General features: G+C 45.1%; 1 protein-coding gene across 1 annotated transcript; it reads right to left on the bottom strand.

The window, feature by feature from the left end:
- Window positions 1-5,459: 5,459 nt before the first annotated feature.
- LOC134947579 (uncharacterized) lies at window positions 5,460-7,277 on the bottom strand. Its single transcript, XM_063935596.1, has 3 exons — window positions 7,090-7,277; window positions 6,802-7,014; window positions 5,460-6,187 (listed from the first exon to the last, which is right to left on the bottom strand). The coding sequence occupies exon 3, from the start codon at window positions 6,174-6,176 to the stop codon at window positions 5,508-5,510; it is 669 nt and encodes a 222-aa protein (XP_063791666.1). The 5' UTR covers window positions 6,177-6,187; window positions 6,802-7,014; window positions 7,090-7,277; the 3' UTR covers window positions 5,460-5,507.
- Between the last annotated feature and the right edge of the window lie 136,902 nt (window positions 7,278-144,179).

The raw sequence follows: 144,179 nt of genomic DNA on the forward strand, positions 1-144,179 counted from the left end.
TAACAGACATTTGTTTAAAATTTGGCCACACACGTCCACATTAAAATAAAATACCAATAAAATTCCCAAACAAAAACAGCATCCACAACATTATATTGTTCACCCATCTCCCCTGTCCAGTATGTAGATGGCTTACTGGCTCCGCTCATCTGGACTATCCAGGTAAGTAGTCTATATCGTGGTCAGGGGAGGTGATATAACACTGTAATGCTGTGGAAGGGAGGTAGTTAGGTGTGGATTATGCAAATCTGTCTATGTGGCCGCCTGTGTTGGTATATATGTTTTTGAACAAAAAAAACATTATAAGTTTTGAAAAACAACGCCAAAAACTATACAAATGGAGTATTATGAATGTAGTAATGTGTAGAAGTAGCCTTTAAACAAATTGACAAATAAACATTGCATGTTGGCCACCCCATACAGAGCCCAGCTTGATGGCCGACGTGGACCAGCAGGGACAAGACCAACAGGCAACCATCACACTGCAACTTACACCTGTTGACCCAAGCCAGCCAATACAGCTGCAGGATATCCCCCAAGCCTCCATCAGTCCACAACTGGCACAAGCTCCGCCCCCAACCCAAATACCAGATGACTTTTGGGCCAGTTGGACAAGCCAACAGGCCCAAAGCAATGCCAGCCTGACCGCACATACACAACAACTTGCCAGTCTGCCCCATCATCTACCGCGCATTAGTCGCAACTCGGGCAGACTGATTGTACAAGTAGGGCGAATGGCAACCTCAATGGAGCAAATAAGGGCTGACAACAGCCAAATGCTTGCTCATTTAACGCGCATCATAGATGAGCAACAGCGCCATCAGCAGGCACTCGTTCAGCTCATTCAGCACAACCAGGTTGTGAATGAGTCCTTATCCCGGATTGTAGCCAGCCACACTGCAACCAACACTCAACTGATTGCAAGCATTAATAATTTGAGCAGCAATATTACATTGATGGGAGCTCACCAAGTAACCTCCAGCTCGGGGACCACGACCCCTATCCAAACGCCAGTAACCTCCCCTGTTCGGCGTTCCTCCAGAGCACGTGCCAGTGAGCCAGCACAAAGCACAGCACCCAGCACACACAAGCGGAAAAAATAACCCCAATGTGATTTGCAAAATAAAAATTTGTATTTGACAAACACACAACTTCCTGTGTCCGTCTCAAACATTGTCGAAGCTGCTCTGTATGTATGTATGTTTTTCATGGGTAATGACTGAAAATGTATTTTTAGCATAAACTAAGTACAATGTACACACCACTATAAACAACAAACAGTAAGTTACAAAACACACAATAGAAAGTAGTGCAAAGTGTTTAGTCAAGGATAATTACAGCCTACTAAAACTGACCTGAAAAATAGCGCAGGATCACTTCTTGCCGTACCTGCCTCCCTACATATGTACTCACACTGTCACCAGATGGGTCTAACTCCTCTGCTTGCTGACTGCTTTCTCCCTCATCATGTGCCAGATGTTGGTTTAAACACAGATTATGGAGAAAACAGCAGCAGAACACAATTCTAGTCACCTTTGAGGGACTATACAACAAAAGGCCTGCAGATTTATCCAGACACCGAAACCGTGACTTCAGCACACCAAAACATCTTTCTATCACATTCCGCGTAGCCTTATGTGCATGATTGTAACTGTGTTCAGCAGGAGAATCAGGTTGGGACAATGGAGTAAGGAGCCAAGAGTAGCAGCCGTAACCCCCATCACCTGAAAAACAGATATAGTCAACATTAGTACATATGTTAGATTATTCTTTCACCTAATCAAAACTCGAGTTTGTGGTTAAAAGACATACACACAAAACATTTTAAACATACCCAACAGCCAGCCATCAGGCATTTGTCCGTCCTCAAATTTATCGAAGAGCGATGACTGACTGAGGATGAAGGAGTCATGGCAGCCACCAGGGTAACCTGCAACAACACTCATAATTTTTATGTTTGCATCACAGACCACCTGGACATTAGTTGATTGTGCCAGATGCCTATTAGTATATATATATTGGCTGCCCTTAGGTGATCTCAGCTGAACGTGTGTGCAATCTATGGCCCCCAGCACATTGGGCATGCCAGCAAGCTCATAGAAAGCTACCCTGACAGCACTCCACTCCGACTCCTCGGTAGGGAAGCAGATTGAGGCATTAATGTGTGGCTCCAACACATCCAAAACCTGAGTGGACATTAAACAAGCTAAGGTGAGTGTCATGTTAGGTATTCTCTACAATACTGTGTTGTTTGTACTTACAGAAGCAACACTTAGACATAACCGCCTATGTATTTTTAGACTCACCTGATTCAAATATCTGGAAAAGGTGGGCTGTGAGATACCAATGACGTCGCCTGCCACAGCCTGGAAGCTCCCAGTAGCCATAAAGTGCAACACAGCCAGGAGTTTGTGTAGGCCTGAGACAGAGCGAGAGCGTGCTGTCTCAGGGTCTATGCCCAGTTTGACAAGGTCATACAGGTGGAAAATGTTGGTTCTATTTAGGCGGAACATCTGTATGACCCTATCATCGGACAATGCATTTAAGTTTAAACGCCCTCTAAAAAAACGAGGCTGGCGTAGCCTCCGCGGTACCTGGACAACCTGTTGACCATGTTCACTTACCTGGGCCTGATTCCTGGAAGCCTCATGGAGCAGTCTAAGGTATCCCACAGCAAACCAAAAATCATTGGCACACACCACAGCCGCCATTTCAGAGTGAGAGAAGTTCAAAATGTGCCTGGAACACTTTTATAGGGCCAAACATTCAGGTGTGAGTAATGGATAATTGAGTACACATGTAAACACGGTTTTCAAATGCTGGCGCGTTTTTTTTTAGGAAAAAAATACGATGTGTAATTTTTCGCGGCCGCGAATGCATTTTCACGGCAGCAATTACAATTACGAATGGATAGTAAATGACCGAGATTCATATCTAAACAGGCGTAATTTGACCGATGGTGTATTCATTCGTAATTTTTTACTTGGACTTGCAAAAAATTACGAATGCCCTCATCTCTGCCGTGATTAGTGTTTAGTAAATTACCGAGATGACACTTTGCTGAAAAAACGGCATCTCGGTCAAAATCGGGAGCTTAGTAAATTTACCCCTATGTGATCATTCGAAATTTTCTATGCTCAGGTTGCCTCATTGACAGGTGGGTAGGACTGTATCAAGTTTTGTTGACCAACATGACAGCACTGAAAGTCGCAGAGAGAGAGACTTGGGTCCACTCTTCCCACTGCAAGAAGGTCGCTGACCCGGAGAAAACTCGTGAGAAAGAGAATGGTGAAGGAGACCTAATATCACTAGAGAATCTGTTCCGGGAAGGCTGAAAGGCAGAACTGTTGAACGGCACCTGAGCGTGGTGAACAGCAAAATCAAGGACGGTTGTCTTATGTTTTTCTCTATCCAAACACCCCCCCATCTTCATTTTTTTTCCTCCTCCCTTCTTTTTTTTTTTTCCCTCTTACCGAAATGGATCCACATCAAGAGACTATGGGGGAAATTTACTAAGCTCCCGATTTTGACCGAGATGCCGTTTTTTCTTCAAAGTGTCATCTCGGTAATTTACTAAACACTAATCACGGCAGAGATGAGGGCATTCGTAATTTTTTGCAAGTCCAAGTAAAAAATTACGAATGAATACACCATCGGTCAAATTACGCCTGTTTAGATATGAATCTCGGTCATTTACTAACCATTCGTAATTGTAATTGCTGCCGTGAAAATGCATTCGCGGCTGCGAAAAATTACAAATCGTAATTTTTTCCTAAAAAAAAACGCGCCAGCATTTGAAAAGCGTGTTTACATGTGTACTCAATTATCCATTACTCACACCTGAATGTTTGGCCCTATAAAAGTGTTCCAGGCACATTTTGAACTTCTCTCACTCTGAAATGGCGGCTGTGGTGTGTGGCAATGATTTTTTGTTTGCTGTGGGATACCTTAGACTGCTCCATGAGGCTTCCAGGAATCAGGCCCAGGTAAGTGAACATGGTCAACAGGTTGTCCAGGTACCGCGGAGGCTACGCCAGCCTCGTTTTTTTAGAGGGCGTTTAAACTTAAATGCATTGTCCGATGATAGGGTCATACAGATGTTCCGCCTAAATAGAAACAACATTTTCCACCTGTATGACCTTGTCAAACTGGGCATAGACCCTGAGACAGCACGCTCTCGCTCTGTCTCAGGCCTACACAAACTCCTGGCTGTGTTACACTTTATGGCTACTGGGAGTTTCCAGGCTGTGGCAGGCGACGTCATTGGTATCTCACAGCCCACCTTTTCCAGATATTTGATGCAGGTGAGTCTAAAAATACATAGGCGGTTATGTCTAAGTGTTGCTTCTGTAAGTTCAAACAACACAGTATTGTAGAGAATACCTAACATGACACTCACCTTAGCTTGTTTAATGTCCACTCAGGTTTTGGATGTGTTGGAGCCACACATTAATGCCTCAATCTGCTTCCCTACCGAGGAGTCGGAGTGGAGTGCTGTCAGGGTAGCTTTCTATGAGCTTGCTGGCATGCCCAATGTGCTGGGGGCCATAGATTGCACACACGTTCAGCTGAGATCACCTAAGGGCCGCCAATATATATATACTAATAGACATCTGTCCCAATCAACTAATGTCCAGGTGGTCTGTGATGCAAACTTAAAAATTATGAGTGTTGTTGCAGGTTACCCTGGTGGCTGCCATGACTCCTTCATCCTCAGTCAGTCATCGCTCTTCGATAAATTTGAGGACGGACAAATGCCTGATGGCTGGCTGTTGGGTATGTTTAAAATGTTTTGTGTGTATGTCTTTTATCCACAAACTCGAGTTATGATTAGGTGAAAGAATAATCTAACATATGTACTAATGTGGACTATATCTGTTTTTCAGGTGATGGGGGTTACGGCTGCTACTCTTGGCTCCTTACTCCATTGTCCCAACCTGATTCTCCTGCTGAACACAGTTACAATCATGCACATAAGGCTACGCGGAATGTGATAGAAAGATGTTTTGGTGTGCTGAAGTCACGGTTTCGGTGTCTGGATAAATCTGCTGGCCTTTTGTTGTATAGTCCCTCAAAGGTGACTAGAATTGTGTTCTGCTGCTGTTTTCTCCATAATCTGTGTTTAACCCAACATCTGGCACATGATGAGGGAGAAAGCAGTCGGCAAGCAGAGGAGTTAGACCCATCTGGTGACAGTGTGAGTACATATGTAGGGAGGCAGGTACGGCAAGAAGTGATCCTGCGCTATTTTTCAGGTCAGTTTTAGTAGGCTGTAATTATCCTTGACTAAACACTTTGCACTACTTTCTATTGTGTGTTTTGTTACTTACTGTTTGTAGTTTATAGTGGTGTGTCCATTGTACTTAGTTTATGCTAAAAATACATTTTCAGTCATTACCCATGAAAAACATACATACATACAGAGCAGCTTCGACAATGTTTGAGACGGACACAGGAAGTTGTGTGTTTGTCAAATACAAATTTTTATTTTGCCAATCACATTGGGGTTATTTTTTCCGCTTGTGTGTGCTGGGTGCTGAGCTTTGTGCTGGCTCACTGGCACGTGCTCTGGAGGAACGCCGAACAGGGGAGGTTACTGGCGTTTGGATAGGGGTCGTGGTCCCCGAGCTGGAGGTTACTTGGTGAGCTCCCATCAATGAAATATTGCTGCTCAAATTATTAAGGCTTGCAATCAGCTGAGTGTTGGTTGCAGTGTGGCTGGCTACAATCCTGGATAACGACTCATTCACCACTTGGTTGTGCTGAATGAGCTGAACGAGTGCCTGCTGATGGCGCTGTTGCTCATCTACTATGCGCGATAAATGAGCAAGCATTTGGCTGTTGTCAGCCCTTATTTGCTCCATTGAGGTTGCCATTCGCCCTACTTGTACAATCAGTCTGCCCGAGTTGCGACTAATACGCGGTAGATGATGGGGCAGACTGGCAAGGTGTTGTGTATGTGCGGTCAGGCTGGCATTGCTTTGGGCCTGTTGGCTTGTCCAACTGGCCCAAAAATCATCTGGTATTTGGCTTGGGGGCGGAGCTTGTGCCAGTTGTGGACTGATGGAGGCTTGGGGGATATCCTGCAGCTGTATTGGCTGGCTTGGGTCAACAGGTGTAAGTTGCAGTGTGATGGTTGCCTGTTGGTCTTGTCCCTGCTGGTCCACGTCGGCCATCAAGCTGGGCTCTGTATGGGGTGGGCAACATGCAATGTTTATTTGTAATTTTTTAGCAAGGCTACTTCTACACATTACTACATTCATAATACTCCATTTTTTAACTTTTTGGCGTTGATTTTATAAACTTATAATGTTTTTTATGCTCAAAAACATATATACCAACACAGGAGGCCACATAGACAGATTTGCATAATCCTCACCTAACTAACTCCCCTCCACAGCATTACACTGTTAGATTCCCTCCCCTGACCACGATATAGACTACTTACCTGGATAGTCCAGAGGAGCGGAGCAAGTAAGCCATCTACATACTGGACAGGGGAGATGTGTGAACACTATAATGTTGTGGCTGTTTTTTTTTTTTTGGAATTTTATTGTTATTTTATTTAAATGTGCACGTGTGTGGGGCACATTTTTCAAAAATTCTGATATTTATTAAAAATGATGTTGGCGAGAACATCCACTAAGACCTTATAAAAAAATTTTTTTTCACCTTTAGCAATTGAAGACGTAACATCACATTGCTTGTTCTGGAAAACATGTAATCTCAAAACCAACTAACAACATATTAACTGTACTGTGTATATTATTGCCTATGTGTTTAATTTCTGTTTTTACTCACCAGATAACTGAGGGGATCGGGGCTCATCACTCTGCGAACTCGCCAATAGTGCCAGTGGTGGCTGGGGTGACACTTCCGAAAGTCGTCGCCTGGGTGGGGATGATGGAGCCGCAGATTCCGAGCCAAGACGCCGTGTCTTACTTGGCCTCCTGGGTAAGTGGCCCAAGCCCTGTGATGGGCGCCTTACAGGAGGTCGGCTTCCAGAAGCAGAACCTATGTGAAAATATAAACATTAATATTTTGTACTTCTATGTGTTTGCAGAATATGTGACTACACTGAAGTCTTACCTGCAATCCCAGCCTCATCCTGACTTGTCTGAGGCCTGTCTGGCCGGCTGGTCTGTGGGACTGTTGAAAAAGTGTACCAAACATTATTACCATGCTTTGTGTAAAAAAAAACCCTGCAAAGCCTTATTGTACTGTAACCATCTATTATGTATTGGATAAACAAATAATTTCTGATTAAGAGCTTCAAGCATCATTATTTTGTGGTGTATATCCAAATGTACATGATGTTGCACACAATAAATCTGTTACATTTTAGAATTATGCCTCAGATATTGCAGAGATTGACTACTTGCAAATGTTTCTCAAATTTAATGTTGAAATAATTGCACCGTTTTTCAGAAGTAAATAAATACAAAAATATTTTTAAAATAAGCAGACAACACAGATGTCCAAGCAATATCGTCAAAAAAAAAAACATTTTTTGAAAAAAATTAAAAAGCCATTGCACATGTTTTTGCGCAATATTAAATTTACCAAACAGCCAATGCAAGGTGAAAAAAGCACATTCTAAACACAAACACACCTTAAGGGTGCATAGGCCTGCAATATGTGAAACACAATTTATGCATCCTTTACCCTTTAAAAATGACATTTACAACATTTAGAGGACATTTAAATAAAAATATAACACATCAAACTTACCATCCTGCGTGGGTCGGTCCGAATCCCGGACATGAGTAGCAGACACCACTTCGGCAGGAATCAATGCCCGCACAGGCTCCTCCCAGTCCCGATAGGTGGCCCGGAAAGGGGGGCCACCTCCGGTTTTTCTTGCAGATTTGGCCTCTTTGGCCATCTTGGCCTTGACACGCCGCTTAATATCATAAAACCTCTTGCGGCACGTGTCCTCAGTCCGCCTCACCACACCCTCACTATTCACGGCAAGTATTACTTGCCCCCACAGGACAGACTTCCTGCGGGAGGACACCTTGCCAGCATCCTGACCAAACAATTGGCGATGGTGCTTCATCAGCTCACGCACCAAAGCCATGTTTTCAGCATAGCTGAACTTTATATTCCTGCCAGTCTTGGTAGTGGTGCGTGGCTGCGGAGCCACAACACCATCACTATCACTGGAAAATACAGCAACAGGCACCCCCTCCTCCTCCTCCTCACTAACCTCCTCCCTCTCACTACCCCCCTCCACCTCACTAACAGCCTCCACCTCACTACCAGCCTCCACCTCACTACCTGCCTCCACCTCACTACCAGCCTCCACCTCACTAACCTCCGCCACCACACTGACCTCTGAGTCTGACATGACAAACGACAAAAAACACTGAAAAATCAAAACACAAAACACACTCCTCCACTACTCCTACTACTACACACCACACAGCCAACACACACGCTCACTCACTCACTCACAAACAATGACAAAAGACTGTAAAAAAAAAACAAGGACAAAAAAGTAGACAAACTGTGAAAAAACAATACTACAAATATGACAAGACTACTTACACACACAGTACAGCACTCAACAATCACCAAACTCCTCTCCAAATCCACCAAAAACTCCACCAAACTCACCAACTCCAAATACACCTTCCTCTCTCCTCTCCACTAGCTAAACCCACGAGGTGCGGTGTGTTTGGGGCGGTTTTATAGTAATATGCACAGACACTCCTCCTTCACGAATACAACCAATCACGGCCGCGTGACGAAAACGAAACTTAGGACTAAAAACGCGGCAGCAATTTCTAAATCACTGCCGTAACAGACATGTGACGCAGTCGTAAAAAAACCCATAAACGCGGCCGCGAAACAGCAAACGCGGCCGCAATCTACAGCAGAAAAGCACGAATGACATCGACATCGGAAGAAACGAAAAATACGAATACGACAGCTTAGTAAATTAGTCGTAATCAATTCAAAAAGTTGCAATTTTACACTGTCGATGTCATTCGTGATTGAACTTGGACATGATTCTGGAAATTACGAATCTTAGTAAATTTACCCCTATGTTCTGGCTTTTTCTTGTGATTCTATTTTTGATCAGGACAATTTGTTTTTGTGAGGGCTCCTGAGAAGTCGAGCAAGGATCTGGAATGGGTTCTGATGGAAAGGATGAATTCGTATGACCCCAGGATCAGTCCATCGCTTTGGTCAAAGCTGGTATCAGTAAGAGATCTGGTAGTCACAGAGCTCGGAGGCAATGTGAAGGGTTATTGTCTGATGAATACTCCATATGTAAGTACTGCGATAACATAGCCGAAGATGGGTGCATCCAGAGAGGTCTGTCAAGCAAAAATATCAACATTGGCGGACATCCTTTGAATGATTACCACTCATTAGTGGGTACGGTCATAAACCAAACTGAATGCTGGGTGTGCTCACAAATATTTCAAGGACAGAGTAAATTAGGATTAGTGACATACCCCTTAACAGTGAATGAGGTACTCGAATTACATGGGTGGAGACCGGTGGACAGGAAATTCAATATATCTAGGCTCCCTAGCTTGAAGCTCCACCAGTACCACATAGATAGGTCACTACTGTGTTTTAACGTGTCCAATTTTCGGAAACCAGGAAATTGGGAAGTGACTTGAAACAATCAGCCAATTACCTTCTCACATAGGGCTGATAAAGAACCCATCAACTCCGTACTTGGACGTGGGATAACCACAAGTGGGAAGTACTTCTGATACAGGTATACACGTGGGATCAGAACCATATGGGCTGGAAAAGTGTCGCAGGGATACTGTGCACACATCATCCATCCAGATACTTGTGTCGAGCAGATGAAATAACAGGGGACAGGTTTCTTTATAAGGATTATGTGTGACATGGTATTAATGTATTCTGTCCCCTATGTTCTCCCAGATGATGCATATTTCATATGTGGGAGGAAGGCGTACAAGTGGCTTACTCCGAGCTCCGAAGGAATGTTTTACATAGGCAGAGTACTACCAGAGGTCATGACCATTGCACACAAAAAAATTAAAGCTATTCACTGCAATGCTCAGACCCCTTATACTCATACACACTATGAACACATTGTCAAGAGACACCTCATAGATAGGTCAGAGCCCACAGCCTCTGTGTTGATCCATGAATCCACCAGGATTCCAATTCTTCTCGCGTTAGATATCACCCATACTGCCAGAGGAATTATAAATTATAGGTACATCCATGCGCTAGCAAACTCGAAAGATAATGTATGATTACACCTTCAGGTATACAGGTAGGGAACTGCAGGCCTACAATAAGGAACTGGTCCAGCACAGGATGGTCTTAAATTACGTCACGGCCGTGACAGGTCGGTATTACGTTACTCTGGCAACTCAATATGGTGTGAAGTGCTGCACTTATGTTACGAACAGTACCGAAGACCCAAAGGAGATCATCGATCAAAAGATGGATGAGATCTTGCAGTTGAAGTGGGAGTTCAGAAGGAAAAACAACCTTACTTTAGCGGCTGTGGGTAATGAGTTGACCGGATGGGCCTCATGATTGAACCCACTCAAATGGTTCTCTGGGTTAGGAGAGTGGGCACAAAACGTGATTGCAAGCGTGGGAAAGTTTCTCCTCTGTATCCTGGGTGTCGTTATAATTATCGGTCTGATATTCAGATGTGTTTGAATTTTGATGCGGTGAAAACATAAGACAAATTTGACGAGTCTAAGGAGTGAGGGCATTGTAACAGTGGCAGATTTGATATATGACCCAACCATAGAAAATTGTTGTGATAAGGAATGTAAATTAATTTCATGGCCTGTTTCTTTCACCAACTTTTTGTTTTCCCCTCTACCCAGAGATCGACAACCGGAAATGACATCAGTGTATCCTAATTTATGTGAATGTATCTTTATATGTCTTACCCTCATCTCTGTAAACTTCAGTTAATAACACACATAGTCAATAAACTTTATCCACACATAATGGCATACACATACATCTCCCCACATATATCATCAGATAAATGTACGCCCATTTATTATTATAGGAAGCCGAACAAGGTGAGGTCTAATGGCTCTTGCCTGGAAAGGGCTCGGTAGTGTTTGTTTGCCCATGTACAGACCCTTAATATGGGATGAGAAGGATTAAATGTATACTTTGCAATACCTTGAAGCTTTCTTAGAACTTATACGGCACGATGATACATCCCCCTCAAACATTTACTCATACATACACGCTTTTTTCTATCCCACTAGGCTATATATTTCCCACCTACAACTCTTCCTCCTGTCCAAAGGTGCCTACTCGAATGTTGTATATATTGTATATGAAATATTTTCAGTGTTTTTAGTAACTTGTGGCAGTTATTGTTTACTGCCAAAGGGTGGACTGTCGATGTCCAAAATATTATACCCACATCCAACATGTGTAAACACCACACAGAGTGGCCTCCGTGCGTGTGCTTGTTCTGCCGTGCGTGTGCATACCCGCACGCTGCATACATTGGCTCACGAAGCCCTGCATATTAGCACGTGGTATGAGTAAAAACAGTAGCATATGCATTTCCATAGAAAAGCCACAAAGACATATCTGATATTTTATCAGCATAGTGCAGAATTTACACATGGTCTACACACACCACACCAACAAGCTACATTTACTTGAGAAATAGAACAATAGAGATATCCAGCTTTACAGGATGTGAGGGGACAGAACTAGGTTAGAACATAGTGTTTGGTATCCAGATGTACAGTATTTCAAGGGCTACATTGCAGTTTGCAGATTATAGCAGATTATAGCATGCTCCTGCGCATAGATATGTGCAGGAATACAATATTCATATCATACTGTAATTACTGTACTCATGATATTCAGCGGGAACCCAGTGGAGGACACCTGCAAGTATACCTGGACCAAGCATCGCCCACCTATTCAAACTAACGTATGACCCCTCATGTACTGTAAATGACCTGCTCCTTGACCTATGGATGAAGAGCTTACAGTTTCCTTTGTATTGTGTTTTGGACTATTGTATAAAAGCAAGGCCACCTGGCCGGTCCCAGTCTAATTCTCTGAAGGTCATCTTGCTAGACTTACTGAGAACTGGGCAAACAAATGTATGTACTATTGGTTGTAGTCTTCTCTTGTGATCTTGTTGTATATTTGTGTATATCCCTTTTAGTAAGTATTTGTTGCTGCATTGGACCACAACATAACATATACAACTGGTGTCGCATTCGATTCCTGTTAAGGGTTTAAAGTGTATTCAGCCACACGTGTCGCTGCATTGTGCTCACAGCATGTCGGCGTGCCTATGCAACATGCATACATATCATAGAGGTTTATCGCATACACTTAGCGGCCACAGCTGCCCGAACCCTTGTGTAATAAGGTACTGCTTTTTCCTGAAAGTTAGGCTAACTACCAGTAGCAGTGACACATAAACATATAACGCCACCTGTAGCAGTGACATTTACACATATAACGCACCTGTAGCAGTGACCCTAAACATAACGCCTCCGTAACAGTGACACACATATAACTTCCCCTGTAGCAGTGACGCTAAACATAACACCCCCTAAACATATAACGCCCCTTGTAGCAGTCATGCTTACACATATAACACCCCATAGCAGTGACGCTTGCCTTACACTTGTAATGCTCCTGTAGCAGTGATGCTTACAAATATAATGCTCACGTAACAGTGATGCTTACACAAATAACGCCCCCTGTAGCAGTAATGCTAAACATATCATCCCCCCAGTAGCAGTGACACATAAACATAGCAGTGACGCTTTATGCCCACACAGTCAAACATACACATACAGATACACACACATGCATATATATATATATGATGACCGATGACTGTGATATAGCTGGGAGTGCGGACATCTACAATGCAATATATATATATATTTATATATATATATATATATATATATATATATACACACAAACATATACTCTCACACTTTCACTCACCATTTCTCTTTCCATCCACACTTACCTAAGGAAGTCTGGCTGCTGGAGCTGGAGCAGCTCATCCTCCTCCTGTGTAGCAAGCTGCAGCATGGTCCATTGTAGCTCTGCCACTCAGTCCCGTGTGGCTCGGACCCTTTTTAAGGTCCCGCTGCTCTTTACTATCAAAGACTTACAGGGAGAGGGGGAGGGTTGGTTCTAAATCCAAGTTTGGTAAGGGACCTCTGACGTCACCAGGTGCAGAGCCATGTCACCAGTGGGAGGAGCCCTGGCTGAACATGGTACCCTAAATGTACCCTTGCCACACTTCGGGCTTGGTGGCTCGCTCCGCTCCGCTCGCCACCGGGTTACTAAAGGTAGTTGTTGGTGGCGTGGATAGTAGAGGAACTATCCCACTAGCCTAGCTCCTCCCCCTGGTGACATAGCTCCTCCCCCTGATGTCATAGTTCCTTTAGGCCACTTGGATCTAGCGTCTACCGTGTCGGAGAGGAGACTTCAAGCCCTTTGCTGAGCGGTTAGCGCCGGGCCTGGCCGTTATATTGATGATTTCTTTATTATTTGGGATGGGGATATATCTTCAGCACAACACTTAGTTTCTAGCCTTAATTTTAATCACTTTAATCTTCAATTCACTCACTCCTATCACCCTTTCACTATTAATTTCTTGGATATAACTCTGGAAGCCAGGGATGGGGAAATATTTACCTACAATTATAACAAGGATGTTACCACCAACTCCTATTTGCACTACTAGAGTGCTCACTATCCCCCTTGGAAGAAGAATATTCCAAGGGGGCAGTTTTTGCATCTAAGATGCAACTGCACGGAAAACACGAAATTCGTGGAACAAGCTGAATCCATGATGGAAGCATTCAATATCAGGGGTTATCCACGCTCACCTTTGAAAAAACCCATTAAAGAGGTCTCAGATCTGAGCAGAGATATTTTGCTCAGTCCTGGGAAAACAAAGAAGTATGTGGGAAATAATGATACTAACGTCCAGTCAAAAGATATTTCCTTTATTTTCGCATACAATAGTGGAAGCACGCAGATTAAGGAGATTGTGTGTAAGAATTTGGGGATTTTTAATCAGATGCTCTTCTCAGGGGCCACCTACCACAAAGACCAAGATTTATCTTTAAGAAAAATCGATCCCTTAAAAATATCCCTGGCCCTAGCTTTATGAGGGATCTATCAATACAAGAGGAAAGGGGGACCTTGAAAGTAAGTTGGCTACCTTTTAGACCAAAAGGTTTTTTTTCGATGTGGGCTACTAGATGCACCACTTGCAAACATATGTCCAGAAAAACATCATGCCTTCATATTAGAGATGGGGAGGAATATGAACTTGTGAGCTTTATAAATTGTGATATTGCATATATCATTTATCTCCTGATGTGCAGTTTTAACCAGAGATACAGTATGTAGGAAGCACTACGAGAAGCATTAAAATTTGCTTCATGGAACACCGTCGAAATATAATTAATAGGGTCCCTACACAGAATGTCTCAAAACATTTTAGGGACTGTCATGGGGGTGATCCTAGCACCATCCATTTGGTGGCAATTGAACACTATAAAACCTTCTGTAAACAAGAACTGTACTGGATGTTTAGGTTCAACACCATAAATCCAGTAGTATTAAATGTAGTAGTTGAACAAATATAAGTATCTGTGAAAATATAGAGAGGGGGAGATCACAGTACTGAATTAACAGTACTGTGATCTCCCCTTCTCTATATTTTCACAGATACTTATATTTGTTTCCCCTCTGGAATAATGTTTTTATATATGTTTATTTACGATCTGCAGATTTTGCATATTATATATTTATATTGTCCATAGGTTCTATGTTAGCAACATATTGAGATAATGTGGTATATATCTATATCTTTAAATAACGATATTAAAACATCTGTAGAATAACATCTGGAGAATAAGAAAATATAGTCATAGTTATTATATGTATGTTTTCATCACATTTAGCTTCTGACACTTTTTAAATTTCTCTATATTATCTATGGGATCGGTCCCTTAGTAACTGGATACCATATTTAGAGATTCATGAGTGTGTCCCTGCGGTTTTGTTTCACAGGGTGGGTACTGTGTTTGAAAATCTCACATGCGGACCGCCCAGGGTAGCCCTTTCATAATTATCTACTTGTTTCAGTGTTAGCGCCGACGTCCCTAGGCAACGTGAGAGGTCACGCATTGCCATGTCAACAATGCGTGTTCCATACCGCGCTGCATCCGGGCGCAGCAGGATGACGTGGCGTTGATGTGGTATTGGTGCCACGTCACTTCCTGCACGCGCAGGGGCACGCTGTGATGACGCGGCAATAACCCTGTTGGACAAAATTAAACAAATAAGGAGGCGGAGATCTCCCCGCTATAGGTGCCCCTAATATATGGGTTGGGCGCCTGTCTGTGCCCTTATTGTCACCATGTTCAAGATCAATTATCTAGCAATCCATGTTTTTGGTGTAACACAATTCCATTTGTGAATCAGCGGTCAGGTGACCGCATCATATAACTAACTTCTGGATATATATCAAAATTTTAATATATTCATTATATGGGGTAAGGGGGAGGTGTCCTGCACAACCTGTTTTAAATGATAATGAAAAAGATATAACAGACCAGCAATATGGAAGATATCTGTGGAGAATGCTCCGAGGACAAATTATCCTGCTGGTGGTGCTCCCCGAGGTCAAAGATAAATCAATCACAAGAGAAGGTTGTTCCTTGAAAGAGATCAGGGAACCTAGAAGTAAACCTCTTTGTGGAGGCACTCTTATTTAATTATTGTGATTTAAAATATAACTTTTATTTAATCAAATTAAAATGGATATGGTATTCAACCTTTCCCAAACATGATTTTTTCAAACATAATTTTTAAATATGTATAAAAAGCAATTAGGTTCAAAATGCAGTAAATATACTCAAAAACTGAGAGTTTCTTTATCCTAATTAATCAGGCCCCAAAATGTGGGTCGCCCATGGGTGAAAATATAGTGTCTTATGGAAAAACAACAACCAGAGAGTTTAGACAATTTTTCTTAGAACAATTCAATTTTGAAAGATAAGGTCAAAGAAATAATCATATTCTGACCCAACGGCACGCCAGAAATTCCTAGCGGGACACCCGGCCTGCAGCTTGTAGCTCATAAAAAAGTATCTAGATCATATGATGTCTAAGTGATGGTGGTTACACATAAAACTACCATAAGCCGCTAATTCTAACAATATCTCACATAGTCACACAGTGGTTATGCATGTCACTCCTGTTGGAAAAGAAAATGTGCTGTGAACATTAATGATTTTGCAGCAAGGAGATGTTCCCAAGTACCTGTAAATGAGAGAAACATGTATCTATTTTTTGCAATTAATTGCTGTTTCTGATGAAAATAGAAACCGTCAAGACAGTCTTTGTGAATCAGAGTCTCAGACTTTGTATTGCTAGTTACATTGGAAGTATCAGGTAATAACTTAAAACAGAAAACAGGTAAGTAACTGAATGATGTCGATCTCCCTGTAAGAATGGTCATAAGATATAATCATGCAATACACATTGGGAGTTAGACACTCCACAAGGTTATGACAGTTCACTTTAAGTAAAGATATAGTGATATTTTAGTTGCAGCAAGAAGGAGTAACAGAGAAATTGAAGTCTTTCTGTGACTAATGCAGATATGAATTAACAGGAATGGATTTTCAGACAATTATAGCTCAAAGACATGTAATGGGGAGAGTACTGATAATTTTCTTTAGCATTGTGAAATTTCTAAATCATCTCCTGCTGTAGATAGTACAGAGGCCCGTCGCATATGTCTGGCCGACTTCTGCTGCCTTCCCATGTGTGTGCAAGCACACAGTGAATGAGAGGTGAGAGAGCCGGTCCGGCGGTAACGGGCTGAAGAAAGAAAGAAGTGTATCATCTGTCACCCGCTGCGGCGCCCTGCAACCCTGTTAACCGTGGTCAGCGCAGAGTTCACAGGAGCCGCCGTGCAGGTGATGAGAGTGCACTGAAATGCCTAGTGGGGATAAGATGTCCCCATGTGCAGCGGCTGCGGCTGGCGTCTCCGTCAGTGCCGAAGTCCGGGCCCAGTGACGTATCTCGGGATTCCGGAAGTAGCGTCATGTGACGCTGTTATGATTCCAGCACTCTGGTCTGAGGAGATCTTATTGCAAGGACCGGAGCACTGGAACGTAATGCTGGGAAAGGGGAATGGAAAGGGAATAGCCCCTGGCGCCCTATCTCCGTTGTCTCGCCCGTGCTGTCAGTACACTCTTGCGAGACTATGGTTGCTTGAGCCCATGGCAGCCGCGTTTGAAGGGCGGATTACGTCTGCCCAACTTCGATGCCCCCTCAGGTCTTAATGAGAGACAAAGAGTGTACCGAGACAGGGTGATAACAAGGGGCCCTCTAACTGAAACAACCAAAGCCAGGGGCTACTAACTAGCCTAAAACTAAATGTATGTGCGGCTTGCCGCCAAAGGAAAAGAACAACAAAGGAAATGCTGACCACACGCCGACACAATACTCTTGTGTCCCGGCGGTGACAGCATAAGCAGAACCCTCTGCAAAACACCAGTGACAGAAATAATAACGGAAAACATCGGCCTAGGCCGACGGACGCGGCAGAGCCGCTACTCACGGAACCGGTACGAATACTGGCAAACGGACAGGAACTCCCAATGCTGCTGACACAGACTCTCAGAACTGGAGGATAGGCAGAATCCCAAACGACAGACCGGTGGACACCAAGAAGCCAGAAACTCGACCAGGCATAGGCAAAGCCACTGGACTTCTGTACAGGAACACTTCACGGCAGGACACGGGATCAGACACAGGAATCGACACAGGGACTGACACAGGAATCGACACAGGAAGCAGTTCAACAGACACTGCTACACAGGAGCTCAGGAATTGGCAGGAACAAGCTCAGAACTCAAGCAGACTAGAAACCAAGAAATATCACCAGCGTCTGTGAATAGCACTGAGCCAGCATATAACAGAGAGGCCTAATTAATAATCTCATGCAGCTGCCCTGTTGCATGACTCCAAACTGACAAGATGCAATAAGCAGCCAGGTGAGGCTGAACACATGGGAACAAGCTGCAATTTCACAGACTCACCAGCGGCAGCAACCAAGAGTACTCTTAAACAGAGCAACAGGAAATCCTGGCCTGCGAAACAACTTATAAACATAAAATAGGAATGAACCACTACCTGTGGTTCATAACAGTATCCCCTCCTTAAGGTTGAGTTCTGAGCACCCCATGACACCCACGGGGAACATGAACAGAAGAATAACATAAAATACCTAACTGACATGCAAAACAGGAATGAGCCACAGCCGTGGCTCATAACAGACGCGCAAGAACAGAACGTACGTTTCACCCTCACAGCGAGCTTGATCACCATCTGCCTGACTGGTATGCCCCTTCATGGGGATTTTAAACGGTAGTGACCCAATCACAATCGAGCTAGAATAATGAATGACAGTTAGATCAACCAATGAGAGAGTAATTAAATCATTGGTTTCCATGTGTGATGTAGTCTGAGGATTTCACTAATTCAACACAAAAAAATAGAGAAAAATAGTCCCTATTGCTGATTTTTCTAGTTCAGTTAATAAATAAAAAAGGATGAGTAAAAATAGCGGAGGGAAGGACAGAAATATAACAATGAAAAATATAAATGAAAATTGAAAATATAATTGAAAATTGTGTAAATAATGAACAAATAAAAATTAAATAAAAATTATAATAAGTAACATATCTGTAAGACCAGTGATTTCCATCGCTTTCTCCTCGACCTCTTACATTTTGTCTTGCATAACAACTATTTTACATTTAACAATAGATTTTATGTACAAACGAGGGGCACGGCGATGGGGGCGGCGTGTGCCCCCACGTATGCAAACTTATTCCTCGGATGGTGGGAACGTGAACAAGTCTTTTCTGACCAAAATGATCACCACACTCAAAGAATTTTGATGTGGTTACGATATATAGATGACATCCTGGTCATCTGGGACGGGGACGAAAAATCCTTTGAAGACTTCGTTCAAGATCTACACAAAAATGACTTAAATCTGAGATTCACGTACGTCTCCTTCCTGGACTTGTCCATATATCGTACAGACGACGGCCACATGGCCACAGAACTTTTCCGCAAGCCAACAGCTACAAACTCTGTGCTTCATCAATTTAGCTCCCACTTTCCACCGACTGTGAAAAATATCCCCAAGGGTGAATTTTTGAGTCTTAAAAGAAACTGCTCGGACCCACATATCTTTCAAGACCAGAGTGTCGAGCTAACAAGCAAACTCAAAAACAGGGGGTATAGTCACAGATTGATAAAACAAGCTAAAAGAGAAGTGGAGCACAAAGACAGAGAAACTCTGATTTTTCGAGAGAAAACAAAACAGAAAGGTGATACAGAAGTAAGATTTGTTGGTAATTTTTGTACCGAGTGGCGAGAAATTAAACAGATCATTCAAAAACATTGGCCTGTATTACACCTGGACAATGACCTGGACAAGGTTCTAAAAGAACAAGTCTCTATGAGTTAGAGGAGATCGTCAAACCTCAAAGATAGACTGGTGAAAAGTCACTTTGAGGAAAAACCCCCCAGACAATCATCAGTACGAGGTAGTTTCCCATGCGGGTCTTGCAAAGCCTGTAAATACATTCACTCACAGTCTTCTATACAAGACAAATATGGTACAGAACACACTATTACAGACTTTTTTAATTGCAAGACCAAAAATGTGATATACTGCATTACATGCACGTGCAACATTCGTTATGTTGGGATGACCTCCAGGATGCTTAAACAACGCATCCTGGAGCATATTGGGACTATAAGAAATGCAGAGACTGACATCAAGAAATTCAAACCGTTAACGACTGTGGCTAGACACTTCCACAATGTCCATGGGAACTCCTCGGATTGCCTACAAGTCTTTGGACTCGAAAAGATCAACTTGGGTATAAGAGGGGGTGACCTTCAGAAGGAGCTCCTTAGAAGGGAGAGTCAGTGGATTTTTAGACTGGGCTCGATATCTCCCATGGGCCTTAATGAAAACATTAATTATAGTGCTTTCCTAACAACTTAACCTAACCCTCCGTATCAATCTCATTGTTTTCCTTTACTTCTCACTCAATAAATTATACCTATTTATTCATATATATCCAGTGGATACTTATACATGTCAGTACATAGCTAATTATATCAAGTCAATCATAGACATCTAGCGAATTATACAGACGGGAGTGCATATTTGCATACGCGTTTGTTATCTTTATTATATATTAACATAGCCATATTTTAAAATAAAAAATTACAACAAATTACACAAAATATCATAATTATTATTTCAGATGTTTATTATTATTATCATCTTCTATCTATATAAGCTCATAATTATATTATGTTTAATCACTCTTTAATTATTTATTTTCATTTATCCTTTTTTATATTTCTTTATTATTCACAATATCCTCAGAACATTATCACACTCAGTAATTTGATCTTTTATCCACACTATCTCATTTACCTATTATATTTAATCTCTAATCCTTAACTACAATATTCCTTTAATTTACCTCCTACAATTATTTCTTACAGATATGTTACTTATTATTGTTTTTTATTTAATTTTTATTTGTTCATTATTTACACAATTTTCAATTATATTTTCAATTTTCATTTATATTTTTCATTGTTATATTTCTGTCCTTCCCTCCGCTATTTTTACTCATCCTTTTTTATTTATTAACTGAACTAGAAAAATCAGCAATAGGGACTATTTTTCGTGTTGAATTAGTGAAATCCTCAGACTACATCACACATGGAAACCAATGATTTAATTACTCTCTCATTGGTTGATCTAACTGTCATTCATTATTCTAGCTCGATTGTGATTGGGTCACTAGCGTTTAAAATCCCCATGAAGGGGCATACCAGTCAGGCAGATGGTGATCAAGCCCGCTGTGAGGGTGAAACGTACGTTCTGTTCTTGCGCGTCACATGACGCTACTTCTTGAATCCCGAGATACGTCACTGGGCCCGGACTTCGGCACTGACGGAGACGCCAGCCGCAGCCGCTGCACATGGGGACATCTTATCCCCACTAGGCATTTCAGTGCACTCTCATCACCTGCACGGCGGCTCCTGTGAACTCTGCGCTGACCACGGTTAACAGGGTTGCAGGGCGCCGCAGCGGGTGACAGATGATACACTTCTTTCTTTCTTCAGCCCGTTACCGCCGGACCGGCTCTCTCACCTCTCATTCACTGTGTGCTTGCACACACATGGGAAGGCAGCAGAAGTCGGCCAGACATATGGGACGGGCCTCTGTACTATCTACAGCAGGAGATGATTTAGAAATTTCACAACGCTAAAGAAAATGATCAGTACTCTCCCCATTACATGTCTTTGAGCTATAATTGTCTGAAAATCCATTCCTGTTAATTCATATCTGCATTAGTCACAGAAAGACTTCAATTTCTCTGTTACTCCTTCTTGCTGCAACTAAAATATCACTATATCTTTACTTAAAGTGAACTGTCATAACCTTGTGGAGTGTCTAACTCCCAATGTGTATTGCATGATTATATCTTATGACCATTCTTACAGGGAGATCGACATCATTCAGTTACTTACCTGTTTTCTGTTTTAAGTTATTACCTGATACTTCCAATGTAACTAGCAATACAAAGTCTGAGACTCTGATTCACAAAGACTGTCTTGACGGTTTCTATTTTCATCAGAAACAGCAATTAATTGAAAAAAATAGATACATGTTTCTCTCATTTACAGGTACTTGGGAACATCTCCTTGCTGCAAAATCATTAATGTTCACAGCACATTTTCTTTTCCAACAGGAGTGACATGCATAACCACTATGTGACTATGTGAGATATTGTTAGAATTAGCGGCTTATGGTGGTTTTATGTGTAACCACCATCACTTAGACATCATATGATCTTGATACTTTTTTATGAGCTACAAGTTGCAGGCCGGGTGTCCCGCTAGGAATTTCTGACGTGCCGTTGGGTCAGAATATGATTATTTCTTTGACCTTATCTTTCAAAATTGAATTGTTCTAAGAAAAATTGTCTAAACTCTCTGGTTGTTGTTTTTCCATAAGACACTATATTTTCACCCATGGGCGACCCACATTTTGGGGCCTGATTAATTAGGATAAAGAAACTCTCAGTTTTTGAGTATGTTTACTGCATTTTGAACATAATTGCTTTTTATACATATTTAAAAATTATGTTTGAAAAAATCATGTTTGGGAAAGGTTGAATACCATATCCATTTTAATTTGATTAAATAAAAGTTATATTTTAAATCACAATAATTAAATAAGAGTGCCCCCACAAAGAGGTTTACTTCTAGGTTCCCTGATCTCTTTCAAGGAACAACCTTCTCTTGTGATATATTCATTACATATATGATGATAGATTTGAATAAGGTTTATTATTTGAATTAGTGTCTGTCATTATTTGGTCATATAAATGAGATGAGATGGTTAGAAACAATTACACATGCAAATGAGCAGCCATATTGTTAGGGTATAAAAACCCTTACCAGCAGCCCTGTCATTACCTTGAAAAAGTTGCATGAACGCAATGAAACACAAGCTGCTGCTTTGTGTGCATTCCCAAGGACATTTTCAACAGAATATTCTGACCTGGACTAAGTCCCCATCACTGCATTAATTGGACCTCTGCTGGAGGGATCCTTCCATATCATGGTAAAGTTCTTGCTACACTGTTCAAGGGACTGCCATCTTGTGGGATGCCTTACCACTTAAACGCCTTGTAAACATGCTTGTGGTAACTATTATCCACGACTTTATTTGCCCAGATTCTTATTGGACTAGGGGACTATATATATGCAACAGGATCGCTGAACTCTTCGTGACCCACAGGATAAATATTATTGGAACAGCACTGCATATACTATTTTTTAATTGATTTTACAATATTATTTGTGTTTTTAATATATTTTTTACTGTGAATTCTTGCTCTGATTATACAATTAAACATGCGTGATGTTATGACCTACTCATCTCATATATGACCTACAGTACAGTATTAGCGCTGCATTCTTTTCAGTAAATGTTTACTGTTAACCCTAACCTTTATTTTTTTTTTTTTTTTAAAGGACCGCTTTATGAGTAAAACATTTGATTGAAGCAATTTAGTTATATGTAATAATACAGCGCTATATATATATATATATATATATATATTATAAGGGCACGGTCGTGCCCTTATATTAAGGCTGAATCAAACAAATGGAATTCTCCCATAGGGAACTTCTGAGATGGGGGCATGGTGTTTGAGGGGCTACACCTCAAAAGTGATTGGACGTACTGAGCTGACATTTGGCAAGGACACGTAGAATCGTCACCCATGCCAAATTTCAGAGCAAAATACTAAAAAATGAGGAATTGGGAGTAATCTAAAGTTTCAACTGTCAGTTTTTTTCTGCGACTTCCGGTTTGGCTTTTGAGGATGGTTTTCCCATATAGTCTATGGAAAGTTTTTTTGGGAAGGCATAACTCAGGATAGAGGGCGAATTAAGACTTGGGGTTTGTTTTATTAGATAGATCTTGTCCCAGTGTAGTGCCTTTTGGGGTTAAGGTTTTTCAGAAAGTTATAGTTTTTTTAAAATGTAGTAAAATAAGCCCATTTTAAAGATAGGGCTTTTCAAATTGTTGCGCCTGCGCAGTGCTGCCTGCAGGGGGTGTACTCGTGCAGAGACCAGGCGCGCTCCCGGGGGAAGGAGCGACTGACGTGCGTGGGAAGATCTCAATGCTCAAAGACGCATCCAAGGGGTGCGTGGCCGAGCTTTACACAAGAGCATAAAGTGCCGTCCCTGCAAATCCACCAAACAGGGCGGGCTGTCCTCGGGCAGAATAAAGGTTTCAGCATCCCGATTTGCTCCCTGAGTGGCCCTTCACCCCTGCTACACTCCCAGTCTCACTCTCCTGGACTCCGGTGTGCTGGGATTGCCGGACCTTACCGTGGCCTGTCTGGACTGCCGCTGCAGTGTGGAGACGGAAGCCCCATCACCACGGTTGCTGCTATCTCCACCGCAGCTTCTGCTCCCGCTGACCGCTCCTACTGCAGCGGACAACCGCAGAATGGCACCCAGACTCACCTGAAACCCAGAGCATCACCCTACTGCTGTCTCCGCCGCAGCTCTTGCTCCCGTTGACCACCACTCCTGTGCTCCTAGTGCAGCAGACAACTGCAAGCAGACACCCAGGCTCCCCTCCTGAAACCCGGAGTGTCACTGAGCTCGGTAGTGAAAGTCCGTGCACGGCAGGGTGCTCACAAAGTGTAGCTAGCTGGCTGTGGTTGCCTTGCTGCATAATTGTGGCTGAGCGCTGCCCCCTACCTGATCTGGTCCCACCGCTGTCCGGAGACCCTGCAGTAGTTCAGATATAGTGAATCTGAGGGGAGGGGGGGAGAGGAGGAGGCTGTGGGAGAGCCTCTGCCCATGCCATAGTGTGATGGCGGCCCCCTTGCCCACCTGGCCTTGTTCACCTCACGTCTGCCACACAAGCTGCTTTATGAGAGTACTACGGCTTCCACTATGCTGTGTGTCCGGCCACCCTCCCTCCCTCCCTCTGTGTGTCCGGCCACCCCCCTTCCCTCCCTCTCTCCCTCTGTGTGCCCGGCCAACCCCCCTCCTTCCCTCTGTGTGTCCGGCCACCCCTCCCTCCTTCCCGCTGTGTGTCCGGGCACCCCTCCCTCCTCCCGCTGTGTGGCCGGCAACCCCCTCCTCCCGCTATGTGTGTCCAGCCACCCCCCTCCTCCCGCTGTGTGTCTGGCCACCCCCCTCCTCCCGCTGTGTGTCCGGCCATCCTTTCTCCTCCCGCTGTGTGTCTGGCCAACCCCCACCTCCCTCCCGCTGTGTTCCCGGCTCCCCCCCTCCTGCTGTGTGACCGGCCATCCCCCATCCCCCTCCCGCTGTGTGTCCAGCCATCCCACCCTCTCACTGTGTGTCCGGCCACCCCCCTTCTGCTGTGTGTCCGCCCCCACCTGCTGTGTGTCCGCCCCCACCTCCATTTAGAGAACCAGTACTCCACCAAGGTACCAGCAGCGCAGCGCCGGGTGAGTTCTGACAACCCCCCGATGTGTGTCCGCCACCCGCCCCCTCCTCCCGCTGTGTGCTCGGCTCCACCCCCCGTGCTGTGTGCTCGTTACCCCCGCTCCACCTCCACCCCCCTGTGCTGTGTGCTCGGCACCCCTGCTCCACCCCCCAGTGCTGTGTGTTCGGCACCACCCCCTCGTGTTGTCTGCTCGGCACCCCCGCTCCACTCCCCCCCCCGTGCTGTGTGCTCAGCACCCCTGCTCCATCCCCCAGTGCTGTGTGTCCAGCACCCCTGCTCCACCCCCCTATGCTGTGTGCTCGGCACCCCTGCTCCACCCCCTAGTGCTGTGTGTTCGGCACCCCCGCTCCACCCCCCCATGGTGTGTGCTCCTCCCCGTGCTGTGTGCCAGCTCCCCCCTTTGTTCTGTGTGCCTTGCTCCACCCCTGCTGTGTGCCCGGCTTCCCTGCTCTACCCCCCCACCCCCTGTTCTGTGTTCCTGGCTCCCCCCTCCTTTCCCCAACTCCCCCCATTCTGTGTGCTGTGTACCCGGCTCCCCCCTCCATTCTGTGTGCCTGGCTCCCCCGCTCTCCACACACATACACGCGCAGCACCTAACACACACACATACTGTAGACGTGCAACAACTGACACACACATGTACACGCGCAACATCTGTCACACGTAACTGCTGACACACTAATATAGACATGCATATACTGAAACACACATACACATGCAGCACCTGACAGACACATACAAAGGCACCACCTGACACACATATATACACATGGCATTTAACACACACACAGTCATATACACTCACAGCACCTCACACAAACACACACACACGCACGTACGTACGCGCAGCGCCTGCCACTCATACACACATACACGTGCAGCACCTGCCACTCACACACACATACACGTGCAGCACCTGACACTCACACACACGTACATGCGCAGCACCTGACACTCACACACACACGTACACGTGCAGCACCTGCAACTCACACGCAGCACCTGACATACACACGGCTCCTGGCACATATACACATGTACATACGCGCACGGCACACATACACATGTACGTACGCGCTGGGCTCCTGACACACATGGGTACGTACACGCTGGGTTCCTGACACACACGGGTACGTACACGCTGGGCTCCTGACACAGACGGGTACGTATGCGCTGGGCTCCTGACACAGACGGGTACGTACGCGCGTGGCTCCTGACACAGACGGCTACGTACGCGCGCGGTTCCTGACACAGACGGATACGTACGCGCGCGGCTCCTGACACAGACAGGTATGTAAGCGCGCGGCTCCTGACACAGATGGGTACGTACGCACGCGGCTCCTGACACAGATGGGTACGTACGCGCGCGGCTCCTGACACACACAGGTATGTACGCGCGCTGCTCCTGAGATGTACGTACGTACGTACGTACACACACGTGGCACCTGACACACGTACGTACGTGCACGGCTCCTTAAACACACACGTGTATGTACACGTGCGACATCTGACTTGTGTACGTACACGCGCGACACCTGACACACACATGTGTACGTACACGCGTGACTCCTGACACACACACGTGTATGCACACGCACGACACCTGACACACACACACGTGTACGTACACGCATGACACCTAATACACGCACACGTGTATGTACACGCGTGGCACCTGACACACGCACACGTCTACATACACGCGCGACACCTGACACACACACACACACACATGTCTATGTACACGCGTGACACCTGACACACACACATCTGCGTACACGCGCGACACCTGACACACACACACACACGCGACACCCGACACACACATGTACATACATGCACGACACCAGACACACAAATGTGTACGTACACGCGCGACACCAGACACACACGTCTATGTACATGCGCGACACCTGACACACACATCTACATACACACGCGACACCTGACACACATCTACATACACACGCGACACCTGACACACACACACGTGTGTAAGTACATGCGCGACACCTGACACACATGTGTATGCACATGCGCGACACCTGACACACACGTGTATGTACACGTGCGACACCTGACACACACACACATGTATGTACACGCATGACACCAGATACACATGTGTACGTACACATGTGACACTTGACACACATGTGTATGTACATGCGCGACACCAGACACACACACCCTACACCCGACACCCACACATATACATACACGCACGACACCAGACACACAAATGTGTACGTACACGCGCGACACCAGACACACACACACATCTGTGTACATGCGCGACACCTGACACACACATCTACATACACGCGTGACACCTGACACACACACACGTGTGTAAGTACATGCGCGACACCTGACACACACGTGTATGTACACGCGCGACACCTGACACACACATGTATGTACACGCGCGTCACCTGACACACACGTGTATGTACACGAGCGACACCTGACACATACGTGTATGTACACGTGCGACACCTGACACACACATGTATGTACACGCATGACACCAGACACACATGTGTACATACACATGTGACACTTGACACACACGTGTATGTACATGCACGACACCAGATACACACACACTCGTGTACGTACACGCGTGACACCACACACACCCACACCCACACACAAACACACACACGTGTACGTACACGCACGGCACCTGACACACAAACACGCAGCACCTGACACATGCACACACAAACACAGCACCTGACACATACACACAAACACGCAGCACCTGACACATACACATAAACACGCAGCACCTGACACACACACATACACACAGCACCTGACACACACACACATACACACAGCACCTGACACACACACATACATACAGCACCTGACACACATAAACACGCGGCACCTGTCACACACACACACACACAGCACCTGACACACACACACGTATATACACAGCACCTGACACACACACACATCCACGCAGCACCTGAAACACACACCCACATAGCATATACGCAGCAACTGGCACACATGCACATATACACAGATGTAGCATTTAACAAACACACACACACGTACACGTGCGGCACCCGACACACATGCATGTATGTACATGCGCGGCACCTGACACACACGCGCGGCCCCTGAAACACACATATATATGCGCGGCACCTGACTCACACATATATACGCGCGGCACCTGACACACACATATATACGCTCGGCACCTGACACACACATATATACGCTCGGCACCTGACACACACATATATACGCGCGGCACCTGACACATACATATATACGCGCGGCACCTGCAACACACACATATATACGCATGGCTCCTGGCACAGACATATCTGTATGCACAGCACCTGACACACACATATATACGCGCGCACCTGACACACACATATATATGCGCGGCACATGCAACACACATATATATATCTATACATACGCGCGGCACCTGACACACACATATCTATACGCACAGCACCTGACACACACAGATATATGCGCGGCACCTGAAACACACACATATATATGCGTAGCACCTGAAACACACACATATATATATATATTCAATAGACAAAAAACCTTACGGTTTCACATGTCCCATTAAGGCTTCTTAGACATGATCGAAATTTCAGAAACCTGTTGTAACTCTTCCACTCAAACTCCAAAAAGCAATGAAATTCCGATCATTAAGGCTGACGCCTTAATGGACGTGTTCCTTGCGCAATACAGATATGGTATGTTATCACAGCCTGTGGGTAAGTGCAGATTCAGCACTCTCACAGAGTGACATTGCTGTCACTCACACAATGGTGGAGCTGCTAATTCACAGATTTGTGTGCTCATTGGAATACACACATGCAGTCTATGCAACTGAAGGTCTGAGCGGAAGACAAAGCTGCTCAGATGAGGTAAGAGTGTTGTTGATTGGAGGGAGGAGAGCGGTGTGGATGGGGGAACAGAAGTGCGTGGATAGAGGGAACACTAAGCAGCACTGATGGGGTGGACAAAGAAACACAGGGGGTAATTCAGACGGCAGCAGCAGCAATCGCAGTCTGAATTAGTTTGTGAGGTGCGCACGTGCAATGGCCGCACTGCGCGTGCGTACCCCAGGAGCCCAGTGAGATGCTATCAGCATCTCACTGGCTGCGATCACCCTGCCTGATTGATAGGCAGAGGTGGTTGCGGGGAAGGAGGGGGGCATGCAAACAGCGTTAGCATGCCATTGGCAGGGCATGGTCTGCACAACGGAGGCGTTTCCGGACCACTGGGGGGTGGGCTGTAGCGGTTATCCCCCTGCGAAGAGCGCAGGATCCACGAAATTTACCTTCAGGATGTCAGCTACATGAATGGGGTAAGAGTGGTGTGGATAGGGGGTAGATTAAGCAGCAAGTATGGGAAGGGAGACAGAGCGGTGCAGATGGGGGAAATGGTGCAGATGGGTAGAAAACTGGTGCAGATGGGAGAGAAGATAGTGTGCCATGTACTGAAGGAGGCAGAGTGACGTTGAAGAAGGAAACACTGAGCAGCACAGAGAGAAGGAAACGGTGGTACAGACAAGGCACAGGTGGGGAAAGACAGATGGTACAGATAAGTTAGTACAGACTAGCACAGATGGGATAACACAGCAGTAGGGATTGGGGAAGACAGGGCAGCATGGGGGTGTATAGGGGAAGTAAGTGTAGATGCATAGACCGTAGATAGGGTATTATAGTTTTAGCAATTAACCAAGATGTTTGAGGGAGCTAAATGTGTATACTAAGTGAGATGGATGTATGGAGTTAGAAGGATGTTGTAACAAGGTGGGATTGTTGTGGTGACCGAATGGGATGGTTGTGGGCAATGTGTGGGATGGGAGCACCACATAACTGCTCAGACCTTAAGTTGCATAGACTGCATGTGTGTATTCCAATGAGCACACAAATCTGTGAATTAGCAGCTCCACCATTGTGTGAGTGACAGCAATGTCACTCTGTGAGAGTGCTGAATCTGCACTTACCCACAGGCTGTGATGGCATACCATATCTGTATTGCGCAAGGAACACGTCCATTAAGGCGTCAGCCTTAATGATCGGAATTTCATTGCTTTTTGGAGTTTGAGTGGAAGAGTTACAACAGGTTTCTGAAATTTCGATCATGTCTAAGAAGCCTTAATGGGACATGTGAAACCGTAAGGTTTTTTGTCTATTGAATTTCATCGCTTTTTTTAAATTTATTTTTTTTATTCAGAAATGTAAAATTTCACTGTAAGAATAAACATTTGATTTTTTAAATGTTTAATGAAAATGTTCGTATAACATCACTGTTCTGTGCAAAATTATTTTATTAACCAAACCGAATTGTTTAAGGTCCATACACACTTAACGATTTAATGAGCAACGTCGCTCATTTTCCCCCTCCTTGAGCGACATCGCTCGTTTTATCGTTAAGTGTGTATGCCGCCGGCGATGAACGATGCGCGGCCCCGCGGGTCGGCAGCAATCGTCGCTGTCGGTAGGTCATGCATGAAGGATGTGGACTGTCGTCCACGACCTTCATGCAGGGCTGGCGGGGGTGTGACGTCACTGAGCGATATGAGCGGTCATATCGCTCAGTGTGTACAGTCGGCCACCGGCCGGCCCGGGAGGGGGAAACATTAGACGATGTCGCTCACAGAGCGACATCGTTTAATGTGTATGGGCCTTTAGACTTTGGTCAAAATATTTTGCTGCCTTTGCAGCTGATGCAGGGAGGGGGGGTAGGCGGCAGCAGCCTGTGACTGCGGCTGGAGGTAGACGTGAAATGCATTGCTTGTACGTGTGAGTGCGTGGGGTCAGGTGCTGTGCGTGTATATGTGTGTGTGTGTCAGGTGCTGCCTGTGTATCAACTCCTGTGTGTGTGTGTGTGTGTATGTGAGTGTCAGGTGCTGCGTGTATATATGAGTGTGTCTGATGGTGCGTGTGTATGCGTCAACTGCCGCACGTGTGTGTGTGTCAGGTGTTGCGGGTGTATATGTGTGTGAGTATCAGGTGCTCCGCGTGTGTACAAGTGTATGTCTGGTGCTGTGCATGAATACGTATGTCTGTGTCAGGTGCTGCGCGTGTACATGAGTGTGCGTCAGGTGCTGCGCGTGTACATGAGTGTGCATTAGGTGCTGCGCGTGTACATGAGTGTGCATCGGGTGCTGCGCGTGTACATGAGTGTGCGTCAGGTGCTGCGCGTGTACATGAGTGTGCGTAAGGTGCTGCGCGTGTACATGTGTGTGCGTCAGGTGCTACACGTGTCTATGTGTGTGTGAGTAAGGTGCTGCATGTGTATGTGTGTGTCTGATGGTGTGCGTGTATATGTATGTGTCAGGTGCTGCATGTTTATTTTATTGTGTCTGATGCTACGTGTGTGTGTCAGGTGCCGCACGTGTATATGTGTGTGTGTCAGGTGTTGCGCGTGTATGTGTGGGTCAGGTGCTGCATGTTTATTTTATTGTGTCTGATGCTACGTGTGTGTGTCAGGTGCCGCACGTGTATGTGTGTGTGTGTCAGGTGTTGCGCGTGTATGTGTATGTCAAGTGCCGTTACCCTTCTTCCCATCCCAGCTCTCTCTGTAGAATACAGCTCTGCACCCAGAGAGAGGGAAAGACTAGGGGGCTGATCACTGCACTGCTCACTTTTTGGTCATGAGTTCGGCCTCCTGTTTCTTCCAGTGCTGTGTTCCTGCAGCCCAGCCCTCCCTGTTGTGCCAGAGAATCAGCCCTTCCTTCCCCTGCCAGAGAGAGAGAGCCCGAGGCAGAGACACTCTTCCCGTAGCTGGCTTACCCCCAGTACTTCAGCACTGGCCATGCGGCAGTCAACAAAGGAGACCAGCAGGGGGTTCTGGCAGCATCGGCTGTGGCGGCAGCTGGATCGGGGAGGCCTGTAGTGTCTGAGGTGGGCAGCACTTCCTCCGCCGCTGTCACCTTCCCCTGCCGGAGAGAAAGCCAGAGACATACCCTTCCCGCAGCTGGGCTACCCCTAGTACCTCAGCGCTGGCCAGGCGGAAGTCTATGGAGGGGACCGGCAGGGGTTTCAGGCCGCAGCAGCAGCGGCCGCAGCCAGATCACGGAGGCCTGCAGGGTCAGAGCTGGGCAGCACTTCCACCAACACTGTCACCTCTCTGCTGGGCATGTACACCAGTCCGTAAGGTCGGAGGTTTCCACAACAGGCAGCAGTATAATGAGTCAGACAAACTCATTACACGCTGCCCACTGCTGCGCCGCATGCCCTCGATGGAGGAAGCCTAGATGCGGTCCCCAGCGGCAGCAAGGGAGAAGGGTGATCACATCACCCTTCAACCCGGCACCTCACAATCAGCTGGGGATCTGCAGTAGCTTCATCTCTCTCTTCCTCTCCCTCTCTGACAGCACAGCAGCCCTTCTGGGTCCCATGTAGCTCTGCCCCCCTGCTCACAGTTCACTCGCCTCTCCCGATTAAAAAGAAAATAAGAGCCTGACCTGCTGCTCAGATGCGAGGAGGGGACGGGCGGTAGGTCCTCTGTGAGTGCACTACACAGTCAAAATTAACTCTGACTCCTCACAACAGTGTGGACTGCGGGCGACGTCAGACGCCAATTTGGGTGTGCTTGCCGCACTACCTGCCCATCAAGCCCAACGTGGTGCCATGGTGCCAGCCCCGCCCACTATACGGATTCCATTTTGTATTAGGAACCCTAACAGCATTCCGACATCCCTCCCTATGACGCTGCCATCCATACACTGCCGCTCTCATACATCCGTACACCGCCACTCTCATACATCCGCACACTGCCGCTCTCACACAACTGTACACTGCTGCTCTCATACATCCATACACTGCCGCTCTCATACATCCGTACAACCCCGCTCTCATACATCCGCACACTGCCGCACTCTTACAGCCGCACACTGCCGCACTCTTACAGCCGCACACCATCGCACTCTTACAGCCGCACACTATCGCACTCTTACAGCCGCACACTATCGCACTCTTACAGCCGCACACCATCGCACTCTTACAGCCGCACACCATCGCACTCTTACAGCCGCACACCATCGCACTCTTACAGCCGCACACCATCGCACTCTTACAGCCGCACACCGATGCAGTTATACAGCCGTACATTGCCGCTCTCATACATCCGCACACTGCCGCTCTCATACATCCGCACACTGCCGCTCACATCTATACAAACATAGCCTCCATACATCTACACATCCAATCCCCGCACAAGGGAACACTGAAATCACTATCACTTTTGCCCGGGGTGTGACCACAGCCAGCCACTACTCCGGCCACCTTCTTGTGACACCAAAATGCATCTTACCTATCATCAGGGTGGTGCTGCTGCTGGGGGTGGGTTGCTGCCTCAGTCTCCAGGTTGGTGCTGCGATTGGAGGGGGTACTGCTTCCCTGTGCTGCCACTGTCTCCCGGATCATCGTGCCGCTGGCTGAATTGCAGCTTGACGCTACTGCTGCCAGGAGTAACAGCTTCCTGGCTGTTGTTGCTGGTGGCTGCCTACTGCTCATTTCCGCCGGAACACTGACCGGCTCGGCAGTGATGCTGGCGGAGGAGTAGTGGCGGTGGGGTGGGGTGGGGGGGGTGCCTGCTCCCTTCCCTCGAGCATGCCGCAGTGTAAAAAAATAAATAATAAATAGAGAGCATACCAGGGTGAGAGTCTGTATGGATCACAGTGATTACACGGGGCACAGCATAAGGACACCTTGCTGTGAGGGGCTCTGCCCACACAGATTGCTGCACCCTCTCTGATGTCAGCCGCTGCCCTCTCGTTCTCTGGGCGGCCAGTTCCAGTGTGAGGTAGGAGAGGAAGAGAACACACAGGAGAGCAGCCCTGATATATAACAGAGGTGGAAGTTCTATAGGCAGCAGAGACGGAGACCAGCCAGCCAGTCTCCCAGTGCCCTGATCACTACACGCCGCCAGCACAGCATTACAGGAGGGTCCTATAGTGCTGCCCTGAGCTAACAGGTGTGTGTACCAAGTGTACCCCGTACAGTGTGCTGCGCCCTGGTGTCTCTGAGAAGGGTGAGATCACCGTGCCGCTTTAGTATATGGCTTTTCCTTAGTACTGTACGTTACAGCCCTGCACTAGTAGTGGCAACTCTGCCCTATGTGAACCTGTGAGGTTATTTTCCTATTAACAGAATAACCGGGGAGAAGGCGGCCATATTGCGGCTCTCAAGTGAAGGCACTCTAGTACACCCCCTGCTGGCGGCCACTGTGCAGACGCAACAAATTGAAATGCCCGATCTCTATAATGGGGCATATTTCTCTTAATTAAAAAAAACCTGTAACTTTCTGAAAAACCACAACCCCAAAAGGTACTTCACTGGGACATGCTCTATCTAATAAAACAAACCCCAAGTCATATACATATATATATATATATATATACATACACACACACTCATGTATATACATGTATACACAAATACCCGTATGTACATGTTTATGTATGTATAATACATTGATACAGTACATTATATTTATGAATTAATTGCTTCCCGATTCTGCAGCAGCATCATCAGCACCACCACCAGTGTTACTCACAGTCACTTCACACTGACTGCTGCACAACACATCACTTAATTTCCGGGCCGCCCGCCACCTGGTGAAGAGACATGGGAGATGAAGGACCAGCAGTGCCACGTTGAGCGGAAGTATTGTGAATTAGTTACCCACACACTCCTTGTGACACCTGCTCCCCGTCTGCCCTCCCACCCGCCGCCTGCCGTCCGGAACCCGCACTGACAAGTAAGTCTCAGCAGAATGTGTCTGCCGGCGGCTCCCAGTCCCCAGTGGTGTGGCGGCCGCGGCACACTAGGACTGAGAGACCGCAGCGGGAGGAAAGCACAGGTGGGCGGGAGGAGAGCATGGGCGGACATCACCACGTCACATGGAAAGGTGACGCCAGTCCCCCCAGTGAGGCCGCCGACAAATGCACTCAGCATAGTATTAGCAGCAGGCAGAGGGGGGGCGGGCGCAGCGGTGGTGGGAGGTACGGAAATGAGCTGCAGTCTAGGCTCCACCGATCACACACTCAGCGATCACTGTGCTACAGCAAGCGTGGCGTGCAGCGGTGCTGGACATTAGGGAGTGCCTGTGCGCACCAGGCACCCCCTGTACGCACGCCTATGCGCTACCACCCCCCATATGCCACACTACATCACTATGCTATAGCCCTCCCATATGCTGCACTTCATAATTACACTATACCCCCCATACAACATACTACATCACCACACTACACTACTCACAATAAAATTAAAACATCCCAGTTCCTCATTCTTAATGAGCTCACGTGAGTTCTCTCCCCAACGGAGCTCCAGACCAAGTAACAATGAAGACACCAGCAGCGTGTAGGGGGCAGGCCTGGTCCACTTGTCAGGAGAGAGCAGTCACTGGAGGGTAAGAAGGGGGCGGGGCCTAGTCCTACAGACGGGAGAGAGCACAGACAGGAGAGAGCAAGGTACAGGGGTAGAAGGGGACGGCTGATGTGAAGGGGGCGGGCCTATTCTTACAGGCTTTCAAAATTCGATTTTTTTAAAAATTCGACATTTGAAAAATTCGACTTTTCTGCAATGGTACAAATGCGGCAATTCGACAAAAGTATATTCAATTGAAGTTTGTAAATTCGACAACAGTGCTTTTAAACAGTAAATTCGTCATTTTCAATCCGCCACACTTTGCAGGCGGAATCTAATAAATAAAAGTTTTTTTTTTTGGTAATAGCATATCTATATTAGAAGGGATTAGGTACTTGGTTTGTCTTTTTTGGAGGCACAAGTATTATTTATATATTTTTTAAAAGATTATTATTATTTTTTAAATGGAATGTAAAAAACCCGGAAAAAAAAAATTGCGTGGGGTCCCCCCTCCAAAGCATAACCAGCCTCGGGCTCTTCGAGCCGGTCCTGGTTCTAAAAATCCGGGGAAGAAACAGACAGGGGATCCCCCGTATTTTTAAAACAAGCACCGGGCTCTGCGCCTGGTGCTGGTGCAAAAAATACGGGGGACAAAAAGAGTAGGGGTCCCCCGTATTTTTTACACCAGCATCGGGCTCTACTAGCTGGACAGATAATGCCACAGCCGGGGGTCACTTTTATACAGTGCCCTGCGGCCGTGGCATTAAATATCCAACTAGTCACCCCTGGCCGGGGTACCCTGGGGGAGTGGGGACCCCTTCAATCAAGGGGTCCCCCCCCCAGCCACCCAAGGGCCAGGGGTGAAGCCCGAGGCTGTCCCCCCCATCCAAGGGCTGCGGATGGGAGGCTGATAGCCTTGAGAAAATTGAAAGAATATTGTTTTTTCCAGTAGTACTACAAGTCCCAGCAAGCCTCCCCCGCAAGCTGGTACTTGGAGAACCACAAGTACCAGCATGCGGGAGAAAAACGGGCCCGCTGGTACCTGTAGTTCTACTGGAAAAAAAATACCCAAATAAAAACAGGACACAGACACCGTGAAAGTATAACTTTATTTCACACCTGCCGACACACACATACTTACCTATGTTGACACGAAGCAGTCGGTCCTCTTCTCCAAGTAGAATCCACGGGTACCTGAAAATAAAAGATAATTATACTCACCTGATCCAGGTTCCAGATTAAATCCACGTACTTGGCAAAACAACAAACCGAACACCCGGACCAGACGGACTGAAAGGGGTCCCATGTTTACACATGGGACCACTTTCCACGAATGCAGACATCCGAATCTCGTGAGAATCCGACAGCGGGATGATGACGTTCGGGCGCGCTCGGGTTAGCCGAGCAAGGCGGGAAGGTTCGAACCTGCCTCGTGTAAAATGGGTGAAGTTCGGGGGGTCCGGATTCCGACGAACCGAACCCACTCATCACTAGTATGTGCGTGTGCGTGTCAGGCGCTGCGTGTGCGTGTCAGGCGCTGCGTGTGCGTGTGAGGCGCTGCGTGTGAGTACGTGTGCGTGTCAGGCGCTGCGTGTGAGTGCGTGTCAGGCGCTGCGTGTCAGTGCGTGTGCGTGTCAGTGCGTGTCAGGCGCTGCGTGTCAGTGCGTGTGCGTGTCAGGCGCTGCGTGAGTGCGTGTGCGTGTCAGGCGCTGCGTGTGAGTGCGTGTGCGTGTCAGGCGCTGCGTGGGAGTGCGTGTCAGACGCTGCGTGGGAGTGCGTGTCAGCGTCAGGCGCTGCGTGGGAGTGCGTGTCAGCGTCAGGCGCTGCGTGGGAGTGCGTGTCAGCGTCAGGCGCTGCGTGGGAGTGCGTGTGAGCGTCAGGCACTGCGCGTGAGTGCGTGTGAGCATGTCTGTCAGGCGCTGCGTGTCTGTCAGGCGCTGCGTGTCTGTCAGGCGCTGCGTGTCTGTGTGTGTCAGGCATTGCGTGTCTGTGTGTGTCAGGCGCTGCGTGTCTGTGTGTGTCAAGCGCTGCGCGTCTGTGTGTGTCAGGCGCTGCGCGTCTGTGTGTGTCAGGCGCTGCGCGTCTGTGTGTGTGTGTGTCAGGTGCTGCGTGACTGTGTGTGTCAGGCGCTGCGCGTCTGTGTGTGTGTGTCAGGTGCTGCGTGTCTGTGTGTCAGGTGCTGCGTGTGTGTGTGTGTCAGGTGCTGCGTGTGAGAGTGTGCGTGTGTGTCAGGTCCGTGTGAGTGTCAGGTGCTGCGTCTGTGTGTGTGTGTCAGGTGCTGCGTGTGTGTGTGTGTGTGTGTGTCAGGTGCTGCATGTCTGTATGTGTGTGGGTGTGTCAGGTGCTGCATATCTGCGTGTGTCTGTCAGGCGCTGCATGTCTGCGTGTGTGTGTCAGGCGCTGCATGTCTGCGTGTCAGGTGCTGTGTGTGTGTGTGTCAGGTGCTGTGTGTGTGTCAGGTGCTGTGTGTGTGTGTGTGTCAAGTGCTGCGTGTCTGCGTGTGTCAGGTGCTGCGTGTGTCAGGTGCTGCGTGTCTGCGTGTGTCAGGTGCTGCGTGTCTGCGTGTGTCAGGTGCTGCGTGTGTCAGGTGCTGCGTGTGTGTGTCAGGTGCTGCATGTGTGTGTGTGTGTCAGGTGCTGCGTGTCTGCGTCAGGTGCTGCGTGTCTGCGTGTGTGTCAGGTGCTGCATGTGAGTGCATGTGTCAGGTGCGTGAGTGTGTGTCAGGTGCTCTGTGTGTGTGTCAGGTGCTGCGTATGTGTGTCAGGTGCTGCGTGTGTGTGTGTCAGGTGCATGTGAGTGTGTGTGACAGGTGCTGCGTGTGTGTCAGGTGCTGCGTGTGTGTGTCAGGTGCTGCTGCGTGTGTGTGTCAGGTGCGTGTGAGTGTGTGTCAGGTGCGTGTAAGTGTGTGTCAGGTCCGTGTGAGTGTCAGGTGCTGCGTCTGGGGACGGCGGGGGGGGGGGATGGACGGACACACAGCGGGGAGGGCGGGGGGGGGATGGACGGACACACGGCGGGGAGGGATGGACGGACACATGGCGGGGAGGGATGGATGGACACACGGCGGGGAGGACGGGGGGGATGGATGGACACACGGCGGGGTGGACGGACACACGGCGGGGAGGGCGGGGGGGGGGGGTGGACGGACACACGGCGGGGAGGGCGGGGGGGATGGACGGACACACGGCGGGGAGGGCGGGGGGATGGACGGACACACGGCAGGGAGGGCGGGGGGTATGGACGGACACACGGCAGGGAGGGCGGGGGGGGGATGGACAGACACACGGCAGGGAGGGCGGGGGGGGTGGACGGACACAGCAGGGAGGGCAGGGGGGGATGGATGGACGGACACAGCAGGGAGGGCGGGGGGGATGGACGGACACAGCAGGGAGGGCGGGGGGGATGGACGGACACAGCAGGGAGGGCGGGGGGGATGGACGGACACAGCAGGGAGGGTGGGGGGGATGGACGGACACAGCAGGGAGGGCGGGGGGGGGATGGACGGACACAGCAGGGAGGGTGGGGGGGATGGACGGACACAGCAGGGAGGGCGGGGGGGGATGGACGGACACAGCAGGGAGGGCGGGGGGGATGGACGGACACAGCAGGGAGGGCGGGGGGAAGGACGGACACAGCAGGGAGGGCGGGGGGGGATGGACGGACACAGCAGAGAGGGCAGGATGGACGGACACAGCAGGGAGGGCGGGGGGGTGGACGGACACAGCAGGGAGGGCAGGATGGACGGACACAGCAGGGAGGGCGGGGGGGGATGGACAGACACAGCAGGGAGGTCGGGGGGGAAGGACGGACACAGCAGGGAGGGCGGGGGGGGGATGGACGGACACAGCAGGGAGGGCGGGGGGGATGGACGGACACAGCAAGCAGGGAGGGGGGGGGGATGGACGGACACAGCAGGGAGGGCGGGGGGGGGGATGGACGGACACAGCAGGGAGGGCGGGGGGGGATGGACGGACACAGCAGGGAGGGCGGGGATGGGATGGACGGACACAGCAGGGAGGTCGGGGGGGGGGATGGACGGACACAGCAGGGAGGGCGGGGGGGGGGGGTGGACGGACACAGCAGGGAGGGCCGGATGGATGGACGGACACAGCAGGGAGGGCAGGATGGACGGACACAGCAGGGAGGGCGGGGGGGGTTGGATAGACACAGCTGGGAGGGCGGGGGGGGGATGGACGGACACAGCAGGGAGGGCGGGGGGGGATGGACGGACACAGCAGGGAGGGATGGACGGACACAGCAGGGAGGGCGGCGGGGGGGATGGACGGACACAGCAGGGAGGGCGGGGGGGGATGGATGGACACAGCAGGGAGGGCGGGGGGGGATGGACGGACGGAAGGGGGGGATGGACGGACACAGCAGAGAGGGCGGGATGGACGGACACAGCAGGGAGGGCGGGGTGGGGATGGACGGACACAGCAGGGAGGGCGGGGGGGGGGGGATGGACGGACACAGCAGGGAGGGCGGCGGGGGGGGGATGGACGGACACAGCAGGGAGGGTGGGGGGGGGATGGACGGACACAGCAGGGAGGGCGGGGGGGGGGATGGACGGACACAGCAGGGAGGGCGGGAGAAGTAGAAGAAAAATAAGAAATGATGGCATACATCCTGCCGACGCTCCCGCTGAGGTAAGTGGACCTGCGGCTATCTCCTCCCGCTGACACTCCTGAAGGGGACCCGGCTTCCTCCGGCTTCTTCCGGTGTGACTGCTCCGTCGTTCTCCTCCCCAGTAAGGCTCCCTCCGTCGCTCACGTCCCGCAAACTCCTCCGGATCTTGTAGACGCTCCCTCCTTCTCGTCCTCCCGCCGCCTGCAGCTGTCCTCGTCATGCACGAGACACTGCTTCCCGCTCGCTCCTCGTGCCCAACTGCCAGTACAAGCCAGTGAAGCTCATCTGTGTTCACCCCCTGCTGGCGGCCACTGCGCAGCCGCAACAAATTGAAAAGCCCTATCTTTATAATGGGGCATATTTTACTTAATTAAAAAAAAATTATAACTTTCTGAAAAACCACAACTCCAAAAGGCACTACACTGGGGCAAGATCTATCTAATAAAACAAACCCCAAGTCTTAATTTGTCCTCTATCCTGAGTTATGCCTTCCCAAAAAAATTATGATTCACTCTATGGGACAACGTTGTCAAAAAGCCACAGAGGAAATCGCAGAAAAAAACTGACAGTTGGAACTTTAGGTTACTCCCAATTCCTCACTTTTTATTATTTTGCCCTGAAATTTGGCATGCAGCACCGGGTGCCGATTCTATGCGCCCATGCCAAATTTCAGCTCAGTACGTCCAGTCACTTTTGAGTTGTAGCCCCTCAAACACCATGCCCCCATCTCAGAAATTCCCTATGGGAGAATTCCGTTTGTTCGATTCAGCCTTAATATAAGGGCACGACCGTGCCCTTATAATATATATATATAATGAAAAGGAAACTTCGGCACTCCAATGCATAAAGTTGTATTTAGTAGAGAATCATGACAGCAAGTACTGGGGCAACGTTTCAGTACGCGCAGGTACCATTGTCAAGCCCTATGCTGTCAAACTAAACAATGAAGTAAAACATGAAAGTACAGATTAACTTACCTAAATACTCAAAAGTCTCCCGCCGCTGGAGGAGGCCGGGTTCCGGCAACCGTCCTCATGGTGTCAGTCCACTGTGGCCGCTTGCCGATGATGTGATAAAGCTGATTATTTACCTTATAACATTCACTATATATGGGTAAGAGACTCAGTACGCAATTGGCGTACGGGGTACCGTAGGGGTACGTACTCAGCGTAGCAGACGCTTATCCGTGGTCGAGACGCACGAGCGACACGTTCGCTCACGGCTTACGCTTGGTATCGAGCACGCTATAGGCGGCCGACTACCGTAATGCTACGCCACTAGCGTGGCGGACGCTGGGCCCACGAGTGGAACACGAGCAGCGCAGACGCTCACAGGATGACACTCAGTAAACCTTGTATGCAACACACTGAAAGATTAAACTTATACTGTAAACCTTACTACTGAAATACTGTAATGATATAACGCTTCTTAACCTTGTTAATATAAAAGCTGCTTGAGCGATTGAGACGCTCCGAATACCCTGAGCAATGTAATAAACACACAATACCTTGCTAAGGTTCCAAAACCTTTACTAACGAGATTTAGTTATGTAAAAAAGGAAAATACAGTTAACATCTTATACACTACAGACTAACATCAATATCTAAACAGAATAACTACACATAAATATACAATAGCGTCTTAATCCTTAACAATAACAGAGAGAGAGAGAGAACGTGGCAAAATACAGTCAGAGAATAAGGTGGTCACAGAGAGAATTTACACACTGGGGAATGATTCGCTGCGCAGTCCTGGTCACCAGCTCTCAAGTTAGTCAATGATGAAAACCGTTGTGGAGAGTAGACTGAGCTGGCCCAGGCTGGCTGTTCTTATATACACTGCATACAGTACACTACAAAGGGACCTATAATCTCATTGTTCATTGGACACAGGAATGTCTCCCCGCATTATAACAAAAGGTCATAGGTTAGTTTAAACAGGTGGGCTGTGACTATATCGAACTGCTCAGGTGCGAGGGAATCTTAGGATTCCCGCCGCATGGATAATGAACTGCAAATACAGTAAATGTCCAGAAACTACTTATAGACATAACTATACGCAGGAGCGATTAATCTCTACCTAACCAGCACCGGATTGTTTCTAATTAAATGTTCTTTAGTTAGGTACCAAACACCACCACTCAGACCCTTTCTGACCCTTCGTATCATGCAAAGAGGAATTCCTTTGTTCATGAACCAGTTACACTAAACAAACTTACAGTTATTATTAAGGGGACCATTACCTATAAAACATACTATTTGGATTAACTATGTAACGATTGAGTCGCCCGCCAGACGCACACAAACTCTACCGTAAATGCACATACCACGCGCCTGAGCGCACGGCGGTGGAGGCGCCATCACGCAACTGCGAGTATGCGTACGCACGGGAGAGATTGTGCACGTGCAGCGGGCAAGCGCATGGGGTTAATATATGGCAACGTGCAGCATGATATTTTTCGACTTTGACAGTCCACCCTTTGGCAGTCATCAATAACTGCCACTTCCTAAAACAGTTCAAACAGAAAAATATATGTCATCATGTAAATACCTTTTTATGATTGGGTAAAGGGAGGAGAGGAGAAGGTGGGAAAAGTATGACCTAGTGAGATAGTAGAAGCATGTGTGTATGGATTGTGTTTGAGGGGTCATGTGTCATCGTGCCGTACGTGTTTTAAATCAAGCTTCGAGGTATTGCGAAGTATACATTTGAATCATTCTTATCCCGTATTAAGGGTCTGTGGATGGGCTGTCAAACTTTACCGAGCTCTTTTCGGCTTTTGGTTGCAACAAATGGGGGAGCACATTTAGTTGATGATACATGAATGGGGGGAACATGTGAATGCTGATATATGTGTCTATATTCCCTGTCGACTATGTGTGTTATTACCTGAAGGTTGTAGAAATGAGGATAAGAAGCAATTGTTATAAATGCGGTCATAAACTATGTGAGTTTAGTATGCATTCGTCGATTGAGGTCTTGTCTGGTGTCTTGTCTTGATGTACATGTTGTCTGATGTCTCTCGGTGCTTTCGCTATAAATGGCGACAAAAGCTTTTTCCAATGTCCATAAAATTACAGTCTCTAAAGTATTTGGGCTTTCGTGAAAAGTTAAAGTCACTAGGGATATTGGGGGGGGTCGGTGACATAGTTCATCAATGGTCTGTATAAAAGAGGTTGTCAAATTCTTCTTCCAAGCGGATGTCTTTGTACCTTGGAGGAAAACAAAGGAGAAACGGGTGAAAGAAACGGACCGTGGAATCACATTTTCATCACAACATTGTCTCTATCATTGGGTCATAAATCAAATTTGTTGTTGTTATTACAGTGTCCTCGCTCCTCAGACTCATCACTCTGGTATTACCTTTACACTTCGTTAAAATCCGAACGCATCTAAATATCAGACCAACCAGTATGACGACTCCCAGAATACACCAGAGAAATTTCCCTACATCCATAATAATACCTTGGGCCCATTCTCCTAAACCCGAGAACCAATTTTGTGGGTTCAACCATGACACCCAACCGGTCAGCTCATTACCCACAGCAGCGAGAGTGAGATTGTGTCTCCTTCGGAACTCCCACTTTAATAGCAAAATTTCATCCATCTTTTGGTCTATGACCTCGGCCGGGTCCTCCGTGCTGTTTGTAATAATATACGTGCAGCACTTTATTCCATATTGAGTTGCTAGGGTAACACAATACCCGCCTGTCACAGCTGTGAGGTAATTGAGAATCATCCTATGCTGAACCAGTTCTGTTTTGTAGGCTTGTAACTCTCTCCCAGTATACCTGAATGTGTCGTCATACATTTCGGTGATATTATCTAATAAATTTGCTAGCGCAGATATATATCTATAGTTTATCACTCCTCTGGTGGTACGAGTGATATCTATTGCGAGTAGGACTTGAATCCCGGTGGATTCATGGATCAGGTCAGAGGCCGGGTGCTCTGTTCTTTCTATCAGGTGCCGTTTAACGACGTGCTCGTAATGAGTGTGAGTATAAGGAGCTTGGGCACCACGGTGTATGTCTTTCATTTTGATATGGGATACAGTCATTACTTCAGGCAGTACTTTTCCAATGTAACACAATCCCTCTGAGTTTGGGGCAAGCCACTTATACGCCTTTCTCCAGCATATGAAATATGCATCATCGGGGAGAACATATGGGACGGAGTATGACATTTCCATGTTACAAATTTTCCATGTGAAATCTCCTAACCCTAATTCTCCCATCTGTCTAGTACACGTATCTGGTTGTATGATATGTGCACAGTATCCTGGTGATACTTCTCCAACTCGCATGGTCCTACTTCCTAAAGTGTACCTATAGCGGAAAAATCTTCCATTGTCGGCTATCTGGCGTATAAGTTCTGTGTCTATGGGCATTCTGTCGGCTCTATGTGAGAATGTCATGGTTTGATTACTCCATGACACTTCCCAATTTCCCAGCTTTCTGGGATTGGAAATGTTAAAGCATACTAAAGACCTATCCACATGATATTGGTGGAGCTTCAAACTAGGAGGACTAGAGATATTAAACCTCTTGTCCACCGGCCTCCCACCACTTAGCTCAAGTACCTCTCCTATAGTTAAAGGGAATGGTACTAGTCCTGATTTGCTATGACCTTGAGGTACTTGAGAGCATACCCAACAGTCTGTCTGGTTTAACACTTTACCCACTAAGGAGTGATAGTCACTCAATGCCGGTCCATGTGGATATTAAAACTGGACTGACATTTCTTGATGCACCCATCCTCAACTATATTGTCACAGTGCCAACAGATGCAGTTCTCTTCAGCTAACAATCCTTCACAATTCCTTCTATTGTCAATGCTATCAGATCGCTTTCTGATACTCGCCTTTACTCGGTGATTGTGTTGCTCTTGGAATTTTACGCCTCCATCCTGGTCATCAGAACCCATTCCAGATCCCTTCTCGACCTCCATGGTACTCTCACCGAAACAGACTGCTCTGGTCAACAACAGGGTCAACAGGAAAATCCGGATCACAGTCTCTTGGGGCAAGTCCATCTTAGAGGAGTAGAAAGAGAAATTTGTAATGGGGGTACAAAAAAAATAATTTGAGGGGAAAGAAAAATGTTACGATGCTTTTGTCCTCTAGTCTTGTTGTTCTTCTTGCTCTGTTGTCATCTCAAAGGTGCTGTCTCTCAGTCTTCCAAACGAACATTCCGGTGATGCAATATTCTTTCCGACTCAGCGCTCTTTCTGTAAGGAGAATAAATCTTGCATTACCATTTGTCTAACTGATGTGTGACATACCATCTGTAAAGCATGAGAACATGAGAGAGAAGAGGGAAAAAAAACAAACGAGAGAGAGAACAATTCATATATATGTTACATAAAACAACAAACACAAAAAAAACATTGTCAGATCTTCCGTTCACCATCAGGCTGTCACACCAACACATCCATTGGTATCTATTTCCACACTTCACCCTTTTGTGCCTGGCCAGGGCACACCGATGTCGGTAGGTCACACTGGGGTTAGGTAGACTCCTGCAAACACCAAGTAGCTATGTGATGTTTGAGTTCTGCCGATGAACGTCAGAGATGGGGAAAAATAAACATTTACAGATAAATTACAAAGTTTACCCGGCCGTCCCTGTGTCTTCAAGGAATGACCTCCCAATTTCATTGACTGTAACCTCAGGCTTACTATCAGTCCTAATGATCACCTTTCCTGACTGCATATTACAGGTGCGGCCCAAACTTCTTCCTATATGATCCCTGATTACAATTTTGTGTGTCATAACTCTGCTCGTGTTTTTGTCTAGGGGTATATCAATACCTTCTGTGGATCTTTAAACCTACAACTACGTGCAAAATGACCTTCCTTCTGGCAATTATAACACCTTATCACCTTTGACTTACCCACAGGGATCTGAGGCTTCTTACCTCCCTGTGCTTGCTGATGTTTTGCTCATGCCCAACAGCGGACTTTCTTAATGCAGCCACTGAGATATTTCTCCAGTTTGGGTTGGTGGTCTGTACCCTTGTTCTCAACACTTCCTTTAAACCATTCATTAATACCTTAACCGCTATCTCTCTGTGCGGTGCATTTGTTTTGATGTTTTCTATCCCTGTATACTTAGCCATTTCCTGCAGTGCTCGATTGAAATAATTGGAAGTACTTTCCACTTCTTTTTGTCTTATGGAGAAGATTTTGTTCCACTCGACAATGGCTGGGAAATATACTCCTAACTGTCGGTTGATCTGCTTAATACATACCTGATTGTGTTCCTCCGTACGAGGTGCTTCTGTGTCTAATTTACAATCAGCAATAAATTTCGCAGGGTCAACACTGGAGGGCAAACATGCCCTCAGCACTGTCCGCCACTCTTTGTTGGTGGGTTCTGTGGAGTTTCCTAGTTCTTTAATAAACCTCTGACATGCAACTAGATCTTTCCTAGGATCAGGGAATTCAGACATAATTGCTCTCAATTCCATCCGGGACCAGGGACGGCGCATTGCACTGTCCCTGACGGGAATGATTCCCTGAGCGTCAGTCTTCCCATTGGGGACTGTGATCACCCTGACAGGATTAAATTCAACTACATCATCTTGTGTTGGCTCTACAATATGAGGTACATTTGTTTGTGCGTGATATACAGTATAACACCGTACGTACCTGTGGACACGACCTCACCTGACCCTCCGTTAGGGGGTTTGATTACTGCCTTTACCGATTTGGTCGCGTCCACCTGGATGTCTTGTAGGATGGCTGCTGGAAAAGGTGCCGACATCGTGATGGGCTCACTTTCTTGCTGGTAATCCTGAGGGAAGTTTAACATGGGGTGCAACTTGCACGGGTTAACAGTTGTACATTTAACAGTTTTAATTTTATCATTGTTACAATTGTTACAATTATTCTTATCATCAATAATACAGTTGCTAAGTGCATGTTTATCATACCCCAGTGTGCCATTCTCTGTAACCACCTTCTCTCTTGTTGCCATATTTTTCTTACCAAAGTGAGAGTCAGCTGTGTAAGCTAATTCTCCTTGTATTTCACCTTCCTGTTGCCATAACTGTAAACAATCATAATGTCGGATTTGTTTCTTTGCAGATTTAATGAGACATATCCTTCTCCTTAGATTTTGTAACACCTTGGGGCTAAACCTGCCTACTTGTGGGAACTTTTCCCCATCATGCACAGTCATTCTTTCCCATTCATTGAATAATACCTCTGCTTGTGATACATTTCGGACCTCCTGGTCTGTATCACACGTTATCCTTGCCGACCTTATTGGCCGGCTTACTAAATCAACCGAAACCAGGGTTGATCGCCCCCTACCTGAACAACTGGCCCCCATCTTTGCAGGTGTTGCTTTCACTACCTCTGACCTTCAAATCAGGGTCTTCAGCGAACCCTTACAAAAACCAAGATGTCCGGGGTAGGCCGACGGTGAAAGTTCAACCGAGTGCTTTCACTCACTTCTCGCCCACGTTGGCCAGTACTTCAATCACCGATGTAGAGCTGCCGTACCCAACCTAGGGCCCCTATAAACCTTTATTTACTGGGGCATTGTGGGAGTAGGTTACCCGTCCCCAGCAAGTATCGGTTGTTAGAGAGTTCCCGAGTGACCAGCGAACCTCCCTTAAAATAAAATAAAAATTACACAAATCACGTTAGAATGTACATATAACGTTTATGAACCCTCTAGCGTACGCAAACGGTACTGGGTCAAATTACAAACTAATGCACACAATTACATGCGGTACAATCGTACAGCACATAAGCAACTAATCTTATGTGCGGAACGACCAACGGAATCGAAAATTGCGGCTGCGAATTCCTTCAGCAAGAGCTTGTTGGCCTGTATGGGTACTGCACCAACCCCCTGGGTTGTGCCTCTTTTCTCTATCTATAGCGGACTTCCTAGTCTGCTGTACCGAGACCTCCTGGTCTGTCCCTGGACCTCCTGGTCCGTGACCTCCTGGTCTGTGTCTACAGTAGACCTCCTAATCTGCTATACTCTAATGCTCTAATTATAAGATTAACAAGGGATGCCTCCCAAGCCACCACGCGCTGTCACTTTCACGGATGTACCTCTGCGAGAACCCGACTTCTCCGTTCCAACAAAAATGAGAAAATACTTATATATACACACTCTTTCACCTCATATACTCTTTACTTTCGTTTCTGTACAGAAATCCCTTTCATTCAGTATCGCAGTCTAGTCCTAGAGGAGTTGCAACTAGAGAAGGTTCCTTTTAGATTAAAATTTAGGACACTGAGATTGACTTGCGCTATTATCACGTTGCCTCAGTATTGCCTACTAAAACAATACTATCGTGTGATTTGTATTACGTGGGCGTACCCAGACGCTCCGTTGCGTAATATACACTCCGTGTGTCGGCCCTTGCGTCGCGTACGCTCGTTCTGCCCCTTGTTAGAGACACGTGTACGCAGGCCAGATAAGTCCACAGAAATACAACTAACACGTTTATATCAATGTAAATGATCTTTAACTGTAATCATCTACCGAGCACCACACAGATCTTTCCTTGTATCTTTAGGCAAAGCCGTGTGCGTGTTTTACAAATTACTCCTTAACGTATTATTTTTACTTTTAACTACCAATAGCAACAAATCTTTCTCAGCACGTTATCAATTATAAATGGCAAACAGGAAGGTGAGATGTGAAAATTTACACAAATGGAAAAATGCAGGTGTGTGCGTGTGTTGCGTACGCAATGTGTATCAAACAGAAATAAACAGTTTTAAAAGACAATAGCGTACTGTTCTTACCTTCCGGTTCCGGTTTCCACCAGCACTCCTACAGCGTAGCGAAACAGACGCTTATCTAGTCAGCACTACTGTATCCCTCACCACCAATACGGATACGAAGGGATACTACTTTCCCGCCCTTTGCTGACAGATAAAGTCTGTGTTCGCTAGTGCGGATATGTGGAGGACGGACGAGCTCCCAATTGATAAAGCTGATTATTTACCTTATAACATTCACTATATATGGGTAAGAGAGTCAGTATGCAATTGGCGTACGGGGTACCGTAAGGGTACGTACTCAGCGTAGCAGACGCTTATCCATGGTCGAGACGCACGAGCGGCACGTTCGCTCATGGCTTACGCTTGGTATCGAGCACGCTATAGGCGGCCGACTACCGTAATGCTACGCCACTAGCGTGGCGGACGCTGTGCCCACGAGTGGAACACGAGCGGCGCAGACGCTCAGAGGATGACACTCAGTAAACCTTGTATGCAACACACTGAAAGATTAAACTTATACTGTAAACCTTACTACTGAAATACTGTAATGATTTAACGCTTCTTAACCTTGTTAATATAAAAGCTGCTTGAGCGATTGAGACGCTCCGAATACCCTCAGCAATGTAATAAACACACAATACCTTGCTAAGGTTCCAAAACCTTTACTAACGAGATTTAGTTATGTAAAAAAGGAAAATACAGTTAACATCTTATACACTACAGACTAACATCAATATCTAAACAGAATAACTACACATAAATATACAATAGCGTCTTAATCCTTAACAATAACAGAGAGAGAGAGAGAACGTGGCAAAATACAGTCAGAGAATAAGGTGGTCACAGAGAGAATTTACACACTGGGGAATGATTCGCTGCGCAGTCCTGGTCACCAGCTCTCAAGTTAGTCAATGATGAAAACCGTTGTGGAGAGTAGACTGAGCTGGCCCAGGCTGGCTGTTCTTATATACACTGCATACAGTACACTACAAAGGGACCTATAATCTCATTGTTCATTGGACACAGGAATGTCTCCCCGCATTATAACAAAAGGTCATAGGATAGTTTAAACAGGTGGGCTGTGACTATATCGAACTGCTCAGGTGGGAGGGAATCTTAGGATTCCCGCTGCATGGATAATGAACCGCAAATACAGTAAATGTCCAGAAACTACTTATAGACATAACTATACGCAGGAGCGATTAATCTCTACCTAACCAGCACCGGATTGTTTCTAATTAAATGTTCTTTAGTTAGGTACCAAACACCACCGCTCAGACCCTGTCTGACCCTTCGTATCATGCAAAGAGGAATTCCTTTGTTCATGAACCAGTTACACTAAACAAACTTAGTTATTATTAAGGGGACCATTACCTATAAAACATACTATTTGGATTAACTATGTAACGATTGAGTCGCCCGCCAGACGCACACAAACTCTACCGTAAATGCACATACCACGCGCCTGAGCGCACGGCCGTGGAGGCGCCGTTACGCAACTGCGAGTATGCGTACGCACGGGAGAGAATGTGCACGTGCAGCGGGCAAGCCCATGGGGTTAATATATGGCAACGTGCAGCATGATATTTTTCGACTTTGACAGACGTTAGATCCCGGAAGCGCGTTGTGCGTTGCCAGGCAACCAGACGCCGGCGACTGCATAGCCTCCCCGGCTTCCCACAGTGGCTGAAGGAAAGGAAACAAAACACATGTTAACACTGCTACTATGGAATAGGATATGCATGTTAATACTACTATGGAATAAAAAGAAAGAAAAAGTTGTAGCACAGTAATTACAAAATAGTGGTAGAGACAAGACATATCGGGTTCGGCAATAACAAAAAGAAGGTATTACAAAAGCACACCTGAGGAATTGCATCACTAATCATGATGGAGATATATTAAAAAAATAAGCAAATCAAAGAAAAATGTTCCAATTACACCGTTCATTCAAGCCCGCTGGAGACACTGTATTAAGATAGTGGATCCATTTCGTTTCACATCTTAGGAGTTTTCCACTTCGGTCCCCACCTCATAAAGAGGCTGGGACATGATCTATAAGCATGTGTCTCAGAGAGGAAAGAGGGTTGCCTATCTGTTGAAAATGTCTTTCCACAGGTTGATCAGAATTCCCACTGGCAATGGCTTTCCCAATTGAAGACCGATGTAATGCCATGCGCTCTCGGGCTGTATGGATCGTTTTGCCCACGTAATATAATTTACATGGGCAAATGATAATGTAGATCACGTGGGTGGAAAGGCATGAGAGTTTGTGTTTAATGAAAATGGTTCTTGAAGAGTGGGGATGTTTGAATGAAGATCCAGTTATCAAGTGTGAGCAGGTAGTACATCTGGGACATTTGTAGCAGCCAGGTGGTTTGGACAAAAAATGAGGGGCAGAGATAGATTTCACAAATCCAGTAATGTCCGTATGGACCACCATGTCTTTAAGGTTCCGACCTCTGGTGTAACAAGCCATAGGCCTTTTAGATGTAAAACATGGTAAATTTTTGTCGGACGACTTGCCCGCTGTACCACTTGGCTAGATGCTGTATACTCCATTTTCCAAGGAATCACAGATTTCTGATCTTTAACTCTTGAGGTGAGCAATTATTTCATGTCCACAGCTAGCACCTCCATTTTCTGCTTCTTCAATTCAGTTAGGTTATACCCCCTAGCAACAAATTTGTCAATAACAGTGTCGATGCTGCTTGCCGCTATCGTTGGATTACTTGCAACCCTAGCCACACGTATCATTTGGGATTTTGGCAGTCCTTTCTTAAGGGGTTTAGGATGGAAACTTGAGGATAATAAAAGCGTGTTCCAGTCAGTCGGTTTCGAGAACACTTTGGTCCTCAATTTGCACTCCTCGATGGATACTCTAACATTCAAGCAGTGAATGGAAGTTTTACTGTGGACTGACGTAATCCTGATGGTCGAGGGTCGTAAATTGATAGCCTCGACGAGGCCTAAAAGGGACTCCTCCTCACCTGTCCATAGAAGTAACAGGTTGTCAATGTAACGCATGTATGTTTTGATGTACCTGGTTGTACTAGGGTTAGAGAAGTACATGGACTCTTCTTCGAAGAACATGTAGATGTTCGCGTAACTATGCGCGACATTGCTCCCCATGGCACATCCTAACAGTTGCCTGTAGAATGTGCCATTGTAGATGAAATAGTTACGGGTGAGTGTGAGTTCTAAAAGTTGCATGAATACTTCGATGTTCAAGTTGGTGATTCCTTCATTGATATGGAAAGTTCTTACTGCTGCTAACCCCTGTGCATGTGGAATCGACATATATAGGCTATTGATGTCCATGGTACATAAAATAGCCCCAACTGGAACATCCACAATATCAATTAGACGATTAAGAAAGCTGGTCATATCTTTAATTAATCTATGATGTTGAATCATATGCGTTTGCAAGATTTGATCAAGGTACATTGCAATGGGTTGCTATAGAGCACAGGTTCTCAAACTCGGTCCTCAGGACCCCACACAGTGCATGTTTTGCAGGTCTCCTCACAGAATCACAAGTGACATAATTAGCTCCACCTGTGGACCTTTTAAAATGTGTCAGTGAGTAATTAATACACCTGTGCATTTCCTGGGTTACCTGCAAAACATGCACTGTGTGGGGTCCTGAGGGCCGAGTTTGAGAACCACTGCTATAGAGAATCTTTCACGGAGATGATAGGGCATCCAGGGGGGTGTATCGGGTCTTTGTGGATCTTGGGGACGGTGTATAAAATCAGACTCACTGGAAAAGGTTGTTAGAGAGCTGATAAGAGTGTGTCATCTAGATAGCCCTCTGATCTTGCCTGATGTAAAATGTTGGTCAGTTCCATTTGATATTGATACGTGGGGTCACCATCAAGTTTTTGATACACTGCAGAGTCTGCCAGTTGACGTTCAATTTTGGACATATAGTCCCCAAGGTCCTGGACCACGATAGCACCCCCTTGTCCGCTGGACGGATAACAATGTCCCTGTATCCTGAGAGGTTCCTTAGCGCTGTGTGTTCTTGTTTGCTTAAATTGTAATGTTGAATCGGTTGAGCTTTGGCAAATTTTTGGACAGAATCGTCCATCAATCTGGTGAAAGTTTGGATGGAAGTATTCTGTGAAGAGGGATCAAACTTGGCCGACTTCTTTTTCTCATGAAATGCTGAGTTGGAGAGACAATAGATTCCTCAGTCGAATGCTGAAAGTGCTCCTGAAGGCGGAGCGTCCGAGAGAACCGATAGAGGTCAATGTTTCACTTTAAATCATTGTGTGGGTTAGTGGGGACAAAGGAGAGGTCCTTATTAAGGACCTTCTCCTCTGTCTCAGTGAGGACATGGGAGGAGAGATTATAGATCATTTTCTCTTTTGGGAGGGTGCTTCTCTTTTGCCGCGTGTTTTGACCCCCGCGACGGGTGGCTTTGACTTGACGGCTTGGTCTTTTGATTTCTTGCTGGATCCCTCTTTGTGGAGGGAAGTCCCTTCTAAAGGGTCGTCAGAGTCTCAAATTTGAAAATCACTGTCGCTATTGGAAGTTAGGGTCTCCTTTCCCCGGTTTTCCCGACGCTGCCGCCAGCCCTGCCGCAAACCACCCTTCTGCGGTCGCAACGAGGAACGATCTCCACCCATCAACGAATGATAAACCCTATTAGTTTCGTAATCTTGAACTACTGTGTCATATTTTCTTGATTTGAATGTAGTCAACTCCTTTTGATAGGACTCCATAGTAATTTTAATCTTGGAGTACCAGTCTGTGCCCGTGTCGACAGATAGTATAGAAGCATTAGATGTTTCAAACTTCTGGATTTTCTCTCTGACGATGTTCAATTCTTTGTCAGATTCCTTAATCACCAACAACATGAGATCGAGACCGCATTTGTTCACAATCCCGATCCATTGCTGGCAAAATTCAGGACTGAAGCGGCCAATTGTTGGTGCATTGCGGCAGCGGAAGCCTCTGGGTATCATCTTTTCTTTGAAGTATTTTGTGAGGGTCACTCCATGCATTAGGTAATCTATTTCACGTTTTTTCAACTTTATCAATTGTTGGTAGATTTCCTCAGCTGAAAGATCGGAGTCCACACTGGGCCATGGTTCCTTGGATAGGACCTCCTCGGCCTCCTCATCAGTAAAACTGTGTAATAAACCCTTTGCTGGAGGCATGCTCCTGCACCCGCAATGTGGCCGCTGCTGGCACCCAACTGTGACTCCAAAATGTGAAGAACCTTTAGTTCCAAGAGAGACTGGATAAATGGCCTATGGTGCAGGGTTCCGTGCAGAGTCCAAAGACTCACAATGTACAGTCCCAATAACAAACCCGCACTCGTGCTGACACAAATCTTCGTTGGAGGGTGCCTTCAGTGATGAAATGCAAAATGAAAAAGAAACTGCGGCACTCCAATGCATAAAGTTGTATTTAGTAGAGAATCATGACAGCAAGTACTGGGGCAACGTTTCGGTACACGCAGGTACCGTTGTCAAGCCCTATGCTGTCAAACTAAACAATGAAGTAAAACATGAAAGTACAGATTAATTTACCTAAATACTCAAAAGTCTCCCGCCGCTGGAGGAGGACGGGTTCTGGCAACCATCCTCGTGGTGTCCGTCCACTGTGGCCACTTGCCGATGACGTCATCGGCAAGCGGCCAGAGTGGACGGACACCACGAGGACGGTTGCCGGAACCCAGCCTCCTCCAGCGGCGGGAGACTTTTGAGTATTTAGGTAAGTTAATCTGTACTTTCATGTTTTACTTCATTGTTTAGTTTGACAGCATAGGGCTTAACAACGATACCTGCGCATACCGAAACGTTGCCCCAGTACTTGCTGTCATGATTCTCTACTAAATACAACTTTATGCATTGGAGTGCCGCAGTTTCTTTTTCATTTTGCATTTCATCACTGAAGGCACCCTCCAACGAAGATTTGTGTCAGCACGAGTGTGGGTTCGTTATTGGGACTATATATATATATATCACTCCTAATGTAGCTAAGGCACTTTCTGTTGATTTCCCTGTAGTTCCCATTTTTTATGTGATTCCCAAGATTCACAAAGATGCTGTGAATCCCCCTGGCAGACCTATTATATCTGCCAGGGGTTCATTGTGTGAAGCTATTTCTATTTATTGTGACAGTTATCTACAACCCTGCATTCAGGATACACCCACGCATTTGAAGGATACATCATCACTTCTGCGCATCCTTGAGGGATTGGGCGTTTTACCTAAGAACATAGTCTTGGCATCTATTGATGTGACCAGTCTCTACACCTCTATCCCCCATGGGGCAGGTTTATCAGCGGTAGAACATCTTCTAATCAATAACCCTAAATATGCAGGTCCTGACATTAAATTTTTCTTGTCACTTCTGGAATTTACACTAACACACAACTACTTTCTACATGACTACCACTTCTACATACAGCGCACTGGCTGTGCCATGGGGAGTGCTGTAGCCCCGGCATTTGCCAATGCGTTCATGTGGGAAGTAGAAAGGGAGTTGTTTTTCCAGGATCTAGATATCTCATCTAAACTATGCCTCTATCAGAGATATATTGACGATGTACTCATCTTTTGGACGGGTGAGGAAAGTCATTTACATGAGATTATAGAACAGCACAATGTCACAGCCAGTCCCATCAAGTTCACCATGGAGTGTAATGCAAAGGTGATTAATTTCCTTGATGTGCGCATCTCACTGAGTGATGGAGCCATCAATACAGAATTATTTACAAAGGCCACAGACAGGAACAATCTTTTAAGATTTGACAGTTTCCACCCCAAATCCACCATCACAGGGCTTCCATATTCACAATTTTTAAGGGTATGTAGGATCAATAGCCAACAGGCAATTAGAGATGTACAACTGGTAGAGATGTTTTTAAAATTTAGGGAGAGGGGGTATCCAACAAGGCTGCTTGAACAAGCCAAACAAAAAGCTTTGAAGGTTACACGGCAACAACTATTGAAATCTAAGCCACATAAACAACTCAAAGGAAGGTTCCCATGGGTTACAAGATTTAACACTGAAAGCCCGCAGCTAATTAAACATACCAGACAATTGTGGCCAATTTTAGCTTCGGATAGGGAACTGGGTGATGTTTACCAGTCGAGACTACTGCCCAGTTTTTCCAGGGGGCGTAGTATAAGAGATTTCGTTGTTAAAACAGACATCTCTACGTTCAATAGGAACAATTCAAAAAACTTTCTTAGACGTAGAAATGGATGCTTTAAATGCAGTGGATGCACCACCTGTGGCTATATGTTACAGGGTGATAGTTTTCAGCATCCACATACTGGGAGGAAATATAACATCAGATATCCCTTGTCCTGTGATTCAAAATTCGTTGTCTATCTCCTCACCTGTCCTTGTGGGTTGGCCTACGTGGGCAAGACCGATTGTGCCTTCAAGACAAGGATGGCACAACACAGGTATGCCATACGTGAGGCCATCAAAAAAGGTGACAGTGACCAACCCGTGGCACGCCATTTTGCGGTGGCTAAACACGGTATGGCCACTCTTCAGTACAAGATCATCGATCAAGTCCCACCATCTCTACGAGGTGGTGACCGTTCGAGGAAGTTGTTACAGGCCGAAGCAAAATGGATCCACACACTTAATACCCAGTCCCCCCGGGGCCTAAATGAGGCTCTTTGTCTTCAATGTTTTTTATAAGAACATTTGAGTAATGGGTACCAGTGGAGGTTGATACAGTTCATTGTATTGATACCATTACCCCTTGACCTCTCCTTGATATCCCCTCTATTAAATTTAAATTAGTAGTGTTCATGGATCCGTAACTTTTAGCCTCAGTGTATCTAATATAGTGTGTACATGGACATTGGTTTAGCATTATGTATCTAGATATGCACTGAATAGAATTCTCTCCCCCATTATGCTGCTACATTACTTGATTGAGCAATTCAAGACAGATTTAATTAATTAATACCCACATGGGTTTATACACTTAAAAATGCTCCCTTAGTAGCTTGCGTTCAGCAGGACTGATATCAGGCTGTGACTGTAATATTCATTTTTTAACGTTTTCATATATTGTATTGTCTCACATTTTTTTTATTTTGTCTATGGTTACGCCGCAAGACAAATAGCATTTATTATGTGTTCACCATCTGTTTTTATCTATTAGATTAGCACGATGCATTTTCTTAATATTTGTTTGTAATGTTTCACAAATTGGATTGTTTCCCATGTTTATTCTGTCAGTGGTTGAGCCGCAAGTTAGGTATTTGGTATGATATGTTCACTATCAGATTCTATATAGATGTTTAGCACGATGCACTTCATTAACATTTGTTGTTGTCCATAACTTGTTTCTATGGTTACTTGTCCTCCAGCCCCAGTGCGCTAGCCGCACGGACCGGAGCCGCGTCACTTCCGGTGGACGTAGTGACGTCAGGACCGGGACCCGGGCAGCGCGGCTGGCGGCGGCGGTGAGTACCTCTTTATGTAATTACTATTTAAACACTGTTTTTTGCACTGAATGGTTATCCTGACGAAGGGGCTGCGTCCCCGAAACGTAGATCTAATAAATACACGGCTTTGCTTCACTTCAATTACAAGACTCCCAGTGCCGCACTTATTTCCACTGCTGCTTATGGGACCTAGGTCCTAGGAGGTGAGGGCACGGGAGCACTTTGCCGTTACGCTGGGGAGCGAGAGGAGTGCCGGGTCTTCAACACTATATATATATATATATATATATATATATATATATATACGCAGCACCTGACAAGCACACATATATATATATAATAAATAAGATAGAGAATGTGCAAGCACCACAAATGTTGTAACTACACCCAACTAAAAAAACTCCCAATGATTTTGGACGTCTGCCGTCCCTTAAGTATGCAGTATTGGTAATTTACTGTAGTGATGGTTTATGAGCAAATGGTATAAGGGTTCTGGCGACCACCGGTGTGTTAAAAATATGTATCAGTCCATGTATATAATAAAATAAGATATAAAAATTTATTTGGTACAGATAAAATACTAATAGAATGACAGTAAAAAAAATTGTATAAAATTTTTTTTTTTTAGAAAAGTAGGAAAAGGGGATGGATTGTGTTATAAAAACACATAAACAAGTTTCTAAAACCAGAAGCTACAGTAATAAATAAATAAATAAAAATGTTCAATAACTAGAATAAATAAAAGAGAGTCTTAACTTTTAGGTAGAGGGTCACAGAGGGAGAGCCCAACGCGTTTCGTCCTGATGACTTGAAGAAGTCATCAGGACGAAACGCATTGGGCTCTCCCTCTGTGACCCTCTACCTAAAAGTTAAGACTCTCTTTTATTTATTCTAGTTATTGAACATTTTTATTAATTTATTTATTGCTGTAGCTTCTGGTTTTAGAAACTTGTCTATGTGTTTTTATAACACAATCCATCCCCTTTTCCTACTTTTCTAAAAAAAAAAAATGTATACAATTTTTTTTACTGTCATTCTATTAGTATTTTATCTGTACCAAATAAATTTGTATATCTTATTTTATTATATACATGGACTGATACACATATATATATGTATATATATATATATATACATATATGTATGTATATATATATATATATATATATATATATAAGCACAACACCTGACACACAAATAGACACACGGCACCTCACATGTACACACAATGCATTTCACACATGCCTCCAGCCTAAGTCACAGGCTGCTGCCGCCTTCCCTCTCCCTGCATCATTCGCAAAGGCAGCAAAGTATTTTGACCAAAGTTCAAAGTATAACAATTCTGTTTGGTAAATAAAATTATTTTTGCATTTTGCACAGAACAGTGATGTTATACGAACATTTTCATTAAACATTTAAAAAATCAAATGTTTATTCTTACAGGGAAATTTTTACATTTCTGAATTTAAAAAAATTAATTGAAAAAAAGCTATGAAATTCCATAGACAAAAAATCTTACGGTTTCACATGTCCCATTAAGGCTTCTTAGACATGATCGAAATTTCAGAAACCTGTTGTAACTCTTCCACTCAAACTGCAAAAAGCAATGAAATTCCGATCATTAAGGCTGACGCCTTAATGGACGTGTTGCTTGCGCAATACAGATATGGTAAACCATCACAGCCTGTGGGTAAGTGCAGATTCAGCACTCTCACAGAGTGAGGTTGCTGTCACTCACACAATGGTGGAGCTGCTAATTCACAGATTTGTGTGCTCATTGGAATACACACATGCAGTCTATGCAACTGAAGGTCTGAGCAGAAGACAAAGCTGCTCGAATGAGGTAAGAGTGTTGTTGATTGGAGGGAGGAGACAGCAGTGTGGATGGGGTAACAGAAGTGTGTGGATAGAGGGAAGACTAAGCAGCATTGATGGGGGGGTGACAAAGAAACACAGGATAATGCAGACTGCAGCGGCAGCCATCGCAGTCTGAATTAGTTTGTGGGATGCGCATGCGCAATGGACGCACTGCACCTGCATATCCCGGGAGCCCAGTGGGGGGAGGTGTAGGGCCTGACATGCAGGGTGGACTATCCCTGTGCTGGACGTCCCCCCGCATGTCAGAGTAAATAATCATAGATGTGCTAAATTTAGCACATCTACGATCAACTCTGAATTACCCCCAAAGAAGGGGAGAGGTAAGACAGATGGGGGAAAGACAGTGGCACAGATGGTGGGGGACAGAGCTGCGTGGATGGGTGGACAGTGCCGTGTTGATGAGGGGAAAAGAGCAGCACAGATGTGGGATGGGTAAGAGCAGTACAAATGGAAAGAAACGGTGCAGATGAGGAACAGGGACGGTTCTGGGGCTTTGCGCGCCCCGGGCGGCAATGGGGGGCGTGGGCTTCGTACAGGGGGCATGGTCATTTACGCTTCCTGTACAGACTACTGTAGCACTCTGAAATGTGCCCCCCGCTGCCGCTGGCCGCTGTGAAGCCCTTCGTGGAGAGGTCCTTTAATGTGCGGTGCGCGATGACCTCATCGCGCACCGCACAGTAAAGGACCTCTCCACGAAGGGAAACTCTAGTTTCCCTTCACAGCGGCCAGCGGCAGCATGGGGCAGCGGGCAGCGGGGGGCACAGCAGCAGCGGATCTTGCCCTAGTGCAGCGCCCTCCGGAAGGTGGCGCCCTGGGCAAAAGTCCTGCTTGCCCGTGGCAAGATCCGCTACTGATGAGGAAGGCAGAGCAGCATGGATGAGGGGAATACAGTCCCAACATCGGAGGGGATAACTATTTTTACCTTCCCTTGGGGGGTGGCAGCTAGGCCTAATCCTTGGTTGGGTTGGATAGGGCAACACCTTCCCCCCAATAGTGACCCACAAAACTTACCTTCAGGATGTCAGCTACATGAATAGGGTAAGAGTGGTGAGGATAGGGGGGAGATTAAGCAACAAGTATGGGAAGGGAGACAGAGTGGTGCGGATGGGGAAACGATGCAGATGGGTTGAAAACACTGGCACGGATGGGTAGAAAACTGGTGCAGATGGGAGAGAAGACAGTGTGTCATGTTTTGGAGGAGACAGAGTGACGTTGAAGAGGGAAACACTAAGCAGCATAGAGAGAAGGAAACGGTGGTACAGACAAGGCACAGGTGGGGAAAGACAGATGGTACAGATAAGTTAGTACAGACTAGCACAGATGGGAGAACACAGCAGTAGGGATTGGGGAAGACAGAGCAGCATGGGGGTGTATAGGGGAAGTAAGTGTAGATGCATATATCGTAGATGGGGTATTATAGTTTTAGCAATTAACCAAGATGTTTGAGGGAGTTAAATGTGTATACTAAGTGAGATGGATGTATGGAGTGAGAAGGATGTTGTAACAAGGTGGGATTGTTATGGTGACCCAATGGGATGGTTGTGGGCACTGAGTGGGATGGGTGCACCACAAAACTGCTCAGACCTTCAGTTGCATAGACTGCATGTGTGTATTTCAATGAGCACACAAATCTGTGAATTAGCAGCTCCACCATTGTGTGAGTGACAGCAATCTCACTCTGTGAGAGTGCTGAATCTGCACTTACCCACAGGCTGTGATGGCATACCATATCTGTATTGCGCAAGGAACACGTCCATTAAGGCATCAGCCTTAATGATCGGAATTTCATTGCTTTTTGGAGTTTGAGTGGAAGAGTTACAACAGGTTTCTGAAACTTCAATATTTTCTAAGAAGCCATAATGGGACATGTGAAACAGTAAGGTTTTTTGTCTATGGAATATATATATATATATATATGTCTGAGCAGCTCCATAACAAAATAACAATTAAGACAATAAAAAGGAGCGCTTTTGTGTAAATTGGATGCTCATACCTGTAAAAAGAAATGAAATTAGTAAAATTGTTTACAGCTCTTTTCTGATTAATTAAAAGAGATGGGATTGTGTGGTATCCTCATCATATTCCTTTTTTTATTACAGACTGCGGGATTTACTGTCCCTGCTTTCCCTACCTGTGGTGCCGGTTGCTGATGGTTTTATGTAGAGATGAGTGGGTTTGGTTCTCAGAGAACCGAATCCCCTGAACTTCATGTGGTTTACACGGGTCCGAGGCAGACCCGGTTCTTCCCGCCTGACTCGGAAACTCTGAACGAGGCAAAACATCATCATCCCGCTGTCAGATTCTCGGGAGATTCGGATTCCATATAAAGAACCGCGCGTCGCCGCCATTTTCACTCGTGCATTGTAGAGAGAGTGGAGAGGACGTGGCTACATTCTCTCAGTGGAAAGCTCAATATCAGTGCTCAGTATCAGTGCTTACTTATTGCTGCTCAGTAATACTAGTAGTGTGTCTCTCCTGCTCAGTGTCAGTTCTAGTATCCTCATCAGTGCTCATTATCACTGCTCATTGTCTTGTTCTGCATTGTAGTGACCAGTATACTACAGTACAATAGTCCAGTGCTGCATCTTGCTGCCCAGTGTCAGTTCTAGTATCCTCATCAGTACTCAGTATCACTGCTCATTGTCTTTTGCTGCATTGTGGTGACCAGTATACTACAGTACAATAGTCCAGTGCTGCATCTCGCTGCCCAGTGTCAGTTCTAGTATCCTCATCAGTGCTCAGTATCAGTGCTTACTTATTGCTGCTCAGTAATACTAGTAGTGTGTCTCTTCTGCTCAGTGTCAGTTCTAGTATCCTCATCAGTGTACTGTCTACCTTTTTCATGTCGACCTTTTGACCCTGTCGACCTAATGTCTGTCTAACATATGGTGTCTATCTATTCACTGTCTAACTAGGCACTGTTTATCTAATAACCGGATACTGACCAGTATACTACAGTACATTACTAATAGTCCAGTGCTGCATCTTGCTGCTCAGTGTCAGTTTTAGTATCCTCATCAGTGCTCAGTATCACAGCTCATTGTCTTGGGCTGCATTGTGAGGTGCTCAGCATACTACAGCACATTACTAATAGTCCAGTGTCTTGTGCTGCATCTTGCTGCTGTAGGGTGCTGTGTTAGTGTCCTGACACTGTGCATAGGTCATCATCATTCCAGTCACAGTGGTATCTGGGTGGTGACAATTCCAGAGGGCTTTTGTGCTGTTTACTAATAGTAGTGCAGTGTCTTGTGCTGCATCGTGCTGCTCAGTGTCAGTTCTCCGTAGTATCATCAGTGCTCAGTATAATCAGTGCTCAGTATAATCAGTGCTCAGTAAAATCAGTGCTCAGTATAATCAGTGCTCAGTAAAATCAGTGATCATTGTAATCAGTGCTCGGTATAATCAGTGCTCAGTAAAATCAGTGCTCAGTATAATCAGTGCTCAGTAAAATCAGTGCTCAGTATAATCAGTGCTCAGTATAATCAGTGCGCTTTTAGACGTGCACCCGTTATCCGTCATTAGTGCAGTGGGATTTAGACAATTTATGAAGTTATTGTGTCCCCAGTATTAAATCCCATCTAGATTCCAGTTCACTAGGCAGGCGATATCGAGAGTTTGCCAATTAATTCCAGTGATTTATAATTATTAATTACAGGGATCTTGCCATTTAATTACAGTGATTTGGACGTATAATTACAGTGATTTTGCCAATTAAGTCCAGTAATTTATAATTATTAATTACAGTGATCTTGCCATTTAATTCCAGTGATTTGGACGTATAATTCCAGTTCGAACTGTTTGTGTCGCTTGGCTTAGTCATACAGCTACCTCATTGCACCTCTTCGACATCTTTGCATGAGGTGTTGTTTGGGGCCTAGTTTTTGAAAAGTGCCATCCTGTGTGACACTGCCATATGAGTCATGGGGTACTGCTGTATTAGTCCTGGGGTACTGCTGTATAAGTCCACCAATTGCAGATTTTTTTAAAATGGTGTTGAATTTGTTACACAGGGAGATATGTGACAAAATCCAGTGAAAGATGGGTCCACGGACGATGAGGAACAGACAAAGGAACCAGTTGCCCAGCGGGTGACTGACGGGGTACTTTGTGTTGGGCACATTTTGGGCAGGAGGCCACAAATTCAGCAACGTCCTTTTTTAGGGTCAGCCACCAGTATGATCTGGAAACAAATACTAAGGTATTGTGTATGCCCGCATGTCCGGCGAAGCGAGAGGAATGTGCCCAATGCAAGAGCTTCCTTCTGAGAGATAGCTTCACAAAACTTTTCCCTGGCGAGGGCATAGAGTCCATCCTCACTGCGGAGAATACCACTGGATCAATGATATAATACTTGTCAGTAGACTCAGACTCACTTTCTTGCTCCCAGGAGCAGGAAATGGCATCAGCCTTGCGATTCTCTGATCCTGGACAAAACTGCAATTTGAAGTCAAATCTCGAAAAGAAAAGTGCCCACCTGGCTTAGCGAGGGTTAAGACATTGAGTGCATTTTAGGTACCGGAGATTCTTGTGATTCATCATGATGGTGATGATATGAGAAGCTCCTTCTAATAAGTACCTCCACTCTTCCACAGTGAGCTTAATTGCCAGAAGTTCTTGATAGCCGATGGTGTAATTACGCTTGGCAGGAGAGAACTTTCATGAGAAGAAGCCACAAGGATGTAGATGACCATCGCTAGCTCTTTGAGACAGTACTGCGCCCACTACAACAGAAGAGGTGTCCACCTCAAGGATGAAGGGCGAACTGGTATCTGGCTGTTTCCAATCTGGAGCAGAGATGAATCTTTGTTTCAACAAATGAAAGGCTTGGGTAGCTTCTTCTGACCATTTGGAAGGATTGGCACCCTTTTTGGTGAGAGCCATAATAGGCGCTACAACGGTGGAAAAGTCTCAAATAAATTTTCTGCAATAATTGGTAAACCCTAGGAATCTCTGTATGCCCTTGAGGGTTACAGGAATCGGCCAATCTCGGATCGCTTGAAGTTTCTCAGGGTCCTTCTCCAAGCCCGTACCGGATACAATATACCCCAGGAACAGGATGGATTTTACTTCAAAGAAGCACTTTTCCAGTTTGCAATACAGATGATTGGTACGGAGATGGGACAGGACCTCTTTCACCCAGAACTGATGTTCCTCCAGATCATTCGCGAAGATAAGGATATCATCGAGATAAACCACAACATGATGATAAAGAATGTCTCTGAAAATCTCATTCACAAAGTGTTGGAATGCCACTGGAGCATTGCTGAGTCCGGAAGGCATGACGAGGTACTCGTAAAGTCCGTCACGGGTGTTAAAAGCAGCCTTCCGCTCATCACCCCTTCGGATTCGGATGAGATTATAAGCACCTCGCAGATCTAACTTTGTGAAGATAGTGGCTCCACTGACGCGGTCAAATAACTCAGTGATAAGCGGCAGAGGGTACCGATTTTTTACTGTGATGTCATTCAGACCCCGGTAGTCAATACATGGCCACAGGCCGCCATCTTTCTTCTTTACAAAGAAGAAGCCTGTGCCAGCTGGAGAGGAAGAAGGCCGGATAAACCCTTTAGCCAAATTTTTCTTGATATGCTCCTCCATGGAGTGGGTCTCAGGCAACGATAATGGATACGTGCGTCCACGAGGAGGTGTTTCCCTGCAATGAGATCGAAAGGGCAATCCCATTCTCTATGGGGAGGAAGAATATCGGCTGAAGACTTGCTGAATACATCGGTGAAATCTTGATATGGAGAAGGTGGAACATCAGGAGATTTAGAGGAGGAGTTGCAAACTGGAAGCACTTTAGGTAGACATGTCTTAGAACAGGAAGGACCTCATGTCAGGATATGGGTCATCTTCCAATCAATTTGAGGATTATGCAAACAAAGCCATGGAAGGCCTAGAACCACAGGATGAGTAGCCCTTGGGATAACCAGGAAGGAAATTAGCTCTGTATGCAGAACCCCTACCTTCAGACGGATAGGTAGGGTCTTGGAGGTAATAACCACATCAGGAATCCTACTGCTGTCCACGGCAGTTAAAGATATAGGAGATAACAGTCTCTCAGTGGGTAGAGACCACTGCTTAACAAACCTCTCAGTTATAAAGTTCCCGGCTGTTCCAGAATCCAACAAGGCAATAAGATTCTTGGTACATTGAGCCACCTGAAGAGAAACTGAGAGATTGCAGTCACTTGAAGATGGAGAGGAATTCATTACTCCTAGCCAACCCTCTCCTTGGCGGGCTAGGATTTGGAGTTTCCCGGATGCTCAGGGCAGATGTTAATGAGGTGGGAAGGCGCAGCACAGTACAGGCAAAGGCGATTAGATAAACGTCTTCTGCGCTCCGCTGGAGACAATCGTGAATGACCTATCTGCATAGGTTCGTCTTTAGATGGAGACGGCTGTCGAGGAGGAGCAGAAGGGGTCTTATGCACTATTGACCTGCGTCGCTCCATAGCCCTTTCACGAAACTGTAGGTCAACTTTTGTGCAGAGCGATATGAGCTCATCTAAATTCGAGGGCAAGTCTGTGGTGGCGAGCTCATCTTTGATACGGTCTGAGAGGACTTGCCAAAATGCTGCATAGAGTGCATCCTCATTCCAGGTAACCTCAGATGCCAACGTCTGGAATTGTACTAAATACTGGCCGACAGTTCGTGTCCCCTGACGCAACCGAAGAATCTCAGAAGAAGCTGATGACACTCGACATGGCTCATCAAAGATACATCTGAATGTTGCCACGAAGTCAGAGCAGGACGACAGCAGGGTATCAGATATTTCCCATAAGGGTGATGCCCAGTCGAGGGCTGCACCACTGAGTAGGGAGATGATATACGCAACTTTGGTGTGGTCTGTAGGAAAACTGCCGGGTTGCAACTCAAAGTGGATCTCGCACTGGTTTAGGAAACCCCTGCAGGCTTTCGGGGATCCATCATATTTAAAAGGTGTTGGCAAATAAAGATGTGGAGGAGAAGTGGGTATGGTGGATGGGGATACCACCAGAGGTACTACAGTCGGCACACTGGATGCCCCAGACCCACGGAGGGTTGCCTGAATCTCATCCAGTCGAGAGGAGAGGTCCTGGAGACATTGGATAACATGGCCTTGTGCATCCTCCTGATGCTCAAGACGGGCTGCCAGTTTTGTATTGGCCTGGACCCTTTGACTTGGTCTCTGACCGGATCATTTTTGTCAGTGCTTACTGTCACAACTGAGGGCTGGTGTTGGTAGCTGGAGGCCTCAGTTGTAGAGGCTGACGGGTACGTGAACTTAGGAGGTAGGAGAGGACTCCTAGACATGTGCTGAGATGTATTACCAATTGCCGGAAGGCGTGACCACGACAACAGGAGGTATCTTTGAGGGTTTTTATTAAATCATAAAAGTCAAGAATGTGCAACCAAATAATAAATGTCACAAGTGAGTCTCTGAATCACAACTGGTAAAAACCAGTAATCCGGAGTTTAAATGGGAGTGCCTTATGACATGTGAGAACATAGGTGAAGCATAGAGTGAAGCTGGGGATCATAGGTAAAGCTTGAGTGATATTGGGAATCACAGGTGAAACTTTGAGTGATGCTGGGAATCGCAGGTAAAGCTGGAGTGATGCTAGGGATCGCAGGTAAAGCTGGAGTGATGCTAGGAATCGCAGGTAAAGCTTGAGTGATATTGGAGATCACAAGTGAAGCTTGAGTGATGCTAGGGATCGCAGGTAAATGCTCCACTACTATGGAGAGTAGTGGAAACAGAGGACTGCCAGAGGGTGGCTGCTGGAAGCCGGAGTTGTACACTCTGCTAGCGCTGGGTGCGGAAACTAAAGAGTCAGGTTGCACAACAGAGCATCAGCACAGGAGAACTGGAGCTGAACCGCAGAGAGGAACTACCAGAGAGTCAGGCTATACTCCAGGGAATATTCACAGAAGAGTCCTTAGATAAGCTGCATACTGGAATGCTGGAGAGACAAGGGAAGCACTGACAACCCTCTGGGTGCTGAGACAGGATATTTATACCTGCTGGACAGCAGGGATTGGCTGACAATTAAGCTCAGGCTCCGGCAGCCCTGCGGATAGGTGAGAAGAGCATCATGTGACTAAATTCAAAATGGCTGCGCCCAGTGACGGTGATTGAAGGGGAAAGAAGCACTCAGACACCATGTGTCAAACGGTAATAGCGGCGGAGGCCGCAGCAGCAGAAACTCCACACTCCCAGACGCGCTCAGCGGCCACAAGGATGACATCAGCGGCCGCGGCACACAGAGGACGCATATCCAGCGGAAGACCATGGCACGGCAGTGACAGCTGCGACAGGGCTGTGAGCGCCCACCCCCGTAAGTGTACACACTAAAGAAGCCGCTGAACCAGCGCTGCAGGCAACACCTATGAAATGTAAGCCAAGACATAGCTATAGCCTAGCCCTGGCTCACTGAGCCAACCTCAGGAGACACCTAACAGGCAGGAAATGACATCCAGTTACCCGGATTGTGACAGTCATCCAGCGACCTTGGTGCAAATTTTAGGACTAAGAATAATATTGTGAGGTTTGAGGTGTCCAGGATAGACTGGAAATGAGTGGAAATTATGGTTATTGAGATTAATAATACTATAGGATCCAAATTACCACCAAATTCTATGATTTAAGCAGTTTTTGAGGGCTTTAAAAAAAAAAAAAAAAAAACACCCGAATCCAAAACGCAACCGAATCAGACAAAAATTCGAAAAGGAGGTTTTGCCAAAATGCGTCCGAATCCAAAACATGACCGTGGAACCGAATCCAAAACCAAAGCGCGAAAAATGCCCTCTGCACATCTCTAGTTTTATGTCCACTTAGCCTGATCGGCTATGGTGCCTGCAATTAACGGCTCCTGTGTGTCTGCAATTAGCAGCTCCCGCACTGCTTGGCCTCATGCTCCGGCTGTAATGCCCGCAGTGAACGGCTCTCATACTGCCGCGGCTAGCAGCTTCTGTGCTGTTATGCCCCCGGCTCCGGCTGTAATGCCCGTAGTGATCGGCTCTTGTACTGCGCGGCTAGCGGCTTCCATGCTCCTGCACCTCCGGCTCCAGCTTAGCATCCTCCGTACGGCTCGCGGCTTTAGTGAGTGCTGGCGCTGGTATAAATACCACTTAGTGTTTCTCCTCCCAATCTCTAAATTGTTTCCTCAATCTCTAAGTGGTATTTATAGCAGGAGCACGGAAGCCGCTAGCCGCGGCAGTACAAGTGCCGCTCGCTACGGGCATTACAGCCGGAGCAGGAGGCCAAGCAGTGCGGGAGCTGCTAATTGCAGACACACAGGAGCCGTTAATTGCAGGCACCATATAGTCGATAAGGCTAAGTGGACATAAAACAATCAGCAGCCGCCACCACAGGTAGGGAAAGCAGGTACAGTAAATCCCACAGTCTGTAATAAAAAAACGGAATATAGGAAACCACACAATCCCGTCTCTTTTAATTAATCAGAAAAGAGCTGTAAACAATTTTACTAATTTATTTTCTTTTTACTAGAGATGTGCACCGGAAATTTTTCGGGTTTTGTGTTTTGGTTTTGGATTCGGTTCCGCGGCCGTGTATTGGATTGGATATTGAAATTTTTTTTGTCGGATTCGGGTGTGTTTTGGATTCGTTTTTTTTTACAAAAAACCCTCAAAAACAGCTTAAATCATAGAATTTGGGGATCATTTTGATCCCATAGTATTATTAACCTCAATAACCATAATTTCCATTCATTTTCAGTCTATTCTGAAAACCTCACACCTCACAATATTATTTTTAGTCCTAAAATTTGCACCGAGGTCGCTGGATGGCTAAGCTAAGCGACACAAGTGGCCGACACAAACACCTGGACCATCTAGGAGTGGCACTGCAGTGTCAGACAGGATGGCACTTCAAAAAAATTGTCCCCAAACAGCACATGATGCAAAGAAAAATGAAAGAAAAAAGAGGTGCAAGATGGAATTGTCCTTGGGCCCTCCCACCCACCCTTATGTTGTATAAACAGGACATGCACACTTTAACGAACCCATCATTTCAGCGACAGGGTCTGCCACACGACTGTGACTGAAATGACTGGTTGGTTTGGGCCCCCACCAAAAAAGAAGCAATCAATCTCTCCTTGCACAAACTGGCTCTACAGAGCAAGATGTCCACCTCATCATCATCCTCCGATTCCTCACCCCTTTCACTGTGTACATCCTCCTCCTTTCAGATTATTAATTTGTCCCCACTGGAATCCACCATCTCAGATCCCTGTGTACTTAAACCTCCTAATGATAATGTGTGGATCCTTATTCAAAAAGTAAAGCATTCAATACCTTTAATACCAAGAAATAATGACACGGAGACTTGAATTTGGCAGAAAATTGTTAGCTATTTATTGTACCCTAACCATTAGAAAAAACCTGTAAAGTAAAATTTAAGTTAACATGCCGATTCAGCCGGCATATGGTGGCAGAAAAAAGAACGGCTATATTCCACTGACGATAACCTCAAAAAACATTAAAACCCAAATGATCCTAATTTACCACAAACCACCGTTCTTTTCCGCCAACAATAGCCAACGATAAACAACACTAACAATTTAGAGCCAAGGCACTCCGTGCCAAAACCTTTACCAAATGTGGTGGGAGGGCGGGAAGGCAAACCAGCAGCAAGAGAGACTTAGCTAGCCTATACATCCCTATATATACTGATCCCTCCCCTCTCTACCATTGGCTGTACTTTTCATAACAGTTAGGTCCACCCCTTACAGGAGGTTTAACTCTCTCCATTCCTATGTCTGTCATTTCGCTCTCCTTCTGGAGGCAATTGCTGGTGAATGTCTCCACGGAGGAATTGATTATAATTCATTTGGATGAACATCATCTTCTCCACATTTTCTGGAAGTAACCTCGTACGCCGATTGCTGACAAGGTGAGCGGCTGCACTAAACACTCTTTCGGAGTACACATTTGAGGGAGGGCAACTTAGGTAGAATAAAGCCAGTTTGTGCAAGGGCCTCCAAATTGCCTCTTTTTCCTGCCAGTATATGTACGGACTGTCTGACGTGCCTACTTGGATGCGGTCACTCATATAATCCTCCACCATTCTTTCAATGGTGACAAAATCATATGCAGTGACAGTAGACGACATGTCAGTAATCGTTGGAAGGTCCTTCAGTCCGGACCAGATGTCAGCACTCGCTCCAGACTGCTCTGCATCACCGCCAGCGGGTGGGCTCGGAATTCTTAGCCTTTTCCTCGCACCCCCAGTTGCGGGAGAATGGGAAGGAGGAGCTGTTGACGGGTCACGTTCCGCTTGACTTGACAATTTCTCACCAGCAGGTCTTTGAACCTCTGCAGACTTGTGTCTGCTGGAAAGAGAGATACAACGTAGGTTTTAAATCTAGGATCGAGCACGGTGGCCAAAATTAAGTACTTTGATTTAAACAGATTGACCACCCGTGAGTCCTAGTTAAGCAAATTAAGGGCTTAATCCACAAGTCCCACATGCCTAGCGGAATCGCTCTGTTTTAGCTCCTCCTTCAATGTCTCCAGCTTCTTCTGCAAAAGCCTGATGAGGGGAATGACCTGACTCAGGCTGGCAGTGTCTGAACTGACTTCACGTGTGGCAAGTTCAAAGGGTTGCAGAACCTTGCACAACATTGAAATCATTCTCCACTGCGCTTGAGTCAGGTGCATTCCCCCTCCTTTGCCTATATCGTGGGCAGATGTATAGGCTTGAATGGCCTTTTGCTGCTCCTCCATCCTCTGAAGCATATAGAGGGTTGAATTCCACCTCGTTACCACCTCTTGCTTCAGATGATGGCAGGGCAGGTTCAGGACTGTTTGCTGGTGCTCCAGTCTTCGGCAGGCGGTGGCTGAATGGCGAAAGTGGCCCGCAATTCTTCGGGCCACCGACAGCATCTCTTGCACACCCCTGTCATTTTTTAAATAATTCTGCACCACCAAATTCAATGTATGTGCAAAACATGGGACGTGCTGGAATTTGCCCACATGTAATGCAAGCACAATATTGGTGGCATTATCCGGTGTCACAAATCCCCAGGAGAGTCCAATTGGGGTAAGCCATTCTGCGATGATGTTCCTCAGTTTCCGTAAGAGGTTGTCAGCTGTGTGCCTCTTATGGAAAGCGGTGATACAAAGCGTAGCCTGCCTAGGAACGAGTTGGCATTTGCGAGATGCTGCTACTGGTGCCGCCGCTGCTGTTCTTGCTGCGGGAGGCAATACATCTACCCAGTGGGCTGTCACAGTCATATAGTCCTGAGTCTGCCCTGCTCCACTTGTCCACATGTCCGTGGTTAAGTGGACATTGGGTACAACTGCATTTTTTAGGACACTGGTGACTTTTTCTGACGTCTGTGTACATTTTTGGTATCGCCTGCCTAGAGAAATGGAACCTAGATGGTATTTGGTACCGGGGACACAGTACCTCAATCAAGTCTCTAGTTGCCTGTGAATTAACGGTGGATACCGGATACACGTTTCTCACCACCCAGGCTGACAAGACCTGAGTTATCCGCTTTGCAGCAGGATGACTGCTGTGATATTTCATCTTCCTCGCAAAGGACTGTTGGACAGTTAATTGCTTACTGGAAGTAGTACAAGTGGTCTTCCGACTTCCCCTCTTGGATGACGATCGACTCCCAGCAGCAACAACAGCAGCGCCAGCAGCAGTAGGCGTTACACTCAAGGATGCATCGGAGGAATCCCAGGCAGGAGAGGACTCGTCAGACTTGCCAGTGACATGGCCTGCAGGACTATTGGCTTTCCTGTGTAAGGTGGAAATTGACACTGAGGGAGTTGGTGGTGTGGTTTGCAGGAGCTTGGTTACAAGAGGAAGGGATTTAGTGGTCAGTGGACTGCATCCGCTGTCATCCAAAGTTTTTGAACTTGTCACTGACTTATGATGAATGCGCTGCAGGTGACGTATAAGGGAGGATGTTCCGAGGTGGTTAACGTCCTTACCCCTACTTATTACAGCTTGACAAAGGCAACACATGGCTTGACACCTGTTGTCCGCATTTCTGTTGAAATAATTCCACACCGAAGAGGTGATTTTTTTTGTATTTTGACCAGGCATGTCAATGGCCATATTCGTCCCACGGACAACAGGTGTCTCCCCGGGTGCCTGACTTAAACAAACCACCTCACCATCAGAATCCTCTTGTCAATTTCCTCCCCAGCGCCAGCACACCCATATCCTCATCCTGGTGTACTTCAACAGTGACATCTTCAATTTGACTATCAGGAACTGGACTGTGGGTGCTCCTTCCAGCACTTGCAGGGGGCGTGCAAATGGTGGAAGGCGCAAGCTCTTCCCGTCCAGTGTTGGGAAGGTCAGGCATCACAACCGACACAATTGGACTCTCCTTGGGGATTTGTGATTTAGAAAAACGCACAGTTCTTTGCTGTGCTTTTGCCAGCTTAAGTCTTTTCATTTTCTAGCGAGAGGATGAGTGCTTCCATCCTCATGTGAATCTGAACCACTAGCCATGAACATAGGCCAGGGCCTCAGCCGTTCCTTGCCACTCCGTGTCGTAAATGGCATATTGGCAAGTTTACGCTTCTCATCAGACGCTTTCAATTTTGATTTTTGGGTCATTTTACTGAACTTTTGTTTTTTGGATTTTACATGCTCTCTACTATGACATTAGGCATCGGCCTTGGCAGACGACGTTGATGGCATTTCATCGTCTCACCCATGACTAGTGGCAGCAGCTTCAGCACGAGGTGGAAGTGGATCTTGATCTTTCCCTATTTTAACCTCCACATTTTTGTTCTCCATTTTTTAATGTGTGGAATTATATGCCAGTATCAATAGCAATGGCCTACTACTATATACTGCGCACAACTTAAATGCACCACAGGTATGGATGGATAGTATACTTGATGACACAGAGGTAGGTAGAGCAGTGGCCTTCCGTACCGTACTGCTATATATACTGGTGGTTATTGTCAGCTAACTGCAAAACTAAAATGGACCACAGGTATAGAATCTAGATGGATAGTATATTTGACGACAGAGGTAGGTAGAGCAGTGGCCTTCCGTACCGCACTGCTATATATACTGGTGGTCACTGTCAGCAAACTACAAAACTAAAATGCACCACAGGTATAGAATCTAGATGGATAGTATACTTGATGACACAGAGGTAGGTAGAGCAGTGGCCTACTGTACCGTACTGCTATATATTATATACTGGTGGTCAGCAAACTGTGCAAAACTTAAATGCACCACAGGTATGGATGGATAGTATACTTGACGACACAGAGGTAGGTAGAGCAGTGGCCTACTGTACCGTACTGCTATATATTATATACTGGTGGTCAGCAAACTGTGCAAAACTGAAATGCACCACAGGTATGGATGGATAGTATACTTGACAACACAGAGGTAGGTAGAGCAGTGGCCTACTGTACCGTACTCCTATATATTATATACTGGTGGTCAGCAAAACTCTGCACTGTACTCCTACTATATACTACAATGCAGCACAGATATGGAGCGTTTTTCAGGCAGAGAATGTATAATACTGGTGGTCACTGGTCAGCAAAACTCTGCACTGTACTCCTCCTATATAATACAGCTGGTCCCCAGTCCCCACAATAAAGCAGTGTGAGCACAGATATATGCAGCACACTGAGCACAGATATGGAGCGTTTTTCAGGCAGACAACATATACTGGTGGTCACTGGTCAGCAAAACTCTGCACTGTACTCCTCCTATATAATACTGCTGGTCCCCAGTCCCCACAATAAAGCAGTGTGAGCACAGATATATGCAGAATACTGAGCACAGATATGGAGCGTTTTTCAGGCAGAGAACGTATACTGGTGGTCACTGGTCAGCAAAACTCTGCACTGTACTCCTCCTATATTATACTGCTGGTCCCCAGTCCCCACAATAAAGCAGTGTGAGCACAGATATATGCAGTACACTGAGCACAGATATGGAGCGATTTTCAGGCAGACGACGTATACTGGTGGTCACTGGTCAGCAAAACTCTGCACTGTACTCCTCCTATATAATACAGCTGCTCCCCAGTCCCCACAATTAAGCAATAAGCACAAATATTAATAATAAATGGAGAGGACGCCAGCCACGTCCTCTCCCTAACATTTCCAATACACGAGTGAAAATGGCGGCGACGCGCGGCTGCTTATATAGAATCCGAATCTCGCGAGAATCCAACAGCGGCATAATGACGTTCGGGCGCGCTCGGGTTAACCGAGTCATACGGGAGAATCCGAGTATGCCTCGGATCCGTGTAAAATGGGTGAAGTTCGGGGGGGTTCGGTTTCCGAGGAACCGTACCCGCTCATCACTACTTTTTATAGGTATGAGCATTCAATTGGCACAAAAGCGCTCCTTTTTATTGTTTTAATTTGATTGAAGCAGATCTAGCAAAGGCTCCAATTCATATATTGTTACATTACAAATTCACATTACAGTACTAAATAAAATTAGATCAAATTACTGTAGGTGTTTTTGAAGCCAGGGATGAAGTTCACATGTGGAGATCAATGTAAGTCAAGCATGAGAATATGTAGTCACCACCTGACTTTAGTGAATTTTCCAGCCCTGCTCTTCAAAAATAGAATACATATAACTAACTAAATACATACATACATACATACATACATACATAAATGTTATTCAAATAAGAAAATGTGTTACTAAAAAGTAGAGATGTGCACCAGACACTTTTCGGGTTTTATGGTTTGTTTTTGCCAAAACCAACATTTCGGGTTTTGGTTTTTTATTTGGATATTTCTTGGGAAAAAACACAAAAAACAATAAAAACACAGTATTTGTTTTTTTGTTGTTGTTCCTACAGTATTAAAACCTCAATAACATTAATTTCCACTCATTTCCAGTCTATTCTGAACACCTCACACCTCACAATATTGTTTTAGGCCAAAAGGTTGCACCAAGGTAACTGGATGACTAAGCTAAGCGACAGAAGTGGGCGGCACAAATACCTGGCCAATCTAGGAGTGGCACTGTAGGGGCAGACAGGATGGCACTTTAACAAACCAATCATTTCAGCAACAGGGTCTGCCACACGACTGTGGCTGAAATAATTGCTTTGTTTGGGCCCACACCAAAAAAGAAGCAAGTAATCTCTCCTTGCACAAACTGGCTCTACAGAGGCATGAGGTCATCATCATCCTCATCCTCCGGTTCCTCACCCCATTTAGTGTTTCAATCCTCATCCTCACAAAGTATTAATTCGTCAGCGCTGGAATCCACCATCACAGGTCCCTGTGTACTTTCTGGAGGCAATTGCTGGCAAAGGTCTTCCTGGAGGAATTTATAATTCATTTTGATGAACATCATCTATTCCATATTTTGTGGAAGTATTCTCCTAAGCCGGTCGCTGACAAGATTACCGGCTGGACTAGACACTCTTTTGGAGTACACACTGGAGGGTGGGGCAAAATAGGTAAAATATAGCCAGTTTGTGCAAGTGCCTCCAAATTGCCTCTTTTTTCTGCCAGTATACATACGGACTGTCTGACATGCCTACTTGGATGTTGTCACTCATATAATCCTCCACCATTCTTTCAACTGTGACAGCATCATATGCAGTGACAGTAGACATGTCAGTAATTGTTGGCAGCTCCTTCATTCCGGACCAGATGACAAAACTTGCTTCTGACTGCCCTGCATCACTGCCAGCGTATCAGCTAGGAAATTTTATTATTTTCCTCGCAGCACCAGTTGTGGGAGAAAATGAAGGAGGAGCTGCTGGTGGGTCACGTTCTGCTTGAGCTGACAATTTTCTCACCAGCAGGTATTACTTAGCACATCTGCAGACTTGTGTCCACCGGAAAGAGAGATACAATGTAGGCTTTAAACCTAGGATCAAGCACGTTGGCCAAAATGTAGTGATCTGATTTCAACAGATTGACCACTCTTGAATCCTGGCAAAACCAATAAAGGGCTCCATCCACAAGTCCAACATAATTAGCGGAATCGCTCATTTTTAGCTCCTCCTTCAATTTCTCCCACTGCTTTTGAAAAAGCCTGATGAGGGGAATGACCCGACTCAAGCTGGCAATGTCTAAACTGACTTCACATGTGGTAAGTTTGAAGGGTTGGAGAACCTTGCACAAAACAAAAATCATTCTCCACTGTACTTGAGTCAGGTGTATTCCCCCTCCTTAGCCTATGTTGTAGGTGGATGTATAGGCTTGAATGGCCTTTTGCTGCTCCTCCATCCCCTGAAGCATATAGGGGGTTGAATTCCACCTCGTCACTACCTCTTGCTTCAGTTGATGACAGGGCAGGATCAAGTTGGGAGTGTCTGTGTGCACTCCCGGCAGAGCTATGTGGCCGGATCGCATAGTCCCACCGGGATTGCACGTGTGCGATGGAGCCGCACTAGATGTGTGCGGATTCATCTGTACGTCCATCAACTGTCTAAATGCCACTGCACTATGGAGGATACCGAATGCACGTCTAACACCAGCATAGTTGTTATGGCCTCAGTAATTCACTATGTCATATTTCATCTTCCTCACAAAGGACTGTTGGACAGTCAATTGCTCAGTTAAAGTAGTACAAGTGGTCTTCCGACTTCCTCTATGGGATGATGATCGACTCCCAGCAGCAACAGCAGCAGCAGCAGTAGGCATAGCACTCAAGGATCCTCAGGAGGAATTGCGGATAGGACTCGTCAGTTATGCCAGTGTCATGGCCTGCAGGACTACTTCTGATCCTGATTGAGGAGGAAATTGACGATGAGGGAGTTGGTGGTGTGGATTGCAGGATCTTGAATACAACAGGAAAAGGGAATTTAGGTGTAACTGGACTGCTTACGCTCTTACCCAAAGTTTCTGGACTCGACAATGACATGAGGGGGTTAACGTCCTTACCCCAACTTATTATGGATTGACAAAGGCAACAGGTGGCTTGACACCTGTTGTCCAGATTTGTGGAGAAATAATTCCACACCGAAGAGGTGGATCTTTTTTTGGTATTTTGCCCAGGTATGACAATGTGCTTTTTCATCCCATAGACAACAACTGTCTCAACTGGAGCCTTATCGAAACAAACCACTTCACCATCAGAATCCTCATCGTCAACGTTCTCTTCAGCGCCAGCCTAACCAATATCCTCCTCATCCTGGTGTACTTCTACAGTGACATCCTCAATCTCAATATCAGCAACTGGACTGGCAGTGCTCCTCCCAGCACTTGCAGAGGGTGTGCAAATAGTGGTAGGAACCTCCTCTTCCCATACAGTCTTGGGAAAGTCTGGCCTAGACATCGCAACAGAGGCCACACTTGGACTCTCCTTGGGGATTTTTGATATCTCTGAGACTGAATGCACAGTTTTTTTTCTGTGGTCTAACAAGCTTTATTTTTTTAGTTTTTGGAGAGGGAGGAGGGCTTCCATCTTCATGAGAAGTTTTACCACCAGTCATGAAAATAGGCAAAGGCCTTAGCCTTTCCTTGCCACTTCGTTTTGTGAATGGCATATTGCCAAATTAACTTGTTATCATCAGATAACTTCTTTTTTTTTTAGTTATTAATTTTTGCTTCTTGGAGTTTACATGCCCTCTATGACATTGGGCATCAGCCTTAGCAGACGACATTGATGGAATTGCATTGTCAATGTCATGACTGGTGGCAGCAGCAGCTTCAGCACTAGTACTAAGAACTCAAAGTGGTTCTTGATCTTCCACTATTTTTTCCTCCAAATTTTAGTTCTCCATTTCACAGGACTGTGCCCCTTTATCATTACAGCAAAAAATGCCCCTATATATGTACAGCACCCCTGTCTTTTTACAGCATACAGGACAGGGCCACAATGTTCCATTATTTTTACAGCACCCATGTATTTTTACAGCACCCCTGTATTTTTACAGGATACAGGAGATGGCCACAGTACTCCTGTATTTTCACAGAATACAGGAAAGGGCCAGAGCACCCCAGTATTTTTACAGCACCCAACAGGGTCACAGAATTCCTTTATTTCTACAGCACCCCTGTATTTTTACAGCATACAGGAAAGGGCCATAGCACCCTTGCATTTTTACAACACCCCTGTATTTTTACAGCATACAGGGCAGGACCACAGCACCCCTGAATTTTTACAGCACCCCTGTATTTTTACAGAATACAGGACAGGGCTATTGCAGCCCTGTATTTTCACAGCACCCCTGATTTTCACAGCATGCAGGAAAGGGCCACAGCATCCATTTATTTTTACAGTATACAGGACAGGGCCACAGTGTTCCTTTATTGTAAAGCACCCCTATATTTTTACAACACCCCTGTATTTTTACAGCATACAGAACAGGGCCACAGCACCTCTGTATTTTTACAGCACCTGACAGGGCCACAGCGTTCCTTTATGTTTACAGCACCCTTGTATTTTTACTGCACCTCTGTATTTTTCAGCAACCCTATGTTTTTACAGCATACAAGACAGTTCCACAGTACCCCTGAATATTCAAAGCACCTCTGTATTTTTACAGCACCACTGTATTTTTACAGCATGCAGGACAGTGCCAAGGCACCTCTGTATTTTTGCAGCACTCCAGTATTTTTACAGCATACAGGACAGGAGCCACATCACCCCTGTATTTTTACAGAATACAGGACAGGGCCACAGCACCCCAGTATTTTCACAGAATACAGGACAGGGCCACAGCATCCCTGTATTTTTGCAGCACACGACAGGGCCACAGCATTTCTTTATTTGTACAGCACACTTGTATTTTTACAGCATACAGGACAGGGCCACAGCAGCCCTGTATTTTTACAGCATACAGGACAGGGCCACAGCACCCCTGTATTTTCACAGCACCCTGTACTTTTACAACATACAGGAAAGGGCCAAAGTACCCCTGTGTTTTTACAGCATAGAGGACAGGACCACAACACCCCTGTATTTTCACAGCACCCCTGTATTATTACAGCATACAGGAAAGGGCCACAGCACCCCTGTTTTTCACAGCACCCCTTTTTTTACTGCATATAGGAGAGGGCCAGAGTTTTCCTTTATTTTTACAGCACCCCTGCATTTTTATAACACCCCTGTCTTTTTACAGCATACAGGACAGGGCCACAGCACCCCTGTATTTTTACAGCAAACATGAAAGGGCCACAGCACCCATGTATTTTTAAAGCGTACAGGACAGGGCCACAGTGTTCCTTTATTTTTTCAGCACCCCTGTATTTTTACAGCAGACCTATATTTTACAGCATACAGGACAGGGCCACAGCACCTTTGTATTTTTATAGCACCACTGTAATTTTACAGCATACAGGACAGTGCCATAGCACCCCTATATTTTTACAGCACCCCTATATTTTTACACAATACAGGGCAGGGTCACAGCACCCCTGTATTTATACAGCACTCCTGTATTTTTACAGCATACAAGACAGGGCAAAAGCGCACCTGTATTTTCACTGAAACACTGTATTTTTACAGCACCCCTGTATTTTTACAGGATACCGAAAAGGGCCACAGCACCCCTGTATTTTCACGGTACCCCTGTATTTTTACAACACCCCTGTCTTTTTACAGCATACAGTAAAGGGCCACAGCACCCCTGTATTTTTACAGCATACAGGACAGGACCACAGCACCTCTGATTTTTTACATCAGCCCTGTATTTTTACAGCACACAGGACAGGGCCACAGCACCTTGACAGGAACACAACACCATTATTATTATTACAGCACCCTTGTATTTTTACTAGTGATGTGCACCGGACATTTTTCGGGTTTTGTGTTTTGGTTTTGGATTCGGTTCCGCGGCCGTGTTTTGGATTCGGACGCATTTTGGCAAACCTCACCGAAATTTTTTTGTCGGATTCGGGTGTGTTTTGGATTCGGGTGTTTTTTTCAAAAAACCCTAAAAAACAGCTTAAATCATAGAATTTTGGGGTCATTTTGGTCCCATAGTATTATTAACCTCAATTACCATAATTTCCACTCATTTCCAGTCTATTCTGAACACCTCACACCTCACAATATTATTTTTAGTCCTACAATTTGCACCGAGGTTGATGGATGGCTAAGCTAAGCGACACAAGTGGCCGACACAAACACCTGGCCCATCTAGGAGCAGGGCCGGCGACAGGGGGGGTCAAAGGGGACAACTGTACCGGGCCCCAAGGGTCAGAGGGGCCCCAAGGATATGCCACTTAGTGACCGTCAGGGATGTGAGCCGTCTTGTCCAAATAGGTGGTGTGGGCGCAGCCTCAGAGTAATCAGGAGGGCGGGGGTAGCAAGTCTGCGCTGTATAGGACTGAGACAGCTGGCCATGTGGAGAGTGCCAGGGCTCCCTAAGGGCTCAGTACAAAAGTATAAAATGAAAAAGGGGGTGTGCTCTCTCTACAATGGAGCCTCAGAGTGACAGGAGCCTCTTACACACAGTCATTATGCGGCGCAAGTGTGCACCTGCTATTCCGGGTCCCTATCTGTTGCAAGCAGTTATGGGACATGGCAGCAGCTCCGCTGGGCAGGATTCCTGTGCCCTGTGCTGGCCTCTTCTGGTGGGGTGTGAGGGCCGCATGGTATCTGCTGTGTGGTGTGCGGGTCTGGATAGTGGAAAGTGCAGCGCAGGTGAATCTCTCCCCTGGGTAAGAGTGGATTGGTGAGGGTATATATTGCTTTGGCATAGGGTAGGGGAGCTAGGAATGCAGCATGTAGTCATTGGGGACAGACAGACTGAGGGAGCCACAGCTGGGTTGGACACATGTCCCCAGCATGGACGTTATTTGTGAGAATATTCCAATATGCCATATGCTGACTTTGCACTAGTCGTGTCTTGGATGACATTAAATCACTTTATGCTATGAATGGAGTGCTGGTCTTGTCTGCAGCATAGCCCCTGCTGGAGCCTCTGTGTGTGGATAGATAGATAGATAGATAGATAGATAGATAGATAGATAGACAGTATATATATATATAAAATTAGATGGGGCCCCACAGATATCACTGTACGGGGCCCCGAGATTTCTGTTGCCGGCCCTGTCTAGGAGTGGCACTGCAGTGTCAATCAAGACAGGATGGCACTTCCAAAAAATAGTCCCCAAACAGCACATGATGCAAAGAAAAAAAGAGGCGCACCAAGGTGGCTGTTTGACTAAGCTAAGCGACACAAGTGGCCGACACAAACACCTGGCCCATCTAGGAGTGGCACTGCAGTGTCAATCAAGACAGGATGGCACTTCCAAAAAATTGTCCCCAAACAGCACATGATGCAAAGAAAAAAAGAGGCGCACCAAGCTGGCTGTTTGACTAAGCTAAGCGACACAAGTGGCCAACACAAACACCTGGCCCATCTAGGAGTGGCACTGCAGTGTCAATCAAGACAGGATGGCACTTCCAAAAAATTGTCCCCAAACAGCACATGATGCAAAGAAAAAAAGAGGCGCACCAAGGTGGCTGTTTGACTAAGCTAAGCGACACAAGTGGCCGACACAAACACCTGGCCCATCTAGGAGTGGCACTGCAGTGTCAATCAAGACAGGATGGCACTTCCAAAAAAAATTCCCCAAACAGCACATGATGCAAAGAAAAAAAGAGGCGCACCAAGGTGGCTGTTTGACTAAGCTAAGCAACACAAGTGGCCGACAAAAACACCTGGCCCATCTAGGAGTGGCACTGCAGTGTCAATCAAGACAGGATGGCACTTCCAAAAAATTGTCCCCAAACAGCACACGATGCAAAAAAAAAAAAAGAGGCGCACCAAGGTGGCTGTTTGACTAAGCTTAGCGACACAAGTGGCCGACACAAACACCTGGCCCATCTAGGAGTGGCACTGCAGTGTCAATCAAGACAGGATGGCACTTCCAAAAAATAGTCCCCAAACAGCACATGATGCAAAGAAAAAAAGAGGCGCACCAAGGTGGCTGTTTGACTAAGCTAAGCGACACAAGTGGCCGACACAAACACCTTGCTCATCTAGGAGTGGCACTGCAGTGTCAATCAAGACAGGATGGCACTTCCAAAAAATTGTCCCCAAACAGCACATGATGCAAAGAAAAATGAAAGAAAAAAGAGGTGCAGATGGAATTGTCCTTGGGCCCTCCCACCCACACTTATGTTGTATAAACAGGACATGCACACTTTAACGAACCCATCATTTCAGCGACATTGTCTGCCACACGACTGTGACTGAAATGACTGGTTGGTTTGTGCCCCCACCAAAAAAGAAGCAATCAATCTCTCCTTGCACAAACTGGCTCTACAGAGGCAAGATGTCCACCTCATCATCATCCTCCGATTCCTCACCCCTTTCACTGTGCACATCCCTCTCCTCACAGATTATTAATTCGTCCCCACTGGAATCCACCATCTCAGGTCCCCGTGTACTTTCTGGAGGCAATTGCTGCTGGTGAATGTCTCCACGGAGGAATTGATTATAATTCATTTTGATGAACATCATCTTCTCCACATTTTCTGGAAGTAACCTTGTACGCCGATTGCTGACAAGGTGAGCGGCTGCACTAAACACTCTTTCGGAGTACACACTGGAGGGAGGGCAACTTAGGTAGAATAAAGCCAGTTTGTGCAAGGGCCTCCAAATTGCCTCTTTTTCCTGCCAGTTTACATACGGACTGTCTGACGTGCCTACTTGGATGCGGTCACTCATATAATCCTCCACCATTCTTTCCATGGTGAGAGAATCATATGCAGTGACAGTAGACGACATGTCAGTAATCATTGGCAGGTCCTTCAGTCCGGACCAGATGTCAGCACTCGCTCCAGACTGCCCTGCATCACCGCCAGCGGGTGGGCTAGGAATTCTTAGCCTTTTCCTCGCACCCCCAGTTGCGGGAAAATGTGAAGGAGGAGATGTTGACGGGTCACGTTCCACTTGACTTGACAATTTTCTCACCAGCAGGTCTTTGAACCTCTGCAGACTTGCGTCTGCCGGAAAGAGAGATACAACGTAGGTTTTAAATCTAGGATCGAGCACTGTGGCCAAAATGTAGTGCTCTGATTTCAACAGATTGACCACCCGTGAATCCTGGTTAAGCGAATTAAGGGCTCCATCCACAAGTCCCACATGCCTAGCGGAATCGCTCTGTTTTAGCTCCTCCTTCAATCTCTCCAGCTTCTTCTGCAAAAGCCTGATGAGGGAAATGACCTGACTCAGGCTGGCAGTGTCTGAACTGACTTCCCGTGTGGCAAGTTCAAAGGGTTGCAGAACCTTGCACAACGTTGAAATCATTCTCCACTGCGCTTGAGTCAGGTGCATTCCCCCTCCTTTGCCTATATCGTGGGCAGATGTATAGACTTGAATGGCCTTTTGCTGCTCCTCCATCCTCTGAAGCATATAGAGGGTTGAATTCCACCTCGTTACCACCTCTTGCTTCAGATGATGGCAGGGCAGGTTCAGGAATGTTTGGTGGTGCTCCAGTCTTCTGTACGCGGTACCTGAATGCCGAAAGTGGCCCGCAATTCTTAGGGCCACCGACAGCATCTCTTGCACGCCCCTGTCGTTTTTTAAATAATTCTGCACCACCAAATTCAATGTATGTGCAAAACATGGGACGTGCTGGAATTTGCCCAGATGTAATGCACGCACAATATTGCTGGCGTTGTCCGATGTCACAAATCCCCAGGAGAGTCCAATTGGGGTAAGCCATTCTGCGATGATCTTCCTCAGTTCCCGTAAGAGGTGGTCAGCTGTGTGCCTCTTATGGAAAGCGGTGATACAAAGCGTAGCCTGCCTAGGAACGACTTGGCGTTTGCGAGATGCTGCTACTGGTGCCGCCGCTGCTGTTCTTGCTGCGGGAGGCAATACATCTACCCAGTGGGCTGTCACAGTCATATAGTCCTGAGTCTACCCTGCTCCACTTGTCCACATGTCCATGGTTAAGTGGACATTGGGTACAACTGCATTTTTAGGACACTGGTGAGTCTTTTTCTGACGTCTGTGTACATTTTCGGTATCACCTGCCTAGAGAAATGGAACCTAGATGGTATTTGGTACCGGGGACACAGTACCTCAATCAAGTCTATAGTTGCCTCTGAATTAACGATGGATACTGGAACCACGTTTCTCACCGCCCAGGCTGCCAAGGCCTGAGTTATCTGCTTTGCAGCAGGATGACTGCTGTGATATTTCATATTCCTCGCAAAGGACTGTTGGACAGTCAATTGCTTACTGGAAGTAGTACACGTGGTCTTCCGACTTCCCCTCTTGGATGACGATCGACTCCCAGCAGCAACAACAGCAGCGCCAGCAGCAGTAGGCGTTACACTCAAGGATGCATCGGAGGAATCCCAGGCAGGAGAGGACTCATCAGACTTGACAGTGACATGGCCTGCAGGACTATTGGCTTTCCTGGGTAAGGAGGAAATTGACACTGAGGGAGTTGGTGGTGTGGTTTGCAGGAGCTTGGTTACAAGAGGAAGGGATTTAGTGGTCAGTGGACTGCTTCTGCTGTCACCCAAAGTTTTTGAACTTGTCACTGACTTATGATGAATGCGCTGCAGGTGACGTATAAGGGAGGATGTTCCGAGGTGGTTAACGTCCTTACCCCTACTTATTACAGCTTGACAAAGGCAACACACGGCTTGACACCTGTTGTCCTCATTTGTGTTGAAATAATTCCACACCGAAGAGCTGATTTTTTTTGTATTTTGACCAGGCATGTCAATGGCCATATTCCTCCCACGGACAACAGGTGTCTCCCCGGGTGCCTGACTTAAACAAACCACCTCACCATCAGAATCCTCCTTGTCAATTTCCTCCCCAGCGCCAGCAACACCCATATCCTCATCCTGGTGTACTTCAACAGTGACATCTTCAATTTGACTATCAGGAACTGGACTGCGGGTGCTTCTTCCAGCACTTGCAGGGGGCGTGCAAATGGTGGAAGGCGCAAGCTCTTCCAGTCCAGTGTTGGGAAGGTCAGGCATCGCAACCGACACAATTGGACTCTCCTTGGGGATTTGTGATTTAGAAGAACGCATAGTTCTTTGCTGTGCTTTTGCCAGCTTAAAATTTTTCTTTTTTCTAGCGAGAGGATGAGTGCTTCCATCCTCATATGAAGCTGAACCACTAGCCATGAACATAAGCCAGGGCCTCAGCCGTTCCTTGCCACTCCGTGTCGTAAATGGCATATTGGCAAGTTTACGCTTCTCCTCAGACGCTTTTAATTTTGATTTTTGGGTCATTTTACTGAACTTTTGTCTTTTGGATTTTACATGCTCTCTACTATGACATTGGGCATCGGCCTTGGCAGACAACGTTGATGGCATTTCATGACTAATGGCAGCAGCTTCAGCACGAGGTGGAAGTGGATCTTGATCTTTCCCTATTTTAACCTCCACATTTTTGTTCTCCATTTTTTAATGTGTGGAATTATATGCCAGTATCAATAGCAATGGCCTACTACTATATTTACTGCGCACAACTGAAATGCACCACAGGTATGGATGGATAGTATACTTGATGACACAGAGGTAGGTACAGCAGTGGCCTACCGTACTGCTATATATAGTATACTGGTGGACACTGTCAGCAAACTTAAAAACTAAAATGCACCACAGGTATAGAATGTAGATGGATAGTATACTTAATGGATGACGACACAGAGGTAGGTACAGCAGTGGCCTACCGTACTGCTATATATAGTATACTGGTGGTCACTGTGTCAGCAAACTGCAAAACTAAAATGCACCACAGGTATAGAATGTAGATGGATAGTATATTTAATGGATGACGACACGGAGGTAGGTACAGCAGTGGCCTACCGTACTGCTATATATAGTACACTGGTGGACACTGTGTCAGCAAACTGCAAAACTAAAATGCACCACAGGTATAGAATGTAGATGGATAGTATACTTAATGGATGACGACACAGAGGTAGGTAGAGCAGTGGCCTTCCGTACCGTACTGCTATATATAGTATACTGGTGGTCACTGTGTCAGCAAACTGCAAAACTAAAATGCACCACAGGTATAGAATGTAGATGGATGTCATACTTAATGAATGACGACACAGAGGTAGGTACAGCAGTGGCCTACCGTACTGCTATATATAGTATACTGGTGGACACTGTGTCAGCAAACTGCAAAAATAAAATGCACCACAGGTATAGAATGTAGATGGATAGTATACTTAATGGATGACGACACAGAGGTAGGTACAGCAGTGGCCTACCGTACTGCTATATATAGTATACTGGTGGACACTGTGTCAGCAAACTGCAAAACTAAAATTCACCACAGGTATAGAATGTAGAATGATAGTATACTTAATGGATGACGACACAGAGGTAGGTACAGCAGTGGCCTACCGTACTGCTATATATAGTATACTGGTTTACACTGTGTCGGCAAACTGCAAAAATAAAATGCACCACAGGTATAGAATGTAGATGGATAGTATACTTAATGGATGACGACACAGAGGTAGGTACAACAGTGGCCTACCGTACTGCTATATATAGTATACTGGTGGACACTGTCAGCAAACTGCAAAACTAAAATGCACCACAGGTATAGAATGTAGATGGATAGTATGCTTAATGGATGACGACACAGAGGTAGGTACAGCAGTGGCCTACCATACTGCTATATATAGTATACTGGTGGACACTGTCAGCAAACTGCAAAACTAAAATGCACCACAGGTATAGAATGTAGATGGATGTCATACTTAATGAATGACGACACAGAGGTAGGTACAGCAGTGGCCTACCATACTGCTATATATAGTATACTGGTGGACACTGTCAGCAAACTGCAAAACTAAAATGCACCACAGGTATAGAATGTAGATGGATAGTATACTTAATGGATGACGACACAGAGGTAGGTACAGCAGTGGCCTATCGTACTGCTATATATATTATACTGGTGGACACTGTCAGCAAACTGCAAAACTAAAATGCACCACAGGTATAGAATGTAGATGGATAGTATACTTAATGGATGACGACACAGAGGTAGGTACAGCAGTGGCCTACCGTACTGCTATATATAGTATACTGGTGGACACTGTCAGCAAACTGCAAAACTAAAATGCACCACAGGTATAGAATGTAGATGGATAGTATACTTAATGGATGACGACACAGAGGTAGGTACAGCAGTGGCCTACCGTACTGCTATATATAGTATACTGGTGGACACGGTCAGCAAACTGCAAAACTAAAATGCACCACAGGTATAGAATGTAGATGGATAGTATACTTAATGGATGACGACACAGAGGTAGGTACAGCAGTGGCCTACCGTACTGCTATATATAGTATACTGGTGGTCACTGTGTCAGCAAACTGCAAAACTAAAATGCACCACAGGTATAGAATGTAGATGGATAGTATACTTAATGGATGATGACACAGAGGTAGGTACAGCAGTGGCCTACCGTACTGCTATATATAGTATACTGGTGGACACTGTCAGCAAACTGCAAAACTAAAATGCACCACAGTTATAGAATGTAGATGGATAGTATACTTAATGGATGATGACACAGAGGTAGGTACAGCAGTGGCCTACCATACTGCTATATATAGTATACTGGTGGACACTGTCAGCAAACTGCAAAACTAAAATGCACCACAGGTATAGAATGTAGATGGATAGTATACTTAATGGATGACGACACAGAGGTAGGTACAGCAGTGGTCTACCGTACTGCTATATATAGTATACTGGTGGACACGGTCAGCAAACTGCAAAACTAAAATGCACCACAGGTATAGAATGTAGATGGATAGTATACTTAATGGATGACGACACAGAGGTAGGTACAGCAGTGGCCTACCGTACTGCTATATATAGTATACTGGTGGACACTGTCAGCAAACTGCAAAACTAAAATGCACCACAGGTATAGAATGTAGATGGATAGTATACTTAATGGATGACGACACAGAGGTAGGTACAGCAGTGGCCTACCATACTGCTATATATAGTATACTGGTGGTCACTGTGTCAGGAAACTGCAAAACTAAAATGCACAACAGGTATAGAATGTAGATGGATAGTATACTTAATGGATGACGACACAGAGGTAGGTACAGCAGTGGCCTACCGTACTGCTATATATATTATACTGGTGGACACTGTGTCAGCAAACTGCAAAACTAAAATGCACCACAGGTATAGAATGTAGATGGATAGTATACTTAATGGATGACGACACAGAGGTAGGTACAGCAGTGGCCTACCGTACTGCTATATATAGTATACTGGTGGACACTGTCAGCAAACTGCAAAACTAAAATGCACCACAGGTATAGAATGTAGATGGATAGTATACTTAATGGATGACGACACAGAGGTAGGTACAGCAGTGGCCTACCGTACTGCTATATATAGTATACTGGTGGACACTGTCAGCAAACTGCAAAACTAAAATGCACCACAGGTATAGAATGTAGATGGATAGTATACTTAATGGATGACGACACAGAGGTAGGTACAGCAGTGGCCTACCGTACTGCTATATATAGTATACTGGTGGTCACTGTGTCAGGAAACTGCAAAACTAAAATGCACAACAGGTATAGAATGTAGATGGATAGTATACTTAATGGATGATGACACAGAGGTAGGTACAGCAGTGGCCTACCGTACTGCTATATATAGTATACTGGTTTACACTGTGTCGGCAAACTGCAAAAATAAAATGCACCACAGGTATAGAATGTAGATGGATAGTATACTTAATGGATGACGACACAGAGGTAGGTACAGCAGTGGCCTACCATACTGCTATATATAGTATACTGGTGGACACTGTCAGCAAACTGCAAAACTAAAATGCACCACAGGTATAGAATGTAGATGGATAGTATACTTAATGGATGACGACACAGAGGTAGGTACAGCAGTGGTCTACCGTACTGCTATATATAGTATACTGGTGGACACTGTCAGCAAACTGCAAAACTAAAATGCACCACAGGTATAGAATGTAGATGGATAGTATACTTAATGGATGACGACACAGAGGTAGGTACAGCAGTGGCCTACCGTACTGCTATATATAGTATACTGGTGGACACTGTCAGCAAACTGCAAAACTAAAATGCACCACAGGTATAGAATGTAGATAGATAGTATACTTAATGGATGACGACACAGAGGTAGGTACAGCAGTGGCCTACCATACTGCTATATATAGTATACTGGTGGTCACTGTGTCAGGAAACTGCAAAACTAAAATGCACAACAGGTATAGAATGTAGATGGATAGTATACTTAATGGATGACGACACAGAGGTAGGTACAGCAGTGGCCTACCGTACTGCTATATATATTATACTGGTGGACACTGTGTCAGCAAACTGCAAAACTAAAATGCACCACAGTTATAGAATGTAGATGGATAGTATACTTAATGGATGACGACACAGAGGTAGGTACAGCAGTGGCCTACCGTACTGCTATATATAGTATACTGGTGGACACTGTCAGCAAACTGCAAAACTAAAATGCACCACAGGTATAGAATGTAGATGGATAGTATACTTAATGGATGACGACACAGAGGTAGGTACAGCAGTGCACTCTGCACTGTACTCCTCCTATATAATATTAATTATACTGGTGGTCCCCAGTCCCCACAATAAAGCAGCACACTGAGCACAGATATGGAGTGTTTTTCAGGCAGACAACGTATACTGGTGGTCACTGTCAGCAAAACTCTGCACTGTACTCCTGCTATAGCTGCTCCCCAGTCCCCACAATTAAGCAATGTGAGCACTCAGCACAGATATATTATGCAGCACACTGAGCACAGATATGGTAGGTATGGAGCGTTTTTTTCAGGCAGAGAACGGATAAAAACTGGTGGTCAGCAAAACTCTGCACTGTACTCCTCCTAACAGCTGCTCCCCAGTCCTCCCCACAATTAAGCAATAAACCAATCAACTTCAACAATAAACGGAGAGGACGCCAGCCACGTCCTCTCCCTATCATCTCCAATGCACGAGTGAAAATGGCGGCGACGCGCGGCTGCTTATATAGAATCCGAATCTCACGAGAATCCGACAGCAGGATGATGACGTTCGGGCGCGCTCGGGTTAGCCGAGCAAGGCGGGAAGGTTCGAACCTGCCTCGGACCCGTGTAAAAAGGGTGAAGTTCGGGGGGGTTCAGTTTCAGAGAAACCGAACCCGCTCATCTCTAATTTTTACAGCATACAGAACCACAGCACCCCTGTATTTTCACAGCACCCATGTAATTTTACAGCACCCCTTTATTTTTACAGTATGCAGGACAGGGCCACAGCACCACTGTATTTTTACAGCACCCCTGTGTTTTTACAGCATACTTTAAAGGTCCACAGCACACCTGTATTTTTACAGCACCCGACGAGGCCACAGCATTCTTTTATTTTTACAGCACCACTGTATTTTTACAGCACCCCTGCATTTTTACTGCATACAGGACAGGGCCCCAGCACTCCTGAATATTCACAGCACCTCTCTATTTTTACAGCATACAGGACAGGGCCACAGCACCCTTGTATTTTTACAGCACACAGATTTTTACAGCACACAGAACAGTGTCCTTGTACAGCACAGGACTGCAGCACCCATGTACAGCACCCCAAACAGCACAGGACACCCCAGAACAGCAACCCTGTACAGCACAGTGGACCAGCACAGGACACCACCCCAGAACAGCACAGAACAGAGGCACCTCTACCAGCACAGTACACCACCCCAGAAGAGCACAAGAGAGCAACACCCCTGTATGCCATGACCCACAGACAGAGGTCTGTCTCCCTCATTCTCCAAGTCCAGAGTGAAAATGGCGGCAACACGCGGCTCCTTACATGGAATATAAAAACAACGAGAATCTGACAGTGGGATGATGAATTTTTGCCTCATTCTGGGATTCGAGTCTTGCGGGAAGTCCCAAGCCAGATTCGAATCCTGTAGTCCGTGGAGTTTGGATCTCAGAGATCCGAACCCGCTCATCCCTACTAAAAAGCAATGAAACAAGCAAAGAAAAATCCTGTTCTTCATTGTAAAATAAGTTATTTTTCTTTAATTATAGGCAAGACAGAGAGGACAGCTTCACCTTGATCCCGAACCCTCAAACCAATGCAGCTACTCTTCAAATGTCCATTTTATAGTCAGTAATTTAACGTACCAACGTCATTATTCATTTCAGCTGTCAAAGTCAGAAAAATATCACGATGCACACTGCCATATTTGCACCTCATATGTGTCCCTGCTGCGCGTGCGTGCGCTCTCCCGTGCGTGCGCATACTCGCTGTTGCGGGCACCCGCAGGCGCACGGTATGCGCATTTACGGTAGAGATTGTATGCGTCTAGCGGGCGACTCGTTCATAACATATTTTAACTATATAATGTATTTTGTAGATTATGGTCCCTTTGATAGATTCTGAAAGTTTAGTTAATGTAGCATGTTCGTGGACAGAGAAATCCCTCTTTGTTTGATACGAAGGGTCAGACAGGAGTAATACAGTGGTGTTTAGTATCCATCGGAAGAGTATTTAATTAGCAATATTCCGGTGTTGGTTTGAAACAGATTAATCGCTCGTGCGAATAGTTATGGACATAAGAAGTTTATGTCCATTTACTATTATTTGCACTTACTTATCCATGCGGCGGGAAACCTAGTTTCCCACCCACCTGAGCAGTTGGAAATCGTCACAGCCCACCTGTATGAATCAACCTATGACCTTTTGTTTTAGTGCGAAGACGAATTCCTGTGTCCAATGAACAATGAGATTGTAGGGACCATTGAATTGTATTGTGTGTGGGGCATAAATAGACAAGCCGAGCACATCCAGCTCACTCTTCAACGGTTCTCATTGCTGATAATCGGGAGCTGGATGTCCAGAGGCGCATGCGATCGTTCCCCTTTGTGCGTAAGTTTTTCTCCGCAATCATATTGTCTCTGTTGTTATTATGGGCCATATCTCTCTCTCTCTCTCTCTTCTCCTCTTTCTCTCATTTTCCCTTAAACGTAATTGTATTGTATTTACTGTGTAGTTATCTGGTTAGTTAGTCTATGTTATATTGTAGTGTATGACTTGTATTGTATTATTCTTTTTCAAGTATAACAATCATATAAGGCGTTAGACCCTAAGCACGGTATCTGTGTATTTCTTATAGTGTTAAGTATTCTCAGAGCGCTTTTAAGTTAATAAGGTTACACTGTGTTGCATCCACACTCTATCTCTACACCAAGGTTTACTGCATAGTACACTGTTTTATGGTATAGTTATAAAGGTTTAACATTGTGAGCGTCTGCGCCGCTGGTGATCTCCTCGTGGTCCCGAGCGTCCGCTACGCTGTAGCGAATCACTACGTTAGTCGGCAGCCAATAGCGTGCCTGCCTGTGATCTCTTGGCCGTAAGCGAACGTGACGCTTGAGCGTCTCGACTACGGCTAAGCGATTGTTACGCAACGTGCGTACCCTTACGGTACTCCATACGTCAATAGCGTACAGTGTTCTTAGACCTCTTAAAGGATTTTAAATAAGATAAATATTCAGCTTTATCAATTGGGGGCTCGTCCGTCCTTCACATATCTCTGCTAGGTAATTTCAGCAGACATTATCCATCAGCAAAGGGCGGGAGATCATATTCCTCGTAGTGCTGTCTGGATAATCGTCTGCTTCACTTAGTAAAGGGTGCTGAAGGAATCCGGAACCGGAGGTAAGAACAAAACGCTAGTGTCTTTTAAAACTGTTTTATTTCTGTCTTGCGTACGCATGCACATATCTGCATTTCTTTTTTCATTCGTGTATTTTCATATCACTCTCCTGTTTGCCATTTTATAATTGATAAAACGTGCTAAGAGAGATTTGTCGCTATTTTATAGTTAAAGTGTAAAAGTAATATATTAAGGGATAAAGTGTAAAAAACACACACGCAACTCTACCTAAAGGTACAAGGAGAGATTGGTGTGGTGCGCGGTAGACGATCGAGGATCATCTACAGTGATAAACGTGTTAGTTGTGTTACGGTGGATATTTGCTTTGCGCACACGTGTCTCTAACAAAGGGTGAGACTCGCGTACGCAACTCAAAGGCCGACGCACGCAGCGTATATTACGCAGCGGAGCATCCGAGTGTTATGCACACCAGTGCCAGCAGGAAAGTACTGGTGTCAGAACTGTTATGCACTCCAGTGTCTGCAGGAATGTACTGGTGTTTGAACTGTTATGCAAAACAGATGGACTCACAGACAAACTGGGGAATATGACATAACGTACACAGAAGGTGATAGGGTAACAAAATACACACAAAGTGAACAGAGAAGCCCAGAGGCTAAGGAACTGGGTATCTCCCTTGTATTAGAACTGCTAAGATGGAAAAAGCAAGATGTTGTGTTTTAATACGTAGAGAACCCGAAATGCTGTTGCTAAGGGCAACAGCAAAACCCTAAAGGGTTACCAACGGGTGTGGCAGTAAACTCCTTGGTCAGAGATGGAATGATAGACACAAGGAGAATCTCCACAATCCTAATTCTCACTTGCAGTGCACAGGTTTTAGCTTACTGCCACTAAACTGACCCCTGACACCTAGCACAGTGAGACAGGATTAGACAGGCAAGTCTTAGAATACAGCCGCAAACTTGCTAAGTTCACAGAGTAGTAACAGAACCCCAGCAAGCTAAACGACTGACTCCAGTCTTACTGCTAGGTCTGGATTGGCAGAGTGTAATACCAAATTCCCAGGCCTATTTGCAGTAAGCAACAAACAAATACAAAGCTACACAGTACTGGCTAACTTTCATGAACTGACTAACCAACAAAGATTCAGCAGCATCTGCTTACCCTGAAAAGAGGCCTTATAAAGCAGGTGCTGTCCACGCCCCACTCAGACCTCACAGACTGTGAGCACAAAAACCAGCACCGGATCCCCTGCCGTGCACAGAGCCTATAACCACTGCACAGCAAAAGACCCGAACCGGAGTATCAGCTGCGCTCAGGTTACTCCACTAGCACTTGTCTCCCGGTTGCCATGACGACGTGGCAGCACAGGGCAGGAGACCCTAACAGTACCCCCCCTCTGACGAGGGGTCAAAGAACCCCTACCACCGGGTTTATCGGGGAACTGCGAGAAGAAAGAGCGTATCAGTCTGGGGGCATGAAGATCACAACTGCGCACCCACGACCGCTCCTCCGGGCCATACCCCTTCCAGTGCACCAAAAATGACAGCCGACCCCGAACCACCTTGGAGTCAAGAATCCTTTCAACAACAAACTCCCTCTGGCCACGTATCAGAAGAGGGGAAGGTCTTCCACTGGAAGAAGGATTACTAATCGCCCGTTTTAAAAGGGAACAATGAAATGTTTTATTGATACCCAAAGAACGGGGCAGATCTAACTGAAATGCCACCGGATTGATAACCCTGGTGATCTTATAAGGGCCGATGAACCGGGGGCCTAACTTATGAGATGGCTGTCTCAACTTCAAATTCTTGGTAGACAACCAGACGAAGTCTCCTAATTTGAAGCTGCAGGGTCTTTTCCGCTTATCAAAAACCCTTTTGGTCACTAATGACACAGACACAAGGGCTTTCTTCACTTTCCGCCAAATACCTCTAAGGACCGAAACCACAGAGGAACCACCAGGCGTGGAGTCCAGGGGGTCAAAAGAATTGGCCTTAGGATGATGCCCATACACACAAAGGAAGGGAGAGATCCCTGTAGCAGAGTGAGCCGCGTTGTTATAGGCAAACTCCACCATGGACAGATGAGCAACCCAATCAGTCTGACACTTGGAGACATAACACCTGAGGAACTGCTCCAAGGACTGGTTCACCCTTTCAGTCTGCCCATTAGACTGCGGATGGTAGCCTGACGACAAGCTGACAGAAATCTGGAGATCGGAACAAAATGCCCTCCAGAATTTGGCCACAAACTGGGATCCGCGGTCAGAGACCACATCAAGTGGCAACCCGTGGAGACGCACAACATGCAGCATAAATAATTCAGACAGGCGTCTGGCTGATGGCAGCCCAACCAGTGGAACGAAGTGCGCCATCTTCGAAAACCTGTCAACGACAACCCAGATGGCTGTCATCCCCGAGGATTTGGGCAAGTCCACCACAAAATCCATTGAAATGTGGGTCCATGGCTTAGATGGGATAGAGAGTGGATGTAATGGGCCAACAGGAACCCCTCTAGGAGTCTTATTTCGGGCACAGATGTCACATGCCCGAACCCACTGATCCACATCCTTAGCCACCGAGGGCCACCACACCGCCCTAGATAGCAACTCCCGAGTTCTGGCAATACCCGGGTGACCTGCCGACTTCTTGGCATGGAATTCCAGGAATACTCGCTGTCTTAACCTAGGAGGCACAAACAAAAGACCTACCGGAAGGTCTGGAGGAGCCTGCTCCTGTGCTCTAAGGACTAATGATAAGAGGTCCTGGGTAATGCCCACTTTAATACATGATGGGGAAACAATGGGCAACGGCTCCTCGGTGGTCTCCTGGATTGGAGCAAAACTCCGCGAGAGCGCATCAGCCTTGATGTTTTTTGACCCAGGGCGATATGTTATCAAAAAATTAAATCGAGCAAAAAACAAAGCCCATCGTGCCTGCCTGGCATTGAGACGCTTCGCTGACTCTAAATATGCCAGATTCTTATGGTCAGTGAGAATTGAGACCACAAACTTAGCCCCCTCAAGCCAGTGTCTCCACTCCTCGAGTGCATCCTTAATAGCCAACAATTCCCGGTTACCCACGTCATAATTCATCTCGGCAGGCGAAAATTTACGGGAAAAGTAAGCACAGGGATGAAGGCGATTATCAGACACTCCCATCTGAGAAAGCACTGCCCCAATACCCATCTCAGAGGCATCCACCTCCACCACAAAAGGACGCTCTGGATCTGGGTGTCGCAGCACCTTGGCCGAAACAAATGCCCTTTTGAGACGGGCAAAAGCCGCTTTAGCCTCACAAGACCAGTGAGCAACATCCGCCCCTTTCTTAGTGAGTGCCACCAAGGGCGCCACTATAGACGAAAATCCAGCGATAAATCGTCTATAAAAATTCGCAAAGCCCAGGAAACGCTGAAGCGCCTTCAAACTAGTGGGCTGCACCCAATCCAGGACTGCCTGTACCTTGGAACCCTCCATTTGGAAACCTTCTGGGGAGATAATATATCCTAGAAATGCGATTTGCTGAACTTCAAATTCGCACTTCTCCAGCTTCGCCCCAAGCCGGTGGTCTCTGAGTTTCTGGAGGACTAAGCGTACATGCTTCCGATGTTCCTCCAGGGAATGGGAGAAGATTAGGATGTCATCTAAGTATACAACTAAGAATCTATCCAAATATTCCCTGAGCACATCATTCATGAAATCCTGGAAGACTGCCGGGGCATTACAGAGCCCAAAAGGCATCACCAAATATTCATAATGCCCTGAGTGGGTATTAAAGGCAGTCTTCCATTCATCCCCCTCTCTTATTCGGATTAGATTGTACGCACCGCGTAGGTCAATCTTAGAAAAAATGGTGGCAGTACGAAGCTGGTCAAACAAGACCGAAATGAGAGGCAGTGGGTATGAGTTTTTAATCGTGATACGGTTCAATTCCCTGAAGTCGATGCAGGGTCGCAACGAACCGTCCTTTTTACCCACGAAGAAGAACCCCGACCCAACTGGAGACTGTGAAGGTCTGATAAATCCCTTAGCCAAGTTCTCCTGAATGTACTCTGCCATAGCCTGAGTCTCAGGACGTGACAGGGAGTACAACCTGCTCTTGGGAAGCTTAGCATTTGGCAACAAATCAATGGCACAGTCATAGGGGCGATGGGGAGGTAGTACCTCTGCAACTTTTTTGGAGAACACGTCCGCAAAATCTGCATAACACCCTGGCAATCCTGGCAAATTTAGCTGCGAGAGCCTGACTGGAAGGCTCAAGCAACTCCTGAAACAATCAGTACCCCAACTAAGAATCTCCCCAGAGACCCAGTCAAATTGAGGATTGTGGGCCCTTAACCAGGGTAACCCCAACACCAATGGGGCAAAAGTACAGACAGTCACATAAAAGGACAATTTTTCAGAGTGTGTGGCTCCAATAAACAAAGAAATCTGGCTAGTGCAAGAGGTAATTTTACCTTGGGATAATGGTTCCCCGTTTAACCCACAAATCTCAATTTCCGATGCCAAGGGTACTAAGGGAACAGAGTGTTTCAGGGCGAATTGGCGGTCCATAAAAACCCCGTCGGCCCCACTGTCCACAAAGGCCTCGGTCTTGACAGTTTGACCGAGGATCTTCAAGGTCACCGGAATGATAAAAGTCTTCTTGGGAAATTCTGACTTCTGGCCTGACAGGATATTTCCCATCACCCTCAGGCCCTGAAGTTTTCCGGCTTTTCTGGGCATGATACTACCACATGACCTTTATTCCCACAGTACAAACACAACCCCTGCTGTCTCCTCCGCGTCTTCTCCTCAGAAAATTCCTCAGAGTCTGAGGTTCCCTTGGGAAGGAAGGAAATCTCAGTCTCCCTTTCAAGCCTACGCTCTCTCAGCCGTCTATCCACCCGGATGGATAACTGCATGAGCTGATCCAAGCTATCAGGCAAGGGATATTGTACCAGTTGGTCCTTTATCTGGTTAGAAAGACCTCTTCGGTACTGGTGTCTCAGGGCTGGGTCATTCCACTGGGTATCATGGGCCAACCTCCGAAACTCCGTACAGTAAACCTCAACTGGCCTTCGCCCTTGCTTAAGGATCGAAATCTGAGCCTCGGCTGAGGCCGTCTTGTCAGGGTCATCATACAACATGCCCAGTGCCGTAAAAAAAACATCAACACTTTTAAGCGACGGACAGTCAGGCTGCAACCCATATGCCCAGACCTGTGGGTCTCCTTGTAGCAAGGAAATCACTATGCCCACCCGCTGAATCTCCGACCCAGAAGACTGAGGCCTAAGCTGGAAGTATAGCTTGCAGCTCTCCTTGAAACAAAAGAACTGCGAGCGATCTCCAGAAAAACGATCCGGGAGATTTACTTTCGGCTCCTTAACCCCTGCAGGTGCTGCTGCTGCGGGAGCTCCGCCAGCAGCCTGGGAGGTGTGCATTTTAATGGACAAATCATTAAATTGTCGAGTCAGGACCTGCACCTGATCGACCACCTGTTGCAACGTATTTTGAGGGGTATGCTCCATATTCCCACAAAATTTCAACAGGAGTATTAGGCTGCTGAATATGTTATGCACACCAGTGCCAGCAGGAAAGTACTGGTGTCAGAACTGTTATGCACTCCAGTGTCTGCAGGAATGTACTGGTGTTTGAACTGTTATGCAAAACAGATGGACTCACAGACAAACTGGGGAATATGACATAACGTACACAGAAGGTGATAGGGTAACAAAATACACACAAAGTGAACAGAGAAGCCCAGAGGCTAAGGAACTGGGTATCTCCCTTGTATTAGAACTGCTAAGATGGAAAAAGCAAGATGTTGTGTTTTAATACGTAGAGAACCCGAAATGCTGTTGCTAAGGGCAACAGCAAAACCCTAAAGGGTTACCAACGGGTGTGGCAGTAAACTCCTTGGTCAGAGATGGAATGATAGACACAAGGAGAATCTCCACAATCCTAATTCTCACTTGCAGTGCACAGGTTTTAGCTTACTGCCACTAAACTGACCGTTGACACCTAGCACAGTGAGACAGGATTAGACAGGCAAGTCTTAGAATACAGCCGCAAACTTGCTAAGTTCACAGAGTAGTAACAGAACCCCAGCAAGCTAAACGACTGACTCCAGTCTTACTGCTAGGTCTGGATTGGCAGAGTGTAATACCAAATTCCCAGGCCTATTTGCAGTAAGCAACAAACAAATACAAAGCTACACAGTACTGGCTAACTTTCATGAACTGACTAACCAACAAAGATTCAGCAGCATCTGCTTACCCTGAAAAGAGGCCTTATAAAGCAGGTGCTGTCCACGCCCCACTCAGACCTCACAGACTGTGAGCACAAAAACCAGCACCGGATCCCCTGCCGTGCACAGAGCCTATAACCACTGCACAGCAAAAGACCCGAACCGGAGTATCAGCTGCGCTCAGGTTACTCCACTAGCACTTGTCTCCCGGTTGCCATGACGACGTGGCAGCACAGGGCAGGAGACCCTAACACCGAGTACGCCCATGTAACTCAAATCACACGGTAGTGTTATTTTAACAGGCGAAAAGGTGGCAACGCGATAAATAGCGCAAGTTTATTTTAGTGTCCGAAATTTAGACTAACAGATCCTTCTCCAAATTCACAACACATCTGGTTTAAAGAAAATTTCTGCGCAGAAATAGAGATAGAAACAAAAGTATATATGTGGTGAGTGAGTGTTTTGTATATATAAGTTTATACAATTTTCAAGGTTGAACCACAAGAAGTCGAGTTCTCGCAGAGGTACATGCATGTAAGTGTCGTACATGGTGGCGAGGGAGGCATCCCTTGTTAAATATAAAATTTGAGCAGTAGAGTATAGCAGACCAGGAGGTCATACTGTAGCACAGACCAGGAGGTCCAGAATAGACCAGGAGGTCCAGAACAGACCAGGAGGTCCAGGTACAGCAGACAAAGAAGTCCGCTATAAATAAGAGAAAAGGGCACAACCCAGGGGGTTGGTGCAAAACCCATATAGGCCAATAAAGCTCTGGCTGAAGGAATTCGCAGCCGAAATTTTCGATTCCACTGGTCGCTCAGTACATAAGATTAGTTGCTTATGTGCTGAACGACTGTACCGCACGTAATTGTGTGCATTAGTTAGTCTGACCAGTACCATTTGTGTACGAAACCGGTCATAAAACTATTTGTACATTCTGACGTGATTTGTGTAATTTTTTATTTTTTGAAGGAAAGTTCGCTGGTCACTCAGGAATTGTCCAACAACCAACAGTTACTGGAAAGGGTCAATGCTCTGCGGAACACACTCACATGTTCCAGTAAACGGAGGTTCATAGGGGCCCTGGGTCGAGTACGCCAGCGCTAAGGCAGTGTGTAGGTCGTATTGGTCGACGTGGGCGAGTGAGTGGGGTACTCGGTAAACCGCCACCGTCAGCCTATCGTGAACATTTTGGTTTTTGTAAGGGTTCGCTGAAGACCCTGATTGAAGGTCAGAGGTGGTGAAAGCAACATCTGCAAGTTATGGGGGCCAATTGTTCAGGAAGGGGGCGATCAACCTCGGTTCGGGTTGATTCAGTAAACCGACCAGTCGGGTCGGCAAGGTACGTAATGTGTGAAAAATATGGTTCACACACAGAGGTTTTATGTGATGAATGGGAGAGAATGACAGTGCATGACGGGGAGAAATTCCCAAGAGTAGGTAGCTTTAGCCCAGAAGTGTTACAAAATTTAAGGAGGAGGATATGTCTCATTAAATCAACAAAGAGACGAATCCAACATTATGATTATTTGCAGTTATGGCAACAGGAGGGTGAAATACAGAGAGGATTGGCTCTGGCGGCGGAATCTAATCCTATCAAGAAATTGATAGCCACGGCCCCGCCGCCACCATACATATCAGGAGAGAAATTGGTTGCGGAGAATGACGCATTAGGGTGTAACAAACAAACACTTAGCAACTGTGTAAATGTTAATAAGTTAACCAATGCAAGTACTAACCCGTGCAAGTTGTACCCTGTTTTGAACTTTCCCCAGGAGTGTGATCAAGAGGACGAATCGGCAACAATATCGGCGCTCTCTCTAGCAGCCACCATATCAGAAACAACAGTAGGCACGGCCCAACCCATAAGATTAGTAACAAAGGCCCCTAGCGGAGGGACAGGTGAGGTCGTATCTACGGGTAAGAACGGCACCATACACTATGCTGAAACCATTTCACCACAGGCTGTAGAATCTACACAGGATGATGTTAGTAGACTAAATCCTGTTAGGGTAATAGCTGTTCCAAATGGGAAAACGGACACTACAGGAGTCACTCCTATCAGGAACATTGCCATGTACAGCCCATTTTCCCGAATGGAATTAAGAACCATAGTGTCTGAATTCCCTGACCCTAGGAAAGACTTAGTTGCTAGCCAGAAATACATCAGAGACCTAGGGAACACTTTAGAGCCCAATAACAAAGACTGGCAGATATTGCTGAGGGCATGTTTACCCTCCAATGTCGACGCAGCTCAATTTTTAGCTGACTGTGGATTGGATCAGGATGTACCTCTTACAGATGTGTACAACAAAGATAATGTAAAAAGAATAAGTTTACAGTTAAAGGAGTATTTTCCAGCGGTAGTTAAGTGGAACAAGATTTTCTCCATTAAACAGAAAGAGTCAGAAACTGCTGCAGAATATTTTCACAGGGCATTGCTAGAAATGGCAAAATACACAGGTATAGAGGACATTAAAACAAACATAAACCATCGAGAAGTAGCAGTATCTGTACTAATGGATGGTTTAAAAGAGACATTAAAGACAAGGGTACAGACCACGCAACCATGTTGGCGAGGTCTGTCGGTGGCTACTTTGAGAGAGGCAGCTGTGGATCACGATCGGAATATCACCAGACACAGGGAATCACAAGGTGATAAGTTAATGGCCGTAAGTATACAGGCCCTGACCACAAGGCAGCCTTTGTATAAATCACCAAACCCTGTGGGTAAGTCAAATGTGGTAACTTGTTTTTCTTGTCATAGACAGGGACACATGGCACGAGACTGTAGAGTGAAAAATTCACAAAACTCATATCAACCCCCTAGACAACGACACGACACACGACATTGGGAGCAGGGTCCGCAGAAACGGAGTTATGAGCCACATGCAGGGGAAACAAAAAGATACCCCCCGAACAGAGACTGGCAAGCCTCTGGTAGTTCCCATTTAACCCCTTCACAAGTAGTTGCTGCCAGCGGGATTCAGGGAGGTCACCATACCCAATAGGGGTGTGGCCATACCTGTAATCTGCAGCCAGTGAAATTGATTGCAAGTCTTGGGAGCGAACCCGAAATTGCAATTAATGTAGCTGGTAAATCATTAAACTTCCTTGTAGATACGGGGGCGGCCAAGTCAGTGATAAATTCGACAGTGGGCATGAGAACCACTGGTAAGACAATTCCAGCCATGGGAGTAACGGGCGTAGTCCAGCATTACCCTGTTAGCAAACCAGCCGAGATTACAGTAGGGCCTTTACATACCAAGCATTCCTTTTTGCTGGCTGCATCGGCACCGACTAATCTCCTGGGAAGAGACTTATTGTGTAAAATGGGGTGCGTCATTTATTGTACTCCTGAAGGTGTATTCTTGGACATACCTGAGAATCACGCTCAGGAAGTGCGAGACATGTTAGACTCCCCATCAAAATTAATGTCACATACCATTATGACAAATAGGACTCCATCCCAAGTAGAAGAAATGACATCCCAGATACCAGAGTCACTGTGGACTAAAGACGGACAAGACACTGGATTGATGGCAAACGTAGCTCCAGTAGTTGTGCAAGTAAAAGATGGTAGGATAGCTCCAAAAATCCCACAGTACCCTCTGAAGCCAGAGGTGGAGTTAGGAGTTTACCCAGTAATAGAGCGCTTGCTACAACAGGGCATTCTGGTAAGAACATCCAGCACAGCCAACAGTCCCATCTTCCCTGTTAAAAAGAGTGGGGGGAGGGGTTACAGGCTAGTGCAGGATCTTAGGGGGATTAACAAAATAGTTGAGAGTCAGTTCCCCGTAGTGCCAAATCCAGCTGTCATCCTTATGCAAATCACTCCCACTGCGAAATTTTTCACTGTTATTGACCTCTGCTCCGCTTTCTTTTCGGTACCTCTGCACCCTGACAGCCAGTATTTGTTTGCATTTACATACAGAGGAGTCCAATACACATGGACTCGATTACCACAAGGTTTCATAGACAGTCCAAGTATATTTTCCCAGGCTTTGCATGATTGTTTACAGTCTTTCCAACCAGAGAGTGGATCAGTATTGATACAGTATGTGGATGATCTACTACTGTGTTCTGATTCATTGGAAGCATCCCTGAAGGATACGAAACAGCTCCTGTTTCATCTTTCAGACACAGGACACAAGGTTTCCAAAGACAAGTTGCAATTATGCCAAACTAAGGTAAAATATTTGGGACACTGTCTAACACAAGGACTGAGACACCTGACCGCTGATAGAATTCAAGCAATTAGAGACATGACTCTGCCACAAACCCAGCAACAGATCAGAACGTTTTTAGGAACGTGTGGGTATTGCCGTAATTGGATCCCAGGATTTTCCATTCTAGCATTACCTTTGCAGGAGATGGTTTCCTCAAACAAGCCTGATCGGATTTTGCACACAGACGAGTCCGAGATGGCATTTGAGAGACTCAAACAGTGCCTAACGCAGGCGCCAGCATTAGGTATGCCAGACTATGGGAAACCCTTTGAGCTGTACGGAACAGAAAGTGCTGGTTGCGCAGCAGGCGTCTTAACCCAAAAGCACGGTGATGCCAGCAGGCCAGTAGCATACTACAGAGCTCAGCTAGATACGGTAGCGCGATCCCTTCCCACATGCTTGCGAAGCGTTGCTGCGATAGCATTGCTAGTAACGAAAAGCGAAGATGTAGTGCTAGGTCACAACCTCACAATTCATACGCCACATGCAGTGTCAGCCTTGCTAAATTCTGCCCAAACCAGGCACGTCTCATCAGCGCGGTTTACAAGATGGGAATTGGCACTAATGGCCCCCGTAAACATCACCATAAGGAGATGCAGTGCATTAAATCCTGCAACATATCTCCCAGGTGTGCCTGGACAGGCACAAAGGGTGGAGGATGAGAGTGGTGGGGAAGGAGAATTTAATACAAAGGAGGACACACATGATTGTATGGAATATTTGACCCAAAATTTTACCGCAAGGCCTGACATCAGTGACAACCCACTGGAAGATGTAGATCTAACTTTCTACACGGACGGTAGTTGTCACAGACAGTCAGACTCGGGAGACTTGTGTACTGGATACGCAGTCGTAGATGACCAAGGCACCATAGAAGCGGAACCGCTAGGCCCACCTCACTCAGCCCAGGTTGCTGAACTGGTCGCCCTAACCAGAGCATGTGAATTGGCTAAGGGCAAATCAGCCAATATCTACACCGACTCTAGATACGCATTCGGGGTAGTCCATGATTTCGGAGCCCTATGGCGCCTCAGAAATTTCATGACGGCAGCTGGTACACCGGTAGCGCATGCAGCCCACATCAAAAGGCTTCTAACAGCGATACAGGAACCCGACAGAGTGGCTGTTATCAAGTGTAAAGCACACACATATAGCCAGGACCCAGTATCACTTGGTAACAGCCGAGCAGACGAAGCAGCTAAGTTAGCAGCTGGTACCCCCAGACAGACAGACACCACACAACTGATGGTATTTAATACCATCAACACACAGAAGCTGTGTGAGATGCAAAATTTGTGTTCCACACAGGAAAAGGCAGTCTGGAAGGCAAAGGGATATGGCCAGGAGTCCTCAGGACTCTGGACGGATGGACAAGGTAAACCAGTGGCCCCCAGAGCATATCTTCCATGTTTAGCTGAGGCAGCTCACGGGCTGACTCATCTGGGCAAGGAAGGAATGTGCAAGTTGGTAAGAGCATATTGGTGCGCCCCAGGATTTTCATCTCATGCAAGTAAGAGAGCAATGTCATGCCTTACATGCTTGAGAAAGAATATCGGAAAGGCAATACCAACAGAACCATCTCATATCCCACCTACAGGCGGTCCTTTTCAGGTAATACAGATTGACTTTGTTCAATTACCCCCTTGTCGAAATTTGAAATATGTACTTGTTTGTATAGATGTGTTCTCAAATTGGGTCGAAGCATTTCCTGCGGCCACAAATACCGCTATGTTTACTGCTAAGAAAATTGTGCAGGAATTTGTATGTAGATATGGTATCCCTAAAATAATTGAAAGTGATAGGGGTACCCATTTTACAGGTGATGTCTTTCAAGGAATGTGTAAGTTGATGGGAATTGATAGCAAGCTGCACACTCCATACCGTCCACAGGCGAGTGCGAAGGTGGAAAGAGTGAACAGCACTATTAAAAATAAACTGAGCAAAGTCATGGCAGAAACAGGATTGACATGGCCAGAAGCTTTACCCATTGTACTATACAGCATCAGAACCACTCCCAGGTCCCCTCTTAATCTGTCTCCCTTTGAAATCTTGTTTGGTCGACAACCGCATGTTATGATTAACCCTCAGGATGATTTGAAGTGTAACAATGAAGTGACTGTAAAGTACCTGGTTAATATGAGTAAACAGCTAAGGAACCAAAATGACAATCTGAAGCTAGTGATTCCTGATTTGCCAGATAGTAATTGTCATGACATTGAACCTGGGGATTATGTAATGATACGGAATTTTCTACGCTCAGGTTGCCTTATTGACAGATGGGAAGGACCATACCAAGTCTTATTGACTAGCACTACAGCATTGAAAGTTGCCGAGAGAGAGACTTGGGTTCATTCGTCCCATTGTAAGAAGGTTGCTGATCCAGAGAGGTCCCGTGATAAGGAACAGACGGTAGAGGAAGTTGTATCACTGGAGTGTCTGTTCCAGGAGGACTGAGGCGGCACCTGAGCATTGAAAATCACAAGATCAAAAGCAGTTGTCGATTCCCTGTTCCCTTTTATTGTTTTTCTCCACTTCCCATCCCCTCTCCCTCAAATTATTTTTCCCCCTTCTCATTCTTCTTCGTTTCCTCCTATAAGATGGACTTGCCCCAAGAGACTGTGATCCGGATTTTCCTGTTGACCATGATGTTGACCAGAGCAGTCTGTTCCGGCGAGAGTACCATGGAGGTCGAAGGAGGTTCTGGAATGGGTTCTGATGACAGAGATGGAGGCGTAGTTTCCCAAGAACAACATAATCAACAAGCAAAGGCGAGTATCAGAAAACGATCCGATAGCATTGACCATAGAAGGAATTGTGAAGGATTGTTAGCTGAAGAAAACTGTATCTGTAGGCTCTGTGACAATGTAGTTGAGGATGGGTGCATCAAGAAATGCCAATCCAGTTTTAATATCCACATGGACCGGCATCCCTTGAGTGACTATCACTCCTTAGTGGGTAGTGTGTTAAATCAAACAGATTGTTGGGTATGCTCTCAAGTACCTCAAGGTCATAGCAAATCAGGACTAGTACCATTTCCTTTAACGATAGGGGAGGTACTTGAGCTAAGTGGTGGGAGGCCGGTGGACAGGAGGTTTAATATCTCCAGTCCTCCTAGTTTGAAGCTCCACCAATATCATGTGGATAGATCCCTAATATGTTTTAACATTTCCAATCCCCGAAAGCCGGGAAATTGGGAAGTGTCATGGAGTAACCAAACCATGACCTTTTCATATAGAGCAGATAGAATGCCGACAGATACAGAGCTTATACGCAACATAGCCAGTAGAGGAAAATCTTTCCGATATAGGTATACCCTAGGAAATAGGATTACGAGAGTTGGAGAGGTATCACCAGGATACTGTGCACATATCGTACAAACTGATACGTGTACTAGACAGATGGGAGAATTAGGGTTAGGAGATTTCACATGGAAGATGTGTAATATGGTTATGTCCTACTCCGTCCCATATGTTCTCCCCGATGATGCATATTTCATATGCGGGAGGAAGGCGTATAAGTGGCTTGCCCCAAACTCTGAAGGATTGTGTTATATTGGAAAAGTACTGCCTGAAGTAATGACTGTATCACATGCCAAAATGAAAGATATTCACCGTGTTGCCCAAGCTCCTTATACTCATACTCATTACGAGCACGTAGTTAAACGGCACCTGATAGAAAGAACAGAGCATCCGGCCTCTGACATGATCCATGAATCCATCGGGATTCAGTTTCTAATCGCGTTAGATATTCCTCGCACCGCTAGAGGAGTGCTGAACTATAGATACATCTCTGCGCTTGCAAATTTGTTAGATAATATCACAGAAATGTATGATGACACTTTTAGGTATACTGGAAGAGAACTTCAAGCTTATAAAACAGAACTGGTTCAGCATAGAATGGTTCTTAATTATCTCACGGCAGTAACAGGTGGATATTGTGTCACACTGGCAACGCAGTACGGCGTGAAATGCTGCACATATATAACGAATAGTACCGAGGACCCGGTCGAGGTCATAGACCAAAAGATGGACGATATTCTCCAATTGAAGTGGGAATTTCGCAGGAGACACAATCTCACCCTTGCTGCTGTGAGTAATGAGCTGACTAGTTGGGTGTCATGGTTGAACCCGCGAAATTGGTTCTCTGGTTTAGGAGAATGGGCTCAAGGAGTCATAATGGATGTTGGGAAGTTTCTCCTATGTATCTTAGGTGTTGTCATAACGATTGGCTTGATATTTAGATGCGGTCAGGCTTTAATGAAGTGCAAACGTAGTACCAGGGTAATGAGTCTAGGGAGTGAGGAAATTGTAATTCCAATGGATTTGATTTATGACCCAACTGTAGAAACAATGATGTGATGAAAATGCGATTTCTACGGTCCGTTTCTTTCACCTGTTTTTCCGTTTTTCCAAGGTAAAAAGACCCACTTTTGACGAGGAATTTGATGACCCTGTATACAGACAACTGATGGATTAAAGAAGAAGTTTTGACAACCTTATACACAGATATTTGATGAACTATGCCATAGACCCCCAGTTTCCCTAGAAATTTTAAAACTACGCTAGCCCAACACTTTTGTAAGTCTATGGACATTGACAAAGCTTTTTGCCCACACGCCTTTTGGCAAAAGCACAAAGAAGACTGCATTCAACAGACACCGAACAAGACTTCAACCGACAAATGTTCATTAACCTGACATAGAATACCACTGCATTTACCATAACTGTGTCTTATCTTCATCTCTACAACCTTCAGGTAATTACACACATAGTCGATAGGGAATACAGGCACAGATATCAGCAATCACATATTCCCCCATTCATGTATCATCAACTAAAATGTGCTCCCCATTTTGCTACAACCACAGCCGAAGAGAGCTCGGTAAAGTTTGACAGCCCATCCACAGACCCGTACCACGGGATAAGAAGGAATTCCAATGTATACTTCGCAATACCTCGAAGCTTGATTTAAAACACGTACGGCACGATGATACATGACCCCCAAACACGGATTCATACACACATGCTTCTGCTATCTCACTAGGTCATACCCTTTTCCTGCCTTCTCCTCTCCTCCCCTACCCAACCATGGAAATGTATTTACACTTGACATATATTTTTCTCTTTTTGAAATGTTTTAGGAAGTGGCAGTTATTGTTGACTGCCAAAGGGTGGACTGTCAAAGTCAAAAAAATATCACGATGCACACTGCCATATTTGCACCTCATATGTGTCCCTGCTGCGCGTGCGTGCGCTCTCCCGTGCGTGCGCATACTCGCTGTTGCGGGCACCCGCAGGCGCACGGTATGCGCATTTACGGTAGAGATTGTATGCGTCTAGCGGGCGACTCGTTCATAACATATTTTAACTATATAATGTATTTTGTAGATTATGGTCCCTTTGATAGATTCTGAAAGTTTAGTTAATGTAGCATGTTCGTGGACAGAGAAATCCCTCTTTGTTTGATACGAAGGGTCAGACAGGAGTAATACAATGGTGTTTAGTATCCATCGGAAGAGTATTTAATTAGCAATATTCCGGTGTTGGTTTGAAACAGATTAATCGCTCGTGCGAATAGTTATGGACATAAGAAGTTTATGTCCATTTACTATTATTTGCACTTACTTATCCATGCGGCGGGAAACCTAGTTTCCCACCCACCTGAGCAGTTGGAAATCGTCACAGCCCACCTGTATGAATCAACCTATGACCTTTTGTTTTAGTGCGAAGACGAATTCCTGTGTCCAATGAACAATGAGATTGTAGGGACCATTGAATTGTATTGTGTGTGGGGCATAAATAGACAAGCCGAGCACATCCAGCTCACTCTTCAACGGTTCTCATTGCTGATAATCGGGAGCTGGATGTCCAGAGGCGCATGCGATCGTTCCCCTTTGTGCGTAAGTTTTTCTCCGCAATCATATTGTCTCTGTTGTTATTATGGGCCATATCTCTCTCTCTTCTCCTCTTTCTCTCATTTTCCCTTAAACGTAATTGTATTGTATTTACTGTGTAGTTATCTGGTTAGTTAGTCTATGTTATATTGTAGTGTATGACTTGTATTGTATTATTCTTTTTCAAGTATAACAATCATATAAGGCGTTAGACCCTAAGCACGGTATCTGTGTATTTCTTATAGTGTTAAGTATTCTCAGAGCGCTTTTAAGTTAATAAGGTTACACTGTGTTGCATCCACACTCTATCTCTACACCAAGGTTTACTGCATAGTACACTGTTTTATGGTATAGTTATAAAGGTTTAACATTGTGAGCGTCTGCGCCGCTGGTGATCTCCTCGTGGTCCCGAGCGTCCGCTACGCTGTAGCGAATCACTACGTTAGTCGGCAGCCAATAGCGTGCCTGCCTGTGATCTCTTGGCCGTAAGCGAACGTGACGCTTGAGCGTCTCGACTACGGCTAAGCGATTGTTACGCAACGTGCGTACCCTTACGGTACTCCATACGTCAACAGCGTACAGTGTTCTTAGACCTCTTAAAGGATTTTAAATAAGATAAATATTCAGCTTTATCACAGCAATAGAAAATCCAGCGAAAAAAATAGCAAAAGGATGCAGTTTATTATATTTGCAATAAATCTGTGACAAAATTGTTCCAGCTTCAAAATACTAACATAGGATTTCTGGAAAAACTATATACTTTTCTATAGACAATTTGGTAGGCCCAGATCAGTTTTTAAGTCATGGACATGAGTGGAAAAAAAAATGGCAACAAGCAGATGAATTGTATATGATAATAATTCTGAAGCAACAAAATCCTTTTGAGGGCTTTAAGAGTATATGTAGGCTTGACCCAATGGCTTGAATAGCCTGTATATTACCACTGCCCATGGATAAACCTTTGGCTGAGATCATATAACATAAAATTATACCTCATGCACTTCAAATTCAGTTTTTTTCCAATTTAGCAAAAAAACAGATTTCTCTCTCAACTTTTACAGCATGAATTTTACTTGATACCTATATTGTTTAAGAGAAGATAAATAAAATAATATATAATCTATGTAGAATATATATTGTGTGGTGGCATATATATGCCACCACCACAAACTTCTGCCACTAATTTGAAATGGTCATGAGTGGAGAACTACTTAGCAATATTCTGCAGGGATTTCATACCTTCTTCAAAGAACTACCTTAGGGAACTCTCCACTATCACTGAGTTTCAGGTTAATGTTTAGCCGTTATGTCTATTCTTTTTTTTTTTTTTACTAGTGTGCCTGATTTACCGACCATAACCCTGTATATCCTTATCCAATAGGAATTTATATAGCCCATTCTTAAAAGCAATGACCGAGTCCACCATTACTACTATCCAGGCAGTGAATTCCAAATACGTATTGTCCTTACTGTGAACAAACCTTTCCGTCTCTGTGTGCGCAATCTCCTCTTCACCAACCTAAGAGGGTGTCCACGTGTACTTTGTGTTGATTTTACCAAACACAAATGACCCACTAGCTCTGTGTATTGTCCCCTTACTGTATATATTTGTAAATGTCAATTAACTCCCCTCTTAATCTCCTTTTTTCCAGTGTAAACATGCCTAGCAAGCCTTTCCTTGTATTCGAGCGTCTCCATCCCCTTAATCAATTTGCTCACCCGTCCCTGAACCTTTTCTAGTTCCAGGATATCCTTTTTGTAGTATGGTGCCCATAATTGGGCACAGTATTCGAGGTGTGGCCTTACTAGTGATTTATATGCATGCTAATACCTTGTTTGCCTTATTTGCTGCATTCCTATTTTGGGTACTATTGCTAAGTTTGTTATGTATTGTGAACACCTAAATCTTTTTCCAGTACACAATCCCCTTTTTTTCCCACCATTTAGTATGTAGGTAGTATTAATGTTCTTGCTACCGAAGTGCATTACCTTACATTTGTCTATATTGAACCTCATTCTCCATTCTGCTGCCAATGCAGTCGTTATGAAGAGATTCAGCATTTCCCTTCTGAATTTATAACCTTACACAGTTTGGTATTGTCTGCAAAACATACACCATTCTCTCTAGACCTACTTCTAGATCATCCATATACATAAAAGGCAAAAAAGGAGATTGACTGACTGATGACTCATCACAAAATCTCTTAAACCACAAGGCCTACAATCTTGAAACTTGGCAGGTAGCTTCTCTTCGGTCCCAGGTGCGTGCTAAGAACTGGTTTAACAAATGTCACTGTCCATCCATGGTAATCGCCAACAATGGATGTGTGTATGTATGTATGTGTGTATGTATGTATGTATGTATTTATTTATGTACAGTATGTGAATATGTATTATCCCACAGCAATTTACACCAAACTTGGTACACATATGACATACAATCTGGAAACAAACACTATGGGGGTAACACACCCCTTACACCCATAGGAGTGAGGCAGCAGCACAGAGTATTTTAGCAGACAGCATAACTCTGGAATGCCTGGAGCATTTGCCCCTAAACTTGGTGCATAATTCAGATTTGATTGCTGCTGTGCATTGCGCTGGCGCGTGCCAGAGATGCTGTGGGCATCTCAGCCCAGCGATCGCCTCTGCCTGATTGACAGGCAGAGCAGAGGTGTTTGCAAGGGTGGGAGAGAGCTGGCCAGGTGCATTGGCTGCCATTTTGTGGGCACAATCTGGGCAACACAGGCGTGCCTGGACCGTGTGGGGAGCAGGCACTGCCATGGCTGCGTGACATCACACGCAGCTGCTGCGCCCCGGAGAGTGTTGAGTAGCTCCATGCCAGTGCGCAGTAGCTGCACTGGTAGGGAGCTACTCTTCAGGAACAAAAGCATTGCCATCATGCGGGGCATACTAGCCCTGTTCTGGGCATCCCCCCAAATGTCAGGGAGGCTGATCGTAGCCATGCAAAATTTTGCATGGCTACGATCAGGTCTGAATTAGGTCCTTGGTACACATATGATTTACAATCTGGGAACATACAATGTGGGGGTAAAACACCCCTAGGGTGGGACAGCCTCACAGAGTATTTCAGGAGACCACATAACTCCGGAATGCCTGGACCAATTGACACCAAACTTGGTACACATATGACTTACAATCTGGGAACAAACACTGTGGGGGTAAAACACCCCTATGGGTGAGAGGCATCAGCACAGAGTATTTCAGCAGACAGCATAACTCTGCAATACCTGGAGCAATTTACACCAAACTTGGGCGATAATTCAGAGTTGATTGCAGCAGCAAATTTGTTAGCAGTTGGGCAAAACCATGTGCACTGCAGGTGGGGCAGAAATAACATTTGCAGAGAAAGTTAGATTTGGGTGGGTTATTTTGTTTCTGTGCAGGGTTAATACTGTCTACTTTATTTTTACACTGTAAATTAGATTTCAGTGTGAACACACCCCACCCAAATCTAACTCTCTCTGCACATGTTATATCAGCCCCATCCCCCCCCCCCCTGCAGTGCACATGGTTTTGCCCAACTGCTAACAAATTTGCTGCTACGATTAACTCTGAATCACCCCCTTGGTACACATACGACTTAAAATCTGGGAACAAACACTGTGGGGGTAACACACCCTTAGCACCTCTAGGGGTGGCCCTGCAGCACAGACTATATTAGGACATGCATGATATGTTAATGACGACAGGGTTGCATGTGACAGTGGTAGTAACATGATGTGATGAGGGGAATAGAGGTAGCAGAAAGCCACACACTGACAGTTATATAGTGGGAGGAGCAGGGTCCCTAGCAGCACACAGTATATTAGGAGATGCATAATATGTCAGGCAGGACAGGGCTGCATGTGACAGGGGCAGTGTCATGATGTGAGGAGGGGAATGGAGGTAGCATGAACCCACAAACTGAGAGTTATATAGTGGAAGTAGCAGGGTCCCCCAGCAGCACAGAGTATATCAGGAGATGCATAATGTGCTGCGCTATATAAGAAACTGTAAATAAATCGATAATTTTACAGGGGCACAACTATAATTCTAATTTACCATCCTCCTCCCGTAGCAAGGCACAGGTACTCAGCTAGTTTGTGATATAATAATTCCTGTTCTTTGTTGTTCTGAACCCGATTACATGGGTCTTAGATACTTAGAGCACTGAAAAGTTCTAAGAAAAGATGGGAATATAGAGTAGCACTGGTACTCCAAAAGAGGACACAGCACAGAGCCTGAGAACAGCTAACAGGAACATGCAGTCACTGACAGAAGAAGCTGTTCAGGCAACTTCCTGTTCCCGGGGACCTGCTTTATACCCACAGGTAAGAAAAAAAGGCATTTGTTTCCCCCAGCACCCTGAATGATAACCGTAACCAGATATAAATTCCACATAATAATAGAATTCAGAGATCTTCGTTACACATATTTGCGCAAATGTGTGAATAAGCCCCAAAGTTGCATCAAGGCGTCTCTGTATATTTGGGGTCCCTAGCGCTATATCTAGGTGCAGGGTGTGGCATCCCAAAACACCAGCATAAGCCAGAAAGCCCAGCGTAGCATACCAGTGAAAAAACTATAGTGTTAATAAATTAGTATTTAGGAAGCCGAAGCTATAGAGAAAGTGATACAAAAATGAAATGCAATTAAAATAGAGAAATAGTGTTAAAAAATTAATAAGTGAAAAGTGTTAGTAGAATGTAAAGGTTTGCCACACTAACGCCATCCAGCTCAGCCAGTCCAGAGGCACCACACCTCACACCTCCATTACCCCAATCTGGGTCTAAGATTAACCAGCAAGGAGCCACATGATAATGGCGCCTTACTACAATGGAGCAACCCCATAAAGCTCCATGTGGCATGTCAGGGCCTGCACCTCCTGCTAATGCAGGAACCTCTCTGTCTCTCTTGCTTAGAAATACCCCTCATTTTCGAGCACCTGAATGATATCACTAAGCTAATTGAGCATCTACCAATATATATGTTTATACCCACAGGTAGCCTGTCATTGGTGGAAGAAGTCAGCTGAAATTAATTAGGACTTCCATTGGTGAAAAGTCTGGTCAGCTGACCAGCCAACATAGCTGCTCCCATAGCTTTTGCACACATGGAACTTCAACCATGGCGTGACCCACAGGGGACCTCTAGACTTCGGACAGAGGGGACCGCACCATGCCCTGCCGCTCAATCCAGCATCTCACCGCCCAACTAAAGTATGCCTGCGCAGAAGTAAGTGACGGCCAGAGCCGGCCCGAATCTTGACACCACCATCCTACCTGGACAGCATGTTGCAGCACCAAGTTCCTGGGAGCCATTTCTGCTCTTGAATCAGCTGATGGGGCACCCAGTGTGCAGAAAGCTTGCTCAGGCCAAGTTTTTAAGCATATGGATCCCAGTGAGATGAAAATCTCCTTCTAAACTAAAGCCCACACAGCTGCAATGTTGTCCTCGGTGATGGTGGACACAGATCAGCAGCAGTGCTCCTCGTCTGTAAAAGTAAATGCTTATAAATCCAAAATAAAACTGTTTGCTCTTTGAGCTTGCCCTGCGTAGGGAGTCCCCCTTATTTTAACAACTGGTATCAGGCTCCAGTAGCGCGGGTGTAATGCCACAGCCAGGGGACACACATGACAGGGTACCCCCAGTCAAAGCGTTATTCCTTCCTAATTGGTCAGCCCAGTGTACCTGGTCTAAAGGCTATCTCCCACATCCCCTTGCTGGTAAGTGCAAGGTTGATAGTGGGGACTAATATAAAGATATATTGCCTTTTACAGGACCCCACCAAGGACCCGATTCAGTAAGGATTGCAAATTTTGCTAAGTGGCAGAATTTGCAATCCTTTTGATCGCATGTTGGGGGCTGCCCATCACAGGGCAAGGCAGTGCAGCATGCTATCAGCCAGCCCCCACTGAGACCACGCTGAAATTGCCATTGCACCAAAATTTCAGCATGATCCCTAAAAATAGGGTAGCCTCCTGCAGGCACAGCCTGGCGGTTACCGCAGGAGGGCCACCACTATTTTTGTGATCGCAGCGGCTGTGTGTGACGTCACACAGCCGCTGCGATCACCCCCGTCATGCCCACCATTTGACTGCCTCGGCCCCATTTTCATTGCTCTAGGAAACGGAACGTTGCCGCCCCCTCCCACCCCGCGAACGCCTCTGCATTACTGACAGGCAGAGGCATTCGCATTTACTGCAGGTTCCCCGCAGAAAATGCGGGTGTAGGATATGTTTATAAGCCAGAAATAATAATCTAACACTGCAGTTTACTTTCACCTACACTGTCACACAATACATGTATGAGTCAAAATTCACTGCTCAAAAAAATAAAGGGAACACTTAAACAACACAATGTAACTCCAAGTCAATCACACTTCTGTGAAATCAAACTGTTCACTTAGGAAGCAACACTGATTGACAATCAATTTCACATGCTGTTGTGCAAATGGAATAGACAACAGGTGGAAATTATAGGCAATTAGCAAGACAACCCCAATAAAGGAGTTATTCTGCAGGTGGTGATCACAGACCACTTCTCAGCTCCTATGCTTTCTGGCTGATGTTTTGGTCACTTTTGAAAGCTGGTGGTGCTTTCACTCTAGTGGTAGCATGAGATGGAGTCTACAACCTACAGAAGTGGCTCAGGTAGTGCAGCTCATCCAGGATGGCACATCAATGCAAGCTGTGGCAAGAAGGTTTGCTGTGTCTGTCAGAGTAGTGTCCAGAGCATGGAAGCGCTACCAGGAGACAGGCCAGTACATCAGGAGACGTGGAGGAGGCCGTAGGAGGGCAACAACCCAGCAGCAGGACCGCTACCTCCGCCTTTGTGCAAGGAGGAACAGGAGGAGCACTGCCAGAGCCCTGCAAAATTACCTCCAGCAAGCCACAAATGTGCATGTGTCTACTGAAACGTTCAGAAACAGACTCCATGAGGGTGTTATGAGGGCCCGATGTCCACAGGTGGGGGTTGTGCTTACAGCCCAACACCGTGTAGGACGTTTGGCATTTGCCAGAGAACACCAAGATTGGCAAATTCGCCACTGGTGCCCTGTGCTCTTCACAGATGAAAGCAGGTTCTCACTGAGCACATGTGACAGACGTGACAGAGTCTGGAGACGCCAAGGAGAACGTTCTGCTGCCTGCAACATCCTCCAGCATGACCGGTTTGGCAGTGGGTCAGTAATGGTGTGGGGTGACATTTCTTTGGGGGACTGCACAGCCCTCCATGTGCTCGCCAGAGGTAGCCTGACTGCCATTAGGTACCGAGATGAGATCCTCAGACCCCTTGTGAGACCATATGCTGGTGTGGATGGCCCTGGGTTCCTCCTAATGCAAGACAATGCTAGACCTCATGTGGCTGGAGTCTGTCAGCAGTTCCTGCAAGACGAAGGCATTGATGCTATGGACTGGCCCACCCATTCCCCAGACCTGAATCCAATTGAGCACATCTGGGACATCATGTCTCGCTCCATCCACCAACGACACGTTGCACCACAGACTGTTCAGGAGATGGCGGATGCTTTAGTCCAGGTCTGGGAGGAGATCCCTCAGGAGACCATCCACCACCTCATCAGGAGCATGGCCAGGCATTGTAGGGAGGTCATACAGGCACGTGGAGGCCACACACACTACTGTGCCTCATTTTGACTTGTTTTAAGGACATTACATGCAAAGTTGGATCAGCCTGTAGTGTGTTTTTCCACTTAAATTTTGAGTGTGACTCCAAATCCAGACCTCCATGGGTTAATAAATTTGATTTCCATTGATAATTTTAGTGTGATTTTGTTGTCAGCACATTCAACTAAAGAACAAAGTATTTAATAAGAATATTTCATTCATTCAGATCTAGGATGTTTTGTTTAAGTATTGCCTTTATTTTTTTGAGCAGTGTATATATTACACTGCAGTTCACTTCCACCTACAGCATCACACAATTGATCCATTCTTAAGGAGAGGTGCTGGGCTGATCAGCCGTGCTAATCAGGGTTGTATTAGAAGCGTTGTTTAAAAGGCTTATGAAATATTATAAAAAGGACTTATTTAGGACTTGCATAGTAGCTGTATCTGTGCCAGACATTGAAGGACTGTGTTGTGCTGGGATGTGACAATTTGCTCTTCTCTCTCCTTTCATTGCAGGTAATTTCAACGGTCCCTTGCAATTTTGGTCTATTTAGAAAATTCATGCTGCAGTGCAAATTTATGATTTTGGGTAATTTCACCAGTCCCTTGCAGTTTTGGTCTATTTAGAAAATTCATGCTTCAGTGCAAATATATGATATTGGGTAATTTCTCCAGTCCCTTGCAGTTTTTTGTCTATTTAGAAAATCCATTCTGAGGTGCAAATAGATGACATTGGGAAATTTCACCAGTCCCTTGCAGTTTTAGTCTATTTAGAAAATTCATGCTGCATTGCAAATATATGATATTAGGTAATTTCACCGGTCCCTTGCAGTTTTGGTCTATATAGAAAATTCATGCTGCAGTGCAAACATATGATATTGGGTAATTTCACCGGTCTCTTGCAGTTTTGGTCTACAGTATTTAGAAAATTCATGCTTCAGTGCAGATATATGATATTGGGTAATTTCACCAATAATATTTACATCAGCAGTTATTATTATATACTAGGATGACACTTTATTTTAACTTTCTAAATTGTTGGTAATCTGCTATCAGTGTTTATGCTAGTGGAGTTTTATTGCATCCTCTGTAACTGGGGGTGGGGAGTTAGGCCTTAATAGGAATTATTGGACACACATGGATAGAATCCATTCTTAAGGCTAGATGCTGGGCTGATCAGGATTGTATTAGAGGAGTTGTTTAAAAGGGTTATGAAATATTAAAAAAGGACTTATTCAGGACTTAAACAGGTTGGAAACAGACAAACAACATTACAGCAAAGTAACAGACATACAATCTCATGCAAACTCATCTATCCATTTAAACATATGTACATATGTTTCTCTCTCACACCCTCATGCAGTCTAAGAACAGTTGTTATATCATGATTTGCTTGCAACTGAATACCTGGGTTTGCAATTTTTGCTTACCTATGCATATTCAATGAAAGCATGCTGGTCTGGTGTTTGCATACTCACAAAGTACTCACTTTCCCCTATAACCAACTAAATATTGGCCACACTGGTAGCCTTTATTCATTTGCCAAAAATTCCTTTAGATGCAATCTAGGGTCAGCTGTGCTGATCAATTTGCCTTCACATACATAAATTATTAATTATACTAAGTGTTTGTAAATGAACAGCTGAACAACACCAGTAAACAAGAACTGTATTTGAACATTTACATTTAAATATTGCAACATTTTACACTCCAAGCCTAAAGAACTGTACTTTTATCTGAAATGAACCATGTACCACAAATTAATTCTCTTCAGTATACTCCATAGTTTTTTCTCTAAAACAATAACATCCACAACTTAAATCTGTGTTAAGAACGCTGCAAGACCTTTTCACTTCATCCACAACTACTCAAATCTATGTCTATAGCTTACCAAAAACATCTGAATTCTCACCTGTACCAATGTTATCTGTCTTTTAAAACTATGAGCAGACATCCCCAATCTGTTCACTACAGTTCTCTTTTATGCAAACTCATATATGTGTTTTGATGTAATGATTTGCTTATAATTGTCATTGCATGTGTGGGAAAGTTGCTCAGTGAAACATAGTTTATTATTGCATTCTGTCTGGTGCTTACCTCCTTTGATCATTTGGCAATTTGTAGTCAGGTGTACAATATCTTTACATTTAGTGAGGTGTAGTCATGGTGTAAAGGACAGAGTGTGATTCCTGATTACTAAAAACAAAAAACAAATACCAAACACTGAGCAACATCACCAAACAGGTACTTTCAACTTGTCATTTATTTTGTCAGTGGCGTAAGTTCGTCCCAGTTGCCCGGAGGCAAGATAAATATTGGTGCCCCCCTATTTCCTATATCAAGATAAGTGTGTGTGTGTGTGTGTGTGTGTGTAACAGCAGACACTTTACTGATGGAGCTATTTGCTCCTGTAGAGGAAGCATGGGAATGCTAACTATATAAAGTTACGTGTAATTGTCAGAGAAGTATCTTCATATAGTTAAAATTCTCATATTTCCTATACAGGAGCAAATAGCTCTATCAGTAAGGTGTCTGCTTCCAGTGTAATAGGTTGTGGTTTCTAATCCCGGGGCTGACACTTGTAAAATGTGTATAATAAAGAGAGTGTGATTTGTAAGGTGCAGGGACCAGTGAGGAAGTCGGCCACTGAAAAGATAGCAGCAGCTATCAATTAACTTAATTCACTGGTGTCACAGAATGGGAGGAGAGGTTCCCCCCTTCAGAGCAGGACCCCGGTGGCAGATGACTCCGTTGCCTCCCAGAGTTCTGCCTCTGTATTTTGTACTGTCTTGACATGGCTACTAATAACAAAAAGATAAAAAATATTGCAGCGCACATAGGTTGGGCAAAAGATTTTTATTCTTATTTATTCTTATTTGCCAATATTATTATTATATTCTAAAATTTACATTCAAAAATCCAAAACCACCGGCCGGTGTAATTAAACTTCTTTTATATATATTAAAAAAGAAAAAACACATGACACATCCTATAAAAATCTCACATGTAAATAAATACACTGAAATTTAATTAATATAACCACAGTGAATCACTTTCACCTGAAATAATTGTCTAAATAGACACAGAAATGTATAGAGGCTTAGTCAGAAATTGATATCACTAAATTGCTACAAAATGTATCAATGTGGCACTCTGAATACTTTCTTTTGTAGCTATTAATCACAATTCTCTTGAATAGCTTCACACTCTGCTTAGACACATTAAATTGATCAGTCCATTATATCACTGGAAGTCCATTCAGTGTTTAAAGATATTATGTCATTATATCAACGTGACATAGAACACTTTGATTCTGCGGCTGATTAGTGTCCCTGATATCCGTGATTGGATGTTTCTAAAACACAGAGTATTATAATGATCCGTTTAACATTCAGAGGACCATAGGAATAAGTCTGACAGAATAGACTTAATTAAATCGTCTGGCCAGACAACGTGATTATTCTCACCGCACTCTCCCGTTTATTATGTCCACAGGACTCCTCCCGGCTGCTGGTGCTGGTAACCTTAGAATGCAGTCATCTCTGGAGAATATAGTCCATATAAAGATGTGGAACGGCTTGGGGCTGCAGTTAGCGGTGAGCGTATCCACTGGCGGTGGTATGGATGAAAGTACCGTGAGTCTTTTTACGCGTTTCTCCGCCTCCCTCCGGGTTCAGCGGCTTCATCAGAAATGAACTCACTGCTCCTTTTTGCTCTATTTAAACCTCGCGGCTAAATACCGCAATGACGTCATCCCGTCATTCTAGTTTCCTTTTAGCGTGTCAAGTCTCTCTCCGGCTGTGAGCCGCATAGCGGTTCCGAGTACATGGCAACAGTTTCCATTATCTGTCACACCTGTGATCATTATACTCGTGTCTGCAGATCATTGTCCTATGAAGGACTTATACATGATGTTTCCTTATTAATAAAATAGTTTATAAAAACAGTCTGTGCCATCAAAGAACCATCTAATACGAGCGCATAGGAGCCTCAATTATACATATAGCGAATAATAAACTTTTAACTTAAAATCATTACTAAAAAATATATATAAATATAAAAAGCAATCAATATCTTAGCCTCATTTACTCTTATTCGGAAGACATGTCATCTTATCTTAAGGGACATATAAATAAATGCCCTTTAATGTGTACTATACCACTAATTGAACATATAAGCCCAACTAGTAAAAATAATCCGAAAATTTCAGATGGCATTCATATAAGGAGCAAATATATACATCTATATTATAACATAGCAGCTAATGTATATATATGTGCAACACACATATATACAGACAGTTCTATTTCAAGGGGAGGTGTACTATCCAAAAGGATCTCAAATATAGCAAACTACAGCTTTCATATGCCTATATATATAGCTAGCACATATACACCATGGGAGAGCATAGTAAATTAGATGTTGTTTAATCTGCTATATCGGGAATGTCTGTATATATGTGTGTTGCACATATATATACATTAGCTGCTATGTTATAATATAGATGTATATAGTTGCTCCTTATATGAATGCCATCTGAACTTTTCGGATTATTTTTACTAGTTGGGCTTATATGTTCAATTAGTGGTATAGTACACATTAAAGGGCATTTATTTATATGTCCCTTAAGATAAGATGACATGTCTTCCGAATAAGAGTAAATGAGGCTAAGATATTGATTGCTTTTTATATTTATATATATTTTTTAGTAATGATTTTAAGTTAAAAGTTTATTATTCGCTATATGTATAATTGAGGCTCCTATGCGCTCGTATTAGATGGTTCTTTGATGGCACAGACTGTTTTTATACACTATTTTATTAATAAGGAAACATCATGTATAAGTCCTTCATAGGACAATGATCTGCAGACACGAGTATAATGATCACAGGTGTGACAGATAATGGAAACTGTTGCCATGTACTCGGAACCGCTATGCGGCTCACAGCCGGAGAGAGACTTGACACGCTAAAAGGAAACTAGAATGACGGGATGACGTCATCGCGGTATTTAGCCGCGAGGTTTAAATAGAGCAAAAAGGAGCAGTGAGTTCATTTCTGATGAAGCCGCTGAACCCGGAGGGAGGCGGAGAAATGCGTAAAAAGACTCACGGTACTTTCATCCATACCACCGCCAGTGGATACGCTCACCGCTAACTGCAGCCCCAAGCCGTTCCACATCTTTATATGGACTATATTCTCCAGAGATGACTGCATTCTAAGGTTACCAGCACCAGCAGCCGGGAGGAGTCCTGTGGACATAATAAACGGGAGAGTGCGGTGAGAATAATCACGTTGTCTGGCCAGACGATTTAATTAAGTCTATTCTGTCAGACTTATTCCTATGGTCCTCTGAATGTTAAACGGATCATTATAATATTCTGTGTTTTAGAAACATCCAATCACGGATATCAGGGACACTAATCAGCCGCAGAATCAAAGTGTTCTATGTCACGTTGATATAATGACATAATATCTTTAAACACTGAATGGACTTCCAGTGATATAATGGACTGATCAATTTAATGTGTCTAAGCAGAGTGTGAAGCTATTCAAGAAAATTGTGATTAATAGCTACAAAAGAAAGTATTCAGAGTGCCACATTGATACATTTTGTAGCAATTTAGTGATATCAATTTCTGACTAAGCCTCTATACATTTCTGTGTCTATTTAGACAATTATTTCAGGTGAAAGTGATTCACTGTGGTTATATTAATTAAATTTCAGTGTATTTATTTACATGTGAGATTTTTATAGGATGTGTCATGTGTTTTTTCTTTTTTAATATATATAAATGAAGTTTAATTACACCGGCCGGTGGTTTTGGATTTTTGAATGTAAATTTTAGAATATAATAATAATATTGGCAAATAATAATAAATAAGAATAAAAATCTTTTGCCCAACCTATGTGCGCTGCAATATTTTTTATCTTTTTCTTATGTTCTTTAAGGTTGAGTAGCCTTAATTTACTGGCAGCACATGGGTTTGGAGTGACTGAGCGCTTGGCTATATTTTTTACTTCTATGTTCTGCTACTAATAACAGATGCACAGACAAAATTCTAAAAGCTATGTGTGCAAATGCTAGGAGCTTAGGAGACAAAATTCCAGAGCTAATTGCAATAATGACAAGGGATAACCTGGCTATTGTGGCAATTACAGAGTAATGGTGCAATGAGAATCATGACTGGGACCAAGCTATACCAGGATACAAGTTATTTAGGAAGGATAGAATATGAAGAATAGGAGGAGGGGTAGCAATGTATGTGAAAAAAAGCATAAATGCTACTTTATGACAAAATATTGAAGACAAAACTGAGGCCCTTTGGGTCACCATGGAAACCTTGGAGAAGGACATTATTCTCATTGGGGTGATCTATAGACCACCAGGCCAGGGGCAGGAATTGGACTGGAACCTATTGTTGGCCATCATTAAAATGGATTTAAAGGGAGAAGTCATAATCATGGCAGACTTTAATTCACCTGATGTAAATTTGGAGTGGTTTTTTGCAAGTTCAGCTACAAGTGGCAAATTCTAAATTCCTTACAGGGAGCATCTCTCAAGCAATTGGTGAGGGAGCCCACTCTCAAAGACTCAATATTAAATTTAAGACTTACAAATGGTGACAGGATATCAGACACATATGTGGGTGAGCACCTGGGATCCAGTGATCATCAAGTAGTATGGTTTAATATAAATACAGGATCCAACTCCTGTCACACAAAAACAAAGGTGTTGAATTTTAGAAATGCTGACTTTGCAAAAATGGGGAGATGTTTAAGTGATTCATTAGTGGACTGGAAGAACTTGGAAGGGGTGCAGGAGAGGTGGGAAAAACTAAAAAGTGCAATACTAAAGGCAACAGATCTTTGTATCAAAAGGGTTAGGAAAAGTACCAGGAAAAGGAAGCCAATGTTTTTCACAATAGAAGTATCAACTAGTGTGAAAGCAAAAAAAATGGCTTTTTGGAAATGCAGACAGACTCAAAATAATAATGACAAAGAGGTGTATTTTGACAGATGGAAGGGTGCTAAGAAAAAGATCAGACGTACAAAGGCAGAAGCTGAAGCTGAGGAGAAAATGGCCCAGTCAGTAGATAAAGGGGGCAAAACTTTTTTAAGTTTATAAGTGAAAAGAGAAAATCAAATGGAGGAATAATAAGACTTAAGACAGAGAGAGAGCATTTGGTGGAGGGAGACAAGGCAATATCAGATCACCTAAATAATTATTTTTGCTCAGTATTTACTACAGAAGGAGAAGGGAAGGGGCCACAGTTAAGTTGCTAGGACTTTCATAAAAATAAGGTGGATGAAAATACATTTACAGATGAGAATGTCCTAACAGAACTTTCAAAACTAAAAGTGGATAAATCAATGGGGCCAGATGGGATACACCCAAGGATGCTAAAAGAGCTAAATAATGTGCTGGTGACACCTTTAACAGAATTATTTAACCAGTTACTAAATGAAGGTGCCATTCCAGAAGACTGGAAAAGAGCAAACGTAGTTCCACTGCACAAAAGTGGAAGCAAGGAAGAAGCAAGTAACTACTATCAGTAGTAGGGAAAGTAATGGAAAAACTATTAAAAGAAAGAGTTGTGGAATATCCTAAATCAAACAACTTACAGGATCCAAAACAGCATGGATTTACTGGTGGGAGATCATGCCAAACAAATCTTATTGACTTTTTTGACTCAATGATGAAAATAATAGATCAAGGAGGAGCTGTAGATGGAGCATTTCTAGACTTTAGTAAGGCATTCGACACTGTCCCACATCGCAGACTGCTAAATCAACTTGAAACCATAGGGGTGGATTATAAAATAGTTAAATGGATAAGAACCTGGTTGCAGGATAGGAAACATACAGTTGTCAGAAATGGAGTGCAATCTATGGAGGGAAATGTTACCAGTGGAGTATCCCAGGGATCTGTACTTGGACCAGTTCTCTTTAATATCTTTGTTGGTGACACTGCAAATTGTATTGAAGGGAAAATATGCCTTTTTACAGATGATACAAAGATATGCAACAGGGTAGACACACCGGGAGGGGTAAAACAAATGATTGATGACCTAAGTAGGCTTGAGAAATGGTCAAGAACGCGGCAACTACAGTTTAATGCTAAAAAATGCAAAATCATGCACTTGGGTCTCAAAAACTACCCTAAATATGGTATCAAGGGTACTTTAATGGAAACTACCGAGGAGGAAAGGGATTTAGGAGTCACTATTCAAGTGACTTAAAGGCAGGAAAGCAATGCAACAAAGCAATGATAAAGGCAAGTCAGATGCTTGGTTGCATAGGGAGATGAATCAGTAGCAGGAAAAAAGAAGTAATAATGCCACTGTATAGGTCATTGGTATGACCCCATCTGGAATACTGTGTCCAGTTCTGGAGACCATGGGGGTCATTCTGACCCGATCGCACGCTGCAGTTTATCGCAGCAGTGGGATCGGGTCAGAACTGCGCATGAGCCGGCGCTGCAGTGCGCCGGCACATGCCAGACGGCCGAAGGCCGTTGGGCCGCTACGATTGCCTCTGCCTGATTGGCGTTTGGCCGCCATTTTGTGGGCGCGGTCCGGCCAATACAGGTCTGGCCAGACCAAACGGGGGCGGGCCGCAGCGGCAGCGTGACGTTTCATGCAGCCGTTGCAGGCTGGGGAGCGATGAGTAGCTCCCGGCCAGCATGCTAAAGCTGCGCTGGTCGGGCGCTACTCTTGAAGTGCAAAGGCATCGCTGCTGTGCGATGCCTTTGCACTTCTGCGGGGGGGCCGGCACTGACATACGGGGCCGGATAGCCCTGTGCTGGGCGTCCCCCCGCATGTCAGTGTGAATGATCATAGTTGTGCTAAATTTAGCACAGCTACGATCATCTCGGAATGACCCCCCCCCCTATATCTCCCGAAGGACATAAATACATTAGAGAGTGTACAAGGAAGGGCAACTAAAATGGTGCATGGCCTACATCACAATACTTACCCGAAAAGGCTAAAAGATCTAAACATGTATAGTTTGGAGGATAGAAGAGAAAGGGGGGACATGATAGAAACTTTCAAATATACCAAGGGGCTTAACAAAGTTCAGGAGGGAAACATTCTGCAAAGGAAGAGAAGTATTAGAACGCGAGGACATACACTGAAATCGGAGGGAGGCAGGTTCAGGGGACATTTAAGGAAAAATTACTTCACAGAAAGGGTAGTGGATAAATGGAATAGCCTCCCATCAGAGGTGGTAGAGGCTAAGACAGTAGAGCAATTAAAACATTCTTGTGATAGACATATGAATAGCCTTACAAAGAATTAAGGTTCAAAAAGGGTTGAGATTACCTAAAGAATACAAAAAGGGGCAGACTAGATGGGCTACATGGTTCTTATTTGCCGTCAAATTCTATGTTTTTATGTTACGTGTATGATACACTGCAGTCTGACCAGCAGTGTCACAGAAAAATAATAGTATAGTACACAGGGGTATATCACCCAAAAAAATATATATTTTTTTTAAACTAAACATATAGGGACATCATGGGGTTTCATGGGGAAGGGGTGTGGCAACAGAATAGTACTACTTCCCATTACAGTGCACAGTAGTGTCCGGCAGACACATTACACCACATAGTAATACCCCTTATACACATTATGCAGTGTTAGAGCCTCTAGTATACATTACACCGCAGTAGAGCAGAGCCCTTTATACACATTATGCAAGGTAGAGCCCCTTATACACATTACTCCAGGTAGAGTCCCTTTTAAGCACATTGTGCCAGGTGCAGCCTCTTATACACATTGCTCCAGGTAAAAGCTCTTATACACATTGTTCCAGGTAAAGCTCCTTATACACATTGTGCCAGGTAAAGCTCCTTATACACATTGTGCCAGGTAAAGCCTCTTATACACATTATGCCAGGTAAAGCCTCTTATACACATTGTGCCAGGTAAAGCTTCTTATACACATTGTGCCAGGTACAGCCTCTTATACACATTGCTCCAGGTACAGCCTCTTATACACATTGCGCCAGGTACAGCCTCTTATACACATTGCGCTAAAGTAAAGCCTATTATACACATTGCACCAGGTACAGCCTCTTATACACATTGGGGGGGTGCAGGATGAGAGAGTGAGCAAGAAGGGGGTGCGGGAAAGAGAGAGACGGGTGCAAACAAGAGAGAGAGAGGGGTGCGGACAAGAGATAGAGAGGGTTGCGGACAAGAGAGAGAGATAGGGGTGCGGACAAGAGAGAGAGATAGGGGTGCGGACAAGAGAGAGAGAGAGAGGGTGTGGACAAGAGAAAGAGAGAGGGGTTCAGACAAGAAAGAGAGAGAGAGGTTGCGGACAAGAGAGAGAGGAATGCGGACAAGAAAGAGGAGTGCGGACAAGAGAGAGAGGAGTGGGGACAAGAGAGAGAGAGGGGTGTGGACAAGAGAGAGAGAGAGGGGTGAGGACAAGAGAGAGAGAGAAGGGTGTGGACAAGAGAGATAGAGGGGTGTGGACAAGAGAGAGAGAAAGGTGTGGACAAGAGAGAGAGAGGGGTGGGACAAGAGAGTGAGAGGGGTGTGGACAAATGAGAGAGAGGGGGTGCGGACAAGGGAGAGAGAGGGGTTGCAGACAAGAGAGAGAGGTGCGGACAAGAAAGAGCAAGTGAGTGGTGCAGATGAGAGAGAGAGGGAGGTGCGGAGAGAGCGCAAGGGGGGCAGAAAAGAGAGCAAAGGGTGTGGACAATAGAAAGCGAGGGGTGCAGACGAGAGAGAGTGAAGGGTGCGGATGAGAGAGAGCGAGTGGTGTGGACAAGAGAGAGCAAAGGGTGTGGACAATAGAAAGCAAGGGGTGCAGACGAGAGAGAGAGAGGGGTGTGGACAAGAGAGAACAAGGGGTGTGGACAAGAAAGAGTGAGAGGTTTGGATGAGAGAGAAAGAGCGACTTGTGCGGACAAGAGAGACCGAGAGTGAGGGGAGAGAGAGTCATCCAGGGCAAGTATACACCAGCACTCACCCTGGCGGGGGGCCGGTACACAAAACTCCTTTCCCCCAGCTGATAGTGGGCTCTTCCAGACTGCTCCCGTCTCCCTGCAGTGCTGCTGCTGGAGCCTGGATCCAGGACAGCCTGTGTGACGGGCCTTCTCTTCAGGGCTGGGGGGGCTCTGGCAGCTAGCCGGTCCCAGCACAGCATAATTGAAGCATTACTCGGACCCAGTAGTCTACCTTTTACAAAACCTTCACCAAAACATAGGATAGTGTTGGAAACAAAATTAAAACTAAAATGCAAGGTGACTCACTCATGTGTAGGCAATCCATTAGTCACCAATAGCAATCATTTGTACTGTTACATCATGCATCAGAGTAATAAGTAAAGACTAAACACAAATGCCACAGAATTTTACATTACGCTACATTACTTTTATAGGGGCGATTCAGTTCTTACGTGGGAATTTAGCTCCTGGTCTAATTGTTCCCAGAAGGTCAGCTAGTTGTGGGCAGGGGCGTAGAGAACCACACCGGGCCACGGAAAAGAAGTGCGTGGCTTAAAAAAGGGGGGATGGGGGGGGGGGGGCTCTGCAGAGGGCACCCACTTTGTACCTTACTTGAACAGGAAGCCGGTCCCTCCTCCCCGGCTAGCTCTATCTTCCCAGTGATATTTGGTAAGATTACGCTGGACACTAGAGAGTAAAGACTAGTGCCAGAGTCTTTACTTTCTATGTGTGTCGCGATCTTCCTGAAGATATCACCCCTCCAGCAGCCTAGGTAATTTGAACCTGCTCCCCTCCCCATCTCGGCGCTACTGGTTGATGTAGGTAATTGAATAGTTACTGGACAATTAGACCATGAGCTAGAATACCTCATATGAATCACCCCCTATATTAGACTTATTATTATTTAAGGTTTCAATGTAATCTCTCTTTATATGAAGATAACAAGCCATCTCTATTAAAAAAATATCTAAGAAAAATGTTTGATGACTACAGTCCACATAATTATAAGGGATCGGTATGGGATCCCGGCGTACGGGATGCCAACTGCCACTATACCAACATTGGCATTCCGGCCGCCAGAATGCTATCAGCGGGGCAAGCGCATTGAGGCCTCTTGCAGGCTCGCTGCGCTTGACACGTTGTGGGCATGGTGGCTTCCTCCGCTTGCCACAGGTTCTATTTTCCCTCCATGGGTGTCGGGAACCCGACAGGCGGTATTTTAACCGCATACCAATTATAGATGGTTACACATTTTCAATATGAATACACTGTACCAACTGAAGCTTATATATATATTTATATATAGAGTGAATGCTGCTAGCAGAAAACAGAATTAGAACTAGAGATGAGTTCAAATTAGGAATAGTCCCAGAAAAAAATAGTATTTTGAAAATCTATTAAAGTAATTTCGCTATAAAGTAAAAATGAGCTGCGTTTTCTTCTCAGATTAATAAAGATGAAATCTTGTTTGGCTAGGTATCACATAGCAAATCTAGACATGAATACTGGGCGTATGCTCCTTGAGCCATAGTCACTGTTTACATTCCAACACACTGACTCATATTACTTGGCTGACAGAGAGGTGCATAGTAGAATCTGGATCCCCATCAGATGTACATCTTCTTGGGGGTGAAATGATTGCAAATAAACTTAACTGTAGCATGTATGATCTGGGATGCAATTTTTTGCATTTAGCCAGTGTTCAACCACTTATAATTGCAATGTCATATCGCTCATATTTCTTGTGCTGAATAAATGACAACACTGATCTCTAAAGGTATCGATACTATTAAAAAACATACCGGCAGTCATTTATACTCATCTCTGGCTTGCTGTAGGTACTTTTGGCTAGGCAAGTGTCTAACTACTTTATAGTAATTGAAATGGAAAGTAAGGGGTATATTTACTAAAGTGTGCGTTTACAGAAATGTAGATGCTGCCCATTGCAACCGATCAGATTCTATCTATTATCTTTTAGAAGGTGCTAGATAATTGACTATGTAGAATCTAATTGGTTGCTATGGGCTACATCTCCTCTTCTATAAACCTGCACTTTAGTAAATATAGCCCTAAGAGTCTATTGATACAAGTTTCAGGCAGGAATATTGAAATATACGTAACAACCATGGGGGTAATTCTGAGTTGATCGCAGCAGGAAATTTTTTAGCAGTTGGGTAAAACCATGTGCACTGCAGGGGGGGCAGATATGACATTTGCAGAGAGAGTTAGATTTGGGTGGGTTATTTTATTTCTGTGCAGGGTAAATACTGGCTGCTTTATTTTTACACTGCAAATTAGATTGCAGATTGAACACACCACACCCAAATCTAACTCTCTCTGCACATGTTATATCTGCCTCCCCTGCAGTGCACATGGTTTTGCCCAATTGCTAACAGAATTCCTGCTGCGATCAACTTGGAATTACCCCCCATGACAGGAAACAACCAGTTTCTGGGGGGAAAAATCAGGTGGTATTAAGTTGGTACCATAGAATACCATCAGAATAAAAACACTGGGTTATCCTATTTTATTTTATTTTATTTTTTATTGCCTAGAGCAAATAGAGTGTAGTTATTAAATTCCTTGTGGTTATCGCAAACAAATTCTTGGTGTATTATGTACTGATATACTTGGCAATAAACGGATTCTGATTCTGAGGACCATCCACTAAGATCCTTAATGTTACTCATCACTGATTTTTCTCTATCTTATTACAAAGTACATAAGACCCAACTCAAAACCAGTAGTGCAGCAATGTTGCAGTTATAGCAACCACCAGAGGAGTAGCTAGGTGCCATGGTGCCCGAAGCAAGGGTATGTTTCGGCGCCCCCTCCCCTATACTGAATTGGGTGCATGTTACATTTGAAAATAAAAAATATTGCAAAATCCAAAATTGGTGACAGGGTCCATTCTAGACTAGTTTCTTATGGGCGCCCCTTCATGTTTAAAACAGGGACAGTGCGCGCCAAAGGAGCACAACAAAAATATAGGTGAGGTTATGCCATAGTAGGTCCGCTTATAAATGTTACTCTGCAGCTTCTTATGCAGAGAGAGGCGCTACAACAGCAGCCTGGGGCAGAGACGGGTGCTGCAGCACCCGAGGCAGAAAGAGGTGCTGCAGCAGCCGGGGCAGAGATAGGTGCTGCAGCACATTTAAAGGTTACAGACATTTATACCTTACCCACGCTGCACAAGGTGGTGGGTAAGGCATAAATGTCTGTAACCTTTAAATGTATGTTGGGCCTGCCGAAAGTTGTAATACAACTGAAACGTTACCGCATTTCGGAGCGCTGTCTCTGTGATTATTTTCGTTGACTTAGTCCGTTTGAGTCCCACCCGTCTCCACAAAGATATTTCAGCATACAGCAGGGAGGGCACCGGGGCAGCTGCAGTTGATAACGGAGTGTCGGTTATTTGGAAACTTGTCTGTCCGTGGATCCAACGCTGACACTGTGAGTGAGAGCATTGGACGCAGAATCATTATCATTATCTATTTTATATCTTCAGCCCAGAACCTTTTGCACTTTGTCACGTACTGTGGTGGAAATATATGTGGATATGTCACGTGGTGGAGATACTGCAGACACAAGTGGATTTCAGCAGATAGATGTTGCAGCATGTGAGACCTGGTCGTTTTCGGATGCAGACGCAGACAGCATCAGATTTAAGGAGGATCTGGCCACGGCTGTTGGCATAGACAGCAATGATCTCCTGTTTGTTAAATTATTACGATTACATAAAAAACAGGTTGATTTTTATATGCACGGAGTTACCTTATCAGACTACCACAAAAATCGGCAAATCCCTCGAGGGTTTAGGGTCCGTAACACCCCGACCATTGGTAGGCATAATATGGAATTCTGCCATAAATGGGTCGGTATTCTAAACAAGTCTAGTTTCTATTTGATCCTCTTAGTCATAGAGGAGTTGACCCATGAGTTGAACCTACTTAAGGAAATGACGGCAGCCTTTGAGGCTAAATATGTTCCTACTCTTAAGGCAGATGTGGAGAACAAGTGGATGGACAAATTGACAATTCAGGTGGAAACGTATAAACAGGACCTGGTGAAATTTAAAAGACAAAAACTGACCACAGTCCAAAAGGATTATCAGGAGGTAAGGGTGTACAGTTGGGTCAACAACCCCATAGGGGGACCACAGCCAAGACAGTATAATAGATATAGAGCCCGTCGGGGCCAGTTTTCAGAAACCTCAAGTGGTGAGGGTACATCACAGAGTGAAAGTGAAGCTGTGGATGGTGCTCAGGGTAGGAAGTCCCCTTTAGGGGTGAACACCCGAGCCATGTTGGGCCCAAAAAAGACAGACAGGGCAATCAGGCCAAAGGATCAACAAGAAAAGTGCCCAAATCCAAGAAAGCAACAACTTAGTTCATCTGATGTTAACGAACGTTCTGATGAATTAAATACTATCAGACTTTCTTTTATTCCTGTAACTTCATTTGATGAGTTCCAGTGGAAGGTTGACGCGTACAAGGTTAATAGGAGATTAAGACTACAGGATCATTTTGCTCACCGTTTGAATCCTATAAGTGAGATGGATGTACCCACTAAACTTAGGCCAAAATCTAACTTTGACCCCCCAAGTAACAATGCCTCCCTGAAGTGCTTTGCTAGGGTGTTAGACTCTAAAACTATGGAGTCAGTTAAGAAGCAGAAACACTCTGGCGATAATTTAACCAAGGGAGAAAGAGAAGCACTCTACACTTTGAGCAGGGATCAACAGATTGTAATCCGCCCGGCGGATAAGGGAGGGGGGATCATTGTACAGGATTTACAGCAGTATAAGAAAGAGGCGTACAGGCAGTTAAATGATACCTTAGTATACAACCAGTTGGGTATAGTTCCCACGAGTAAATATAATGAGGAGCTAAAACAGATCCTGTTACAAGCGGTTGATGATGGGGTCATAACTACTGCAGTATTAGACGCTTTGGTAAAGGACCACCCGGTGGCACCTATATTCTATACGATTCCTAAAATACACAAGGATGCGCTCGTCCCATTATATCAGTTAGGGAATCTGTATACTACAAAGTCTTTCAGTTCTTAGACCACTATTTTCAACCGGTGATACAGTCCCAGTCAACTTACCTAAGGGATACTATATCATTGATTAACAAACTTGCAAAGTTACTTAAATTGCCAGCTGACTGTTTGTTGTGCACATTGGACATGGTGAGCCTCTACACCAATATCCCACATGATAGAGGTGTGGAGGCACGTTTATTGTCCACAAGTATGTTATATGATGGGCCAGACTTGTCGTTCTTTTTGAATCTGCTTAAACTTACTCTCATACAGAATTATTTTCTTTTCGACGGCAGGTTGTGTGCCATGGGCAGCTGTGTCTCCCCTGCTTTTACCAACTGCTTTATGTTCGAAATTGAAAGATTTTTTTTTTTTTTTTTTTTCAAATCCTGATATTGCCAATAAGATCATATTTTTTGTTCGGTACAGAGAGGATTTGTTCCTTATATGGTTGGGTACACAGGGTGAATTCAATGCTGCATTACTAAGTATCAATGCAGGGGATGTAACATTAAATTTACGGCGTGCGGTAGTACACTTCAGGTAAATTATTTGGATACGGTTATCTCGGTGAGAGAGGGATATATCCACACTAATCTGTATAAGAAGCCTACAGATAGAAATACACTGCTGCATGCGGCAAGTTTTCACCCCCCGTCTACCAAATACAGCTTACCGTACTCCCAGTTCCTCAGGATCCACAGGATATTGGATAACTTAGTTAATACTGAGTCCGAGATCCATGCTATGGCCCTTAGGTTTAATTCAAGGGGAGATGATTGGCATGAGCTGATGCGAACTAAAACAAAAGTCCTCAATATTGATAGGAAGGAGCTATTAGAGAAATCAGGTAAAAATAAAAAATCAATGCAGAATAAAATCCCTTTTGTCCAGAGATGGTCTTCAGCTAGTAAGGAGGTAAAGAAATAAGTGAAAGATAGCTGGCCTGTGGTTACCACTGATAAGGATTTAAAAGTTTTGAAAGATAAATCGTTAATACCTAGTTACACTAGAAATAAAAATCTAAAAGACCTGAAAAAGTCACGTGGAGCGTGACGAAACGCGTTAGGACCCGCCTCCTATACACCTTGCTCAGGTGTCTCACATGCAATACAAGCTCAACACTTCTAGACGGCAATATTCCGGACGGCTTCCAGCTCCTCAACAGCCGCTCAACAGCCGCTGCCATTCACGTTGCATAAGCCAGCCGATTTCCAACAGCAGTCTTTCTCCTCTCCGCTGCACAGCTGTTTGTGGGTAACGCAGGATACCTGACCGGGGGCGCCCGGTAAATGGACCAACCCACTGGAGAGGTATTTATCATTGATTGACTCACTGGCTCCCTTTACGTGATTCATTACTGAAGCTCTACATATTGCACTTTTGCTTGTCATTATTGAGCACCACGAATGGCTCCTATTTTTTGTCACGGAATACGGACTTCAGCAATATACATCACAGCTGCAACTTTGTATAAGTCCCTACCGTGCTGACACTGTGAGATATCTAACTGTGCAACAATTTATGCAGGTTTTATTGTTTTATTCACATTTATTATTTTACAATGTTTTAATAAATTTGGTTACTTTTGAATATTGACACATTGGCTCTCTCTATTGTCATCTATATATATTTTTCTGAAATCTAGCGCAGCCGTCTCTCTTTTTCCTATTAGTACATATGACTTTTCGGGCTTTAAACCAGCTCCTGTGGTAACTTTTCTAATGAAGAAGCCGGGATGCTACAGATGCAGAGGCTGCACAGCATGCAGCTATACGGAGGTGGGTCTCGGCTTCTTACATCCTCACTCAGGGAAGTTTATTCAAATAAAGTTTTGACGTGTACAAGTACTCAAATCATATACTTTATCCGCTGTCCCTGTGGATTGTTCTACGTAGGGAAAACAGCGAGGCAATTCCGGGAGAGAATGGCTATGCACAGGTCAGCCATCATGGCAGCCTTGGGAGGGGAGAGTCAGGCACAACCCGTAGCATGGCATTTTGTTAAGTACAAACACAATTGATCATGCCTCAAATATAAAATCATAGATCAACAGCCAGAAACCATCCAAGGTGGCAATAGGGATAAATTATTGTTACAACGTGAGACTAGGTGGATTCACCGTCTCAACACTTTAGCTCCAGGTGGCTTGAATGAGCAGATCGCCTTAAATTGTTTTACTTAGGCATGTAATTCAGAATTGATATGATTACCTGCGGGGCCATGTCTACACTAAGATAAGTGGAAGTCTACTGTTTGTCATGTTTTTTTATTCCGTTTGTATATACAATTGTAAAGTGCTGTGTTTGATCAGACCAATTGGATTTTACATGCTGCACTATTGTTGTATTTACATGTTCCCCAGGTAACCGAGACGCAGCTAGGGGTGGGAGCGCGTCGCACAGATGATGGGTGATGACGTCATCAATCCCCGCCAGCGCACCGGGCTGGAGTGGACGCTGCACGAGGTGGTTGGTAAGGTATAAATGTCTGTAACCTTTAAATGTATGTTGGGTCTGACAAAAGTTGTAATACAACTGAAACGTTACCGCATTTTGGAGCGCTGTCTCTGTGATTATTTTCGTTGACTTAGTCCCTTTGAGTGCCACCCGTCTCCACAAAGATATATATATATATATTTATATATCTTGTACACACTGGGTGGCACTCCTGGGGGACTTATCAAACTAGTAAAAATGACTCCGGAGCTCAGTCTCTGTCATTTTTTCTAGTTTGATAAGTCCCCTAGGAGTGCCACCCAGTTTGTACAAGATTTTGCGGCCTGCAGCCAGGGAAGGCACTGGGGCAGTTGGCGGTATAAACTGAGTGCCGGTCATTTATATATTAGGATTTTAATACCTACTGGTAAATTATTTTCTCTTAGTCCGTAGAGGATGCTGGGGTCAGTTCAAGAACCATGGGGTATAGACGGGATTCGCAGGAGACATGGGCACTTTAAGACTTTCAAAGGGTGTGAACTGGCTCCTCCCTCTATGCCCCTCCTCCAGACTCCAGTTTAAGGAAACTGTGCCCAGTGAGACGGACATTTAGAGGAAAAGGATTTATTGTTAACCCACGGTGAGCATCTTACCAGCTCACACTTTAAGCATGCCGCAGAATGTGGCATTCAATAGAACACAAGCCAACGGCATGAAGAATTTTCAGCACTATGCTGACCAAAACTGTAATGTGTGTAACCACAACTAATAACTGCAGATACAGTATGCACTGGGACGGGCGCACAGCATCCTCTACAGACTAAGAGAAAAGGATTTACCAGTAGGTATTAAAATCCTATTTTCTCATATGTCCTAGAGGATGCTGGGGTCACCATAGAACCATGGGGTTATACCAAAGCTCTAGAATGGGCGGGAGAGTGCGGATGACTCTGCAGCACCGACTGACCAAATTTAAGGTCTTTATCGGCCAAGGTGTCAAACTTGTAGAACTTTGCAAATGTGTTTAACCCCGACCAAGTAGCTGCTTGGCAAAGTTGCAATGCCGAGACCCCGCGGACAGTCGCCCAGGATGACCCCACCTTTCTAGTAGAATGGGCTTTCACTGATACCGGTAACGGCAATCCAGCCGTGGAATGAGCGTGCTGTATGGTGTTCCAGAACAGCATGCAATGATCTGCTTGGAAGCAGGACACCCAACCTTGTTGGGAGCATACAGGACAAACAGAGCCGCTGTTTTCCTAATCTGAGCCGTTCTGGCGACATAAATCTTCAAAGTTCTGACTACATCCAGAGATTTTGACTGAGCAAAGGCGTCAGAAGCCACAGGCACCACAATAGGTTGGTTGATGTGGAAAGAAGAAACCACCTTCGGTAGAAATTGCTGACGTGTCCTCAAATCAGCTCTATCTTCCTGGAAGATCAAATAATGTCTCTTGAGAGACAAGGCTGCTAACTCAGACAACCGTCTTGCAGATGCCAAGGCCAATAGGATGACCACTTTCCAAGTGAGGAATTTCAACTCCACCTTCCGGAAAGGTTTAAAACAATGTGATTGAAGGTACTGCAACACCACATTACGATCCCAAGGTGCCCCTGGAGGCACAAATGAAGGATGGACGCGCAACACGTCTTTCACGCAAAACTGAACTTCTGGAAGGGAAGCTAATGGTTTCAGAAAGAAAATTGCCAATGCTGAAAACTGGACCATAATGGAGTCCAACTGCAGTCTGCATTTGCCCCATCCTGTAGGAAACGAAGAAAAACGCCCTAACTGAAACACCTCCGTTGAAACGTTCTTGGATTCACACCAAGACACATATTTTCTCCAAAAACGGTGGTAATGTTTAGACATTACTCCTTTCCTGGCCTGAATAAGAGTGGGGGTGAATTCCTTGGGAATACCCTTTCGGGGTAGGATTCAACGCTCAACAGTCATGCCATCAAATGTAGCCACGGCAAGTCTAGGTACACGCACGGTACCTACCGTAGTAGGTCCTCGCGAAGAGGAAAAGGCACAGGATCTTTTAATGAGCAACTCCTGAAGATCTGGGCAACAAGCCCCCCTTGGCCAGTCTGGGGCAGTGAAAATTGCCCTAACCGTTGTTCTTATTATTATCCCGAGAACTTTTGGGATCAGTGGAAGTGGAAGTAATACACTTACCGGAATAGCCACTGGGTCACCAGAGCATCTACTGCTATTGCTGAGAGTCTCTTGACCTGGAACAATTTTTCTGAAGCTTCTCGTTGAGACGAGAAGTCATCCTGTCTACTGGAGGGACTCGCCAAAGACTTGTCACCTCTGCAAAGACTTCTTGGTGGAGGTCCCACTCTCCCGGACGTAGATCGTGTCTGCTGAGGAAGCAAAAATTGATGACGGAGCCCTTACATATTTTTCTGCCCAGAGGAGGATCTTCGTCACCTCTGCCATTTCCGCTCTGCTTTTTGTTCCGCCTTGCTGTTACCTTATCCAACTGGATTTGCACGGGGTGATCTTGAAGAAGATGTACCGCCTGTTGAAGGCCGTTGTAAATGGCTCTCAATTCCAGCATATTCATGTGAAGGCAGGCTACCCGACTTTAGCATTTTTCTTGGAAGCTTTTCTCTTGAGTGACAGCTCCCCAGCCTCGGAGACTTGCATCCATGGTTACCAGGACCCAGTCCTGAATCCCAAACCTTCGTCCCTCTAGTAAGTGCGAGGTGTGGAGCCAACAACAGGAGCGAAATCCTGGCTTTTGACAACAGGATTATCTTCCAGTGCATGTGTAGGTGGGAACCGGACCCCTCGTCCAACAGGACCCACTAGAACACCTTGGCAAGGAACCTGCCAACTGAATGGCCTTGAAGGCCGCAACCATCTTTTCTAATGTATTGATGGATTGACACTCCAGCTGGTCTTGGAATTTGTATGACCAGACTCTGGATCTCCAGAGCCTTTTCCACTGGAAGAAAAAACTCTGTAGTATCTAGTATTATTCCCAAAACCGACAACCGCGTCGATGGGCCATCAGTGATTCTTGCAAGTTCAGGAGCCAACCCTGTTGTTGAAGAACTGTCAGGGAGAGTGCAACGTTTTGCACCAACTGGTTTCTTGATCTCGCCTTTGTCAGGAGACCGTCCCAGTACGGGATAAATGTGACTCCGTACTAGAGAAGGGGAACCATCATTACCGCCATCACCCTGGTGAAATTGGTAATGACCATCCTGAATAGCAAACCTCAGGTAAATCTAATGCGGAGGAAAATGTAATTAGACCTCTTTTATTCTTTTTTCAGATTGTATCTCACTGCCCTGAGAGATTCCATCTTGGATTTGAATTTCTTTAAATAGAAATTAAGGGATGTCAGCTTTAGGATTGGTCTGACCTAGCCTACTCCCTATTGTGACAGGGTACACCAGGACCATGACCTGATCCTGACACAACTCTTGTGTTGCGTTGCATACTGCCTCCCCGTCCGAAGGAGAATCGGTAATAATGAAGAATTAGTGAGGGAAAACGCCTGGAAACTCCAGTATGCACCCTTGGGACACTATTCGTAAAAACCCACGGGTCCAAGTCCGTTCCAGGACCGACTGAAAAGTTTTAGACGTGACCCCACCGGTGTGGGCTCCCACAAGAGAGTCCCAGCATCATGCGGTGGATCTGACAGAAACAGAGGATGATTTCTGCTCCTGTGACCTTGAAGAGGCTGCTGACCTCTTCCCTTTTCTCCTTCCTCTACCTGCAAAGAAAAAAGGGGAACACGTATATATTGGGCCGACATGACTGCATCCGACAATTATGCGTCATCATCCGTTGTGAGGGAACATAGGCCCAGAAGGTAGACTTACCAGCGGCATCTGCCGAGATCAAATTATCTAGGCCGTCACCAGGCTTTTCACCTTCATCGGGAAGAGACTCCATATCTTCTCAGAGTCAGCCTCAGCATTCCATTGGTGAATCCAAAACGCCCTCCTAAGCGAGACCACCATGGAATCGGCCCGCGAACCCAAGAGTCCTCTATCCCTTGGAGTCACACGAAAGCATGCTGCCGCATCCTTGATATGACCCAACGTAAGGAGTATCCCATCTCTTCCCAGGGTATCTATAACGGATGACCAGGCAACCGACCATTTTTGAATACTACTACTACCCATGCGCATGTAATGGCAGGTCTAACTGACGTACGCGTGGACACATAACTAGAACATAACGTAGCTTCCTACATATGATCCGCTGGCTTTGTGACAGGGCCCCGTGCAGAACAGGGGGTGACACCCACTTTATTCTATCCGCGGCGGGAAAAGAATAAACAATCGGAATCCTCTTGAGGATTTGAAATCATCTTGTCAGGGCTGACCTAGACCTACTCAAACAGAGCGTTCAGCATGAGAATGAAGAATGTTACTTCAGCAGTATTATAAATTTATATATATATAAATAGTTAAATACATATACATATATATACACATACAAATATATATATACATATATATATATATATATATATATATATATACACACATAGACCCCTTTGTTCGGAACAGCAGGGTCCACAGTGACGTTATTACGTCCTTATTATGTACTAATCATGTACTAAATGCTCCTCTTTTTTGGGGGGGATTTCATCAGGAAGCATTATGGTCGACACAGGAATTAGCATCTGTGTCCGTATAAGGGAGTAGTAACTGGGCAAAATAACCTGTTTGCGACCCCGAGGGGTCTGAGGAAAATATAGCTATGAGCAAGACATCCATAGATATTCCTGTGTCTATTACACCGATTTATTCAACCTTACTATATATATATATATATATATATATATATATATATATATAGCCCTTTCTGATATGCATCAAATTAACATGGCATTTTTTACCCAGTCAAATATATCGGTGGTGCCGACAGGGCCACCCACTCGCGTCTGTGTCCCTAATATAGTTTTCACTTGGGAAAAACATTCATCCACCTACATGTTGACACACATGTACCAAGTACCATCAGGAGTCGGCCATGCCAACAGCGTCACTCCCACAGCCGTTTGTGGGAAGCACTCGGCTTCAGACATGCCGACACACGTGTACCAAACATGTCAGTGAGACACAGACAGAGTTTGCCAGCTCATACCCCAGCGCTTAATCAACAGTTCTGAACATTATAGAATGCCCCCAAACCTGCAGCGCTTTTATATTAAACATATATTGCACCAATTTGACTGTGCCCCCCCTCCCCCCCGTTTTGCACCCTGATACATTCAGCAATGTGAGGAAGGACCAGTGTCTCTGCAATAGAAAATGGCGCTGGCTGTTTGAGCTGTGAGGGCTAAGTCCCACCCCCGTAATGGCGCGCTTCAGTCCCGCTATTTTAGTTAAAATCTTTATACTGGCGGGGGTTAGGACAGTGCCCCAGCACCTATGTCCCCTGTTGCCAGTCTTATAATTGAGGTATATATGATACCCAGGGTGCCCCCCACCCCCCGCGCGCCCTGCACCCTGGAGTGCTTCAAGTGTGTGGGAGCATGGCGCGCAGCGTGCAATCGCTGTGCGGTACCTCAGAAGCCGTCACTGAAGTCTTCTTTGATTCTACTCACCTGTCTTCTGACTTCGGGCTCTGCAAGGGGGGTGACGGCCGGCTCTGGGAATGAACCCCCAGGCGTACCTAGTGATCAAACCCTCAGGAGCTAATGGTGTCCTGTAGCCAAAGAAGCAGAGCCTTGAAACTCACAGAAGTAGGTCTGACTTGTCTCCCCTAAGTCCCACGAAGCAGGGAGACTGTTGCCAGCAGTTCTCCCTGAAAATAAAAAGCCTAACATAAGTCTTTTTCAGAGAAACTCAGTAGAGCTCCTCAGAGTGCATCCAGTCTCACTGGGCACAGATTCCAAACTGGAGGCGGGGCATAGAGGGAGGAGCCAGGTTACACCATTTGAAAGTCTTAAAGTGCCCATGTCTCCTGCGGATCCCGTCTATACCCCATGGCTCTTGAAGTGACCCCAGCATCCTCTAGGACGTATGAGAAATATATACAGGTTGAGTATCCCATATCCAAATATTCAGAAATACGGAATATTCCGAAATACAGACATTTTTGAGTGAGAGTGATAGTGAAACCTTTGTTTTTTGATGGCTCAATGTATGTAAACTTTGTTTAATACACAAAGTTATTGCAAATATTGTATTAAATGACCTTCAGGCTGTGTGTATAAGGTGTATATGAAACATAAATGAATTGTGTGAATGTACACACACTTTGTTTAATGCACAAAATTATAAAAAATATTGGCTAAAATGACCTCCAGACTGTGTGTATAAGGTGTATATGAAACATAAATGTATTCCGTGCTTAGATTTGGGTCCTATCATCATGATATCTAATTATGGTATGCAATTATTCCAAAATACGGAAAAATCCGATATCCAAAATACTTCTGGTCCCAAGCATTTTGGATAAGGGATACTCAACCTATATATATAGAGAGACAAAAGCCTTTATATTTCCTTTCTTTTCTATTATCAGTATTCATCAGTCAGAGCTCTGAGCAGAGAACCCGACACTGTGCTGAGAAGTGCAGAAAAGGGCAGGTAGATGAAAGAAAAAGCGAAAGTAGATGGAGAAGAGTAACAATGAAAATAATGAAATATAAGGCAATATCAAAAAAGGGAACTCCAAGAGAAGAGACAATATAAACACTGGTGGGATATAATAAGGGATTTATGGAATATTTATTTAAATAACATATTTTAAAAAGTTTATTAAGGCTTGGTATGGGTCGTTAGGTCAACCACACTTAGGTCGACAGTCATTAGGTTTACCACTATTAGTTGAAATGCATTAGGTCGACATGGTCACTAGGTCGACATGTACTAGGTCGACATGGAAAAAGGTTGACATGAGGATTTCTTTACTTTTGTTGGTGTCGTTCTCTTCGTAAAGTGATGGGGAACCCCAGTTAGTGTACCGCCATGCTTCGCCAGGTTACTATTCCTAATTGTAGTCCACGTGGATCCTAAAGTATGAAAAAGTTCAAAAAAGGAAAAAAAATGTGAAAAACTCATGTCAACCTTTTTCCATGTCGGCCTAGTGACCATATTGACACAATGCATGTCGAACAATACTGGTCCACCTAATGACTGTCGACCAAAGTGTGGTCGACCTAATGACTATAGCCTTTATTTAGATCCAAGGTTGTAGAATATGTGGGATCCCATTTGTTCGCTCAGCCAAGCTTTCATTGTTAAAGGGCCGGGATTACCTTGATTTTGTTTAGCTAACCATACTATAAGTAACCCATCCTATACTGTTCAACTTTATCAGTGCAACTCAAACATTAATTCTGGTTTGCATTTTTAAATCTTTATTCTCTATGTGGGATATTCTATTAGCAGCAGTAATTTACTGCTGCTAATAGGTTCACCCTGGGCTATCCTATTAGCCACCAATGCAGCTATGCTGATTGCCATGATTACGACATTTATTGGGCATTATGCATTGCATGCCTCAGACACATTAAACAATAATCCCTGATAAACAGCCCCAGGAGATCCGTTTTGGTGATAAAACATGGGTCTGGGATCTTATCCTAAATCAAATGTGTTATCAGCCCATTTTTCCTGTGCGGTAAACTACCGTTTATTTAGTGAAGCCAACATACTCACTTGTGCATGAAAGGCATCTGAAACCAGAGATGTACTGTTTTATATCAATCTTTTTTTTTTAAATATTGTTTGTAGATTATTTATTTGTAATTTGTATGGATTAATCCCTGACCGGACATGTGTAGGTTTCTGTAGGAGAGGATTTATATTTATGCTTATATACCCTCTCCTTGTCCTATATTGTACTGAATTGTAAGTCACTGTCTTCATGCTTTGCTTCTTTGTTTACTCTGTAATTGGGCACAACCCCATGTTTTGCCATATAAAAAAGGATAATAATAATAATAATAATAATAATAATGAACTACACTTTCTTGTTTCACGAAAATAGTCTGCAGAATACATTTCAACAGAACTATTCAAATGAAGTCTTTATAATTCTTATAACAATTGTGAATGATTGGGAAAACTGACTTTTCAGTCATGTTGTTATGCCTGGGATCTGCATGTATATTATAGAACATGTGTAACACAAGTACTTCTACTGCTATTTTGTGATGTTACTGCTACTAGTGTATATACCCCTATTCACAGGTAGTAATGTCTTAATTCCTCGATATCTGAATAAACAAGTCAACAAAATTCAACATTTATATATTTATTCAATATAAAAAAAAAATACATTTCAATTTATAAAAATATATATATATATACATAAAGTAGACATTATGTTTCACTGTAAAAAGTAGGTGAGTTTCAGAAGATTCAAATTTAAAAACATTTTAACAACGTCTCTGATATTGACCAAGGGTATTGTTAGGGGCATAACAAGCAGATGCACAACAGACATTGTAATAGAAGGGATTGGTGGAACTCTATCTTTGAAGCACAATAATTATTGAAACTCTTTGATATGTTTTGGTACAGAACTGACACTTTATATATTAAAACATTGATCCTTGATCATAAAGAAGACTGAACTCCATTATTATACACCCATCCATGCCTGCAATAAATAGAGACTAAACAGCAAAGGTAAATGCATCTAGTGACATTGTCAGACATATGTATTCACTAGAGTGTAAACCAAAATACAGCCATGATACTCATATGATGATATTTTCTAAAACTATATGGGCAGCATACATATATAAGTCTGGGTGAATTACAATTGCTGTATGTAGAATTCTAACAAAAATGATGTTCATAGATAAAGCCTCAAGCATCTGGACTAAATGTCACAGATAATGGCTTTGGATAATGAATGAAAATTATTAATTTATTATGGCATAGAAGAAAACAGAGCAGATATAAGGGCTGCTCTAATGTGCTGTTTAATGGATTAATATTTAAAATTATACAGCATAACA

The sequence above is a fragment of the Pseudophryne corroboree genome, chromosome 8 (genome assembly GCF_028390025.1).
Source record: "Pseudophryne corroboree isolate aPseCor3 chromosome 8, aPseCor3.hap2, whole genome shotgun sequence".
NCBI lineage: Eukaryota > Metazoa > Chordata > Amphibia > Anura > Myobatrachidae > Pseudophryne > Pseudophryne corroboree.

What these genes read in the sequence shown, in the direction of transcription:
- LOC134947579 (XM_063935596.1), bottom strand. Translation starts at nt 6,176, where the DNA reads ATGGCCGACGTGGACCAGCAGGGACAAGACCAACAGGCAACCATCACA.